This window comes from Carettochelys insculpta, chromosome 26 (assembly GCF_033958435.1).
Source record: "Carettochelys insculpta isolate YL-2023 chromosome 26, ASM3395843v1, whole genome shotgun sequence".
Classification (NCBI taxonomy): Eukaryota; Metazoa; Chordata; order Testudines; family Carettochelyidae; genus Carettochelys; species Carettochelys insculpta.
Genome location: NC_134162.1, coordinates 4,309,315 through 4,452,551, shown reverse-complemented (window position 1 = coordinate 4,452,551; position 143,237 = coordinate 4,309,315). Strand labels below are relative to the sequence as shown.

General features: G+C 50.0%; 2 protein-coding genes across 4 annotated transcripts in view; both read right to left on the bottom strand.

Annotated features, from left to right (window-relative positions):
- Nucleotides 1–1,191, bottom strand: part of RBM15 (RNA binding motif protein 15) — a 7,879-nt gene extending 6,688 nt beyond the window's left edge. The window contains exon 1 of the mRNA XM_074977679.1: nt 1–1,191. This exon is cut by the window's left edge and continues 6,688 nt beyond it. Within this exon, the coding sequence (XP_074833780.1) occupies nt 1–1,153 (1,153 nt within the window). The 5' untranslated portion in view covers nt 1,154–1,191.
- Nucleotides 1,192–71,516: 70,325 nt separating this feature from the next.
- KCNC4 (potassium voltage-gated channel subfamily C member 4) lies at nt 71,517–129,220 on the bottom strand. 3 transcript variants are annotated; one of them, XM_074977569.1, is made up of 4 exons: nt 127,469–129,220; nt 113,748–114,684; nt 109,403–109,591; nt 71,517–72,130 (listed from the first exon to the last, which is right to left on the bottom strand). In XM_074977569.1, the coding sequence occupies exons 1-4, from the start codon at nt 128,117–128,119 to the stop codon at nt 72,111–72,113; spliced, it is 1,797 nt and encodes a 598-aa protein (XP_074833670.1). In that variant the 5' UTR covers nt 128,120–129,220; the 3' UTR covers nt 71,517–72,110. The 3 variants fall into 3 exon arrangements, with proteins under 3 accessions (XP_074833670.1, XP_074833668.1, XP_074833669.1); XM_074977567.1 differs by lacking the exon at nt 71,517–72,130 and adding an exon at nt 76,396–76,651; XM_074977568.1 differs by lacking the exon at nt 71,517–72,130 and adding an exon at nt 76,396–76,651 and having other exon boundaries at nt 109,403–109,588.
- Nucleotides 129,221–143,237: the final 14,017 nt, after the last annotated feature.

Genomic DNA, 143,237 nt, shown 5'->3' with positions numbered 1-143,237 from the left:
CTGTGATAACCCCAAAACGGTCAAAGGCACGGCGCAAGTCTGACTCGCTCACCGTGATATCCAGGTTGCCCAGGAACAAAGTACGGTTGGCTCTCTGGTCATCCTCAGGACTGATCTCCTCCTCACCTGCAACTCCAGCACCACCACCTCCTCCACGGAAGCCCCCAGCAGCAGTCACACCAGCCACTCGTTCCAAGCCGTAGGCCGGCCGCACACGGGCATCATAGAAAGCCCCATAATCCCGCTCCCTATCCAGCTCCCTAGGCAGAGGGGGTGGTGGGGGCAAGCGGCCCAGAGCAAGTTGCTGGAGACGGTAATCTCTGTAGCCCAAGCCCCCGCCACCGCCCGCCGGCGACAACGCCCTCTGGGTTGCTCCAGCCGCGGGGTGCCTGACAGCAGCAGCCGCCGCGGCCGCCACACCCACGGCCGCGGCCCCGTAGGGAGAATGGGAATCCTTGTCCAGCAGGGCCGGGGAGCGGCTGCTGCGGCGCCGGCTGCTGCTCCCGACGTAGACCGCTTCGATCTTGAGCGGCCGGTCGTAGAGCACCAGGCGCCCGCGGGCGTGCTTGGCGGCGCGGGCGTCCTCCGGCCGGCGGAAGTTGACGAAAGCCACCCGCTCGTCGCTGGCGCCGGTGCCCGGCGGGAGGCGGCTGATCTTTACGCTCACGTCCCCGAAGCGCTTGAACTCGTGGAAGAGCCCGTCCTCCACCGCCTCGTCGCTCAGCGCCGAGCCCAGCTCGCTGATCTTCAGCGTCTTGTACTCGCTGCTGCCGCCGCCCGCCCCGCCCGACTCCGACGACGAGGAGGGAACGGGCGGCGCCCGGGACTCACCCCCGCCGCCCCGGCTGCCGCTGCTCCGCGACGACTCTGCGTTCTTGCTGCTGCTGTAGCCGTGGCGGCCGGAGCTGGGCGCCGCCCCCGAGTCGTACTCACGGCTGCCGGCCCGGCTGGCCTTGTCCAGGTGCAGGCCCCGCCGGCTGCTGCTCTCGCCGGAGCCGCCCGCCGCCTTCCCCCCGTTGCTGCCACCCGCGCCGGAGCCGCCGGGCTTCTTGCTGCTGCGCTCGCCCCGCGCCGAAGAGGAGGAGGTCGAGTCCTCGCCGCCGCCGCCCCGGGACCGCTTGGCCTTGGCTGGGGAACGCTCCTTGCCCTTCATGGCGGCGAGCCCCTCCGGGACGGATTCCCTGACTAACCGCCGCGCTCACACACCCGACGCCATCTTGGAACCTGCCGCGGAAATGAACCCCGCCCCCCTGTCACCCATTGGACAGTTAAATCGCCACGGGCGCTTCTCATTGGACAGCTAGGCTGTCGGTAGTCAGGGGCTCTGGCGTTCCCAGGGTTCGCCAGCGGAAGACCCACCCCGCGGCATCAGACCGCGGTTCTGATTGGTAGGGAGCTCTGTCTCTCCTTAGAGATTCTCGCGCTCTCGTGGCCAACGGGCGACCGACCCATCTTGAAGGCTCTTATTGGACGGCTGGGGACTGGCCACTTTCTGGTTGGACAAACTGTCCATCAATCCTAACGGTTCTCGTGGCCACACTCTTTAACGCTCCTGGATTGGTGGAGCTATCTGTCATTTCTAACGGGTCTACTTGAGGCCGCAACATCCCGCCTCACCATTTGCTATTGGTCAGAGCAGGCTTCACCCCTTACCTTTGATTCGATGTGGATTCCCTCGCGAGCCACAGTGATCCCGCCCTCCTCCGTTCTCATTGGTCACAGCCAACCGTTCCTTACCGATATGATAGGATGTAGTTCACGTCACTCCCATTCGAGCGCGGGCCTCAGACCGACCCGCCCTGAGATCGTCATTGGCCGATTGAAATCTTCCCCAACCATCTGATTGGATTGTAGGGATTGCCCCGCGGATAGGCTGCGGGAGGTGTCAGTCACACGAGGCTGGCCGGCCCTCAGAGAAGGGAAGACGCACGTGTTCTGGCCGTGCCTGTCGCACCCGCCCGCCCATGTGGCCCGGGGCTGGGCGAGATCAGGAGCTGCGCGTCTGACAGCGCCTGGTGCCCCGCGCAGTTCGGGACTTGGACATTTTTCACCGAATCACACGAAAAATCAAAATCTCGACAGGATCGGGCCCCCTAAACTGGGGAGGGCAGAGGCCGGGATCGGGCCCCCAAACCCGAAGAGGGGAGATCTTGGGATCGGCCCCCCTAACCCGGGGGAGGGCAGAGCTCGAGATCGGGTCTGGTAATCCAGGGAGGGGAAACTCAAAAAACATCCTTTGTTTGGGTCCACTAATTGGGGAGCGGAGCCGAGAATCACATCCACTAATCCAGGAAAAAGTAGGTTACATCTGGTAATTGTGGGGGAAAGAGATCGGTCTGAAAATAGGAGGACCCAAAATGGGATCAGATAATCCATGGGAACACGGGCTCAAATCCAATAATCTGGGAACAAAATGGGTTTGCATTTTACAATCCATTGATAACCCAAGATTGAGTGTGGTAATATAAACAGGGGACACGAGAAACAAAATAGGTCCAATAATCTGAGGAAAACCCCATATTAGGGTTAAAAGGCTCAAAAATACATCTGTGTTAGCTTGTAACTTCTCAAATAAAAAGCCACTCTGTGGCACCTTAGAGACTAACAAACGCATTAGGCCATAAACTTTTGTGGGTAAAGCCCTCTTCATCTGAATAAGTGCATGTTACCCCAGAAGGTCATGACCTAAAAAAGATGCAACAGATGATCTAAAAAAGATGCTTGTTATCCATATCAGGGTTGACAGTCTGAGGAAAAATAAGCATTTGTATTGGGACCAATAAAAATTAGGAAAATATTAGGTCTAACAGCTGTGGGGAAAAAACTCAATGGTGCGGAGAAAAGAACTCAGATTGGTGTGATAAGCTGTTTAACAAAAATACTTGCTTAAGAACGGGATCAGATCTGTCGTGTTTCTAATATGACCTTTTTAGTTTGGATACATTAAAATTAAGAAATAAAATATCATTTTGAACTAGTAAAATGCAAACATCCAAAGGGATCAGTTCAACAATTGCCCATAGTTTTTAAGGCAAAATTTTTCAAAGTGAGAGGTCTGTGGAACTCAATTCTTTCCCACCAGTGGGTTCAGTTCCTGCCCAGAAGAGCTAACAATAAACAGTGAAGGTAGGGTGGGAGGAAAGTATAAAAATACCAAGTAGATCAGCAGGCGGTAAACCATAGAAACCCTTTGCACTGCCTGAAGTAGAAAGAGGCTTTGGATTATATTTAGGGAAATTAAGCAACTTGCACAACGGCCCCATAGAAAGAGACCAGGGCAGAGTCTGGAGCCAGATTCTTTTAGTCAGGGTCACCTGGTGCCTACTGGGTAGGGGGTGTAGAGTGCACCATGCAGAGGGGCAGAGAAGGGACACAGGGGCACCCATTTAGCAATTAAAATGTTGGCAGAAGCACAGTGGGGTGGAGCACTTTCCAAGTGCTACTACCTATGACTCTAGCTCTCAGTTCCATGCCTTAACCACAAACCCCTCATCCTTCCCTACTTGCCGTGTTTCTGCAGAGATGGGGCAATTACCTGGGAGGTTTTCTTGCAAGGGACAAGGTTTTAAGTGTCTTTTTAACCCCCTCGTTGCAAAATCCTCTGACTTGAAAGGCCATCACTCTCCAAGGCTACGTCTACACGTGCACGCTACATCGAAATAGCTTATTTCAGACGTCTACACGTCCTCCAGGGCTGGCAACGTCGACGTTCAACTTCGACGCTGGGCAGCACCACATCGAAATAGGCGCTGCGAGGGAACGTCTACATGCCAAAGTAGCACACATCGAAATAAGGATGCCAGGAACAGCTGCAGACAGGGTCAGAGGGTGGACTCAACAGCAAGCCGCTCCCTTAAAGGGCCCCTCCCAGAGACAGTTGCACTAAACAACACAAGATCCACAGAGCCGACAACTGGTTGCAGACCCTGTGCCTGCAGCATGGATCCCCAGCTGCCGCAGCAGCAGCCAGAAGCCCTGGACTAAGGGCTGCTGCACACGGTGACCATAGAGCCCCGCAGGGGCTGGAGAGAGAGCGTCTCTCAACCCCTCAGCTGATGGCCGCCATGGCGGACCCCGCTATTTCGATGTTGCGGGACGCGGATTGGCTACACGTGCCCTACTTTGACGTTCAACTTTGAAGTAGGGCGCTATTCCCATCCCCTCATGGGGTTAGTGACTTCGACGTCTCGCCGCCTAACGTCAATTTCAACTTCGAAATAGCGCCCAACACGTGTAGCCGTGACGGTTGCTATTTCGAAGTTGGTGCCGCTACTTCGAAGTAGCGTGCACGTGTAGACGCGGCCCAAACAAGAAAAGTGGCAGATCTAGATGAATGGGCTGATTTTTCTTCCTCCTTTAATAATGGCTGTTATCTTGAATTAACTTTCCTGTGTGGCTGTAGTCACTGTGATGTTCTGAGCCTTAATGAATGATGATAAAGCACCTTAACAGTATCTAAAGACAGTGTTCTTCATTGTCATCTACTTCACTGATGGGGTTGACCTAGTGTCATTTCCTGTGTTTTACAGACATGAAAAGTGAGGTTCCCAGAGGTGAAATGATTTGCTAGAGATCACAGGGCTGGTCTGTGGCAGTCTCAGCCCAGAACTCAGTTCTCCTGAGTCCCTGTTTCGGGCACTACACGCTCTATCCAAATGAAACTTTAGTAATATTTAAATAAATGTAATGGTTGTTATTTTAAACAGTCTACAATCTTTTTTCCAGTGTTGGAAACCTGGAGGCTAGAGCAGGGTGTTAATCAGGAGACCCAGAAAGTGAAACTGACCAGAGACAGTAAGTGAAATTGACTGGAGACAAAAGGTGAAACCAACCAACCAGTTTTGTTTCACAGCTCAGCCAGCTGTACAAACAAGCAAAGTGTGCCACAACCGGGCAAAGCTGCCATAATCCCCAGGAGAAAGAAAGAGAATTCATTTGCTATAGCAACATTTCTCTCCAATCTGTCCTAAAAAGTCTAAAACATTCTCTGCTGGTCTCAGGAGCCACAAGTGCAACAGCCACTTACTGTGGTTTTGATTCCTGGGTCCAATCCATGTGTCACACATTTCTGGAAATAAAATGGCTCTCTAGCTGCAGCTTACACTTGAACCTCTTTGATCCAGTGTCTGCAATCTGGGAACTGGACACCTGCATGGCTGGAGAGCCATAATGATAATAAAAACAAAAGAAATTTAAATACAGTACAACAAAACAAGAAGTATGTGTATACTGTCTAGCAGAATTTTAACTTGTGAACATGAGAAATGGCAGAGCATTATACTGTTCAACTGGTGGTTTTCTGCTTAATTATCTACATAGGCTAATAGAAAAAAATACAATTTAAATACAGTGCATTAAGGATGTATTTTATGACATGTTATATGTGTACAGTACTCCATAATGGTTTGCACATACAAAAGCTTTAGTGTAAACTTTATTTACCTTTCATTATCATGAACACCCACAGTCCAGAAAAGTCCCTAATTCAGCATTGCCTATTTTCCTAGGTTGCTGGATTAAAGAGGTCCAAGTGTACAAACCATAGGTGGAATGCAATGCGACTGTTTCCTGTCCGTCCACTGGATGGCATCTCTCTCCATCTTTGTCATCTCTTTCCCACAGAGCTGGGCTGGGTTCCAAAATAGGGATAAACAACTCCAATGTGTTAATCTTCTTAGCACATGCACAATATGTATTAGATGCCATGTCACTAGGATTCATCACCAAATTTGGCCTGCTGGTTAGCTCATTAGCTTTCCTAGACTGGACTGGGTACTGAGAGGGCGTGCGATGTGAACACTGACTGATGCATACCCCCTATTGAGTCAGTGACCAGAAGCTTATAATGGGAATATTAATCTGGCTGTGTCTGTGTCTATGGAAATTAGGGTCTCAAAGTTATTTTAGGATGTGTGTCAGAGCCAGACATCAGGGAGATAGGCTTAGACAGACATAATTATCCTGGGGTGTAGGGGAGACAGGTTCGCAACAGATTAATTTTTACAGAGGTGTACAAAAGACAGAAACGTGCACAGAGATAAATCTGGTGCCACAGAAACAAATTCAAGATTACTCAAAATCTATTTCAGCACCCACTATTGTCCATTCGGAGCTGCTTTACTGGGTTTGGAGTGGGGTAAAGGAAGAGGAGGACACAGGAGACTTTATTTCAGTTTTATAGCAGATACTGAGCTGGTATATAGCTCCATTGACTGCTTTGTTAATTTGCAGCAGCTGAGGATCTGATACTGCGTCTATTCCGAATTTGTGAGGGTCCTATTTCCTTCATATGCTGCAGTTGAAAATGAAATATACAGTAATTACTTAAAAGCCTCAGATGATGATTCATCATTTGAAAGACACACTGGGTAATCGCCATGTCTCCTTGAAGGGCCAGCCACAGAGTGATGTGACACTTAATGTGATTTCAATTTTGCTTCCAAGTTGCTCTTTTGAAATTGGATGTCCTGAGATTTTCCATCTCCATTTGAACTGCACTCAGACCCCGGATTTCTGTAGAACTAGCCCAGTTGCTGGTTGTTCAGCAGCTTCGGTCCATTGCGTAAGAGCATTGGCACTGATGAAAGGAAAAGCAGCCCTGAAAAAGGGAGCTTTTTACCGGGTCCAAGAGGAGGGCTGCATCTTGCTCTCCTGCTGATTAGAGAGGTGCTCTGTAGCTGTGTGCAGTTAAGGTGGTGACAGATGGTTCTCCGGAATGCATCGCATAGACGGTGGGATTTGTAAGACCAATGAAACACACCCACCGCAAATGGCTTCCTTTGGTTGTTCTTTGCAATAGTGTCCAAGGTGAGGAGGCGTTTAAGACACCCCACCCGGTGGAAGGACGGGTTTTGTGTTGCCTACATGTGACTACCAAATTAACTTCACACAAGCGCACTCAGCACCTCTGGGGCTGGCACTAGTAATCTTGATTCAGGCTGCTCCCAATGGGCTCAGCTGTCTGAGCTGCTTCTGGGAATCAGCTTGGATCGGGAGTAGGGGGCTATCACTCACCTGCTGCCCTTCATCTACGCTGTATGCAGCTGAGGGTGCCTCGCCAGCGAGAAGAGTTGGTCTCGGAAAAGCAGAACTATCAGTTTGACACAGGTGGAAATGCCAGTGGGTTAACAGGACCAGAACTTCAGGAGGTATAAATCAGTGTCCCTCCATTGGGTAACGCTGATTTACACCAGCGGAGGCTCTCTCTTCTGACTGGCTGGAACTGTGATGACCAGCTAGGGTTCCGTTACCCAGAGAGGTGCATTTCAATCATGGCTGGTGCTTAGGGATGTCAAGATCCATTCCCCTCGCTGAGACAAGGCTTTGTGGACGTCCCTGGAAACTAGGTTTGCTGATGAGCAGCTCACTGTGACCGAGTGCTAGGAGGGAGGAAAAAGTTCCCCCCACTCAGCAGCTGCAGAGGGCACATCTGTTGATGAACTTTGTAATGCCGGGGGGGGTCCCCTCTAGACTCCGGCCCTGGGCATGGGCAAAGGCTGCCCCCCCACAGGATGCTCACCAGGTTTGCCTCTGAGTCAAGGGAAGGTGTGATGGAAGTTTAGACCAAGCTGTGCGGATACCAGCACCACACAGACCTGTGTGCAAAGTTACGTACCTCATGACTGAGCCTCTTTGCCAGTAGCCTGGGGCATAACACCACACTTTGGCTTTTCCATCTGAAAGGGTAGACCCCCCACCTGCACCCCAACCCTACCCTAGCCATGATCCCCTTTTCCAGCTCCAAACCCTTTGATTCCAGCATGGAGCTTCCTCCTGCACTCTGAATGTCTCATTTCTGGCCCCACCCCAGAGCCTGCCCTCCCCTCCACCCCCAGCCAGAGCTCTTACCCGCTCCTGCACCCCACCCAGTGTTCTCTCTCAGCTGAGCACTCGGGTGGCCACTCAGGAGAGAGTCAGGGGCTGCCCAGCTGATCAGCAGAGCACCCACAGCTGGCCGTGCGTATTTCTATTGGTGGGCACATCTCCACATGCTATAGTGCACATAAAATTTATCCTGCCCTTGGATGGAACCGATGAGAGGGAACAATGACCCCCAACTTTATGAGCACTCGTGGTCTACAGTGCAATTTCCAGACTGAGATGTGGCCCTCGGCCAAAACAGTTCACCCTGACCTAACCCTGCCACACACCCTTCTGGCTCTCTGGCCATGGAGAGTCCCTACTATCTCCTTACTCACCCACTGCCTGGGCAAGCCTTACCCTTGTTCCTCTGATTATCCCAGTGGGGTGATGCTGGAGACTCCATTTCATGGTTAAATACATTCCTGTGCTGAGCGTCATTAGACTTCACTCACACTTGCTGAGCTGCGGCCTGGGGGCTGGCCCCAAGAGAAGACAGCCCCTAACAGCAGAGTAACTGCAATGCTTCCCCTGCTCTGTAGATGCCTTTGAGTGGGAGGACCCAGGATCGATAGCACAGAAATAGCCTCCTGCCTATTTATGAGCTGATTTGTTTTCTTCCAGCAGCTAGAGGCCTGATTCTCCTCTCGCCCACCCTGCTGGAAATCAGGAATAACTCCACTTAGATCAATGGAGCTACACTGGCCAGTCCAATATTTTCCATATTAGTAGCCAGCAGAGGGCAGAACCTGCACATGAATCCCTGGACCCTCATTTCTGTTCAGTCTCCAATCCCTTCCACTAGCCTGGGCTGGTAACCGGGGAACCTGCATCCTACTGGAACTAATGGAACTGAATGGAGCCCAGGAGCCAGAGCAGGTTCCCTGTCCCCAGTGAGATATGTGGGTTTTGGAACATATTCTGGCATCCAGGTTATTCAATCTGATTGTCGCCTTGGAATTCTTTCTTGAGCCCATGGTCGGCACTAGAGTTTGAATAACAGTGAGGGAACATATGGAGCCATTAGTGTGGTAATTGTTCACTTTTGATCCTAGTCCTCTGAGACGGCTGGAGAAGAAGCTAAGCGAGGAGTAAGCCTGCTTGCAAGTGTTAAGTCCTTTGTGATCTGCTCTCACACGGGACAGAGGGTTCTGCTGTTGAGCTGTCTGCTGGAACTAGCCTTGAACTTGGGAAACCCGGGCTCAGGTCCCTGTTTGAGCATAGCCACCTTCTTCTTCTTTGGGAAAGTTGCTTAGGTGAGGTCTACACAAGGCAGGTAAATCAATCGCAGATATGCAATTCTAGCGGCACTAGAATCGACTGCTCTGCAATTGACTTACCTGGCTATCTTCACAAAGGGAGGTCCCTTACACCTCATGAGATTGAGGAGCTCAGGGGTCAACTGCCGACGCCAGATAGTTTAGTTTCACGCATCCCTACCAGGCGTGCAAAACTGAACCAGGGTCAATCTGCTGGAGTTCATTTTTGTGCACTCAGTAGAGATGCCTGAAATCGAACTATCCGGTGTCAAGTTGATCTTCTACACAAGGTAGACATAATCTTAGCCTCCATTTCCCAACTGCGCGACAGGGATTACAGCCCTGCTCTGCCTCACAGGGTAGATGGATGCATTTAAATGGATGAAGCATCCTGGATGTATTTAACGTTATCACAATCTCCTTGCGTGCTGGCACGTCGCCAGGGAGACAGCATCACAGCGTCTTACCATGGTTAGTTTGTCCTGCTAGTGGGCAGACAAACAAGCGGGGGGCAGTTCTGCCCAGCAAAGAACCCACATGATCCTGGCATTTAAAACCAAGCCGGGCAAGGGAGGCTTGGGTCCCACCAGGGCTCACCCTGTCTCTTGAGCCTATGGAGCACCTGAGTAAAAGCTGATTTTCTCCTGCGCTGGCCTGAAATCCCAGCAGGCCAGATTTCAGGGATAAAGGGAGTTTCACTTGCTAAGCAAATAGCGGCACTCATCTGTGTTAGGAGAAGCTGTGAAAAGCCAGCCAGCGTGCGAGTCTCGGCTCTCACTGGGAGCATGGCAGGCAGAGGTGTGGGAGGTTTTCCAGCTCAGCCAAGCGTCCTTGTCTGGAGTGGACGGGATGTGGCCTGTAGTGAGCAGCATGTCAGTTACTTGCATGGGAGAACTGAGAGACAGGGTTCAGGACGAAACATTGAGGAGCATGAGGTGCCCTGGGATATGGCTGATGCTTGCAATATGCCAAGGTAGGAGCATCAGACAGGCTCAAAGCAAACGCCTCCTTTGACTCTCCTCTGAAAGGTTCCAGGGCTGTCTGATGTCTCTTACTGTGTTGGAGCAATGAGTAATCTGGGCATGGTTTCACTCTGCAAAAGTGAAAAAAAAAAAAAAAAAGACAATCAAGAGAAGCCAGGGGGCTGCCAGCTTAATCTGTCATTTTAATGAGTGAAATCAGAATGCATGATTTGAATGCAGCTTGCCGGCAATCAATAAACTCTGCAGGTCTGTAACAGGACACGCAGCAGCATCCAGACTGCTGGGGCCCTGAAGTCATTGCAGGCATCTAAGAAGCTGGCTCGTCTTTATTGAAGCATCCACCATGTTTTCTTCTGTGCTGCCTTGGGAGAGCGAAGAGATGGTGTGTCAAAGCAAACGAGGCACCAGGAAGAGGATGCCAGGAGTCCCTAAGGTCTTAGGTTTCCATGAGAGAGCTGCGAGCTCTCCAAGGCTCAAGTCGTTGTTCAAGGAGACCCTTTCCTACGAAGGAACAGCATTTCAAAGGGGCCCGAAGCTCTGGCTGCTGCTGTTGATACTGTGACAGCAGCAGCGGCCGGAGCTCCTGGCCCCTTTGAAGTGCTGCAGCAGCCCTGCTCCATGTGGCTCTGGGCGGAGAGGCCAGCACCACAGTGTTGCGGGTGTAAGGCCTGACTGCCCTAAGCCCCACTTTCTGTCCTTGGTCCTGCCCCTTCCAGGGCATGGAGCTGGGCCCTCCTCCCATGTTGTCCCGGGGCCTGTGGTGGCCATTGGTCCTGCTGACATCAGCTGTGAATCTTGTCCTATGTCTCCTGAGAAGCCCAGGGGGGTTACGTGGGGGAAAGGCACACAGTCATGTCAGCGTGTGGCTTGCCACTGTTATTTTTAGTGCTATTCAGCACTATCCCAAAGGTCTAATGTTCTGGGTCCCTGGGTCCATCACACCATCTGGGCTTCATAGGGTAACACTCAGTCTTTGCGGTGCATCAGGCTGGGGGCGGCAAGTCAGGATGTCCCTCCTCCAGTTCTCCTCTCAGTTTTGTGCCTCAGCTTCTACCCTCATGAAATGCAAACCATTTGCCCCTTCTCCTGCTGGGGGTATGCAGATGATGTAGCCTTACTTAGTGGGCTTGGAGAGCCTTGGATGAATGACACTGGCCTAGTGTAACTGTTGTGATGTGGACTTCCCAGCTTGGCCAGGTTCAGCCGCTGAGGGTCTAGCCAGCTGCATGGCAGCTGAGTGCGATTCCATTTCCCTTCGCTGCACTGCAACAGCTCCTGCTCTGCCCCGTTCCTAGTCTCTCCAGCTCAGTTGGCATTTCATTGCCATTTAGTGCTGCCCTGGTTCTGGATGAGCAGCAGTTCCTCCAGCATGCATGTGTTCTCTTCCAGATCAGAGATGCATAAATTGAGCACAATCCCTGCTGAAAAGGCTAGCTGCTGAGCGTGTTCTTCTAGTCACGTCCTTCCACTTCAAACTGCTCCTGGCCCAGACCCTCCAAAGCGGGGTCTGCAGCCAGCTGCTCCAGAGCCTCTTGCAGTTCTTTAAGGACATCTTTGTGGCTCCCAATGCTGTAATTGCAAAGTTTAAAAAAAAAAGGAAAAAAACCCTTCTGATTATTTTTCATAAACCGTGAATGTCTAAAAGCCCAACAATGAACAACTCATATCTAAACAGCAAACGATAAGTGATCTTGAAATGTTGGATAACTCCCCCTCGCGTCTTCCAGGGAGAAGGTTTGGGAGCCAAAATCGGTGGGACAAACACACACATAAAGTGTGAGGAAATCACATATGTAAAAAGTTCGTGAAAGTCCTGCAAGAAAAGTGTCTCACATTACAAATCATTGTGCGTGCGCTGTTCTTAAAACGGGGATACAGAAAGTACAGTTTGACGTTATTTGTTCAGGACCATCTCGTATTCAAATGCTTTGCAGCTCTTGACTTACTGAGTTTCTTACCGAATTGGAAAAAAATGGCTCGTCTTGCTATTTTGGCTGCTCAGAGGTAATCAGGTAAAAAGGTAATCAAACTCCCAATCTGCTCTCAGGCCAGGTCTACACTAGACATTAAAATGAATTGTAGATACACAATTCTAGCTTTGGCAATTGTGTAGTTAGAATCAATTTATCCACAATCAACTTATCTGGCCATCCTCGCGGAGGGAGGTTGATTGGAGAAGCTCTCCTGTTGACCTCCCTTGCTCCTCACAAGATTGAGGAGTACAGGGGTTGACTTCCGACCCCAGATCGTTTGCTTTTGCATGTCCCCAACTTGAACCCCAGAAGATCGACCCTGCCCAGGTCAGTCTTCTGTGTAGTGAAGACATAATCTCCATCTCTCACCATCCACAGGTGATGGCATCAAAAGGGAAATGTCTTACAGTCAGTGGGCCGCATTTTGCTGGGGCTCATGCCACACTTTTACAATGTATGTTGCATCTCCTTCTCTAGTCCAGGGGGAGGAAAACAGCCTGTGCTGACACCCACTGAGGAAGTTACTCCTTTAGCTCCTGAAGTAGACACCTGTGCTTTGGTATGGCAAATCTTGGAGTCAAACCTTGCTGAGGATGTATTCTTGGAGGGTTACTGTGCTGACTTCCTGAAAAATCTCGCTGTGTCAATAGGAGCTGAAGGTGTTCAGGATCTGGCCCACAGACAAGGTCTGCACCTAGAAGGGACCTTTCTAGAGGCATTCGTAGATTTGCTTCATTCTTTCCTACTAATTTCCATGCCATCTGCTGCCTTCCAGGGTGTTTCCACATCACTCTGAACCAAGCAGTAGCAGAAATCTTACCAGGGATCCTCTTCTTGTGTCACTGCTACTACAAAGCCAAATTCAGCCAGCATGGGAATAAGTGGGAGCAGCTCTTCAAGGCAACAGGACTGCCCTCCCCTTTCCACACAGGGCGTAATTTGGCCCAACGGACTCGAAGTGTTGGGATCAGCTTTGACTGAACCCCCTCATTTCCTGGGAGCTGGATGCTTCATCACACTCCTTGACTCCAGTGTTCCCTGTAAGCTGAACACTTGGGCAGCCACCCAGGAGAGATTCAGGGGCCACCCAGCTGATTAGCAGAGCACCTGCAGCCCTTCACAGCCAGCAGCGTGTGTTTCTATTGGTGGTACATGTCTACACATGCCTCAGTGCAAATAATAAAATTTACTCTGCCCGTGGGTGGAAAAAAATGAGAGGGAACAGTGCCGGCCTCTAGCAGCATGGGCATAACCACCTAAAGAATCTGACCCCGGGATCTCATCCAACTCTTCTAATATTCTCCCACCACTAGCCAGGCCCCTTTCTCCCTCTGCCCCCTGCCAGGGCAGGATTGTTAACGACTGTGTAGGCTCCATACTCCTTTCTCAAACTCCTTCTTGCTGATCATGTTGATTAGCCCACTGGGCTAAATAGCAATAGAGGGGTAGCCGTGTTAGTTTGTATTCTAACAAAACAAACCCCCTCACTCCCCTCCTTTAGTCCTATGTACTTGATTTATCACTTTTTTTTGGACCTCTGTTCTATGTAGCTGTCAGTCTGTACTGGAACTGTTACTGATCTGAAGAAGTGGGTCTGTCCCACGAAAGCTCGTCACCTAATAAGCCACTGGGCTTAAGCCATCTCCACAAACGTTACTGTGCCCCAGGCTCCCCCCCCGGCACAGATGGTGAATTCTTGTGATTTTTTTAAACTGGCTCGTGGGGATATTTTTAAATGACCTGTGGAGCTGTTGCGGTTAATTTCCCTTTGCTTTTCTCCCTCGGTCAGATCGCCTCACTCTCCAGAGACGGCTTCTTTTCATCTCGCCAGCACACGAGACAAGCTGGCTGGATTAAGACAAAAGCCTTCCCCCCCAAAAAAAATTAGACACACATGAGGGCACATAGCCGCTGCAGTTCTTGTAGCTAAAAAAAACATCGATCAGGGCCCTTGACCCTCATGTTTCAGGGATAAGCTGATCACCAGCTGAGGGATCACGATCAAATTTATTCCCATATAAGTGAGTTAGGGGAGTTGCTTCCCTTTCCTCTGAGCATGGGGAAGGTTAGGAATTAAACTGTGGTATGGGTACAAGACAACTCTGGGCTTCCACTCTGAATCAGTTTGATTTTGGAATAAGGGAAAAACAAGAAAGAACCAAGAAAAAAAGTATCCTTGGCTTTGTGCATCTTCTAATAGTCTAAGTCTATGCATCCATCACCTCAACTTCTGTCTCTGCATCTAAGGCATTTCTCTGGTATTGGTCACCCATGTGGCACCTCGACAAGAGTTGGTCTTCACCTTTCACTGGACAGCGAAGGCAGGTCAGCCCAGCTGCTCTGGTGTTGTTACTGTGACTGCCTTCTCTAGCTATTTTCACTTGCAGAGGAAAGTTTGGCTCTAACCCTGGGTTTCCTTTTCCTCTGGTCCTACGTGTGAGGCCCAGAAAAACTGGATGTGAGGAGACCAAGGTTCTGTTCTTGGCTTTGTGACTGGCTGAGTATGGGATCTTGGTCAAATCACATCAGCTCTGTGTATCTCAGTTTCTCAATCAGCTATATGGGAGTAATTATATATCAGTAGGGTATTGGCACTCTGGTTATTAATCTATGGCTACATCTACATGGGCAGCCTCTGTCGACAAAACTCACCAAGCATCTACACAGTTAAAATGTTCCGTTGAGAGTTTGTCGACAGTGTTATACCTCTCCCCAGTCAGGTATAACATCTCCATCAACAGTCTTTTGTCAGAGCACCCATGCAGACACTTCTGGAGACAAACAGGGCTTCCGGCTCTCTGGGCAGCCTTATTTGCAGAGCTGCTGGTCAGCCGTTCTGTCGACAGAGGGTAGGGCAGTCTGGCTACTTTCTGCCGACAAAGCGGCTTGCTCTTTCAAGCTGCCTTAATGTGTAGACGTGATCTGTTGACAGAGGTATTGCCAAGGTTTCATGGTCAGCAGAGGCTGCCCATGTAGACATAGCCCCCATGAAGTATGCGGAGAACTTCAGGTGGGAAACTTGTATTGTGGGGAGCATGAGCTGTTTGGGGCAGGAACAATGTGTGTGTGTGTGTGTGTAAAGCAGCTAATATATTATAGATACTACTACCAGCATATGAATAAAAATAGGGAGGCGGGGTTATTTCTCAGTGCTTGGAGAGAAATCAGTTCATGCACAAAACATCCCCAGCTCCCTCTCCCGTCTCTGGCTCTGACCTCTGGTTACTCACGCACTTGAGAAAACTTCTTATCATTCATCAGCACCGCCGGAGCAATTTGCCTTTCAGCCAGTGCTCCTTGGGCTTCCGCTCCATTCCCTTCACACCCAATTAACTCCACACTGTGAGCTCCATTCCTCTGCCTGCCCACTGCTTTACCTTGCACGAGATTCTCCCTCATCCTGCAGTGCTTTTGGCTGGTACATCTAAGCTCGCCTGTTCTGTGCTCCCTGCGTATGTGTATTAGGAAATGGCATTTGCTGTCCTTGAGCTACAGCAGTAGACAGCGGAACACATCCCACTTCTGTGCACTTTCCTCCAGCGTTCCACTCTCTAGATGACACCTAACACTTCCCCTCCTTCCTTCCCAACTTGCCTCTGATGAAACCTGGAGTTAATTTGATCTGCTGCCTTCCCCACCAGCTCCAGCCCCTAGTCCCACATATAAAGTGAAGCACTGCAGCACTGATCCATATGATTAATGCAAAAATAGCAACAGTACAGGTTGAACCTCTCTGATCTGGAACTCTCTCGTCCGGTAACATCCATAAACTGGCACGATTTTAGTGAGCCACATGACCACTTCTCAAGGGTGGGGCCAAGTTTCCCGCAGTCCCATAAAGTTTGTTTACAGCCACCAGTCCTGGCTGTCAAGTGATCTGTGCTGTTAGTTAGCAGTAATTTACCCATTTAAGAACCCAATAAGCAGTGGAAATGTTGATAATGCTTCTGGACAATATTGACCTCCCATGGTCCGGCAAATTCTCTCGTTCGACATCGGTCAGGTCCTGAGAGTGCCAGATGAGAGAGCTTCAACCTGTGTTACCCTGTTTGGAATTTATCAGCTGCCTCTTGGAAGCACACTGGACTGCATAAGTCTCAGAGGAGTACCTGTGTTAGTCTGTAGTTTCACAAATAACAAACAGACCTGTAGCACCTGAGAGACGAAGCAACTTATTAGGTCAGGAGCTTGCATGGATAAAATCCACTTCCTCAGATGCAAAATGGAAAAATAGAATCCAGGATTGATATAGCAGGGAAGGAGGTAGGGGGCAAAGGGGTTAAAAGGTTACCTGTAGCTCGTAGGGTGAAGCAAATTAAGTATGATTGAGTGGAAATCCATCAACCTCATGAAGAAACTTGCACAGACAGACAGACATCTTCCTCTCCAAATGCAAACAAAAGGACTTCATACCAAAAGGACTGAAGGTGAAAAACCCACTGAAATCAACATACTACACAGATTATAGTGAGAGACTGTGCCCCACGCTCTCTAAGAAACTGAGCAACCACCTGATCAGCATCCTGTACAGCAAACGGGAAAACATCAAATAAGTATGATTAAGTGAAATTCTTTTGCAAATTTGACACATGTAGGCCTGAACGGAGATCTCAACTACCATATGCATTACAAGGGCAGTTTCCACACCTTTGATATTCACAGAAGTTTGCTTCATCAACTGGTAAATGTGTTGGTCATCAAGCTTCTGCAGGGCTGCTTGTTATCTGTGGACCGTATACTGGTACTAACCCTTTCCTATCTCTACCGGAAATACCTCACCTGAGACGTCTTAGGACTGCATCAGCCTTTCTCGTGGCTGCATCACATTTGTGGCTTAGTCATCCTGTGATTATCCTTAGTCATCCTCTGATCAACCAATACACTCAGGTCTTTCTCCACTCTGTCACTTCCAACTAATAAGCCCCTGTCTTATAGCAAAAAAAAGTCGTTAGTTTCCCAGGGCAGGGTCTCACACTTTGCACTATTAAATTGCATCCCATTTCTATGACTCCAGTTTTCAAGGCCTTGTGGGTTTAGAATTTGGAGCTGATTAGAAGAAGTAGAACAGCTCAGGGGGTCTACTTAGCTCCTGGTCCACACCAAGAAAGACAGGGACCTACTGTGGGACTTAGTGCGGGACTCAGGCACTACAGAGACCAGCTGCCAAAGAACAGATCTGGCTACTTCCACAAGACTCAAAACCAGGGAGCCAGGAGAGACCCCCATTCATTTTCTTTAAGCCACCCAAAAGTTTGCAGTACTGCTACAGTCGTCTTCTAACTCATCCTAGGTATTCCACCTGGCTGGACAGATGCCAGGGTGGGAGCTGGGGATCACTGTATAATTGTGAATGGGGGGAAGTTGTTTAATTCATGTTTTCAGCATTTATTAGTTAACCTTCCCCTTTCCTTCCTTAGACCCTCTGGTTTCTGCCACCCAGTCAGGTCCCCTTTGTTATGCTGTTACTTTGGAGTGTGGCATTTTATTTGCTGGGGTGTAACTTAGTGTATTTTATTGTTTTTCGCTCAGGTTATACTTCTGAAGAGCAATGTCATTAATCACTTTCCCTCGGGACACCACTCCTTGTGTTCCTGTCACAATGAGGGGCCAACACAGGTGGAGGCACCAGCCATCACACCAAGGAACCTGGGGATCCAGCCTCGTGGGAGGCGAATGGAGAAAGCATTCCAAGTGATAGGCAGCAAAGAGGCAGTCTGAGCCACATAGTGGAGCCCAGGCTATAGACAACTGAAAAAGGCCCCAGCACTGCACTGGACGGCAGGAACCCTGGTCTCTGCTGAAAGTACTGGAAGAAATTACCTGAACGCTGTTCTTTCAGAGTAAGCTGCACTGAATATTTGGAAAGAGGGTGAAATTTACCTGCCCAAGCCAAGATTCAAGTGCAGGGACCCAGAGACAAAAGGCTAGTGGCATGGACCCACCCTGCCACCTCATTCGAAATTACCCTGGCCCCCCCCCATCCCACAGTTCCTAAAGGCTTGTAGAAATAAACAAGAACAAAAAGCATCGTAGCACAATGGTTAACGACACCTGCTTGATTTCCTCCCAGGGGGCACGGAGTGGTACAGCTCAGACACACTGCCACTTGCTGGCCTGCCCAGGATTTCTATCTTTTCCTGTGCTCTTTTCAAGAGCAAAGTGATCAAAATAATCCTTGCAAATGGTGACGTTTTGGTTCAGAGTCAGAGCTCTCTTTGTCTTATAGCTTTACACACACACACACACGAGTCCCTTCCTAATCCTGGAGTGTTTGGGTCTGGGGTCTTGCTTCCTGCCTCCCTCTACATTTTAGCTGTTAGCTTGTCCATATTTGAAGATCTCAGAGGGCCTTATGACATATAATGCCCTCAGGAAGGCAGATGTCTCAGTGAGCAAACAACAGGCCTAGGATGTAAATGGGCTCATGCATAGCCATGGCATCTGAATCTGAATTCAATGAGTGCTAAAAAGGGAGAATTTTGGTATGGGATTTTATAACCTCCTGTTTCAGGTCTTAAGCCAGTCTCTGAGGAGGCTTTCCACAGCGGTAGATGAGCATATATCTGCCATAGGTAGAGGTTCATTCCTCTGAAGTGTCTGGTGCTGACCACTCTCCCAGATAGGTGACTGAGCAGCGGACCCTGAGCAAGTCAGGTGCAATCAGATAATTGTGTCACTCTGACACCAATATTAGGCATTTCTCTTTTGGACAGAAGTCCCAGCTAACATCACCAAAAGATGGTCCCAGTGGGTTCTGCTGCTGCCTGATTAGCAGCAGTTCTAGGGCTGAGTCCCAGTGATCTAAGCTCACCAAGCGATGTCTGTTCCAACTTCAGTCCACTATCCAGCACCGTCCTAAGCCACCTTGGAGACAGAACCTAAGACCAAAGACGTACCTCCTCTGGACTGCAGGGCGATGGAGGGCAAAGGCAGGTGAATCCAGCACACTAGCAATAGAGCAGGCTGAATGCTGATGCTCATCACCCGTTCATAAATTCTAAGGCCAGAAGGCACCACTGTGACCATCTCTGATCATGCGCATTGCTATTAAAAATCTACCCACCTCACCCAGCCACCTCCTTGACTCCTCATCTCCAAGACAGGCTGTCTAGGTGAAACACAAATCATTCTTAGTAACCTATTGTCCCTTTTCTCTAAGGATCTCAAAGCACTTAACAAGCATTGCTTCAAACTCATCCCTGCTGTAAGTTGACGGACGGCTTTAACACCTGGACTCAGTCTGGTCTGTTAATTCATTATTATGAGGGTAAAGCTGAGTAGTCCTATGTCTAAGAATCATTACCCCCTCACAAGAAAACAAAGCAGCAGAAATGTAGCACTTTAAAGACTAACAAAATGATTTACTTGGTGATGAGTTTCCATGGGACAGACTCACTTCTTCAGATCAATTTCATTTCCAGTACAGACTGACATTTATAAGTACAGAGGACCAAACAGGAAAAAAAAACTGCAATAAAAACTGACAAATCAAATAGGATTGAAGGAAGGGGGTGGGAGGTGGAGGGATGTTAATTGTCCTGCCTGGGATAATTACATGCATCAAAGGAAGGGAAGCAGTCCTTGTAAAGCATGAGGTCATTTATGTTTCTCTTCATACCACGTGTTAATGTGTCAAATTTGAATGTTCACTGTAACTCTGAAATCTCTTGCTCTAATCTGTTGTTTAATTCTCTGTGTTCGAGGACACACATTCTCAGGTCTTTAACAGAATGGCCCACTCCACTGAAGTGTTCATGGGCAGGCTTATGTGTATTGAGTTTCTTGATGTCTGCTCTGCGTCCATTTATTCTTTGGCCAAGGTTTTGCCCAGTCTGTTCAATGGACATAGCATCAGGGCATTGTTGGCACATAATAGCATATATAATGTTGCTGGAAGTGCATGAGAATATGCCTTTGATCTTGTAACTAACATGGTTAGGTCCAGTGACAGTATCCCCAGAATAAATATGTGGACAAAGTTGGCAGGGGGGTTCTTTGCAAGGAAAAGTTCCAGGATTTGTATTACTGTGGTGTAGCCTGTGATTGCCAGTGAGAATCTTTCCTAGGTTAGGAAGTTCTCCTGTTGGATTAACAGAACTCCAGAAGGAGGAAGTTACACACAGCAAGGCAGTGGCAGAGCTAGGAAGGGAACTCAGGAGTCCAGCTACCTAGTCCCTTGGCTCTAAACCAGGGGTTTCAAACTCAGTTTAAGGCCAGTGCCAGTCCTCAAATCCTCTTAGCAGGCCAGTGGACACCCTCCTCTGGAACAGCCCAGGGGCAGGTCTCTAACCACTAGCCTGCTCTCCCTCCTGAGTGCTGAGCAGTTCTCAGCTGCTACCTTAGGAAGACAGGCTAAAAGGAACAAAGGTCGCTTAGCTCCTTCCCCTGCAGGTCAGTCAGCCAGAGCTCTCCTTCCTGCTCCACAGGCTGCACAGAGCATGAATGGGCCAGGCACATAGCAGTCATCCGCTTAATACTGCTGTGAATAAGAAATACTTCCATTGATAAAACGGTGGCTCCATGCCAGCTGCTGACACCACTGGGGCTGTTCCAACCATCCTGGAGCGCTGAGCCACTCAGGCAGAGAGCACACTGAAGCTGTCTGACATCCTCCCTGTATATTCTGCTCGCCGCACCCCACTGATTTGCAGTTAGAAAGCCCTGGTGGGGCTGTATGGAGAGAGACAGGTGCAGGTCCTGCATCTGTAGAGGGGGAGAGAGGGAGGGGGTAGGGCAGTTAGCGTGAGCCAATAAAAGAAAGAGAAAGATGAAGAAGGGACAGAGAGAGAGAGAACTGGCCAGCTCTCCAGGGCCTCATTCAATATTTACATGGTTTTAACTCAGGAGGCGCATGACATAAAATATTATTACAGCAGTTGTCTTCAGCACTTACGCAACATCAATATTAAAGCCTTTTGCACAGGGATTGTTATCCATCAGTGCCAGCTTCCAGGAGAGGAACAGGGGAGAAAGGACTGGCCCAAGGTCACGCAGTGGGGCTCGCAGCCCAGGGCGTGGCATTCAGCCCTATCCACTAAGGGCCCTGTTCCTTTCAAATCAATGCTGTTGGTTTCAGGGGGAGCTGACCAGTTGTGCCACTGGCCTGCAGGAGGCAGTGGGGTACCACCCCAGGATGAGCACAGGTGAGACTGCGAGTAGGTGGACGCAATGAAATTTGGTCATCAGCCAAAGAGCTCGCTGTTGAGTGCACAGCAACAAAAGATAAGTGAAGGCCAGCCATTAAAGAGCTACATTTCCTGTAGATAAGGTTAACAACACACCAAGCCATTTCATGAATGAACCTCCGTGAAAGACAATGGGGATGTGTTCTGTGCAAGGACAAATCTTGTCTTTTAAGTGTCCTTCATGCAGCTGGTACTACACACAGGGACCTGCTCAACTTGGGTGGCTCCTAATCACGGTAAGGCACAGATTAGGGGTGCGCTCGCAAACCTGAATTGCAAAAGGAAATCCTGCAGCTGTGCATACTGCAAGTCGGGGGCTGGGTGCTCGGGGCTGTGGCAGGAGGGGTCACTGTGTGTCTGGCTCTCCTCCCCCATCCCTTTGGCTGGGACAGAAACATTTTCCTTCCCCCAGCAGCCCGGGGAAAGGAGCGGGGTGGTCCAGGCATGGCGGAGTGCTTTAAAACAAACAAAAGGAAAAAACACAATCAACCTGTAGAACTCCTTGCCAGAGGATGTTGTGTAGACCAGGACCGTGACAGGATCAGGCCAGAGGGCTGGCTTAGAAGGGGAGAGGGGCAACACAAAAGCTCTGTCGAGAGCAACAAGAAGTCTTGTGGCGCCTTCTAGACTAACAGATATTTTGGAGCATAAGCTTTCGTGGGCAAAGACCCGCTGCATCAGATGCATGAGTGGGGGGTCTTTGCCCACGAAAGCTTATGCTCCAAAATATCTGTTAGTCTATAAGGTGCCACAAGACTTCTTGTTGCTCTCGAAGCTACAGACTAACAGAGCCACCTCTCTGATAAAAGCTATGTTGACTTTCTTAGCTTAATGTAGACCGGAGATACACAATTCCAGCTACGGCAATTGTGTAGCTAAAATTGACATATCTACACTTGGCTGTCTGTCCTGGGGAAGGTCAACGGAAGAGTTTCTCTCGTCGACCTCCCTTACTCCTTGCACCTCAGAAGGAGTACTGGGGCTGACTGCAACCCCCGAGACGTCGATTTTCCACGTCTCTCCAAGATGTGTGAAATCGAACCCCAGAAGATGGACCCTGAGCAGGTCAATCTTGTGGGGTAGTGTAGCCCTGCCCGAAATAAGCAGAGACAGCCTGGCTAAGGAACAGAAAGATACTTCAGGACAGTAAGGAGCAGCTGACCTGGGGAAGCAGTCGAGGAGAGGCTGCTATCAGTCAGTTAGGGCCAGCTGAGCTCACCTGAGGCTGTCAAGGGCCTGTTTTAAATGTCTCCCTTGCTGGGAGAAGGTGCGGGGGGAAGGGAGTGGAAAGTGAAGTTGGAGTGATGTGAGGCATATTGGGGTGCATTAGGAGGAGCAGATTTCCAGCAGATCTAGAAAAGTTATCATTCCCTCTATTCGGCACTGCTGAGGCCACATCTGGAGTATCACATCCAGTTCTGGGCTTTCCAGTATAGAAGGGATGTGGAAGCATTGGAGAAGGTTCAGCACAGGGTGACCAAAATGATTTGGGGGCTGGAGCACATGACCGATGAGCAGAGGCTGAGAGATTTGGGCTTATTTAGTTTGCAGAAAAGAAGACTGAGGGGCGATTTGATAGCAGCCACCAGGTTCCTGAAGGGGGGGGATCTAAAGAGGATGGAGAGAGACTGTTCTCAATGGTGATGGATGGCGGAACAAGAAGCAATGGTCTCAAGCTACAGAGAGGAAGGTGTAGGCTGGATATTAGGAAAAACTATTTCACTAGGAGGGTGGTGAAGCACTGAATGTGTTACCTGGAGAGATGGTGGAATCTCAATCCCTAGAGTTTTTAAGTCCCAGCTTGACAAAGTCCTGACTGGGATGATTTAGTTGGGGTTGGTCCTGCTTTGGGTGGACGCCTGGACTCCATGACCTCCCGAGGTCCCTTCCGGCCCCAGGCGTCTATGATTCTATGAGGAGGAGAGAACAGAAAAGGTGAGAGTGAGAGAGTTAGAGCAGCAGCATTGCCAGAGACAGCAGGGGAGGAAAAGAGTTCCCACATGAGGTGTTTGGACTCCCCTCTCCACCAGGTGACCAGGGGAGCTCCTACCCCAGCCCTCTGCAACCGAAGAGCATAGGGGCAAACAGTGGCTAGAGCCCATGGGGCCCAAGCTCCCTGTGGGACTGTGAGCAGAGCAAGGGGCTGGGGCCCAGGACTGAGGCTGACTCTACCACAAGACTTTAACAGGGTTCAACAAAGAGCTAGATAAATTCACGGAGATTTGGTCCATCAGTGGCTATGAGCCAGGGTGGGCAGGAACGGTGTCCCAGGCCTCTGTTTGTCAGAGGCTGGAAGTGGATGACAGAGGATGGATCACTTCGTTCTATTCACTCCCTCTGGGGCCCCTGGCATTGGCCACTGTCAGCAGACAGGACACTAGGCTAGAGGGACCTTTGTTCTGTCCCACTATGGCTGTTCTTAGGGCTCTAGTTTAGAACAAGCAGATCCTTTCTCCACCACAGGTCTTCTTGTGTGACCCTGGGTAAGACATTTAGCCTTTCTGTGCCTCAACTCCCCAGCAGCAAAAAGGCATAACTGCAAGGTCTTTTCTCATGCACCTTGCTCCTCTGCTGGGGATTAACCCCCTGTCTCCTCTGCTTTTCTCTGTGAAGTCACTGCACTCCACAGCTGCCTGGTTCCAGCTGTCCAGCTCCCGCGACAAACACCCTTTTCCCACAGGCCTTGTAAAGCAAGATGAATAGTGCAAGACATGAGCAGTGGTTACTCCCACTGATAGCTAGAGCCTGTTCGCCCCTCCCTTTTCCATGTTATTCATGTAGTGGTCAATACTCCCAAACCCCACGCACCATAATGAATGTTAGCACAAAGGCCGAAGTGCCTGAAATCCGGAGCTAAAGAGCACCCACTGCTCCTCCTCATTCTGCTGTTGGGGAACATTTCGACCATCCGGTTAAGGAACAGGAACCACAGCATGGCCACATCTACACTACAGCCATCTTTCGAAAGATGCTGTCCTGGAAGGCCTTGTTTCGAGAGAGTGTGTCTCCACTCCAAAAAGGGGAACGACAGCTCGACCTGTTCTTTCAATAGAAAACGTCCACAGCCCCTGCTCTTTCGAAAGACCGGGGCAGGGATTGAAAAATCCAGTGCCACGAGGACTGCTCTTTCGAAAACAAAACCAGCGGAGCAGCTACATGTGCATTTTTTTCTTTTTTTTTTTGCAGGAAGCGTTCGAAAGGAGGTGCTCTTCCCGATCTGGGAGCGGAAGAGGGCTTCCAGAAGAAAAGCTGCATGCTTCTGCGTTCGGATCGAAACGGCACATTTTGTGTGTAGACGCTCCGCGTGTTCTTTCGGAAAAGGGCCGGATTGTCCGAAAGAACGTGCTAGGGCAGACGCGGCCCATGTGACTGAGGCTCTATCGCCCACTGCGAATCTCTTTAGAGGAAAAGAAAAACTTCACAAATACCCCAGAGGCGGACATTCATTCACATATATTATTGACCTGAGTGCAAGCCACATTCACTGTAACCATCTGATGGTGGCCAGTCCACATGTAGAGGAAGATAAACTACTTACACTGGTGGTTGTTTAGCATGGGCCATGGCTTTTAGATGCAGAGGGCTCCCTGCTAACAACCCAGCCAGGAGCCCAGCCTTCCAGGACAAGCAAGCAGGGCTGTAAGATTCACTAAGAGAACACAGGGTTCCGTTTCCAGCATCACAGCAAATAGTCTGCGCAACTCAAACACTGGCCCTTCCTCTGCTAAAGGGGGCTCACCCCCAACTGCCTGATTCTGCTAATACTCCAACCGTTGCCCCTGAGGTGCATGTGTAACCCACACACTTAGCAGCGTGGCTCACTGCCCCATGGAGCAACACCTCCACCTCTTACAGCGAGGAAGAGCGAGGCTCCTTGATAGCCTTAGCTGAGCAGCAGCTAGCTTTGAGCTCAAACTGTGGTGGTCTCTGCACCAAGCTCCAGAGGTCCCAGATTCAAGCCTGCCTGTCTGGGGCTACACACAAATGTTAAGCAACCTTGGCGGCTGTGTGCAGTTACTGCTTCTTTAAATTCTGGATTGTCAAGAGTTGCTGAGTTAAAGTGACCTGGCAGCAGTCACGGCTGCTGAAGCTGGACACTGAACCCGCAAAATGGATTGGGCTGGGAGTAGTCTGCCGCAAGCAAGTACTCTCCGTTCAAAATGGATTCCCCCCCCCCCCCCCGGTTACTTTATTTGTTGTTATTCTGAGCCAATTAAAGTCATTTTACTTAATTAAACAGGGATATTTAGCTGATTGGAGTTCTGGGAGGCAGAGCAGCTGCCAAATCAACATGGGCCAACTCCAGCTGCGACTCTGAAACCCTCCAATTCCGGCTGCTCCCCTACTCAGTTCCAACTGCCCCTGCCCGATCCAGCTGCCACTTCCCAACTGTCCCATTCCCCCGCCAGGTTGTTCCTCTCAGTTCCAGCTTCCAAGGCTGCCCAGTTCCAACTCATAGGCCCCACTGTCCAGTTCCAACCGTCCTATCCACTGGCCTGAGGACGCCTCATCTACATTTCGAGTGGGGAAATTTCAGAGGTGGGACCATCTTTCTTCTAGAATGGGTGGCTGTTCAAATCTACCTGCAACGTGAGCACCCTCACCCTTCCTTGGGTCTCAGGCCAACAGGTAATGCCCATCTGCACACACCCAGGCGCTCTTCTGTTTGACAGGGATTGCTCACTCGCTGCCCAAACCCCTCAGCAATGTCTTGGCAACACAGCCTGTCTCTTTGGGACTCAGTTGTGTTTGCTTCTCATGAGTTTGTTGGCTTCATGTTACCTGCTGTTATTGACAGGTACTGTAGTAACACTGGGCACTTACGCAGCACCTGTCCCCTGCAAGCAGCTCTGTCCCAGGACAAGTTGGTGTCATGATCCACGTTTTACCAGGAAACGCTCAGGAGTTGCAATTTGTCCAAGGTCACTCAGTAAAGCACCAGGGCAAAGAACTCAGGAACGCTGGAGCCCATCCACCCGACAATTCAGCCTGCACCAGCCCCAGGTGGCGAGCCCATACAGCTGCATTGTGACATGGAGAGGGCTATTTAAAGGGCCTGTTGTCATAGCATTGGCCAATCCATTTTAGGGGGCTTTCTTGGTGGCAGCCTTGTGTTGCTATGTGTTGGTGTTGCTAGGGGAGACCATTCAGTGTAGCAGGGGCAGGAGCTGGAAGCTCAGAGGACGCACTGCAGGCAGAGTCACAAACAGTGCAAACCCACAACCGTGAGGGGAAGCGGGACCACATGTGTGCAGGGGAATGAAGAGGTCTGAGTCACAGTACAGCTATGGAAGGCACTCAGCTGCACTCATGCCACAATCTTACAGCCCCAGTGCCAGTCCACAGGGCACAAGAAAGGATCTGCCAACTGATGCAAGGACAAGCATTGACATCTTACTGTTGTTTCCCGGAATGGGCCTAAACCCTAAATGCGCTCAGTGCTACACCTTGGTGGGAGCATGGCTGCATTCCTTCTTACCGCATGCAGCCAGTACCCTTCGCCTTCTGTTCTCAGCACATGAGAGCGGCTGCGGTGCATGCGGCTATTTGCCATAGGCCTTACCATACCTAGGGAACCGCTCCCGGAGCTCAATGACAGTGGTCAGTGCATTTGAGGCAAAAGGCTGAGCATTCGGAAAGGTGCCAGGGGCCTGGCCTGTATAGGATGGCAGTGGGTCCTTGGTGGGTTAGGCTTGTGCCAGGACAAGAAATAGGGAACGTGCATTGCAAGTTACACAAATGCACAGGAATTGGATGTCTGCTGTAGTTCCACAGTTTTTGTCCCAGCATATAGCAGTTCCTTTGGGCATACATTCCCTTATTCCATCAACTGAGCAGGCACCAGTATTCCCTGTAAGCGCTTGGGCAGCCACCCCAAAGAGATTGCCTGTAGCCAGCCCTGCTGACAGGGAATCTGGCATTTCGAAGGGGCCCGGAGCTCCAGCTGCCATAGCTGAGGAAGTAGCAGCAGCAATTGCCAGAGCTCTGGGACTCTCTGAAGTGCTGCAGCCACACAGCTGTGCTGCTCAGTGGGGCTGTGAGGGGAGCCCAACACTGTGCTCAGAGCAGCACTAAGGACTGACTATCCTAGGCCCCGCCCCTACTCATTTAGGCCCCTTGTCAGCCTTGCAGCCTGTAGCAAAGCACCCACAGCCAGCACATGTGTTTCTACTGGTGGTGCACATATTGGCATGCCTGGGTGCACCTAACAAAAATGTATTCCGCACAGGGATGGAAAAGAGGAGAAGGGACAGCCACAGGCCCCATCCTGTGCTACACGGGAGAAGAGTGCCAAGGACAATCATGGAGTAAGGTCACCACGCAGAGCTACTGTGTAATGCAACGTGAGCTCACTCCAATCGATCCTGGCCTTAGACCAATGGCCGTCCCTCCTCCTGGCTTGCCCAGCCCATCAAAGCTGTGTGACGCTTGATTGTTCAGCTGGAGCCAGTAGCTTCCTGTGAACTGGCATTTTCCAGCCGTAGGGGCTATGGAAAGAGGGTGGTTTTGGGTTCTGTTTTTGTTCAATCTATATTGTTTTTCAGCTCCAGCGCTGCCAGTCTCTCTCCCTTTTTCTATCTGGTTCCCGTGGGGAAAGGGGCAGCCAGCTGCGATAATTTACCTTTTAATGTGGGCAGATGGCTTAATTTATACAGAATCAGAGAGGATGGAAATGAGTCTGATGAGCTAAGCCCCCCTCTGCAAGGATGCAGACACAATGCTGATACTTTGCCCTTCACTAGCGCCTCATCTGCAGATCTCTGAGAACCCTGGGGGAAGTTTTCAGAGCTTCAGAGGGCACACGCATGCCTGAATCCGGACCAGAATTTGGCAACTAAATCTCTCCAGTGGCTGTGAAAATGGTCCCTTTTCCATGCTTTAATTTAAGTCTCCCAATGTCCCCCGAGGCTGGTCATTAGGTTATTAGGTGCTATTGCAATACAAATACTGACCCCGTCATGGACCTCATTCCCCGTTGCGCTCTGGGCTGTATCACGATTACTCTTACACAGATGGAGAAAGTCCCTTTGTCTGATTCAGTTTCCCCAAGCCCCATGGCGAAGTTGTTGATCCCTGAGCTTGGAGATACAATACCTACTGCAGAAGACCTCAGTCTAAGAAGGGGATATGATAGACACCTGCTGGCGTTTGACCCAGGATGGGGAATTAAGGGCAGCCGTTTGTGTCGTGGGTGCAGCTCAGTGCCTTTCATAGCCACTTGACTGTGCTGTTTGGCTTTGCACTGGTATGCTGTAACCATGGGCCAGAACACATGAGGTTCTCCGCCTCTCACCCGGACTACTCTGCCATTTCAAAGTGGCCAGTGGTGACCCTTCTGGCAAAAGACCTCCTGGATGCCCCCAGCTGTGCTACAAAGATGTTTGCAAGAGAGACCTCAGGGAAGCAGACATCAAGTCAGACAGCTGGGAGGAGCTGGCAGACGATCACAGCAGATGAAGGCAGGAACTATACAAGGGCCTTCAGAAGGGTGAGTTGAGGATCAGACAGCTAGCAAAGGAGAAGCGAGCCCACAGAAAGCACAGCAAGGACCTGCCAGACACCCATTACATATGCAACAGATGCAGCAAGGACTGTCACTCTCGTGTGGGTCTTCACAGTCACAGCTGACGCTGCAAATGAGGATGCCAAACGGAACTACGAAGGGCGTGATCCATAGTCTATGAAGACTGAAGGATGCTACTACTACTACTAGTGGTGACCCTACATCATCATCAGTAAGAGAGAGAGAGACGTGGCAAGGGAAACTCCAGGTCTAGATGATTTGCTCGGTGCCATGAAGATAGAGCCAACGGGAGATTTCCCAGGGGTTAGGTAACCAGTTCCCATTGAGAGCCATTGGACCCGAGGTGCCTAACTCCCATGAGTTCAATCTGCAGTGGTCCTGGCTCAGCAGCAGCCAAACCGCTGCCAAGGCCCATGAGTGGGTATCAAGCAAAGGAGAGTTTTAAGACAGGATTAAAGATCCTAGATCTTTCCAAGAAGGTAAAGACATTAGTCCTGGCTAAGTCCAGGTGATCCCAGCATAGTCAGCCTGACACTTATAGCAAGATGCAGGATCACTCTCATCCTGCCCTAGCCTGTCCTATCAGCAAGTCCACCAATAGGGGAAGGAGGGGGTCAAAGGGAGCAACTGCCCCAGGGTCCTGTTTGGTGCACTCTGGACAGCACGGGGGTGGAGAGAACAGTGTGGTCCAAGCAGAGCCAAGGACTGGCTCCCCCAGCCCTGCCCCTTCCACTCACATCTCCACCTCTTCAGAGAGCATGGAGCTGCCCCCGCCCCCGCCACCTTCCCCAGGGGCTCGCTGAGGCTCTGAGCCCCACTGAGGTAGCCCTGGGGATTCATTCCTGGGAGGGAAAGGGAAGCCATTCTCATGCAGACTCGGTTCCCCGGAACACAATAGCACACGTGGAGCAAAGGGGTGGAGGATGAAGGAGGTAGCTCACACTTCGATTGGAAGCCACTTGGGGCAGGGTGCACCAAACTCTTCTGTGTTTGTACAGCCCTGAGCGCAATGGGGAATGAGGTCCATGACGGGGTCGGTATTTGTATTGCAATAGCACCGAATAACGCCCCCGTGGGCAGGCCCCTGGTTTTACACCACCACACCCAGTTCACACTCTGCCCAGCAGCAGAGCCCCACGCTGTGGCATTGGTTCCCGAGGCGTGTACAGAGGAAAGCACCGAAAGAAAGCGATGTGGACTGAACACCAGCCCCTTGAAACGTGCTACGCTGAAGCCTCCCGGCCAAGTCCTCACACCGCCCAGATGTTCTTAGCTTATAAGGCACAGACAGCAACATTAAGAGCTTAGATTCAAGTAGGCAATTTATACTGCCTAACATCAGCCTCTATGAACCATACTGCAAATCCTCATCTGTCAGTAGATAGCTCTCTTTATAATCACTCACCGCATATGGCAGGCACCTCCTACGTCCCCTTTATATTTAGCATTTCTGTAACAGGTGGCCTGGCTGGAGGTGATTACTTTAGAAAGCTGCCCGCCCATGGCATTGCAACTGCAAGGCTCAGCCACTTCCTGTTTTTTTCTGAGTAACAACAGCCAATAATACCTAGTGGTAGGTATCTGCATAAATGCAGGCTGATAAAAATGGTCCTCTATGGCTTTAAAATCTTTTTACTTTGACCTTTTTACAAGAGAAAGTCAGTGTCATCATCCCTAATTCACAGACGAGGAAATTGAGGCAGAGAGAGATTAACTGACTTGCCCATGGCTAAAAACTAAGTCAGTGGCAGAGCTAGGAGTACAGTCCTGGCTCCCAGTTTGACATCCTATTCCCTGGATCACACTGACATCATCTCTAATCAGCATCTCTGAGTGGCTGACCCTTGCACAAATCCCCCCCTGACATGACTGATTCTAGCAAAAGGTGTCTGGATATTCCCTCCCACCCTGCAAGCACAATTCTCTTTGCCATTAGTCTGATTATTTCCAAAATTCTGGCTTCCCACCTCCTCACTTCCAGCCTGATTACCCAGTAGGCTTGGCCAGAGCCGCAGGGCGTTGGAAGGAGGCTCAGTGTGAGACCGACACGTAGCAGCTGCTTTGAAGTGTGGCTGTTGGCAGTGATTAGTGGGGTTGATTGGCGGCCAGCGCTTGTTCCTCTCTCTCTGACTCAGAGTCCACAACATACTGTGGCTCAGAATTTCAATCGGCCCCGGCAAAGCACAGCCACCTGGAACCCCTCATTGGTGTGGCTGAGTAGCCGGGATGGGCTCTTTCCTGCCTCTGGGGAAACTGCTTGAGAAGCAGGGAATATCTGAGCTCCCTGTTGGAGAAATGGTTTAAGGGTCTGTCTACACAGCAGCTAGGAGGTGTGAGTGCAGCACACGCAGGCTGACCTCAGCTCGCTTTGATCTAGCTTGAGCAAAACTAGCTTGAAAATAGAACCAAAACCACTGTTGGCTCCATCAGAAGCAGCCATATGAGCTCGCGTTGCTCACCCAGGACTCAGAGGGCTGTAGCCATGCTGCCAGAGTTCCACTGCTGGTGCTACTCAGGCTAGCTTGGGTCTAGCCCAGGGGTCAGCAACCCCCAGGATGGGTGCCAAAAGCGCTGCGTGAGCCAGTTTTCAACGGCACATGAGGCAGGAGCTCAGCCCCGTCCCTCCCCCCGTTTGCAGCCAGGAGCTTGCTCACAGCCAGGCCACCTGTGGATTAGCAAAAGACCAGCTAATGCTACCAACCACCCCCTAAATGGTAAAGCGCTGCATCTTCATTTCTTTATTAAAGAAGCTCTTGTAAGTAGGACTATTAGTGACTTTAAAAAGTATCACTGGCACTCAGAAGTCAAAAGGTCATGTTTCAGCACACCGCCTCAGGAAGGTTGCTGACTGTCAAAACTCCCTTGGCTGCAGTCAGACATCTCCAGGGGAATGTTGACGTCCCAGAGTGTCGCTTGAATTCAACATGTGAGAGCCTTGACCCTCTTATAGGCGTGTGGTGGGGCGACCGGGTGGTAGAGGGGAGAAGTTTGGGGCTCCTTTCAGAAAGCTGGGGAGTAGAGTCCAAGCTCCTGACACTGCTGAGGAAGAGTGGAACAGAGGTGCATGATTTGGGGCCCTCCTCCAGAAAACTAGAGGAGGCTTTGGACAAGAAAGAGGCTGCCCCAAATCTCCATGAGGATGTTGCAAAACTTGTGGCCCCTTTGAGAAAATTCTGGAAATCCTACCAACTGGAAGACTCGACTCCACTGACTGGTTTGATCTGGTCTTTATCCACCCATCCCTTGGTTCTGAGAGCAACCGCCAATCCACAATGGCCAGGGATTATTAGGAGTCATTATATGATGAGGCATTTGAGATCTTACGAGAGCAGAGATCCACCCAGGTATCCTTTGGTAAGGTGATAAAACCCAGAGTGTCCTGTCTCTGACCAGGGTGGTAACAACAGAAATAGTCTCCAGAAGTGACTTTTTCCAACACAGAGGCCCTCCAGAAGGCACCATTCCTTCCCCAGGGTGAAGCAAGCAACGCCCTGTTAAAACACCAGACACAGAGGAAAGCCCTGACAGAGGAAGTTTGGAGTCACTTCCCACTTCTTCTCCACCCCCCATCCCCAGTCATCCCTTGCAAGGCTGCATCTCCAGCTCAGCAAAGTTTCCGCGACAACCCCGCACTGATGGCCCAGTCCCCGTTTGAGATTCTGGCATGCTGAGTGAGTCGGCCAAGCAGCTGTGGGAGCTGATTTCTCTAATGAAAGTGGCCCTGTGCTCCAGCCAAGTGGCTGATGATGATCAGCAAGATTAGGGTGAGATGTGCGACTCCCCGAGGGAACAAGAGTCACAGAATTCCTTAGCCAGAAGGAAAAGCTGGCAGGGTCTGGCATACAGCTGTGCTGCCCATACCCAGGCAGCTGACCTCCTGCCATACAACAACATCTGGAAAGCAGGAGGCCACTCACTCAGGACCAAAACAATAGCAGCAAGTGAGAATGAACATGACTTATTACAAGGTGGGCGTCCCTATCCAGGAGGGCAGCTGGCCCAACGGGTAAAGCACTTATCTGGATACAGGTTGAGCCTCTCTCATCCAGCACCCATAGAACCTGACTGGTGCTGGATGAGAGAATTTGCTGGCCCATGGGAGGTCAATATTGTTTAGCATGTTGCCAACACTTCCACTACTTTCTGAGCTCTTAGAGGACATTCTGGGGTAAATTACAGCTAAACAGCATGGAACACTGAGAGCGAGGACTGGTGCATGGAAACAAACTTTATGGGACTGCGGGAAACTTGGCCATGCCCAGGAGAAGTGATCATCCAGCTAACTAACCTCACGCTGGCTTATGGAGGTTCTGGACCATAGACTTCCAGATTAGAGAAGTTCAACCTACTTGGCGACTAGGGTGGTAGATTCTCAGCTGTGCTACTGAGCAAGTCACTTAGGGTTCCAAAAAAGAAACCAGTTTCAAAAAAGAATTGGATAAAAGTTCCTGGAGAGAAGGCCCAGCAATGGCTATTAGGTGGGCTGGGCAGGGAGGCAGCCCCATGCTACTCCAATTTACCCCAGGGGAGGATTCGGTCCTTGGAGCTAGTTTGTGCTTGCCATTGCCACTTCTTTTCTGGCCCATCTGGCCCATCCCATCTCCCTGTTCAGCTCTGAATCATCCACACCACTCCTTGGAGCACAGCCCATCCCTGGCATGGCTCTTGGGCTGAATCTGATGTCTGCAAGGACAGCTCAGCCCTAACACTCTGCTGAGACGTTGGAATTGGCTTCTCTCCCTGCTGAGTCACCTTTTCTGCTCTCTGCAATGCAGCTGGGGGACATTAGGGTCCACACTGCCACCCAGGACAGAGTGCCTCTACTGAGCCACCCCCCATGGTCCCTGCAGAAAAGCATTGCCTTCCCACTCCACGGAAGTACTGGGATCAGCACTGGCTTTCAGGGGACAGCTCCCTCTCCTGCCTTATCTTGCCCTCCAGACACTGACTCATCCTAAACCGTGAGCTCTAACACAATCACAGACACAAGCCAGTGGATTAAAATATTCCTGGATATGAGAAATGCAAGAGGAAGCCTTGAGGTAGAGACAATACACTTCACTTTTGATATACCCACCTAAGCATTCTTCTATGCTGAACTGCAATGAAGAGATCTGGGTCACAGATCTAGATACAGCTGTTCTGTACAGATCTTTCGGTTTAAGTAAACATCCTCAAGACAGGTGTTCTTACGCATCACTTTAAGCAGCAAAGTCTTTTTCGGCTTAAATGTCTAATTTCCCAGCCCTCCCCAGGGAAGGGGGATTAGGGATGGAGAGTTATAATTAAATGAAAACAATGTTGCCTAGCAAGTGAACTGTTTTAGGGGGCAAAAAGTTCGGTGCAGAGAGGCAGCAAGCGACTGGGGAGCATGGGGCTTATCAATCCATTTTCATTTACCAGTCTGGAAAACAGGCCACTCACTCCTATCAGAGGCTTCACCTGTGAGAGTTAGTGCAAAATTGATGAGCGCTGTTGAATGAGATTCTTAATGCCTTCCTGACACCATCTCTCTAATCTGCTGGAGGACTTGTAACATGAGCCATTTCAAAGGCATTCCGCTGCCCCCGAAAGTCACTTGAACCTTTTCAAATGATGCAAGTTCCTTCACTCAGAATCAAGATCCTTTCAAGTCTGACTCGGCAATGGATGCAGAAGACGAACACTGGCCCCTTTTTATCCCCCTCGGTGCCCCTCGCCCCAAAAGAGCTACATTTACAATAAGGCAGAGATGGCATATAGCACAAAGATATGAAATGGGGAGCAGGCCTGAAAGTCTGGTAGTTTCTATGACTATGGCAAAATGTGTTTCAGTTACCTAGAGAGGTGGAGGAATCTCCATCCCTAGAGGTTTTTAAGTCCTGGCTTGATAAAGTCCTGGCTGGGATGATTTAGCTGGGGCTGGTCCTGCTTTGAACAGGGGGATTGGTGATCTTCTGAGGTCTCTTCCAGCCCCAGGATGCTAAGATTCTAACAAACCCTCCAGATGTCTGCAATCAAATGCTTACCAATGCTAGTGCAAATGCTAATATAGAGCGGACCAGTGAAGCTTTGAGGTCAGTGTCCCAGCCCCAATTCAGCAAGGCACGTGCCTAGCTTGAAGCTTGACAGTGGCCCCTATTGACATCAAGTGCTCAATTACTCCATAACTGAGCACATCTTCTTCTGAAACAACTGATACTCACCACTGTTCAAGACAGGGCCCCACTTCAGCAAGGTAATCTATCCAAAGGGAAGTTTCTTCCTAGCACTGCCAAGCACCCATAGGTAGAAGCTGATTTATGTTCCGTAGCAAGAGGGTTTACAGCATTCCCAGGCTTCAGGGCATTTTGAACCACTTTTTCACAAGATGCAGTTAACCTGTGGAACTCTTTGCCATAAGACACCACCGAATCCAAGAGTCCAAAAAAAAAATAGACACCCATTAGGCTGCTAAGAATAGTCAGTTGAATAGTTTCACAGAGTTTGAAGCCAGAGAGGACAGATGGATCATCTAGTCTGATCTCCTTAACATTGTGCCCTGAAATTTCACCCCCAGAGCCCTGTAAAGAGCCCATTTATTTTAATCATCGAGGCTATTTTAATTCTCTGGAGACTAAATTCTTGTGGGCAAAGGCAGAGAACAGGAGAGACAGGTGCTGCACCAATGGCAGACACCTCTGCAGTGGCAGGGAGCTGGTAGGCTTGCCACAGCTACATACGTCAGGGACTGTAAAGCTGCAGCATAAAGTGAAATGACATGAGACATTTTTCCTCATAAAGATATAATGTAAATAGAAGGGGATCAGGACCGTGAGAGTGTAAATGTTGCCTATGCAATCATTTAAACCCCAATGTGCCACTCTCTCCCTGTACCAGACATTTAAAGCATTTTAAGCAACAAATGATCCTAAATACATTTTGAAACCATTTTTCTCCTATGTGCAGTATGAGACAGAGGAGACTCTCAGAGGATGCTGGGAGGAGAACTATTTTCCGCTTTCTAAATGACTAATGGCCTAAGTGCAAGAATTTTGGACTTGTTCCTTAAAGTTTCAGTGGTGTACGTGTGAAACAGCTTGTATGGGAGAGACTTATATTGAGGACCAGCTGTACCATTCCATATTATGCAGGGGTGGGGGATTAGCCCATGTCATATGTTACAAAGTCAAACGCATTGGAGGAATCCAAGTGTATTACATCAGCACAGTTGCCTTATTCAATCAGACCCATAATGCTACAAAAGTTGGACAGTATCTACCTTGCATAAAACCTCAACAGTGGGCATGAATTATGTATCTATCCCCTAACTCTTTGTGGATAGAGTCTTGTATGAATAAGCTTGGCAGGATTAAATGTTAATCGCTTTTATAAATTGATGGATAATATCAATGGCTTTCAAGAAATTCTTTATGAATTTAAAATTTTGCAGAGGCACAAAAGTTAGGGGGCAGACAATATTTATTTAATGTGCACAGACCGCAAGATGCAAAAAATTAAAGCTTTTTAATGTTCACACACAAACTGTCAATATGCCATGTCAAAACACACAAGGTAAATATACTTAACTCAGACTCAAATTAATTCTCAAGCAGGCAGAGAACAACTTTTATATTTCCTAGCTGTAGATTTTCATTATGGCTGGGATTTTTTTTTGTCAGTTTGTGGGTGTTCAGTGAAATCAATATTTACAAATAAAAATCAAAGCCTACATATTAACCCTGACATATATTTTACCTGGGATTACAATAGACTAGCTCAGGGCTCTGCAACCAAAAGAGCAAGAAGAGCCATTGTTTTTTCAAATTCAGTTACAAAATCAATCCTTCAGGAGCCGCCATGCACGTGAACATGCGTCAGTCCTTAATAAGTAATGTCAAACTGGGCTTTTTGTCACCCCTCTTAAGAGCAGCGCGCGCACAATTTGTACCAGTTAGAAAGTTAAGTTACCCCCCATCTCCAGACTTCACCTGACTCAGCCCTCAAATCTGCCCCCTATGCCCAGGCTTTATCCCCCCATGTCCAGATTAACCCCCCTGAGCCCAACTTCCCCTCCCAAGCTTAACCCCTCTGAGCCCCAACTTCCCCCCACCCATCGGCTTAACTCTCCTCAGCGCGTGCAGTTCTGCAGCAGCCAAGGCCTCCCCCCACTGCTCTCCACCATCTCCTCCTCCTGCTCAGTATTTTTGCATGGCTCTGGCAGGACAGGCTCAGCCACCCTCCCTCCCAGCTCTCCCGCCAGCTTAGACTTTCAGCCACATGGGACGGCTCCCTCCCCAGCCGGCTTTCTCTGCCAGGCTCCCTGCCACAGCTGACTGCTCAGCAGCTCCAGGAGCCACCACTTAAATTCAGTTGGTTGAACGGGGGGTAACTGATTTTAGATTTTTGTTTAAGTGGCAGCAGTCCCCAGAGCTGCATGGGCAGACAGCAGTGGCAGCTCTCAGAGCCGCAAGTGGCTCCTCCCAGAGCCACGTGTGGCTCTGCAGCCACAGGTTGCCAACCCCTGGACTAGCTGGTCTATATGGGTCATCTCTTTTCAAGCACCGGAACTACTTTGGCAGGACTCCAAGCCTCTGAAATTACCACTGTAACGATTAATAAATGCCCAAGAATTTTGGAAGGGTTACAAGCCTCCCTGCATCAGGATGTGAGCCAGCCTCTAACTTGCTGAAGACAAGTAGTAATTTCCCTTTAGGCACAACTGTCAACTGAGGGAATAAGTTTCTTGAAGCTCCCTCTAAAGCAGGGCACTGTTACAAAACTGAATCCTGGGACAGACTCTGGGTGTGTTCCACTCTTGCAAGTCCAATGGATTTGTAGTTTCTCAGCTTTTTTGTTTTTGTTTTGGAGACTGAGTTGTGAGCTTACTGGCCAGGGTATTCACCCAGACTAGGGAAGACCCAGGACCTATTCAACCCGCTTCAGTTCCTTATGAGGTTTCTATAGTGTAGTGGTTGTCACATTTGTCAAACAGGTGAAAGGTTCCTGGCTCAAAAATCAGGCAGAAACAACGTTTCTTTTCTTTGCTGGTGGCTGTGCGTCAGTCTCTTACCTAAAGGTTTCGAGCTCAGTCCTTAGGGGAGGCACCTGCTTTTTTTTAATTCAGCTCTGATGAGGCCAGAGCTAGAGTACCACATGCAGTTCTGAGGCCCCCACTATAGGAAGGATGTGGATGCATTGGAGTAGGTCCAGCAGAGGACAATGAAGATTATTAGGGGGCTGGAGCATGTGACCTACAGGGAGGGGCTGAGGGATTTGGACTGATTTAGTTTGCAGAAGAGAAGAGTGAGGGGGGATTTGATAACAGCCACCAACTTCCTGAAGTGGGGGCTCTAAAGAGGATGGAGAGAGGCTGTTCTCAGCAGTGATGGATGGCAGAACAAGGAGCAATGGGGGGAGAAGTGGGACACCAAATCAGCAAGGGCCGGATTTTTAAACCAGCTATCAGGGCCCACAGTCAGGGTCAGATTTTCAGGACAGCTGGGGGTGGCTGGGTGGGGGAAATCTTCCCATAGGGACTGCAAACTTGCAAGTCTGGCTGCCCACTAGCGATGGGCTCTGTGAGGAGACTGCCCAGCCTCAGTCCTGTTTAGAGCCATTGCCTAGCTCAGCTGTCCCAGCTGAGTCTGTGAAGAGCACAGGACTCACTCTGGGGATGCCTACATGGCAATCAAACACTCATGGCTGGCCCGAGTCGGCTGACTTGAGCTACACTGCAATGTTATAGCCCTGCAGCCTGATGCCCCAGGACCCAAGGTCAGCTGACACAAACCCGCTGCAGGTGTTTGACTGCAGCATAGACATACGCCGAGGCAGCCAGGCACCGGTCTTTACAAGGCAAGCCAATGCAAGGAATTGCAAGCAGAAGCAGATGGGCAGCCAGGCTGACATTTTTAGGGGGCCTACTTGGCCAGCTGGGATGGATGGGCCCACCCCACCCACTGGGACAGGGGACACCAAGGGGTCTGGGGATAGTAACCTGGGGTGAGGACTGGAGGCACTGGCAGAGGTGGGGCCTCAAAGTGAAGGTGAGGGGCTGGGACCTGCCTTTCCCAGCATAGACTTCATCCACCCTCCATGCACAGCTGTGTATGTAAATACAGTTAAAATGCATCCCAGCATAGCTTCAAAAGAGCACCACCTGGATTTGCAGCCTGGTGTCTGGCAGTTCAGTCTTCTCAGTAGCCCAGTGATGCAGCTCACCACTGACCGAAGGCTGGTCGGGCACGCACAACAGCTGCTCTGCCCTGCTGCAACCTGCGATCCTGAAGGGAGACAGATGCAACTTGACAAGCAGCTGTTTTTAGCACTGACCAAACACTGTGTGCAACTCTAGCGGGTTAAACCTTTAGCGTGTCAGCTACTGGGCACTTCACCCTGTACGGGACGATTGTGTTTGGATTATGGAAAGCATGAAAAAAAATCATATTCATTTTTACTTTACTCGTTGTGAACGTCGAGTAAATAAAGAAAACATTTCCTTCTAGCTCACCTGGGGGCCAAAACCCCTTGGGCCGGCCCGGCCCGGTGCAGTGTGGTGGGGGAGCTGCCTCTGAGGCGGTAGTGGATGGGAAGCCAGTCTAGTTCACAGACCATTGGCTTGATCTCTGCGCCTCCTGGTTCACTCCATTGCTGTGTCCTGGCCCTGTGGGGTAATGCCAAGTGCACCATGTGACATGGGAAGCGGGAGGCGGTGGAGGCCTGGATTGCTGTGATTGGAGCACCCTTAGGTGCATGCAGAGGGCCGACTTCCCAACTGCATAGGGCCCCTATCAGATTCTGCAGGAGCATCACTCTACTGTTCCACGTGGCTCCTGAGGACTAGGGGAGGGGGCCTGGTACTGACCATCCTTGGCCCTGCCCCTTCTGTCCCAGGCTCCGCCTCTTCTGGAGGCATGGAGCTGCTCCCCCACGCCCACATCTAGCTCCCAGGCTGGCGGTGGCTGTCAGCCCCGCTGGTCCTGAGTCACTGCTCCCTAACCCATGGGCTCTCACCTAACTGTGCAACTAGCTTCTATAGATTCTCCAGTCCCTTTTCACTGCTCAGTGTCAGCCTCATCCGCCCCTACTTCTCCCTCCCCCAGGGAGGAGCTTCTGGTGTCAGAGACACCCAAAAGCCCAGCAAAACCAAGGCCTATTTCAACCACACCTCCTCGACAAGGCTCAGTCTCATGCCACGCAAGGGCTTTGAGGCACTCACTCCAGCGAATGGATGGACAAAAGGGGCTTTTGCAACAGGCTTTCTGGTTTCAAAGCCATTGAAAGATGCTTCTAATTATTGCATAAAAAGGGGTTCTGAGCCCTGCATGCCTCCATTTGCCAGCACTGTGCAGTGCAACTGAATGGCTGCAGAGCCTGGCCCACCAGCACTGCAGGGGCACACTGCAGTTGTGTCTAAGGGTATCCCTCCTCCTGGAAGATTAATTCCATTTATGATCATATTTGCCTTTTCTGGTCACCTCTATGGCTGGCCCTCCTCCACCCACCCCCAGTCTCTCTGCTCCTCACTGGGCTTCTGTCACATTTAAAAAACCCTTCATGAGCTCACGTCAGCCAGTCTCACAGACCTTGTCTCTCTCCTTCTGCTTCCTTCCCTGTGCCCTCCACTCACCTACTGGTGACTCAGCAGCAATAGGGACATTTTCCTATTGCTTTCCCCATTGCCTTTCCTGGAAGAGACATCTGCCTGGTCTCACCTGCTCTTTCAGAGCCGGGGCCTCAGCTGGGATAAATTTATACTGCTGAAGCAACACTGATTTACACCAGCTGAGGCTCTGGCCCTGAAACTTGAATTCACTTTATTTAAAGGCCCAGATCCTGGGCTGTAGCCAAGGATCACTTGGTGCAGCCCAAGTTGCTGGGGATTTTGTGCCAGGCTGGTTTCCAGCATGAGTTAGAGCAGCCTGGAGGTTGCTCTAATTTACACCAGCCGCTAACAACTTGAAGAAGCTATTCTGGAAGCTGGGGGTGGGGGATCAGCTGGGTGTATAAAAGCTCCACCTAATCCCTCTACAGTTAGAGCTGGAGAGGTGATAGAAGCAGCAACAGCAGTTCTAAGCCTCTACAGCCCGCTACTACACAAATTCACCTATGGTCAGCTAAGCCAGTTTTAGGGCAACTCTGATCTCGTGGGTTAGTGAACAGCTGCCTCTTCATGGCCAAGACTCAGGCTCAGACATAGGTTCCATTAGGGGACATGGGCCCACTGTCTCAACCAGTTTTAACTTAGTGTAGCTCTGTTGTTTTAGTAGAAGACCTGACCTATGGGCTGTCCATACACAAAGAATTATCCATGTTGAACTTATTGATATATTGTCTTACAAACTTCTTTTTACTGACAGTTTTAAAAAGCCGCTCATTGTGGCATTAAGTAATAATTCCCTCTCGTTGCAGTGAGCAGGTCTCTTTCCTGTAAGAGACAATAATGTTTCTGGAACAGAATCAGTCATGACAAATTATCCTAGAGAGCATCTGTACATGCACACGAAAAACAACTATGTCAATTGCCATATGTCCCGTAAGCAAGCATCAGGAGGGCAGTGGAACACAGACATAATGGAATGAGTTTGAGCAAAAGGCAGCCACCTCTGGGGTGGAACAAAGCCTGTGTTTAGCAGCCCTCAGCAGCACTACACAACTGTTCATGACACGACAGGACCTGGCCGGTCAGTACGTGCTGCATGTGCTCTCCAGCCAGCACCTGGTACCTGCAGCTTCTCTGGCTTGGGGGAAGGGCAGGACAGCAGGGGGCACAATACAGGACAATTCATCCTTTAGTTAAAATAAGTCAAGATGCCTTCCTGACACCAGAAATACAGGGCTGTCCTGGTGAAAACAGGACAGATGTCACCTTATATCGAGGAGTACAGGGCTCAGCTGCTGACCCTAGGGAATTTGATTTTACACGTCTCTACCAAGCATGTGACCTTAAACTCCAGAAGATCGACCCTAAGTGGTGTAGATATACCCTTGGTTTCCTTGGTCCTGCCTGAGCCCAGTGGGCTGGACTAGATGGCTTCTCAAGGCTCCTTCCAGCCCTGAGTTTCCATCACTCTACAGCCAAGATGGCTGCATTCATCACCAAACCAACCCGAATTAATTTAGGGAATGAGATTTTATTACAGGCTAAATCAAATGTTTCCCTCACCTAACTGCACAGAGAGCAGCTGTGGCTTCTCACCGCAGCTCTGTGGAGCCATGCAGGGATTGCACAAGGACACACAGCTCCTACTCACAGGACATTTCTTGCATTAGGATTAGTAATTGTTTATTATTTTTACTACAGGGGCATCAAGGAGCCCTGAGGAAGGACCCAGGCCCCCAACCAATAGACACTTTACAAATAAGTATTTCTATTTATGGTTAGCAGCACTAGAATTCGTTGGCCTGGAGCAGGAGCAGCCCACTCTGCTAGGTGGTGTACCACTGCAGAACAAAAAGGCAGCCCGTGCCCCAGAATACTTACAGTCTAAGGGTGAAATATTATGGGAGTTTAGCCATTGACTTCACTGGGACAAGGACTTCGCTCTAGGGCTCAGATGAGACAAACAGGCATGGGAGGAGGGGGCAGGGGAAGGGGGCACAGGAGAATGCATTTCCAGGCTTTCAAGCGATAGAATCGTGTCTCAAAGTATCCATCCAGCTGGGCAAAATTTGCTCTTTAGCCTCTCACCCTAGCCCACCCCCCGCACATGTCTACTTATTGCTCATGCATCTGCTACTTGTTAGGTTCCAATGCAGCCAAGTTCTGAAGCACTTCATTATGTCCAGCCTCCTCTGAAAACCGTTTGAGTATACGTTGATTTGAGGCCTGCCTGTCAAGTGTCTGCTCCATCATTTTAATGGACAGGAGCAGTCTTAGACTGTAGAATCTTTGGGGTTAGAACTGTCCTTTTGTTCTGTGTTTGTACAGCATCTAGCATCCTGGAGTAGAACAAATAATTAAGAATTGAATTGTGCCAGATATGGGTGGTGATTTGGAGGACTATAGGAAGCAGGTTTGGAACAGTCATTAACAGGAGTGTCATAAGCAAGCTATGAGAAGTAATTCTTCGGCTGTGCTCTATACTGATTAGGCCTCATTTGGAGTATTGTGTCCTGTTCTGGGTGCCACATTTAAAGAAGGATGTGCAGAAACTGGGGAAGGTGCAGAGAAGAGCAACAAAAATATTTAAAGGCCTAGAAAACATGACTTTCGAGGGACGATTGAAAGAATTATGTTTCAGAGAGGTAGCCAAGTTAGTCTATATTGTCACAAAACAAAAAAGCAGTTGTGTAACACCTTAAAGACTAACAAAATAATGTATTAAGTGATGAGCAGTCATGGGACAGACCCACTTCTTGAGATCTGGAGAATAAATTATTCGGTTAGTCTTTAATGTGCTACAGGACGGCTTGTTTGGCTTGTGGAGAATTAAGTTTGTTCAATTTGGAAAAGAGAAGATTGAGGGGGGACAAGAGAGCAGCTTTCAACTACCTAGAAGTTGTTACAAGGAGGAGGGAGAGAAATTATTCTTTTTAACCTCTTAAGGTAGAACAAGAAGCAATGGGCTTAAATTGCAGCAAGGGATGATTAAGTTGGACATTAGGAAAAGCTTCCTAACTGTCAGGGTCATTAAGCACTAGCATAAATTGCCTACAGAGGCTATGGAATCTCTATCATTGGAGCTATTTAAGAACAGGTTAGATAAACATCTGTCGGAGTGATCTAGACAGTGCCTGGTCCTGCCATGAGGGCAGGGGACTGGACTTGATGACCTTTCAAGGTCTCTTCCAGTTCTATGATTCTGTGAGAGAGCAGAAGTCCAAAGACATGCAGAGTCCACGTCAAACACCTAAGTGTGCTAGAATGCAGTAAATTCATAATATAATGCTAATAACCCCCAACTGTAAGGCCTCCACCCACCTCAACTGCACCTGGTCTTGCACAGACTGGAATCCCTCATTGCCATTCCTCAGCATCTAAACACAAAAAGGAACAACAATCCCTGGAGGGCAAGCTTGCCCCTTGGTGAATTCCAGCAGCTTATTGAAATATTTGCACTACTAGATTTCTGGAGTGCTGCAATTCGTTTGGGCTGCAGGCTGTTCTGCAAATGCCATTTTCTCAACACAGAAAGCAACAGTGAAGAATAGTTCACACCGGGAAGAAACAAAAGGCTAACGATGTAGGAACTGTGAGCAACAATCAACAGCAAGAGGCAATTCATTTGTGCGGGGTTATTTATTTATATTTTTCAGACCCTCCCAGACAAAAAAATGGGCCTTTGTTATTCTCTTTGTTATATTTTTCCCAGGCACAAGCCAGAGAGACACCAGTAGAGAGGACCAGCAGCCAAAGGTGCCACAACAGACTGCTGCATTGTAGAGTGGGGATACCAGGCACCCTGTTCCCAGCACCCTAAGACCCAGAACTGTACAGGGGAAACCCATCACAATGTGAGCAAAATAGGGCTCACTTGTCACCTCTCCTCTTCCCACTTTGTGGTTCTGGAGGAAAACAGAAAGCCTGCACAACTTTGAGTGGACTTTCTTTGCCCTGTGCTGTTCAGCTGTTTTCACCAACCCCCGGGACCTGCGTGTGCCAGCTGGCAGCGGGCGTAGGATGCATAAGCCGAATCCCCTGGGTTCGGTATTGACATACTTCAGAGATGGTGTTCCATCAAAAACATCAAGGAGTCTGGTGGCATTGGCACCTTAAAGACTAACAGATGCATTAGGGTATAAGCTTTTGTGAGTTGCAGCTCACTTTGTCATACATACGTCAACTCGTGAAAGCATTGGCCCTAATAAATTTGTTAGTCTTTAAGGTGCTACCAGACTTCTTCTTGTATCTACACATGAGTTCACCAGAGAGTAGCATGTGAAAGTCTATGTCATGCTGGCCCTCATCGTTATTGCGAGACGGATGGATGGATAACATGTGAGGAGTTACACACAACTCCTGAATATGATATTTGTCGAGGTCTGTGACTTAGTGTGGTCACCAAAAGGTGAGAAACAAGGTTATTTCTGGCAGATGTTTGTCTCTTGTTCTGTCCACATGTAAATTGAGTATTGCATACTTCACACCAAGAGCCTATTTACTGTCGGAGCAACACGCTAATCAAGTAATTGCAAAGTCTCCAGGGGAGATCCTAGAGGGAAAAACAGAAGCAGCAGGGGTTTGCAAATTAGCTGGGAAAAGAGACCATGAAGGGGGTACGACAGAGGTCTGGTGTGGAGAAAGTGAACAGGGAAGCGGGTCTGCCCCTCAAAAGCTCATCACCTAATACATTATTCTGTTAGCCTTTAAAGTGCTACAGGACTGCTTTTTCGTTTTGCCCTTCACATACCACAAGAAGTAGGTGTCACCAGATGAAACGAGCAGGTTTAAAACAAACCTAAGGAAGTCCTCTTACAACACAAAGGCAACATGTGGAACTCTTTGCTGGGGATGTTATGAAGGCCAAAAGAATAACTGGGCTCAAAAAGAGATCAGATAGGTGTGTGGAAGACAAGGCCGTCAATGATTATTAGCCAGGAGGGGCAGGGCCACAACTCCCACGCTCCAGGTGTCTCTACACCTCCAACTGCCAGAAACATCTTGTGCTGGCCACCGTCAGAGGCAGAATACAGGCCTAGATGGACTAGTGGTCTGACCCAAGATGGCCACTCTTACAGACAATGGAAGGCAAGGGATTTTCAAACTATAACTGTAAAGACAGAGACAAACACTGGGTTTGTCCACTGAAGAGGCAAGAGGACAGCGTCTTGTCTTGTGAATGGAAGACCACAGCCAAGCCTGTGTACGACACACAGTGGAAGGACGGGGTGTGCGTGTGTATTCTTATGAGGTGATGACCTCTTGTTAGCTGAGGTTAGGCCTCAGGAGGCAACCCATGATTTGATTTGATTTTGCCCTTTGTTTCCTGTCTTTCTGCTGATCTCATTACAATCTCTGTTCTTTGTCAACTACACATATCTTCACTTCCTCTGGAAACACAGCTCGGCACCGTGCGCTAAGCAGAGCCCTGTGTTATGGCCTAAAAGGGTTAGCAGGGTGGCCGTTCCTTTGGGAACAGAGACGCTGGGAATTCTGAGGTGTCCAGTTGACCAGAGGCTGGGTGCCCCAGCGAGATGCTCTGCGAGCTCGAGGTTTGGCTTGTGCCCATGGGTAACCTGTAAAGAGGCAGTGGGGTCTGGAAGGCAGTGCTAGCATTGCGGGGACTGTCTGACCTACAGCAGGTACAGAGATGCCGTCCTCCTGCTAAGGACAGGTGCCCCGCAGGTAACGTGGAAGCCTGCGAGAAGTAGCCTTCAGTCTCTTCATTTGCTTCACTCCACACCTGCCGCTCCTACCCTCTTCTCCTGTCCCTGTCGCCCCCCTTTCCACGCATCGCTCCTAATTAAACCCACATCTGACCTTAAACCCTGCACCGAAACCTTCAGGTAATCAGTATGGAGTTGGCTGCCATCACTTTGTTCACTCTGTTGGCGTGCCCTGCCTTTTCCCGCACTGGGGGTCTGTCTGGTATATTACATTGGAAGCTGTCCATGGCAAGGACCGTCTCCTTCTCCCATGCCTGGTACAATGGGCTCGCACTGCGGGCTGGTCCCTAGGCACTACCATGGTGAACATAATAACACACCCAGAGGTGTAGGCATGTGACTACCCAAAGATGCCCACTGGTTAGAACAATAGACTGGGACTCAGGAAGCAAGTTTAATTCCCTGCTCTACCACAGACTTCTTGGTGATCATGGGCAAACCACTTCATTCCCCAGACTTTTGAGACCCACTTAGACAGGAAGGCTGGTCCCATGGTGACAGCACCATGGGAGACTTGAAAGAGCTGGTCTAACACCACCATGCACCATGAATTTAGCATCTCTGGGCCCCAGTCCCTCTCCTGTGCATTGAGGATAATAGCGCTGCTCTGTCTCACAGGATGCTATGAATATCAATACATTAAATATCAGGTGCACAGGCACTATGGTGATGAGGCCGATAGTGGTTGTAGGTCTCCTGGAGTGCTCACCAGACCACCATGTGGATTGGTTGCTTGGTCCTCATCTCCAGCACTTACAGAGCCCTGGCCCCTGCTTGTGGCTGACAAGAGGTCCCCAAACTGCCACCCACAAAAGGTTCCCTCTCCCTTCCCAGGGAGGCGGAGAATCAGAGTGAAAAAGACAAAGGCGGTCAGTCTCTGAGCCATCCTTTTGGGGCTCAGCTTATCTGCCAGTCCTGGTGGCCATGACAACAATTAGTGTCTGTCTTCAGTCCCCCTCCGTCTGGTAAACGCACTCTGTTCCTGCTCTTTACAGCCTCTGAGCAGGAGCATCTATGTGATCATCTCCCTGTTTGCTGATTTATCCCTGTAGCCAGCTGCCTCCAAAGGATCTCAGTCTGCCCTGTGACTTAGTGTTGTCTTAAAGACAAGAAGGGTCTTGTGTTGAAGGCACTGGGATGGGACTCTGGAAACCCAGGCTCTGTTCCTGCCTCTTACACAGGCTCCCTTTGTGATCTTGGCCAAGCTACTTACTGTTGATCTCTTCCCCCTTTTCAAAAGAGCCCTTCCCTCGATTGCTCAGACTTCAGCCTTTTTGGTACGCACAATGGGGCCCTGATCTCAGTGGAGACTTGTGAAAACACAAACGAAAGCTGGGAACGTTGCCGATAGTTCCCTTCTTGTGCAGCTCTCCATGCCTCAGTTTCCCTTAAAAAAATCAAGATCAGGAAACCGCCTTCCTTTGTAAAGAGCTTTGAGATCACCCGATGCAAGGTGCCACACAAACTAAGTATTATCATTAACCACTGCCTCCCAGGGTATCAAGGGTTTTGACAGACGATTGCTGCAAGTCAATGGGTGTGCTTAATGCACAAGCCTATCCAGGCATTTCAGACAGCAGTTTTTCCACTTGCAGCCTTTCTGAGCGATGCGTTTACGTCAGAGGTGTCGGCGTTCATTTCAGGCTGTCCAAGCTTTTGTGACATCTGAAAGGCTAGTCCTGGGAGCTGACAAAATGGTTAGTCGTTTCTAAGAACGGCCAACTGGAAGCATTTCCCTGGGATGATGCCTGCTCTTTAAATCAGACGTTGACATTTATGTCTCACCTTGGCACATCCAATAAACTCCCTGCATTACATTGTCTTAAATGAAAGATCCCTTCTCTTAAGGGCACTCGTGGTGCAGAATTTGTGCACCGCTTTCTGTTTCCCACGCACAGACAGGGTCGGTTCTTCTGGCACGGACACTGGTTTAAGGCAGCTGTCACTCCCCCGAAGACAAGGAGAGTCAAATTGCGTAGAGCTGGCATGGTGAGAAGAGTTAGGCCCAGGGTGTCTATATTTGGTTTACATCATATTGATGCGGAGAAGAGAGAGAGAATTTCATGGCAGTGAATAATGATCAGTGTGAGAGGTTGTTAGGAAAGTTTCAAGTTAAGAAGAATTCCACTAGCTTAGAGCTGACCTGGTTTTGTGAGCACAGTTGAAGGTGCATCATCCCTTTTCCCACCTGTTTTCACAATCAGCCATGCTCACGAGTGCCATTGATTTTCTCACATGTGCACAGACTGATTGGTGCAAGTTAGGTCTGGTCATGCACATTTGTGTAAGTTGTGAGTTACACAACAGCTTTCTTCCCACAGATGGAGGTGGTGGAAGGTTACTGCTTATGCACAGCTCCCATCCCAGACTCCAGGGGTTTCCACCTGCAGTGTGGCAAAACTCACTCATTTGAGCTGAACTCCTGTTGTTGGGTGGGTCTCCATGGAAACAGGATCTTTCCTGCACTAAGTTCCCGAAGTACAAGGTTTGGTTCTGCCTCTCAGAAGTTACACCTGTTCCTCCATAGATTGCCTTGTGTGAACTCTCAGCCAGGAGAGCTGAGCCCCCAGGGACAGATGGAACCAAACCTTGCATCCTGTAGAACCCACTGCAGGAAGTGCTACAGATATCCTGGGCCAGAGTTTGTAACACAAGTCTTGTCTAGGTGCTTTGACGGCCTCCTTCTTAACAACGCACTTCCATGTAAACTCGTAGTCGGCCCTTGCAATGCCTCATGGCTTAATTGTCAACCTGTCACTGAAAGTCCTTCCTGAGCATGATTCTTGTCAGTTGTCAGGAGAGGACAAGTGGTTTACACAGCCAGAAGGCAACAGGTGTCAGACTGAACTGTTTTTATTCTTATTACCCATCCATTAGAAGGGAAGCTAAGCATTTTCTGAGGGTACCCTGCCTAATGAAGGGCTCAGGTAAATATGCCACAGGTATAGATGAATAGCTTGCTGACCCGTGGCTGTTTCCAGTTCTTCACTATGCTGAGGACATGTTTGTACTAGCATACAGCAGTGGACTAACATCAGGATAAAAGGGGCACTTAGCGCAGGGACCCCCAAGCATGAGGAGGCCCCGGGTGTGAGGGACCCCAGGCACCATAACTCCATTTTGTTGAACAATTTGCTTCCATGGAACAAAAGAAACGTGCCATGTCATTTTAATTTTAAAATTAATTGAAGTGCAATTTATTATGCCTCATGAGTGCCTACATAAGCATGACTAGAATGGATTTTAACGCATGAATAATGATGTTACATTAATATTTTAATATATTTCAGAGAGGAACTTACGACCGTGTTGTCCCAGGGCCCCAGCTGTTCTTAGTTCGCCCCAATAGCAAACCAGTTATCCATCAAATCAGGAGAGACTGCAATATTTTTAGATGGAAAAACGGCTTCTTGGCCAAAACAAACATTCCCACAGAAAATTTTCAGTTTGGACCAAAAAAAAAAATTAGACAAAAACCCTCCAATAACTTTGAATCACAAGCTGAAAACTTGACTGTAAAAAATGTTCCATTTTCATTTAAAAAGTCCATGATTGTTTAAAAATTTATTTTTCAAAAACCAAAAATGGCTTCTGAAAGCCCCCCAAATTGCATAAATGAAATGAGTGGGGAAAGGTTTAAAAAGCATTTTTTTCTAAATTTTTCATGAAAACTAATTGGCATTTCTCAACCAATCTTGCTACTACAGGGTGGACGTCCCAAAACTGGGACTTTTTGATCTGGCAACATCCCTAGACCCATTAGCCCCAGGGTCTGGAGCCTAGTGGCAGGAAAGCTGGTGGCTGGCATCCCTGCTGATCCAGGGCTGGTGTCTGGGACCGGGCAGCCCACCTGGGCCAGCAGTAGAGGGGTTGGCTATGACTGGTGTTACAGGGGCTAGCCTGGATGGAAGGGGAGCTGGCAGAAGGAGGGCAGCAGGCTGGAGTGTTGCAGGGTGTGTGGGGGGCAGGGGTATGTGTGGGAGGGAACCTCCCCTGGTCTTGCAAATTCCATCATTTGGGATTGTTCAGGTCCCGAGGATGCCAGACCAGGGAGGTCCAACCTGTAATCGGTAAAATGCCACACACCACCAGGGCATGTGTAAGTGTGGCTCTGGCTGTGTCGTGCTGGTTCTGGGTATGTCTTCATGGTCAGTGGCTGGGTTAGCCACCCCGTACCTACTAGGATTACAGATGGGCTCACACTCAGGCAACTTGCCTGTCCCATCACCTGCGCAGCTGGGAGTACCCAGCTCTTGGCAGCTTGTTGGCTCCATCAAAGCTAGCACAGTTATGTCTGCTTGAGCTGTGAATGACACCTCCAGAGTAGATATTCCTAATCTGTGGAGAGCAGGTCTCAACTCCTGGCTTTGCCACAGCTGCCCTGCATGACTTGGGGCAAATCAAGTAATGGCTTCTAATCCTGATTCCCCACCCCTGATTTTAATGAGCAAAGAATGAAGTCTTAATGGGCCACAAGCTAAACAGGAGTCAATAGTGTGGTGCTGTTGCAAAAGAAACATGACTCTGGGAGTGTTGAGAGCAAGACATGGGAAGTCATTCTTCCGCTCTACTCAGTGCTCATTAGACCTCAGTTGGAGTATTGTGACCAGTTCCGGGCACCACATTTCAAGAGGGAGAAATTGGAGAAGGTCCAGAGAAGAGCAACAAGAATGATTAAAGATCTAGAGAACATGAGCTCTGAGGGAAGACTGAAAGAACTGGGCTTGTTTAGTTTAGAAAAGAGAAGACTTAGAGGGGACATGATGGCAGTTTTTAAGTACCTCAAAGAGGGTTACAAGGAGGAGGGAGAAAAATTGTTCTCCTTAGCCTCTGAGGCTAGGACAGGGAGCAATGGGCTCAAACTGCAGCAAGGGAGGTTGAGGTTGGACATTAGGAAAAACTTCCGAACTGTCAGAATGGTTAAATACTGGAATAAGTTTCCAAGGGAGGTAGTGGAATCTCCATCGCTGTACGTATTTAAGAGCAGTTTAGATAGACACTTATTGGGGATGCTCTACACAGTGCTTGGTTCTGCCATGCAGGGGACTGGACTCGAGGACCTCTCGAGGTCCCTTCTAGTCCTAGTGTTCTATGATTCTGTGATGTAGTCTGTCCTTCCTTGCCCTACATGAAGATCTCAGTGGCGGGTGGGAGGGAAGCATAGGGTGGTAGTAGTCGTTGGGCCCTCAGCAAACTCAAGGCCTGCACATGGAGTGTTTGTGTAGCAGGAAAGATCACTTGGGCTTCAGTTCAGCTGGAGTTCAGAGCTGCAGCGTGTTAGCTCCACAGCAGGAGGGATGCAGAGAGACCATAATTTCAGCTTTGGGTTCCCTGTTTGCTTTCTTGTTCTTTGTGAGGGCACCAGGAGCAAGGCTGGTGCACGAGAAATAAGTTTCCCGATGATGCTGTTATCCTTTTCTGCTGAGGAAGAGTGTGCATGTAGGGCATAGACCTTGCTCAGGTCCTTGCGCCAGGGATGGATTTCACCCAGTGTCCATGCCCAGCTCAGTCAGCAAGAAAATACTTTGTGCCTCTATGTGAAGGAAACTTATTTTGCCTCACAGTCAGGAAAGAAAACACCAGCTGCTAGCTGCAGATGATGATTTTTCATGATGCAATCGTGTCAACCAAGCTGTGAGTCCCACTGTGCCAGATGCTGGACAAATTCATAATGACAGACAGCTGCTGCTGCCGCCAAGAGCTGAAGAAGTAGGTGCTAGCCCCAGCTCTGCCACTGACCCACTGTTTGGCCATTGGCAAGTCACTTCCCTCTCCCACCCATTGCATGCCTCATCTTTTGAGATCAGCTTTCCTCTGGGCTTCTGAAGGCAGAAGGCCAATTTCAGAAGCCATATACATGCAGTGCAGTACATGAGACTCTTTAATAGTAACTTAGAACTGCTCACATGTAACAGACAATGCAGGTCAAACTTGACCGGTTCATAGCAGCACAGTACACCTCCCGCGAGCTTTTAAAAAACTTCACCCTTGAGCCTTTTTGGCTGGTGAGGCATCTAGAGAAGAGACCTTCATAAGCTGAGCTGAGAGTAACCAATGTGGTGCTACCCTCCTGAGTCTCCACACAAACTGCTCCCCTCTTCAAGTGTGCATTAACCCTGGAGCCTACTGATGACAGCTTTAATGCCAACCTTTGTACTATGCCCAAGCAAACAAGACAGAAGGGGAGTGATCATACCTGGAAAGTTTGCACAGTCTCTAGTGAGTGGCGTTTTATTTTGGCATCACAAGTGGGCAGAGTTTGGGAGGGGTAGTTAGTTTATTTTTTTCTAATCCAGCTGGTAAATTACCAACTCAGCACACCCAATGAGCAGGTGTAAGTAAGGCGAAGGGTCTCAGAAAGTAAAAGCATCTCAAGGACGCAACCTTACACATCACATGTAAATCTGTTCCCCTATATGCCCAGTCCTCTGTAACTCAGGTCTTATATCTAAAGCTTCGATATCCACGACACCTATGTTAAACCCATATGGTGAAGAGTATTTCCCCATGTTAGGGGTTTTTCAGCCTGCCCTTTTGACTCCCAGGCTGCAGTTATGTTCTGAATTCTACCATAGTGCCTTTGAGTATTGCATTATAAACTTCCTTATGCCAACTGGGGGATGTGCCGGAGTTTAGAGAGACAAGGTGCAGTAAATGAGGATGTCACAGCAGAAAGCATGGACTTGTGGTTCATTGAAGGTGCTTTGGTTCTGTTTCACGGTTCATATTGTATTACTGTTGCACAGCTAATGCTGGCATTGTGTGACACTGGGAGATAAAGGAAGGGACTGGAGAGGAATCAGTATACTTTTTGTTACTCAGCTCTTTACTAACCGGAATTCTCATTAAGCGGAAAACTGCATGAATGGAAGTATGCATTGTTTTCTCTAAGTAGAAAAAAAATTATCCAAATCACATTTCCAGTTGTAGTGTTTAGTGTATAAAAGTTAGTTTATGGCACATCTAACTAACAGCAATAGAGAATGTAATGTATAGCTCATACAGAGGCCAGAGGAGGGAGATTAAAGGAATCTTTCTACCTCTGGGGTTGGTCAATGGTGTTAGGTGTGTGAAAACAGAATAACGTTACAAGTATACGTAGTTAGTGTTAAGCATCCCATGTGTTCGGTTTCACATGTTACAAAACCTTCAAATTGCCAACTACATGTAATGTGTGAAAATTTCTGACCTCTCTGTTAATTAGAAAATTTGCTTAAAAGGAATCCCGCATTCCCCGACATTTCCAGACAACCAAGGGTTGTATTTGCAGCTAATCTGGAGCTTTGCTTTTGTTGGATCTCAGATCAATAAGGACAGCCCAAAAGGTCCCGTCAGGATCCAGACCTCATAGTGCTGGGTGCTGGACAAACACAGAAGAGTGTAACCGCTCTTCCAAGTCCATACCAAACAAAGCATAAAACCAAGATCATGACCATTTGTGATCATTACCTCCCCCTGCCTAAATGCAGTGAGACAAATTAATCCCTCAGTGTGTATCCTGAGCAGCTGCCAAAGAATCCCCTGGGGTGAAATGTTTCACCTCAAGGGTGACCAAGCAATAGCTCTGTGGCACCTTAGAGACTAACAGATATTTTGGACCAGAAGCTTTCGTGGGCAAAAACCCGCCTCATCAGATGCATGAGACTCATGCATCTGACAAAGCGGGTCTTTGCCCACAAAAGCTTATGTTCCAAAATAGCTATTGGTCTGTAAGGTGCCATAGGACTTCTTGTTCTCGAAGATACAGACTAGCACGGCTACCTCTCCAATACAAGCAATAGCTACGTCTCCTGTTGGACAAACATTCCCCAGTGATCCTGCTGAGAATAATGTAGTTTTACATGTTGTAGCATTGCTGTACTACTTCAAAATTGCCCCCCTTCATCCCAGAGGTGGCTGTATTTCCATGACAGGTGAAATGATCCTTGCTGTGTATGCCAGTGTGGCTGTGCTTGCTGGATGAATGGGACTGTAGGAGTGTCAGTCAGTTACCAGGGCCTGCTGAAATGCATCCTAGAATACTCAAGAAGCTGATAGAGGAGGTATCTGAGCCTTTATCTATCATCTTTGGAAAATCATGGGAGACAGGAGAGATTCCAGAAGACTGGAAAAGGGCAAATATAGTGCCCATCTATAAAAAGGGGAATAAGAATAACTCAGGAAACTACAGGCCAGTCAGCTTAACTTCAGTGCCAGGAAAGATAATGGAGCAGGTAATTAAAGAAATCATCTGCAAGCACTTGGATGGTGTTAAGGTGATAGGGAACAGCCAGCATGGATTTGTAAAGAACAAACCATGTCAAACTAATCTGATAGCTTTCTTTGATAGGATAACGAGCCTTGTGGATGGGAAGAAGTGGTAGATGTGGTATACCTAGACTTTAGTAAAGCATTTGATATGGCCTCGCATGATATTCTTATAAAAAAACTAGGCAAATACAATTTAGATGAGGCTACTATAAGGTGGGTGCATAACTGGCTGGATAACTGTACCCAGGAAGTAGTTCTTAATGGTTCTCAATCCTGCTGGAAAAGTATAAGAAGTGGAGTTCCGCAGGGGTCTTTGTTAGGACCAGTTCTGTTCAATATCTTCATCAATGATTTAGATATTGGCATAGAAAGTACGTTTATTAAGTTTGCAGATGATACCAAGCTGGGAGGGGTTACAACTGCTTTGGAGGATAGGGTCATAATTCAAAATGATCTGGATAAATTGGAGAAATGGTCTGAGGTAAACGGGATGAAGTTTAACAAGGACAAATGCAAAGTGCTCCACTTAGGAAGGAACAATCAGTTTCACAAATACAAAATGGGGAGAGACTGTCTAGGAATGACTACAGCAGAAAGGGATCTAGGAGTTAGAGTGGACCACAAGCTAAATATGAGTCAACAGTGTGATGCTGTTGCAAAAAAAGCAAACATGATTCTGGGATGCATAAACAGTTGCGTTGTGAACAAGACACGAGAAGTCATTCTTTTGTTCTACTCTGCGCTGGTTGGGCCTCAGTTGGAGTATTGTGTCCAGTTCTGGGCACCGCAGTTCAAGAAAGATGTGGAGAAATTAGAGAGGGTCCAGAAAAGAGCAACAAGAATGATTAAAGGTCTAGAGAATGTGACCTATGAAGAAAGGCTGAAAGAATTGGGCTTGTTCAGTTTGGAAAAGAGAAGATTGAGGGGAGACATGACAGCAGTTTTCAGGTATCTAAAAGGGTGTCACAAGGAGGAGGGAGAAAACTTATTTTTCTTGGCCTCTGAGGATAGAACAAGAAGCAACGGGCTTAAACTGCAGCAAGGGAGGTTTAGGTTGGACATTAGGAAAAAGTTCCTAACTGTCAGGGCGGTCAAACGGTGGAATAAATTGCCAAGAGAGGTTGTGGAATCTCCATCGCTGGAGATATTTAAGAACAGGTTAGACAGACATCTATCAGGGATGGTTTAGACAGTACTTGGTCCCGCCATTGGGGCAGGGGGCTGGACTCGATGGCCTCTCGAGGTCCCTTCCAGTCCTAGTGTTGTATGATTCTATGATTATCATTGTGGGTAGCCACTTAAGAACTAATTCTTTTTCTAAACTGCTCGGGCAACTGCCAGACCAAGGAGAAAGAGATTTGATGGCTCAGAAAATAAAGGAAACTGCACCATTCCAGTAGATCCTTCACGCTGTAACAACAGAGGTGACAACCTCTACAGGCCCTGGGGGAAGGTGGCAGAGAAGCCTGCCTCCACCTCTCCAGAAGGGGCGTGGTCTAAGGAGGAGGGCGGGTCTTAGGTCAGTTAGCCCTTAGTACTGCACAGACCGCAAAACGGGAGCCGCCGCCTCCTCCTCGATAGCCACGCAGAGCAGCGCTGTGGCAGCACATCAAAGGGGCCCAGAGCTCCGGTTGCCAACGGTGCCAAAGTTGCAGTGGTGACATCCAGAACTTCAGGCTCCTTTGAAATGCCGGGCCCTGGGACAACACTTCCCCTGCCTCCTCTGCCCCCATGGCAGCGGTCCTGCTCAGCAGCAGACTCATCTCATACTTTCTGCTGCTGTAAATTGGCCCAGCCCCACAGCAGTGGACACCAGCAGAGGACTTGGCTTGTCAGCGAAGAATAGTCCTTCCTCCAATTCTCCAGTCTGAAATAGACAGTCCCATCCTTAGGCTCAGTCAAAAACTAGGCAGGAGCTTTATGTTACTCAGCTGTTCATAGAACATGAACTGAGGACAACCTATGCATTGCAGAGCCCCACTGAATAAGCCACAGGAGGGTGCTACCCACAGAATGAAGTAGAGAGCTGATTCAATTCACCTTCTCCTAGAAGAGAGGTTCCAGGGAGACATTTCTTGTTCCATCACCCCCAGAAGAACCGCCTTACCCTGGGCTTTGGCTTCCTGCAGTTTCTTCCACAGCAGCAGTGGAGTTTTTCAGGTCAATGACATCCCACAGCCAACTCACAAGCCCTCATTTTTCACACCCACCTTTCTGAGGGTGGCTCTGAAATCAACAATGAAGGGCAGGAGAGGGCAGAGCATATCAAAGGAAGGAGAGAGAGAGAGAAATGATTGGGTCATTCCAGGAAGGCACACACAAACCTCCCCGCATGCTTTCAAACCTCCTTTCTTCAGAGGTCTGCTGCCCATTTGTCCTAATTTTCATTCATCCTCACATAGCTCAGCTGAGAAAAGAGACAGGCCTCCCCGCCGCCCGTTTGCCTTCCAGAAGAGAACCGTACACCATCCGCTAAGCTGCTGGGATTGCTATTGGACCATCTTTCTACCTGTGCGGCGGCTGTCTGACAGAAAATTCTGTTGCCCTGGATCTAGGTCTCCATGGTAACCCGCTTTTCAGACACTCAGTGGAAAACGCTGGCACACAGAGGCTTGTGCCGGAATACTGATTCATGCCGCGTGTCTGTAACACTGACTGCATTTTAATACCGCTCAGCGACCCGGTGGGCTAAAAATACACAGCGCTCCGTCTCTGCCCGAACTGGAGTAAGCATCTTAAAGCAACACCGTGGTGCTGAGGCTCTGAAATGCAATGAATCAGCTAAAAGTAGGGAGCTGGCAGAACCGTTGAGGAAATGTAAAATCCAGCTCATGTCTCTTCCCTAATGCTACAGCGACGGGCTTCGCATGGTGTTCTCAGCCTTGGAACGGGGTCCCGCAGGTTAAGGGCACTCTGCATTGTAAACCTGGGGCTGGGGGAGCCAGACTTGTGGTGTGCCGAGCATCGTGCTGCTTTGTAACCCCGGGTTTATGATTGCTGGGCCTGGGGGCCGTTCAGTCAATGGCTCCATAGAGCATGACGCAGAGCTGAGTCGGGTCTACAGGCTGAGCTGTGTCTACATTGCAAGAGGACAGCCTTGGACCTGAGTGCTGGTGGATTTGCGTACAGGTGGAAGGGGGAATTGGGATCAAACCTGAGAGAGAGCCTGGCCTACGAAGGCAGCACCCACCAGCAGCCAAACTCCCCCCTCCATCCCGCCACCTGTCACCTGCTGGTGACCCTCCCCCCACAACGTACTCCTGCATCTAAGAGCCACAAACAGCTAATTCATGGCATTCAGGAAGGCAGTGGGGCTGAGGTGCACTCTGAGGAGAAGATGGTGCAGGGGCTGGAAGAGGCAGGTGCAGACAGAGGCTTGGGGGAAGGGACAGGATGGAATCGGGGCAGGGCAGAGACAGAGCCTGGGCAAAGCAGAGGGGTTGAGCACCTCCTGGAGTTGGCAGGAGGCACCTAAGCCCCCAAGGAATCTCCACCACTGGGGACATTTCAAAGCAGGTTAGGTAGACTTCTGTCAGGGACGGTCTAGATGGTGCCTTGTTCTGCTGAGTGCAGGTGACTGGAGTTGATGACCTCTCAAGGTCCCTTCCAGTTCTAGTGTTCTATGAGTCCATGACTTCAACGCCACACCTCTTAGGCTGAACGGAGTGCAGGCAGTCCCAGCCTCACTTGCCCCTTCTGAGGTGGCCCCTGCAGGGTTGGATTGGTGATGCTATTTAATCCCCTGACTGCGGCACCAATTCCAATTTAACCTCTCCCAGGACAACAAAAGTCCAAATACACACCTCACTTGGGCTCCTCCTTCAGCCCACCCTTGGGCTCAGTTCTCAGCCCTGTCTGGGCTACCTTTCAGGTTTCCCTGCTCTGGGATAGAGCCCTGAATCCCAGTCTGATTCCCTGATGTCCTCCCAGACCTGCTTCAGGGCCTTCCCCAGGAGCCCAGGTTAGTCACTATTGCTTCTCTCTCAAACTGAACGTTCTGCCCCTTGATGCAGCTCAGGTGTTTATCAAGCAGTCACTTGACCTTAATTAGTCCCTCACCCTTAGTTTGGGGGGACACGTAATTATGGCATATGTACAGCTGGCCCCATATCACCATACTGGCCAGTCACTCTGGGACTAAGGCACTCAGCACCTCACCAGTTTGGGCTCTGAAAGAGATAGCCTGGTGTAAGAATTCCTTCCAGCATGAGGTGCCAGGCAAGAGAAATGTTAGTAACTCCACTTGGTCTATGATTGCTTAACACCAGCTAGGCTGCATAGCCACAGGCTTTTGACTGGGGTAATGCATTGATCCAGTTGATGCACTTCTGAGGAAAATTCCATGAGGAGAAGGACACTTAAAATCTGAGAGAGACAGGACCTGACTTGTTCATAGGGCTTGTGATGGGAGCCAAGGGTTTTCAGAGCATGTTCAGCTGCTCAGATTCAGGGCCCCAAAATCATTCCCCTCTGGAGGCTCTGTAGTCACCTTTGTGAAGTAATCCTACAGTGTCCTGCAACTGTGCAGCACTACTGGAATTGAAAAGGTACGAAAAAGGGCAACAAAAATGGTTGGGGGTATAGAATGTCTCAGAATCATAGAATGCTAGGACTGGAAGAGACCTTGAGAGGTTAGAGTCCAGCCCCCTGCCCTCGTGGAAGCCCAAGTACTGTCTAGACCATCCCTGATAGACATTTATCTAACCTGTTCTTAAATATCTCCAGAGATGGAGATTCCACAACCTCCCTAGGCAATTTATTCCACTGTTTGACCACCCTGACAGTTAGGAACTTTTTCCTAATGTCCAACCTAAACCCCTCTTGCTGCAGTTTAAGCCCATTGCTCTTTGTCCTATCCTCAGAAGCCAAGAACAAGTTTTCTCCCTCCTTTTAGACACCCTTTTAGATACCTGAAAAAAAGTTCTTCTGTATGAGGAGAGCAAAATTAGCCGGGGACTTTCCAGCTTGGAAGAAAGACAGTTAAGGGAGGATATGCTACAGGTCTGTAAAATCATGTCTGGTGCAGAGAAAGTAAATAAAGAAGTGTCATTTACCCCATCTTATAACAAAAGACCCAGGGAGCACCCAAATAAATTAATAGGAAGCAGGCTTAAAACAAAATGTAGTATTTCTTCAGGCACTGCACAGTCAGCCTGTGGAACATTTTGCAAAAAAATATTGTGAAGGGCAAAACTATAACGGGATTCAAAAAAGAGCTAGATAAATTCATGGTGGATTGATCCACCAGTGGCTGTGAGCCAGGATGGGCAGGAATGGGGTCCCTAGCTCTGTTTGCTAGAAGCTGGAAAAGGAGGACAGGGGATGATCTCTTCATTCCCTCTGAAGCATCTGGCATTTGCCACTGTGGGAAGACAGGAGAGTGGGCTAGATGGACCCAGGATGGCCATTCTTAGACACCTGTGTGCGCTCAGGCAGGGTTTTTATCCCCACCTATAGATTATGGTCTTTTAAGGACCTTACATCCCCTCTCCCCAGCATCCCATGTCTCTAGCTGTCTCCTCCTTTGCTCTTAGCCACCTTATCATCACAGCCAATTGGTTGTTTTCCCCCATGTCATAACAGGAGAGAAGTTAGGAAAGGAAAGGGACATTTTACATCATTTTTGTCTGTTCTTCAAACAGCTTCATCCTGATGACAAGAAGATTAAGGCAAAGTGGTCCATCAATTCCATATAAGAAGGAAAATAAAATAAACCTGCATGAGGATTTCTCAGTCTCTCTAGCCAAAAATAAGCTGAAAGTTCCACTCTTCACCTGTAAGGAGAAGCCATTCAGGGAGCTGATTTATTTAACAGCTTACATCACATTAAATTACCGGGAAACAGACACAATCAACGAGCTCTCCTCTGAATCCTCTACCAAAATCTCAATCCAGGCCCCATTAAAGTAAAAGCCTGAAGTGTCACAGCACAGGAACGGACATGCGGGGAAGGCACAGTCAGGAGAGCAATAGCCTGCTGCCGAATTAAACTGCCAAGAGTCCAGAGGAAGACAAGATGGATCTGTGAGTGGCATGTTAAATATCGATGGCAGAAAGCTTTGTACATTTAGGGACTGACTGAGTTCTTCATGACTGAGCAAATTTGCTAGCAGTCCAAGCCTCAGCGACAGTGGGAACGTGCCCTGGTTTCAGCAATGGTGGAGTTACACAGAATAATACGCACTGGGACGAGTCATATTTCAAAGCACTGTTGATAGCTGATGCTAATTATCTGCAGCTCTGAAAATGGACAAAATCCTCATCTCAGACCTTTCGCAGGCCGCTGAACTAGCCTTGCAGATAAGAACTTTTAAACTCTACTTTTGTCTTGGTCTTCACAACATTTCCCGGCAAGGAGTTCCACAAGTTAACTGTGCGTTGGGTGCAAAAATATTTCCTATTGTTTGTTTTAAGCCTGCTGCCTATTAATTTAATCTGGGGACCCCTAGTTCTTGTGTTGTGAGAAGGAGTAAATAATTCCTTATTTATTTTCTCCACACCAGTCATGATTTTATAGACCTCTATCCTATCCTCATTACTCGTCTTTCGTCCACGCTAAAAAGTCCCAGTCTTAATCTCTCCTCCTAAGGCAGATGTTCCATACCCTTAATCATTTTTCTTGCCCTTTTCTGAACCTTTTCCAATTCCAATATATCTTTTCTGAGACGGGGCAACCACATCTGTACACAGTGTTCCAGATGTGGATGTACCATGGATTTATATAGAGGTAATATCACAATTTCTGTCTTATGCATTTGTTATTCACCAAACCGTTCCACAATTCATTTTTGGGTAGGTCGTGGCAATCGGCCACTGTGGAACATTCCGGCAGAGTGATTAGGCACCTAAGTCACATGGCATTGTGCCTGCCCTAGAGCTGCTGCTGTTATTCTGATTGACTACAGCTATGCGAGAAGGCTCCGTCAACAGAAGTGACCATTGGAAGGGATTTCCCAGCAAAACTTCCATCGACAGATTGTGTCTACACACGAAAGTGGACTGAAAGAGCAATCCGCTCTGTTGACAGAGAGCGGCCAGACTGCCTGGCCCTCTCTCAACAGAACGGCTGACCAGAAGCTCTGCAAATAGGGCTGCCCGGTGAACCAGAAACCCTGTCTGTCAGCAAAAGGGCCCTTGGAGCAGTTAAGCTGCTTTTTTGTTGACGAGAAACTGTCAACAAAAGCATTATTCCTCAATGCGGAGAGGCACAACGCTGCCGGTGGATGTGCCGGGTTTTGTCAACAGGCTGTCGACAAAGCGCATTTTGGTTGTAGACCGTTTGCAGGCTTTTTCGGCCAAAGCCCGGTTTTGTCGGAAAAACCTTCTCATGTAGATGTACCCATAGAATCTAGCTATCCCAATGAACTGGGCACTTGGGTCTTGTCTAGCAAGTTGTACTACTTTAACTATCCCAGTATGGTTAAAATGGTACAACCTGCCTTGTGTGGATGGAGTTATACACGTATAAACATCCTTATGCTAGAACAGCTTGTCTCATATGGGAGGGGGAATAAACTGTGACTATAAAGCACTTTATACCAGTATAACTGTGTCTACACTAGGCTTTTTCCAGCATAACTATTTCAGTTTTAAAAAGTGAATCACACCCTAACCCAAAATAGCCATAGCAGAAAATGGTTCAAGTATGGATCATCGCTGGTTAGTTAGTGAATAGTGGTTAACCCATTTGAGCAGGCCCACAGAAAGGGGGCAAAGGGAAGCAGCTGAAATGCCGTGGAGTGCTGTGCTGCCACTTTGCATGTGGCTGTGAGGGAGCATGGGGGGGCCCAGGGCTGACTCCCTAAAACCCGCCCCTTCTGCCACAGGCCCCACCCCTCCCACCTTGCCCCTAGACCCCGGCAGCTGTTGGTGCTGCTGTTTTGGGTGTTGTCAAATTATTGCCTTGTTTACACTTGAGAGGACTAACTTCTATATCTAGCACGACAAGCCCCCACTAATGGTGATGAAGTTATATCAGCCACAGTTCCTTCGATGGTACACTTTAACCAGTTCTGCATAAGAATAAGCTATATTGGCAGCTATCTAACATATGCCGGCAAAACCTTGTGTAGCCCAGGCCTAGAACTAGCTTTTTGAGTTGCTTGTCAGGGTAATTGAGTTAGCTAGCAAGCCCACAAATGTTTGGGGGTGAACGAACCTTTCAGGACGGTCCAGACTAGCCTTTACCACTGTGTTATTTGGCAGTCAGCGCCTAAGACAGGCACACATTTTGCACGGTGTCTTTTACCCTTTACGCAACCAAAATAGTCGAGAAAAAACCCACATGGGCACAGTCAGATCTTAAATAACCATACCTGCATAGCCACCTGTCTGTCTGTGAGTCTGTACAAGAACTCCTCCTGAACGATAAGAGCTAGCACCACTAAATTTGGTATGCAGCTTCCTCTTATTATAACTTAAAGTCAGGGTTTGGTTGTGCCAGGACAGTGGGATGGGTGGGGAATGTGACTGTTTTACATCAAACGGAAAAGGATGGGGGGAGAGCCAGGACAGTTATGCTCACCCATGAGCACAAGGGCACAGCAAGCATCCCAATGATCACTCCATGGCCCCCCCAGCTCCAGGTGGAGTACACTCTGACCCAGGCCCAAAACCAGCCCCAGGGAATGCTGGGTAAGTTTATATGGCCCCTTTTCATCCTGAGAGACGGTGGTTAGCGGCGGTGAGGATCAATGAGCAGCGTTCAAGTCTGCAGCTTCTCTCGTGGCTTATCCATCCAATATTGGATTTGCACAGTCGACTGCAATAACCACGTCAAACTATTTCTGAAGTCTCGAGTCTGAGACTTTTTCCTTCTAAAACAAAGTTCTTTTGCTTGGCTTGCACATATACTGTCAAAGGAGGATGTGCCCTGCCGTAGTAGTTGTCACCAGGTATTTCCATCTGATGATGTAGATTCCCAGGATTTTGGATCAATGTGGAATTTTTTCATGGCGTTTTTGCATGTCTCCTTGAATCTTAGCTTGGTCTTCCTCTTGTTCTCAACCCACATGACAGTTCACTGAAGAGGACTTGTTTGGGAAGATGTTCGTCACCCATTCTTCTCACGTGACCAAGCCAACGTAGTCTTCTGCTGTTGAGGATTGCTAAATCTACTAGTTTATTAAACGTACCCCATATTCCAGGCCTAGCTACATACTCACACACTACTGTGGTGGCAGGCAACTGGCAGCTTATAAAAGGCCTGGAGTAACAGCTTCATTAAAACCTTTCTGCCCGGCTGCCCAGGTGGGAGGGGAATAGTTAGCTACAGGCCCCACCCACCTGCCTTTCCTTTGAGTGAGTGGTGGTGGAAATCAGATGCTACAGTACCTCAAGTACCCTGGCAGGAAGGGTTGGTAGCTGAGCTTGCTGGTTGCGGGAGGGAGAATGAGGAACTCTTGGGGTTGTTTCACACTCCAGCACAAGTGCGGCTGCAGCCAAGGAGAGAATTACATATTTTACCTGCCAGAGACAGCACAGCCGCCCCAGGTGACTGGTCGGCTGCATGTTGCTGAGGGGACAGGCCACAGATGCCAGGCTTCAGTTCCATGCTGCTGCAGTCTTCAAAGAAACGAGTGACGAGCCAAATTCTTCTCACAGGGTGCATCGCTGGCTCCTAGTGCAACCAGCACGGGCTGCATCTCACGCACAATCTGGCCCAAAGGGTTTCTAACTCACAGCATCCATCAGCCTTTTCAGTGAGATTATGATTCCTCATTTGCCCCATGGCTCGGCCAGGAAAAATGTTGTGATGTCAAAAATTACTATTTATTCCCATTGTAGCAGTGCCCGGGGGCCTCAGTTGTAGGGCAGGACCTCCCGGTGCCAGGTGCTCCATAGGTATTTGAGGAAAAGATTCCCAATGGGCTAGCTAGCAATCTGAGTCTCGCTGCTTTCTTTTGAGAGTGCGAGACACTAAAAGCCCGTGGTGCTGAGCTAGCACATACCAGGCGAGGAAGCTCCACGTGCTTCATGGAGGTGGGGAAATAATAATCTCTTCATTTTCCACATAGGGAAACTGAGGCACAGAGCAACAGGCTTGCTCCAGAGCCCAGAGAAAGCCAGGTGGAGAAAAACAGCTGATGCCTAAACCCCTGATCTATCCACTAGACAGCCTGGCCATCTTCCTTTCTTCTGCAGCTTTGGGATTGGTTACAAGACAAGCACCAATCTAAGGTGGTAGGAGAGCAGCAAAGTGAAACTCTGGGAAATGGACACCCAGAGCTACACTTGTGGGAGGGGCTCTTCTTTTGGGCTAAATGTGTATCCGTCAGAGGTTTCCTCTTTGCTGTGTTTTCACGGGCTGGCTTTGCACAGTTTTCACTGCAGTGCCGCAGGAGGACAGCAAATGAAACCAGAATTTGCAGCGCAACATGGCCACTATACAGGCTAGTGCTGGTCTGCACAGCCTGTCATCCCAGCGAAGCCTGGCAGAGACAGCCCTTCTCCAGCACAGCTGCCACCAGAATGATGCATTTAGTCCTGGGTTCCTCTTTCCCTAACAGAGACTAACAAATGGGAGGCAGCCCAGACACTGACACCCCTGCTGGGTTTTGTTCTGGCCTGACCAGACACTTGGGGCTGCTTTCTGAGATTAAAAGTAATGCATCAACCATTTGGCTCAGCAGCACAGGTGACTCCAGAGCAGATCCCGTCCCATTTTACAGGACTGTGGAGCTTTTTTTCTTTGCTTATTAAATCCCTTGTATTACACCCTGCAGCTCATCACAGGCCCACCTCTTGTTGTGCCCAGCATCTATTTATGGATTAGTGCCTTTGTCCCATTTTCTCTCTGTCTCTCACTGTCTCGTTCTGGCTTTTTTCCCCTCCTCTCACCTGCCAACTGCCTTTCACTTTTGCCTTTTCCCACCTGCATTTCTGCTCAGCTCGCTTTCCCTCTGCCCCACTCTTGGAAGTCAGATGCAATATTGCTAAGACCAATCTAGCGCAGAGGCGATTTCTTTCTTTTAGGGCTCGTGAGTATGTTTCAGACTCTATCACTGTTCGTTGCTTTCTTGCACTGCCTGTGACGGCTTTGTACCTAGAGGCACTGTTGAGCTGAGTAATACAGCCCAACAGCACAATTCTTGTCAGAAGAGACTTATGCCAAGGGCTTGCTGTCCAGAATGGGAGTCGAGAGAAAATACACACGCACCTTAAATAAATAGCAGATTCCCATCCAAAAAACGCCTTGATCTACTGGAGTTCAGTTTACTGCTGCATAATAGCGTCTTATGTTCTCTGTGTCCTTTCTCGACCGTCATATTTTAATTTTCCTATAGCCACATATAAGACCGTATGATTAAATTCTCCCTGATTATCCCCCAGAACAACATTAGTGTGACAAAAGGAATGCAAAACCAAACAAAACCTAAACAGGAAATGCACCACTCAGCACAGCTGCTTCAAACAGGGAGCCCGGATGCCTGGGTTCCTTCCCAGCTATGCCAGGGCGTGTTGTCTGACAGAGCAGGGCACTGGAGACAGGACTCCAGTGTTTTATTCCTACTTCTCTCAGTGCCTCATCATGCTATTCGGGAAAGACACCCAGAGCCAGATTTTCGTATGTGCCAGGCAAGCAGCTCAATGCACCTCATGGAGGTAGGGAACCATCTTCATTTTACATGTGTGGGAACTCAGACACAGACAGATTTGCCCCAGAGAAAGCCAGCTGCAGAAAAACTGCTGGTGTCCAGTCCCTGATCTAACCCTGGACAACTTGCCATATTCCTCTCCTCTTCAGCATTGAGATTGGTTGGGAGGCTGGCGCTGATCTATGGTGACATGAGAGCACCAAAGAGCACCGGGAAGTGGACACCCAGAGCTAGTTCTGAAATAGGTGGGAGGAGCCCTTCTTTAGGGCTCAGAACATATACAACCGGTTATTCTTTGGAGCTCTCCTCTTTGTTTAGTTTTCAGCGTTAGATTTGCTAGCACTTGTATTGAGATTTCAAAGTATCCCAGTGTGCTGGGCAGGTAATCTTTTCAGACCAACTCAGCACCCACCCTACCTGCCACTGTCTTTCAAAAAGCCAGACCTTACGCTCTGCCCCTCACAGTTTCCCCTTCTGTAAAATGGGCTCTAGTGAGGACTGATTAATTAATATTTGCATTGTGCCTTGAGGCCCATGGGTGTAAGGCACAACAGAAATTCAACCAATTGTGATCATTATTACCAAGTAGGACATGTAGCCAGCTGCAATCTTCCCAAAGGGCAATGCATGTGTAATTTACAAACCATTACCCAGCATGAGTTGTTATTTTATTTGCCAGGAATCTCCTCCTATACCTCTTTGAGTTTAGTTAAATAATCCACCTTTTCCCCCACACTCAAACACTGGCACTACTGCATCCAGAGCACTTATCTCTCTGCCCTGCTGTGCCAGACCAGAAAAGGTTAAATCCCCACCAGGAGGGGATCCCACCTCTTGAGAGCTCCAGACTCTCTCTAGCAACTCGCTTTAAACAGCTACTTTGCGATTACCACAACTTTTGGCTGGACCTGTGCAAGGCCTCTGAGTGTTACTAGTAAGCAGCTGCTCCCCAGCGTGGCGGTGGGAAAGGGAGTCTGTCACACTCTCGTTTCTGTTGCCACTAGCCTTTGCCCTGGTGCCCAGCTGTGCTGCTCTGTTCGCACCACAGAAGCCATCCTCAGATCAAGTGGCACATGCTGACGAACAGCTGGCCTGTGGCATAGCTCTGTCCCAGCACAGCGGGAAGGTAGCAGGAGGATCAGCACAGGAGGCAGTGCAAAGTTGCAGTTACAGATGGGAATCTGGAGTCTCTGCTTGATTGGGACTCAGTGTGTGACCTACTGGCAGATGGAGCAGTAGCAGGAGGGAATTCCACACTGATAGACAAGTGTCTCTCTGGAGCAGCTCCACAGACGATGGGGGGTGTTACCCCCATATTTGCACAGGTCTGACTGGGCTTTGGGACCTGAGCTTCAGCAGGTGCACACCTGGGGTAGGGGAGGGCACTCTCATGGCTTCTAATTTACACCTCCTGAGGTTTGGCCCAGCATCCCTCCATGACTGACTTTCCCCACCTGGAAACTAGGGACCAATGACAAACACCCCCACTTTCCTAATCATAAGGGCAGGCAGCAGTGCCTTGTGGATACAGCAATCAGGAGCCCCAGGCTCGGTTCTGCTGGCTGACTTTGAAACAAGTTGCTTCCTTGCCCTGAGCCTCAGTTTCCCCATCTATAAAGTGGTGGGGACTCTACCAACCCACCTTTGCAAAGCGCTCTGAGGTTGGAGCTGGTGAGAGCGAGGCACTATCACTTTTGAGCATTCAGTGGCTGAGAGGAAGACAGACACAGAGGCTGAGATTTAAAGAGAGCCCATGGAAGGCAGGCATCCAACTTCTATCACATTTCAATGGGCTTGCAACACCCTTCTCCCCGGACTCTTTTGAAAGCCCTAGGAAAGGTGGGCCTGGCCCACTCAGGAGGCTCTGAGGGCTTCTGCTTCTCTAACACTAACCCAGGACCTGCCCCAATCAGGCCTTGTTCTCTCAGGAGCTGGTGGGAATTAACGGACACCAGAATCCCAGGCCTTCATTGGTAAGACCCGGACACTGCTAATCGCTGCAGAGGGATTTGTTTGTTTCTTGTTGGACAAGCCCTGAGCAAGCACAGGGGCCACAGCCAGAAGATCCTGACAGACTGGTATTGGAGAGCCAAGCTGCTGTCTCAGAACCAAGTCGTCTTACCTGGCAGGGATTCCATGTCTAACTCTGCGGCTCATTTCTGCTCCATACTCCCCTCCTTAGCCTGAGTGCAGACAGTGCATCTGGTACAGACGAGATGCTTACAAGAGACACCACAGCAGGACTTCTGGGTGGAAATGCCAACAGCTTGGCAGTTGTGTCATGTGCTTGAACTACAGCAGGTCTCTTGCCTGGCGTCTGCTGCAGCTGCTGACTATTCAGCTCGCTAGGAGCAGCCTCTAGAAGGACTGCACCTGGTTCAGCTGGCTTGAACTCCTGAAGCCAATGAGCCACTCACTGCTGCAGCCACAGCCCTGGTCTGTAGCAGGTAAGCACATCTTAAAGGCTCCAAGGCAATTCCCTTCCAAAGCTCTGCTCTCATTCACTCTCTATGTAACCTGGGATTTGCACGAGCAGTCCCAAGGGTGTTCAGCACAAAAAAGTGGGGTGCTTATGTAACCACCAACAGGTGAACTTGAACCTGAAATCTCCGGAGTGTAATGCAGGAGCCTTATCTCTACAGTTTGGTCTAAAAGCCAGCTGGCTCTCAGCTTAGAGCCATCAAATCCTACAGCTGGAAGAGACCTCAGGAAGTCGTCAAGTCCAGCCCCCTGCTCAAAGCAGGCTGTAGAGGAGACAGCCTCTCTTTGGCTATGTCTACACCAGAGTGATCTGTCCACAGACTTTTCTGTCAGAAGATATCTTCCAACGAAGCTTCTGATGACAGACCTTGGCCAGATTACCAAGTGGATCACAAGAGCAAACCGCTCAGTTAACAGAGTGTGGCTGGGCAGCCCCGCTTGTCTTCTCAACAGAAGGGCCAACCAGAAGCACAGGAGACAGGGCTGCCCAGTGTCCCAGAAGCCCTGTCTGCCAACAGAGGGGCCCCCGGAACGCCCAGACAGGCTTTCTGTGCCCAGAGATGCATCGAGAGGCATTCTGCCTCCTGAGGGGAGTGGCAGAATGCTGTCGATAGATGTGTCACCTTCTGTCGATTTACTGGCAACGGAACACCTGGGAAACATGGATGCTCTGTGGGTTTTGTCAACCAAACTCTCTCACGCAGAGGTAGCCTGTGAGTCAGTGGTCTAGGTGTCGCTCCATGGGGCAGTGAACCTGCCCCTGAGGTGTATGGCTTACAGGTGATTTCCTTGGCACCTTGGTAACTCCCAGCCACAGTCTCCTTTCGATGGGGATGATGGCACTTGTATGGGGAAGCAGAAAGAGAGATGTTTTCCCTCCAGTGTGTTGGATTTTCCAGATGTGTGAAGCCATGGAGAGAAAGAGGAAAAATTATATGTCCTTTCTCTCTCTCTCTCTCTCTCTCTCCCCCTCCCTCCCTCCAAGAGGTGGGTTTTCATCTAAAGCCATTTACACCCACCATACAGCTCCTGCCTTGCCCTGAGTTCAGCCCAAGCTGCCACGGAGTAGAAGGCCTGGGTACCTTCTGCTTTCCTCTACTGTCCACCAGCACCATGTCTTCTGCTGCTACCTATCCATCTCCATGTAGGTGTCACAAGGGACAGCTCTGCCATCATCCACTGAGTTCCAAAGGGAGCTGGCTCAGGCCCCAAATGATTGTGTAACTGATTAACCATGCTGCAGAAAGCACCAACCTCCCACAGAGGCACAATTGTACTGTAGAACAGGCCAAGGGTGGTTGCCAGAGGGTTGGGGGGCATGGCTTAGCCCCATGCTGACAGAGGAGACAAAAATTTACATCTGCCTATTGGCAACCAGCAGGGAATTTGAGCTGGATCAGAAGCTCTTCAGTATGTTCAGCTCTGGGGTCACCTCTCCAGCCAGAAATGGGAATTTCAAAATAACCCTGAGCAGATGCATGCCAGATCTGGGGCTCAGCGTTCTGACCAGCTGATAATTTGAGCACTTGCCCCCAAATGAATTGGTTTGGGATGAAAACTTTATCAAAAACTTTGAATTCCAATGAGACTAGACCAGGACATTTCCCCAGGAGCTTCACCTCATTTTCCGGTTGAACTTTCCAACAAGATTCCTTAACAAACCACTTATGGGAAAGTTTTGAGGGCTGAGTACAACAGCCTGGATTTGAGCTGAGGACAGTGCCCCCTGGTGGTGCCAAACTGAGTAAGGGACACAGCAACACTGCCTTCCAAAGATCTTCTCGAGCAGCTGGTAGACAAAGGCCCTTAGTCTTCTCTGGTCACAGCAGCCAGCTGTCCCTCTGCCTGCAGTGTTGCTCCAGTTTCTTTTCTCTGCTCCAGCCTTGCCAAGGCCCTTGCAGTCTCGGAGCTGTTCATATTGTTTGCTGAGCGCCTGCTCATATGTGGTGCAGCCCTGCATTGGCCTCGTTAGTTTGTAATGAATTCTCATTGCTCTTTGACATCTCCACCAGTGCTTCTGCGATTCCTGTTGTGTCACCCTGGGGCTGTTGCAAGGACAGTCAGGTGGGGACTCATCCTGCATCATGGTCAATCAGCAAGTGCCAAGGGGCTCCAGCATCACTGAGGGAGGAAGTGCTCAGGCTCATGTATGGCGCGACTCGGAGCTGCTTTCAGAGCCAGACAATGCAGGCGCTCAGCATTGATTGGAGAGTGAAACAGCGGCAATTCTGGAACCGGGCCATGGAGTTTAATATAATTACGAAGCCAGTGGTGCAGCTTTCAGCCAGCCTGGCTTGCAAATGGCTTTATCTCATCTGAGTGGGAAATATATTGTTTCTCCCAATGTCTCAGAGAAAGGTTTTATCTTTAATTGATGCTTGGCCATCAGCCACAGAACCACTGATCACTCAGTACTTTTCATTTTGCTTTCTTACCAGTGCTACAGAAGGCCCTGCACAGGGCTAGATTCTCAGGGCTGAAACCCTCTGGTTCTGATCACGGCATTTCACCCTCTTTCACAAAAAGCAGCCCCCACCTGCATACATGCCCTTTGATTCCCAACATGCCTTGCTCATGAGCTTAAATTAACACCCCACAAACTAAATTACAATAGTGACCTGGAACGTTGGACAATGCAAGCAGGGGCCCCATGTATTCTGCTATTTGATGGTAATCCCCCCGCACTCTTGTGCTGGAGAATCTAAGCTGCCATTTAAAACTATTAAGGGCCAGCTCGTTACCTGAGGACTCTACAACAGAGTGCAGTTCAGGGTGCTGCAGAGTGATCCTGGGCGTTGGCTGCAATCGTTGGGTGCAGGGGAATTAGCTGATAACCAGGTGGGATGCAGCAAGGTTACAAGAAGGAAAGGCAGAGACCATGACACACACAAAAGCCGCATCTCAGCTCCCAGATCTCTTTATTAGAACTCTAGTACTGCTTAACAGGAAGAGGCATGTGTACAGCATATAAAGTAATGGAATTAGTATTGCCTTGGTCACAGAGATATGTAACAGCCTTAGAAAGACCTGGCCTTATCAAGCCAGCCTGTCCACCTGGTCTGTCAGCCACTGGCTACTCTAATATTGCAACTTGGCCTTCCTGGAGTCTCACCCTCCCCTCCCCCCCACCCTCAGGAGCCGTCATCCTCCAATGGGTTTGACCCTCCCAAACCAGTCCCAGGAGCAGCCTCCTTCAGAGAAGGGATCCGTACATCGGAAGCGGCTGGAGCAAAGGTCACGGAGTCTAAAAATAATGACCATTGTCATCCAAATCATAAAAAATAGTCCACAGCTACTGCTCAGTGGATGGACACAATTGGCGCACAGATGAAGCCTGCAGTAGAGCGTCTGTGATGAGCAGCCAATGCCCAGCGATGGTTGTCTGCGGCGAGATCCGGGCGCTGTCTAAGGTACTACAGCAGAATGACAGCAATCACGCCGGCCAAGAGGTCAGTCAACAAGTGAAGGGGGTGGAAGGTTAACGGGAATGGTCATACAGCACAGGAGTCTTTAATGGCATCGTCAGTGTTGGGGGCAGGGCAGGGCGAGGATCATGGTATACGTCATACAGACGATTGTACGACACATGCACAACAAGCAAGGTTACAGCACGGAGGGAGAATCTGGCCTCTTCCCTCGCCTGCCCGCCCGCCCCATGGACATTTATACCAGGCCAATTGTCTGAGCACATCCCATCTTCCACAGAAGTCACAGGGGATTCGACAGCCCTGCAAAAAGAAGGATTGTCAGAGTCTTTCACAGCACAAAATAAAAACCCTTTGCCAGCGGAGCTGAGAGCTGGCAAACTTGGCACAACTAACGCTCCTTTGTTTCTCTATCAGACTCCTCGCTCTGGAATGGATCTCAGGAAGTCAGCGAGTCCTGCCCCCAGCCCAAAGCAGGATCGACCCCAACTAACTCATCCCAGCCAGGGCTTTGTCAAGCCGGCCGGCCCAGGAGCAAAGCTTTAAGAAAAGGAGGCAACTTTGGCTTGGGAAAAATTAGAAGCAAGGATGTCTACAGGCATGAAACACGCCATTGTGCACTTCTTCTGTTCATCATCCTCCGCACGTGGAGGTAAAATAAATAAATAGCCCAAGAGATGAGATGTATGTGCTGGTGGAGCCAGAGAAGGGATTGTTCAAAAGGGAAGAGAGGATGATTCATTCAGCTTTCTTAAGCTTGGATAACACTGAAGCCACCCAGACAGACCATATGGTCCTTTGGGCGAGTCAGAGGGAGGGGACCAAGGCTGAATGAAGGGCTGCGATCATCTGGGATGGGCGTTCCTAGGGCAGGGAGCAGCACATCACTCTGCAGTTGTGGTGAGTTGGAGCACCCCTGGGCCCTGGATGAGCCTCACCCTGGCTGGGCTTTGGAAGAGCAGTGATTCTTAACCTTTTCCACGCAGTGGCCCCATATTACTCCCCCATGCCCAACAAGCCATGAATGAAGAAGCGGTAGCGCACAGCTGTTTCCAGCCCCCAGGTCAGGTTCCTGTGCTGCAGAATACCATCGTCCCTTGCAGGGCTCCTTGAGAGCTGGCCACATGAGCACCCTTCTCTTAGCTAAGAATGTCTGATGCCAAAGCAGGCACCTCTCCAGCCTTAAGCCTGCATGGGCCCCAGGACTGTAGTCGCACATCCCCTAGGGCTATGTTTCTACTGACCACTCCTTGCATCATCCCTCCGACCGGGATGAGGCCCCAGCTGCCCAGTTCACATCAGGCTAAGTGGAGGTGGTAAACAGCTGGCAATCCTCTGGGGGCCCTTGCCTAGCTGCTGAGAGTCCCTGGGAGGCTTGCGAAAAGAAGTTGCATAAGAAAGGCCGTATGAGGTCAAACCAAAGGTCAAAACAAAGCAAGCATCCTGTCCCTGGACAGGGACCCCAGAGGAACAAATAGAACAGGGAATCATCAAGTGATCCATCCCCTGTCACACATTCACAGCTTCTGACAAACAGAGCTTAGGAACACGATTCCTACTCATCCTGGCTGATAGCAGGTTTAAAACCAACAAAAGGAAGCTTTTCTTGACACAGTGCACAACCAACCTGTGGAACTCCTTGCCAGAGGAGGCTGCGAAGACCAGGAATTTAGCAAGGTTCAAAAAAGAGCTGGATAAATTCATGGAGGTTAGGTCCATCAATGGCTGTCTACTAATTTCATTTGGTGGCCCCTACTTCTTGTGTTATGGGGACAAATAAATAACTTTTCCTTATTTACTTTCTCCATACCAGCCATGGTTTTATACACCTTGCTACTGATTGTGTTCACGAAATGCCACAAGGGAACAGATCCTGCAGTAGACTAAGGCTGTCAAGACTCCTGCTTCTACGATCCCAGTTGTCATGTAACACACCAGCAGGCCTCAGAGAGCAAGAGTTAAAACTTCCCTTCCTGTAGTACAGCCAGGTTCCCATCTCTGTTATAGCCTTAACGCCTGCAAACACACACTAGATAGCCGTATCAGCCCTGCCACCTGCATTTGAACATGGGAACCTAAGAAACCAGTAACCAGGGCAACCTTGGCTTCAGCTCCATGAGAATGTTAAGTGGCATTGAACCAGCATGCACACACCCAGCAAGCAGTTAAGGGATAAAAATCACTGTAGTTCCTGCCCCTAGCTAAGTTTTGCTGGCAACCCTCAGCCTCAGAGACTGCCTCAGCCTTTCCCCACATCTGCCGTGGCCCTGATGTGAGACACTTCAGGACTGGAATTCCCATGGCAGAAAGAGACGTAAACATGCCAAGACACCTCTTATCTGGTCATATACATTCCTGTTGTACTTTTTGCTTGCTAATGTGTACCTTGTGAATATGAACTTGTAGTGGCTTGGAGTAGGTAAGCTTAATAACGTACTTTATCCCTAATCGGCTTTGTGTTGAAGTGAATCCCATAATCCTGTCTGTCCTTGGCTTTGTGAGTGGACACCAGCTAATAAAAGGAACAAAATGACTTACACTTCATGTGAGTACGATCCTTATAGGAAAAGGGACTTTGCCTTAACAAAGCCCGTGTATTTCCTTTCCAGGGTGACCCTTCCTCTACCACCAATACAGCATGCTGAAATTATCCCCAGCCTCTCACTGCCACAGAACACACCTGAGACTCCATGCACACTTGGAACCAGAGGTCTTAGAGGCCCATCACGAGACAGAGTCTGTTCTCTCCTATGCTAGGGTAAGCAAAAGTAACTCCACTGAAGTAACTCCAATGAAGCCAGCAGAGTCACATTGACGTTGGCGCAAATCAGACCAAACATCCAGGCCTGCGATCTTTGAGGGCCAAAAAGGCCTTTTCTGTCCTCTACAGATTTTTGTTACTACTGTGGGAAAGCTGATGGTGGTGGGATTACCCACAGATAGAGATCAGGATCTGGCCTTATACCACTGTAAATGCAAAGTCAATGGGCTTTCATAGAGTTAGCTGAGATCCTGATCTCTTACACTACTGTAAATGCGAAGTCAATGGGCTTTCATGGAGTTACACCAGATCAGAATTTCTCCCTGGTAGAATTAAAGGAAGCCCCATCTGCCTGATCTGACCAGCACACAGTGGCATATTCATTCAGATGAAGAGGGTATGGGCATCACAGTGGCTTCCTTCTACTCCTCTCCTCCTCTGATATTTAAACAGGGCCAGAGGCATGTCCCAGTGCTCACGTGTAAGCATGTAACTTTCCTATTGGAGTCAGTAGGACTGCTAACGCTCTGACATAAACTCTTTAAACCCAGATCTCGAAATGTACTTGTTCTCCAAATTTCCATGGAAATCAATGAAGTTAGGAGCTTGAATACCTTTGAGGACTTGAGCCTCTGAACCGGGACCTGAAAGGGTAGCTTGGACTCCCAGGCGAAGAAACAAAACACTGGGACCAGAAGGCTGAGCTCCCCAGAGAGCTCCCGCTATTCAGGGAAGTTTTCAGTTTCTTGCAGAGGTGGGATCCACGTTTTCCAGACGTTCGTGGTATTCTCAGCTCTGGGGGCTGAAGTTGACTAATACCGAGAAAGGACCCTCTGCAATTGCCATTGTTGCTTCTCATGGATATTTGGATCTAGCTGAAGTCCATAATGCAGTGATGAATGAACTGTGCACTCTCTGTGTGTGCGTGCGTGCGTGCGTGCGCGCGCGCGTGGCCTGAACAGCTTGGGAATACTTACCCAGGAGTGAGCCCTGGCTGGGTACTGTGACCAGTGCATGAAGTTGGCAACTGTGCAGAATGGTAGGTGCTACCCTGCCGAGCGGCCGCCTTTCCTTATTAATCACTGTCCACCTGATTCCATTATTGCTGTCCCCAGAGTGCAGGCTAGGAATGTACACAGGCTGTCTGTACCCTGGTTGTCACTGCAGGAGAACCAGCTTCAGGGGAAAAATGAGTAGGACCCTCTTAAGGGGGGGGGGGGGGGGGGAAGAATAGCCCAGTGGTTTGAGCATTGGCCTTCTAAATCCCACGTCATGAGCTCAGCCCTGGAGAGGCCCATTTAGGGATCTGAGGCAAATAGATTTAAAATAAATAAATAAATAAATCTGTCAGGGATGGTCCTTAGTCCTGCCAAGGGGGCAGAGGACTGGACAGCTCTATGAGATACATACATCTCCATAGGTATAATTTGTGGCTTGGTAGAACGGGCCCTGCCTGTGAGTGTGGAGAAGACATTCGGAGAAGTGAATGGGATGCCATGCGCACAGGCAGTAGCCTGGACAGGAAGGCAGCACAGTACATAGGGGCACCCAGAATACTTGGGATCAGTTTCTGGCTTTGCCGCAGACTGAGTGACCTTTGGCAAAACAGTCAGGCTCTGAGATTTAGGCATCTAACTCCCATTGATTTCTGGAGGAGACTGGGCTGTGGTGCCAGTGACAATACCCTGCTTACATTGGGAGTTATGCAATATAATTAATACTAACCATAGAAAAATAGATCCCATCAAACAAACTGGCAATCACATCAAAAAAAGATACCCAGTTTAATAAAGGTACTCATGTTGATGTAATATCCTTCGACATCTGTAAGTCATTTGACTTGTACCACATGACATTTTGATTAAAAAGTAACAATGGCATAAAATTAACATGGTGCATATTAAAGGGACTCACAGCCGTCTCGCAAAACGTAATCATAAATGTGGGATTGTCACTGAATCGATGTGTTTCTAGTGGGGTCCCACAGGGTCTAGCCTTGGCTGGGCATTATGTAACATTTTATTCACAGAGCTCAGAGGAAACAGCACTTTCCCTGAAGAAGCCTGCAGATGACACAAAACATATGGTAAATCGGGAAGATCACAGGTTATTGATACAGAGTGGTCTGGATTGCATGGGAAACGAGGCAGAAGCAAATGCTGTGTGTTTTAATATGGCTAAATATAAATGTGTTTGGCCAGGACAAAGATGGGGGGGGGGCGGCTCTATCCTGGGAAGCAGTGACTCTGAAAGAGCTGTGGGGGTCACTGTGGGTAATGACTTGAACAGGAGGAACCATGGGGCTGACAGCTGCTCTAGGCCCTGCAGCAAGGTGGCTTCCGGAAGGGGCGGGGCCAAAAATGGAAGGGGGTGGGGCCTAGTGAAGTCACCCCTCAGCGCCACCTGGACTGTAGTGCTGCCCCCCCCGCCCCCCCACACACACTCCCTCACAGGTGTGTGCAGCAGATAACAGTGGTACTTCAATGGGGCCCAGAGCTCTGGGCCCCTTAGAAACACCGGGTCCAGGGGCAGCTGCCTCCCTTGGCCCCCATACACCCATCCGTGGGCCTGAGCAGGAGCAAAGCTGTTAAAAGAGCTCCTGTAGCCCTTAGATGCAGCCATATGGGAATCTCCTGGCGTAAAGAAGTATTTGCCCTATGTGTCTGGCACCGGTGTGTCTTGCTGGGATCCTGTCCAGTTCTCGTGCCCACAGTTCAAGAAGGAGGTTGATAAACTCCTTGGAGGGGGTACAGACAGAAGCCACAAAAATGGTGAAAGATTACAGGACCTGCCTTATGGCAAGGGACCCAAGCTCCAGAGAGGAGGATAAGAGGTGACTGGATTGCAATCAATAAGTCCCTACATGTGGAACAAATATTAAATAAACTCATCTAACTACCATAAGAAGGTCCAACACAATCCGATGGCTGGAAATTTAAGCTAGGCCCATTCAGACCAGAATTATGGTGACCGTAATTAAGCCCTACAACAATTTACCAGAGTTTGTGGTAGAGTTTCCATCACTAGCAATTTTCAAATCAAGACCAGCTGGAGGGTTTGAGCTGGAAAGTTAGCGGGAATTATTTAGGGGCAGTTCTGGCTTGTGTGGGAGGTCAGACTAGAGGATCTCAAATCTCTCTTCTGGCCGTGGGCTCTAAGAGCCAAATAGCTCCCGATGAAGTGGGCTCCGGCCCACAGAATTTCTGCCCACGTAAATCTGTTAGTCTTTCAGGTGCCATGGGGCTTCTCATTTTTAATTTTTCCCCCCCGAAACAGACAAACACGGCGATCCCTCTGAAACCTATGAGCCAAATGTCTAAAAAAATCTGGATTCTAATCCTTCTGTCCAGGGTTCCTGCTAACTTTTTCCATCCTGGGTGGAATAAATTTTGTTATGTGCACCTAGACATGTATGGATGTGTACCACCAGTAGAAACCCAGGCCGCTGGCTTGGGGTGGCTGTGAGTGCTCTGCTAATCAGCTGGGCGGCACTGACTCTCTCCTGGGTGGTCACGCAGGGAACACTGCTTCTGTCCCTCCTGGGTACAATGGCACCACCCTGGCTGCATCCCAGAGGTGCGGTGAGGATAAATATTTTACAGATCAGGTGGTGCTCAGATGTTTCCAACATCCGCTGCGTCGTATCATCTGAGCACCACCCAATCGGTAAAATACTTATCCTCATCACCCCTCTGGGATGCAGCCAGGGCAGTGCCGTTATCCCCATTGTACCCAAGAGGGACAGAAGCAGTGTTCCCTGTAAGCTGAGCACCTGTGTGGCCACCCAGGAGAGATTCATGTGCTGCCCAGCTGATTAGTGGAGCACCCATGGCCCCCCAAAGCCTGAGTCTGCCCACGAAGGGCTGCTGCTCGCCAGAGAACGTGGCAATGTGAAAGTAAATCACTGCAGATTCCTTGATGCCTGGGGGTGGCTCGTTAACTGCACATTAATGTGTGTCAGACCAAATCTTTTACAATGAAATTGCAAGGTCCTTCATTCGAGTACATCTTTCCTCTGATGAGAGCCCCCTCCACATGGGCGATTTGAACTGCGTCTCTGTCAAGGCACCAGAGACTGCAGCTTACTTCGTTAGGATTTTTGGTCCCTTGTTTGGTTTCTTTTTTAAGGTTAGGGCTGACCTACATTTCCAACGTTAGAAAAATAGATCCTTTCAGTCTCGAAGACTGCAGGGGCTCAGATGAGTTTGTAGATTAGCTGGAGCGGTCTGCCATGTGCCAGCAATATCGCATGGCCTTCGTGGGCACAGCACGTGGACCACTGGGTGCTGAGAGATGGGTCAGGAGTAGGGGTGGCTGCATCGTGATGAGGGATTGATGCCAGGAGCAGAGGTTGAGCAATTAAAGGGCCTGCTGACTTTTTCCTGCTGCCCGGATGGATGTCAGGGAACTGTGGTCAAAAGCCTTGGATCCAAGCACAGCCATAGACCTCTAAGCTCCGTGGGTAGGAGACTCAATGGTTACCAGAAGACAGCTACGAACAATGCAGGGGCTGCCCAAGGCATGTGTCCAGTCACAGTTCAGCTGCATGGGCTGAGTTTCTGTGAATGCTGATGCAGGAGCTAGGAGATTGGTTTGCAGCCTGTGTGCATTGGAGGCAAAAAAGCCTGGAGAAGCAGATGTGATCATGACCCTGAGAGGAAGCAGAGAGAGAACTTGTTGGGCAACAAGCTCACTGGAGAGGCAGGAAGCTACCTGCTGTTTGCTGATGGTACAAGTTAGGTCGAAAACTCTAATCATCACAACCCCGTAAGGCCCTTAGTACTGCCCAAGCTGGGATTTCTGGAGCCTCTCCAGTTGAAGCTAAAAGCTTGCTGGCTCTCAGGTAAGGCTGTTGAGCAGACTCATTCCTCTCTCTGTGTAAGTGGTTTAAAGGGACACTACATGGTACAGTGAGCCACACCCAGCAGGCATGTGGGTTACAGTAACAAGCTTAGTAATGAAGCTCTTCAAGCTCTGTAAAACTTGGGATCTGTTCGGGCAGCTATGGAACACAGGGATCAAGGGTTAGACTAAAAAGTTAGCTGGGGTGGAGGTACGGAGATAAAGCTCTCAAAAACATTGACCACTCTAACAATCCTCCTGGATGGGTCATACAGGGACTGAACCCAGGAGCCCTGGATCAGATGGCAAATGCTGCTCCTGCTGGATAATAAATAATCAGCTCAATTCACTCAACAGTGTAATTTAAATCTCCTTCTGCAGTCTGGCCACTACAAGGGGACAAAGATGGATTTCACTCACATGCTATATAATTGAGCTAAGATGGGTGACTTTTTTTAAACCAGTGTTGGTTAAAAAAAATGTTATATATCAGTATCATTGCACATGTAAAGAGCATTTCCACCAGTGAGCAAAGTTTCCAGGCTGGCAAAGTGAGATAAATACTTCTTGAATTTCAGAGTTTGACTTAAGGCTGCTTCCGGCGTACATTTCAATGTGACGCTGGCGTTGTGTGTTCTAATGGTTCTAAGCCCTTCATGTTTGAATCTCTGCATCTACTGCCGCTAAATAATTATTGTCTCATCCACTCCTACTCTCCCATAACTGTGAAAATTTAAATGGATAAAATAGGAAAAAAATTAAAATAAATCAATATCCGTTACAATCCTAAAAAAGCAGAATTGAATTTGAAATTTGCCAATCCTTTACATAACCAATCCTCCAGCTTAGGAGGCTGTCTTGGCTGAGATAAACAGCCCTCCAGCCCCAGAGCACAGGTCTGCAACACTTGAGCTAATTCCTGGCAGAAACCACATGGTGTCATGCTTTATGTGGTTTAGCCCCTAGAAGGGGTCAGGACATGCTTAACTGATGCGTTTATAGATGAACATGAGGGAGAAAAGTGTTTTGGTACCTTCCTAGGTTTTCTGCTTCAGTACTGTTGTTCTGGCTGTCCCCTTGGGATCGAATCAGTGACTTTCAATGCTAAAAGCATAGGTAGAGCCCAGGGTCTGTCACTAGAGGCTGTTAACAACTAATATCCTCCATGGACCAGGCACAGAGAGGAACTGTAAAACGCAATCAGCACCGTCACGTTATCTTGTGGCCATGAGTTCCACAATTGCGCGCTGGGTAAATAACTAAACCCAGTGCACTGTCCCACTGCTGTAGCCCTCTCCCAAGGGTGATTCCCCCTATGACACAGCAAAGCTCGTTCAGGCCGGTAAGTGCAATTTACAACTGGAGAGGCGCTTATGGGCTTTAATAATCTCCTTGCTCGGGGGGGAGGGGGGGGGGCGGGGAGTCCTCCAGTGCTGAATGGGGAATAAACTAACTCTTGCTTTCAAGGAAGCTCTCTCCCCAGAAAGATCTGGAGGCAAGAGGGAGTTCTCGATCCTTGTAGCACAGTAGATGCCAGGAGTCCGAGGTCATGGTAAATTATTAAGGCTCCTTGGAATTGACAAAGGAAAGAATTTTAAGTGGAAAAAAAATTATATATCTATAGACCTGTCTTGTATGCCCCCTACTGAAATGATGGCTATGGGGACAAATACCAATCCCAGAGCTCCATGCTGAATGTCCTATCATATTTCTATTATACATGTTTCTCCATATTTTAACTTTGCGATTTTTTTTTTAATCCGGGATGATTGTGTCTCAGTAACTCTCAACCCACACCTACATTTTTACCAGTCCTTTGACATGTAGGAAGGTTTCATTATATTGAATAAATACTTAATCATTTGGATCATCATCATCTTTTAAATTCTACTTTTTTCTACTGGACAGGACTGTGAGCTGGCCACAAGGAGTCATCAGTAACAGGTAGTCGCACCTGTGTGCAAGACAAGTGAGATCAGAATCACTGTTGTCAAATAACTTCCAATTTACTCCTGGAAGTGGCAGCAACATCATGCCCCAGGTATTTTAATAGAAGATGCCTGGTTCATTGACAGGAGCTTTCCTTCTCTGCTTACCTTTAAAGGTCCTATTTCTTACTTCCTGGGAACTGCATGCATTTCAATGCTCAATGCCCAGATCACGGCGCTCCTCCTTGCCTTCCCCACAACCCTGTCACCGCTCACCACCCTTCCACACATTCTCTTCTCTAGAGAGTCTTATGCCCCATCCTGCAGCGACTCCAAGACTCAATAGAACCCACCACTATCATCTGCTGGGTGCGTGATGGGCATGATTTAGATCCTTAACACTAATCCTGCCCTGCCTGCTCTGTTAGTTGCTTCTTCTGGCTGCTAGTGTCTTCACTTAGGACCAATGGTGGAGCCCTTTTTCACCCTGTTCACACTTATTCATGAGTAGCTCCATTTCAGTTCAGTGAGAGGCAGTGATGCCTAGTGCATGGGGCATTGGATGGGGAAAAATCAGACAGATCTGACCCTGACTTGTGTGACACGGTCAAGTCACTTCCTATCAGTTTCCTTTGCCTCTATAGATTGTAAGCACCTGGAAGCATGGCTGTCTCTTGTCTGCCACACAGTGGGGCCCTGAACCAAGTAGCACTGTAAAGTAAAATAAAATGAAATGAAATATCCCTTAGTGGCAGGGACTCCATCTTTGTTTTGCAAAGCCACCTGCACACTGCTGATGCCTTGTATGTAACAAATAATTACAAGGCATGATAGGCGAATGAGCTTTGTAAGCTCACCATCCCCCCCACAGCTCTATCAATACATTTCAGCTCTGACGTGCAGTACCCCCTGCTGGTCTCCCACATACAGATCTGCTGATGCTCCTCCTTCTTGACCAACAGCATTGCCTGTTTTCCAGACAGCACAGCTCTAACAATCAGCATTTACCTGCAACTTCCATCACTGGGCCAGTCTTCAGCCCTCACTGAGCTCTGGTAGTACATCTCAGCCTTTATCTCCTGGGCCCTCCCTGTCCTGGGTCCTCCTCTTGAGCAGGGAGGGAGGCTGCTTAGTTCCCTATAAGCAACCTTGACCACAAAATCCTGCCAGTGTCCAGCCACTCAGCCCTGCTCAGGCCCGATGGCCGAGCTCTGCCCTTGTCACACAGCTCTGCCCAGCCCCGACGATGTCCATTGACCCAGCCCTTCTCAGCCATGACAACCCAGCTCAGCCAAATTGGATACCTAATTTACAACAGCCTCGTTATCCTGCTCCAGCCCCTGCCTCAGGCAGGCTGGTAAGATGCACTCAAGCTGATTTGCACAACAGAGGGTTGGTACTGGACCCTCCCAGCTGAATTTCATTTGTCATTTGCTTGCAAGTGAGATGCAGACTAGTGATGGAAGAATCTTTCAACCGGTTTGGAAGATGGAGTTATGCACAGCTGGAAGTTTGGCTGTGCAGTTGAGCCTCTTCTCAGCTAAATAGGAAGAAGCGTTCTTTTGAAAACAGGATTTTTCCCTAAAGGAACCCATCTACGCGTCTGGTTTTGGTTTCGGAAGAGTGTCTCCCAGAAACAGGATCGCATGCGATTATGCAAATGAAACATGAGATTTGTAAACCAGCACTTCATTTGCATTTTTGATCTCCCTCATTGGCATACCTCCTCCGAAAGGAGAACGTGGTATAGGCGCTGCATTGGTGTAACTAATTAGACAGAGATCCATTGATTTACCCCCAGCAGAGGGACCAACCCAGAGCAGGGGACCAGAGCCCAATTTCCCTTTAGGTCAGCACTGGGAAACTGATCCGTTCCCATCCCCAGCAAACTCTTCTCTTTTCACAGGCACGGTTTTGCTCCATCCTGCCTCCCAGAAACCCAAATGTCCCAAAGCCTGAGCCTGGGGCATTAGTAACCCATCACGCTCCAGCTCTCCGTCAGTGAGTTAATCACAGCTGATTGGAGTTCTGAGTCCTGCTGCAGCCTCTTGGCTGTGCCAGCTCTGGGCCAATGGACAGACAGTACATTGGGAGGTAGCTTGCAATTCATCACAGCAAGACTTGGATTTGAGTACCAGCTTGGCCACAGGCTTGCTGGCATCGTTTTCTGGCCTGGCTGAGTTCACTGACAGTCTCTGAGGACCAGTTTCTCCCTGCTTGGCAGAGGGCTTTGAAAGCATCAGTTAAAAAATGAAACACAGAGTGCTAGTGCCTTCTGGAATGTCAAATCCCTGGCTTTGTAGGTTCAGAACCATCCTGGCCCACCAGCCTGACCTCCTGTCTAACAAGCCCTAGCACTTCACCCAGTGGCTCCTGCATCCAACCTGCAACAGCCAGCTGAACGGCAGCAGAGCTGGAGAGAGACACCCTGTCTTTAAATCAAGAGATTAAATCAACAAACTACTATAGAAGTTTCCATAGAAGATCTCCTCTATGAGTCAGAGCAAATCTGTTCCCTAGGAGTTTTAACCCTCCTATAGAATGCTTTAGTCAACTCTAGAATCTGAAAGTGACCTGTAGAAGGATCTTGCTCTTTTAAATTCTCTAGCCCTGACCCATACAGATAGTAGTGGAAAGGGTCCAGGCTCTTTGCTCTACACAGCTTAGTTCTGTGCGAGTTCCATTGATGCTAAGGGGCATCCATAACATGCTTAAAGTTAAGCAAGTGCTTTGCTGAATCAAGGCCTTGGTGTCTGAGAGTCATGCTCTGCAGTTCTCTGAAGTACTTCATGGCCCTAGTTACTGTAGTAACTAAGTACCTCCCAATCTTTAGCACATGTACCTTATGAGGTAGGGTGTGCCCATTGTACAGGTGTGGGAAATGAGGCACAGAAAGCCTAAGTGAGTTGCTCAAGGTCAGACAGGAAGTCTATGGCAGAGCAGGGACTGAACCCAAGTTTGAGGCCATTTGTTTCCCTGCTAGGCAGCACTGTCCATTTGCCTTGGACCAGCACTTTCCCCCGCAGAAGCTGAAGACCATTGAAAAAGCTCATGAGGCTGCATATGAACCTCTGAGCCAGCAAGCTGGAGAGATATTGTTGGGACTGTGTGGAGTCTGTTATCCAGGCATGGCCCCGGGTGAGCACATGGAAGAGATGCCTGATCTCAGAGGAGGCTGAGTCAGGAACAGGATAACAGCACAAGTAACCAGCTGAAGGAGGTGGTGTGCTGGCAGGGCCCTAGCCTGAACTGAAAGGGGGAATGTTCTGGGGTGGCAGAGACGTGGGGTAATCCAAGCTACCTGCCTGACTCTGGCAACACCCATTCCCATCTGGAGGGGAAAGGATGGAGTCAAGGCCTTGGCATAGGAGTGATTTCCCAGGAAAAGACAACTGCAGCAGCTCAAAGCATCCCTGCACAGGCACCACCCTGCCCTTCCTGCAGGGAAAAGGGTGGCACCTAGGAGCCTCTCGGCATCCTCCAGTGCAGCTAGGAACACTCCAGCCAGCCCTGTTGATTTCTCAGGATCCCACAATGCTTTTAGCTCCCTCAGCTTCATTTGCCTTCACAGCTGTTTTTTTGCATCTGAGTCCTGATGGTCCAGATGCCCCAGGGACACGCCTTGGAGAACAGCTTCCCCAGCTGCTGAGAAATTAACCCAAAACAGGAAACAGTAGCAAAGGACTTTGTTTAGTTCCGTCCACCGCTGGTCATGCCAAGAATGCAACCCAGAGAATTCACAGACTGGTTATTTGTCCTTTGGCAGAGAGTACAGCGGCCTCGGGGGTCCATAGGACAGGTCAGCCCCTGCCCGAGTCTAAACAAAGCAGAATTATCTTCCTCATTTTACAGATGGAAAAGAGAGAGACAGAATTATTTAGTAACTCACCCCAGGCTCCAGGCAGGGCCTGATAAATCTCCAGGAACAGCACTCGACTCTCCCGAGTCCAACTTGCTACTCTGAAACCAAGTGCCCACCACAGCGGAGAGCCAGCTCACACGACCCCAGAGCAGGAGGTCCAGCTTCCACTCAAGTGACCCATAACGGGAGCAGGACTGGGCCCTCGTCCTATTTACTACTGTAACTTTTCCTCGTGTGCTACCCTACGGCTGCTGCTGTGGCATGAAGTCCTCTGTGGATACAGCAGAAGTGTGACTGTACCCACACTAGCTTTAGCCAAAGTCCAGCCTGAATTAAACACACATCCCACAACAAAATCAACCCAATGATTCCCACAGCTCTACCCAGGCCAAGATGCCCTGACTGCGTCCCTCTGACAAATGAGCACCTGTTCTTGTTGGTTTGCTTTTTCAAATGGTCTCTTTGAGGACAGAGCAGCTCAAGAAATACTGGAAGTTAAACCCACACAAGCAAAACTGACACAGCACAAAAGACACAGGGGTGGGAACTGGAGAGCTTTACAGAGTCCTTTTAAAGGTAGGGAAGCCAATCTTTCTGGTTGAAAAAGGATGAAAGATGTTCTTCTTAAGAGGTTTTCCAAGTTAAAACCAGTGCTGGGAGGACTGCATATTGGACATTCTGCACTTAGGCTAGGTCTACACTGAGGGTTTTGTCAGTAAAACCCACAGAGCATCCAGATTCCCAAGGCATTCTGCCAACACTAAATCGCCAGAATGCAACACTTTTGTCGACAGTCTTATCCTGTTCCCCTTGAGGCAGAATGTCTCCGTCAGAGATATGTCAACAGGAAGCCTGTCCGGAGGTTCTGGGTTGGGGGGAGCCTCTGTCAACAGACAGGGCTTCTGGGGTTTTGTTGGAAGATTTCTTCTGACAAAAACTTTTGTCAGCAAATCCCTGTTATCTAGACTTAGCCTTAAAAGCCCAGGCCTCTGTCACTTGAGCCAAATGCTCCTCGACAGCTATAGTAGGTTCTTATCCTCTGAATCAGACACAAGAGAAAGCCAAAGCCTGCCTGGGTACATGGGGGTTACATGAACACTACTGCCCTCTGGATACCATGTAGTTGTCTCACAGGGACTCAAAAGTCATCACCAGGGTGGAAGAAAAAGCCCTAGAAAGGGAAACTCCACCTGTGACTTGAAAACAACTTCTCTCCCTTCCTTTGCTGAATGTCTCTAACCAGGCTTCCAGCCTTTTGCATCGAATTTTAACCCTTATGTGGCTTTGAAGAAGTTTCATCTTTCTAGATCTGGAACATGACACTTTAGGGGACCATTTTCCATCAGCCCTTTTATTTTAGAAGACTATGACAACCCCGGAAACGGCAGCAATTAAAATCCTCAGAGCAGCTCTCTCAGCCAGCTCCTTTCTGCAGCCACTCTGGGCCTGCCTTGTAAGTAGCATCTATGGTTCACGGTTGGGATTTAACATAACAGGTACATGGGACTAAAACACACTTCTATGAGCTCCTCGCCCCCATCCCAGATACCCCATGCTGGTACTTTGGGATTCCACTAGCTTAGGCCCTCAGGGTGCTTTGTGTCCTGGGTCTATTAGCAAATTAGTTGCTTTTCCCCTTGCAGCTGTTTGATATATTGATCCAGTGCTGTAATTCTTTTCTTCCTGCCCTGAGATGCCAAATACTGTTGCACTGTGCTGTTGAGCAGCTGCTGCGTCCCACCTGACAGGTAGCTGTATTTCAACCAAGAGAGGAAATGAGCCTTGTATAAATAAGTTGCAATGTGCTTTTGCTCCTTCTGGAGGCATCATTCCTTTCCATTGGGTCTTGCTTGGGAGGTAGGAGCATGGCATAGTAAGAAGCCATCATCCAGAAAGGATGGAAATGGGGAGGGCAAAGAGCTCTCTTTATGCTGGGACTGAAGATATGAACACAAGAACGGCCAAACTGGGTCAGACCGAAAGGTCCAGCTAGCCCAGTATCCTGTCTGCCGACAGTGGCCAGTGCCAGGTGCCCCAGAGGGAGTGAACAGGACAGGTAATGATCAAGCGATCTCTCTCTCCTATCATCCATCTCCAGCCTCTGACAAACAAACAGACTAGGGACACCATTCCTTTCTCATCCTGGCTAACAGCCATTGATGGACCGAACCTCCATGAATTTATTCAGCTCTTTTTAAGCCCTGTTATAGTCCTAGCCTTCTCAGCCTCCTCTGGCAAGGAGTTCCACAGGTTGACTGTGCACTGTGTAAAGAAACACTTCCTTTTATTTGCTTTAAACCTGCTATGTATTCATTTCATTTGGTGTTCTCTAGTTCCCATAATATAAGAACAAGGAAATAACTTTTCCTTATTCACTTTCTCCACACCACTCATGATTTTATAGACCTCTATCATATCCCCCAAGTCTGCTCTTCTCTAAAATGAAAAGTCCTAGTCTCTTTAATCTCTCTCCATAGGGGACCCTTTCCAAACCCCTCATCATTTTAGCTGCCCTTTTCTGAACATTTTCCAATTCCAATATATCTTTTCTGAGATGAGGAGACCACAGCCACACACTGTATTCAAGATGTGGGAGCACTTTGGTTTTACACAGAGGCAATAAAATAATCTCCGTCTTATTCTCTCCCCCCTTTTTAATGATTCCTAGCATCCTATTTGCCTTTTTGACTGCCGTTGTACAGTGCATGTATGACCGTATGTTATACTCCATCTGACCCTGCTCCCTCAGCTCCTCACAGGCACTGGCTAACTGACATTTTATTGTCATTAAACAGACACTGTGGATTTTTACTGGCAGTGCTGGAGAAGCCAGGTGCGGACTGTTTCTGGGCAGTGCCATTATTTCATGGCAGGTCTATTTCTCGTTCAACTGATTGTTAAGTCCTTCCATTTTCTCAGATCCTTCAGGGCTCTCCAGAGAAACAGAGCAATACTTTACACAGATCTTTCTTCCAGGGATCTCGGAGCCACAAGCCTTAACTGAGATCCACAACACCCAGGCATGTTTATCTCCATGTTGCAGAGGAGAAAAATGGATTCAGAGAAAGCCACTCCCTCGAAGTCACATCAAAGGTGGTGGCAGAGTTGGCAAAGGAACACAAGAGTTCTGGGGCACAATGCTTAGACCAGCGCCTCAGCATCAAAGAGACAGGCACATCCGCTTTTTGGTGCCAGGGACCATCTGTTTTTCCCTGTGTTTACACAGCACCTGGGGTCCTGTTTCGTGACTGAGCTCTTGGAAGTTACAGTGATCATAAATAAGTAATAACACAGGTCTAAACTGAGGTTAGACTGATCTAAAATAAGCCTCCGCACTAAGCCATGGAAACAGAGACCTTTCACTTCAGTTTAACTTAAAGCATTTGACACCCCCCCAGAGGGAGGGGTCATTTTGCTTCCGTTCACCACTTCGCTACGAAATCAGTGGCAGTTTGGGGGAATCAGAGCTGTTACAGGTGCAGACCAAGAAGGCACCTGTATTTCGGAACAGTCACAGGGACTAACGCATTGGGTTGGGACCAAGGATGAGTAGCTGGCTGCATACGCTCAATCATTTGCCCTATAACCAAGCCACATGCAGGGTCCCACTGTACACACCCCTAGTGAGGGACAACCTCATCCCCAAAGACCTTGCAAGCTAAAGAGACCACAGGTGTCTTGTCCACCAAGCTAGTGCCCTCATTACGAAACCACACTACCCCCACCCTGATGGGCCAGGTCTCTCTTCTGCCACCTGACTTGGTTTCCCAAGTTTAAAAGTGAGAGCGTGAATCCACAGCAGATGTGTCCTGGATGTGTGTGTAGGGTATTGTGTGCGGCTCTAGGATGTGCTAACATAGCATATGCATAGATAGGCCTTGTGTACTGGAACAGGGTGTGTACCCAGGATGTATGGAAGCTGCACCCAGTGCTGAGGCATTGGGTGTGCAGTTAATGTAGGGATGAGTGTGCTCATACATACACCCACAATGGGGGCTCAGGCAGTGAGTGTGTGCGCTCCTTGGATGAGTCTGTGTACAATGTGTGGGATCTGGGCATGTATTTGCTGAACTGGAGCACAGCAAACCTGCCCTGCAATAAAATGGAAGATTCAGGCCCCACTGTAGGGTTGCCAACCCTACAGGACTGGCCTGGCGTATAAGAACCAGCATCCATCTCCAGTGACTACTGAAAGCCAGCCAGGAGATTTTAATAGGCTATTTTAAGAAAAGTGACATTACGTCATGTCGGGGGAGGAAAAAAAAAAAAAAAAAAAAAAAAACACACAAACCAAACCATCTTCAGAAATAGCATTGCTCCCCGTTGGCAACCTTGCATCCCCCCACCCCAAGCCAGGACAGAGCTCAGTGTGAAAACAGAACTGAACAACAAGGTCTTTCAATGCCATTCTGGGACTCTGGTGATGACAGATGAACTGCCTTTTTTTTTTTTGGAGGATCTGAACAAGCCCTGTTCTCTTCTCCAGACATTTCTCTGCAATGAGAACATCCCTGCTGACTAGCTCTCTAAACACGGGGAAGACAGAACGTCCTTTATAAGGCTATTCCAGGCAGCAGCTGCCCCCTGTTCGAGGAGTGCAGGTTCTCTCCAAACACATGATTTGGGGATGGGACAGGGAAAGAGGGAAGATCTAACTGGCTCCTCAACGGTTGGGTGCCTCTTGCTACAAAGCTTCCGAGTCTTACGCTCTAATTCTGGTTTCTGCTGCTGTAGGAGCAGGAAGGGATGCACATTAGTCATCCTTTTTGCCAAGCTGCATAATGCCAACTCTAAAAATTGCATAGCACAGCGACCTGTCAGCTCTAATACACATTAGATGAAACATTAGTAGCTCTGCTGATCATAAGGTTCGTGGCCGGCCGAGGGGTTTTCATGCCATACAGAGCAACAGGCTCTGCTCTGGTGTCTAAGAGCTGGATTCAGGATCTGGATAGTTAGCAGCATGACAGCAAAGGCTCTTTGGACTTGCAGATGTAGCCTTCCACCTCAGGGTCAGATTGCAGTTTTCAAATTCCTCAGACCCAGGGTTTTCCTTGCAAGGGGGCAGAGTGGGAGGCAGGTGGTCTGGCTGCAGTTCTTCAATCGTCCCAGCTCGCTGTGCACCTTGGACAAATCCTTTACACTTTACAGGGGCCAAGGCCAGAAAGACCAAGCGTTCCCTGTAAGCAGAGCACCTGGGTGGCTATCCAGGAGAGATTCAGGTGCTTCCCAGCTGATTAGCAGAGCGCACACAGCCTCCCACAGCCGGCAGCCTGTGTTTCTATAGGTGGTGCACATCAACATGCCTGGGTGCACAGAACAAAATTTAGTTCGCCCATGGATGTTAAAATTTGGAGGGAGCCCTGGGAAGGATCAAGGTAATCATCAATATCTGACCTCCCGCACAGCACCGAACAGAGAATTTCACTCGTGCTTTCTGCAGCCAGCCCACTAACTTGTGTTGTTGCACTGACACAGATCTTACAGAAAGAGAAGTCTTATTTTGTCTGAAAGATTGCAAGGGATGGAGACTCCATCCCATGACCTTGCCCTCAGATTCCCAGCTACTAGCCATGATGATGCACTGGGTATTCACACCTAAATGGCTTATTCCTCACTCGCTTTCTAAGTCTGCAGAACTGGGCACCAGCATCATCAGGCTCTCATTTGATAGAGGCAGCGCTGCAGGCCCCAAGGCCAGGTGGATACAGGGGCCCGGCAGTATCCCTCACCCCACTTCCTCCAAGCCATGTGCAGCCAGAGCTGCGCTGCTGTGGCAATTCAAAGGGGCCCGGGGCAACTGCCACCTTTACTCCCCCTGTCGGCAAGCCAGGGACCATTCTTCTGCTCTTTGTTGGCACAGATAGCACCTAACACAATGGGATCTTGGTCAGTGTTCTCTGTAAGGTGAGTGCTTGGGCAGCCACCCAGGAGAGATTCAGGTGCTGCCCAGCTGATTAGCAGAGTGCAGACATCGGGCAGCCTGTGTTTCTGTTGGTGGTGCACTCTGCACTTGCCTTTGTGCACACAGCAAAATTTACTCCACCTACAGCTGGGGAAAAAAGCCACTGGTCTCAGTCCAGCATGGGAGCCCCTAGGCGCTATGGTAATATAAACAATAAGAGGTTGTGTGTAAAATCTGTTGAACTAGATGACAGTGGAGGACAAGGTATTCTTAGCACGCTGAGTGGTGACTTCTCTTTTCCCTGGGTTACATCAGATGTGTGAAAAACGAACATTTTGTGAGTCACAAACCTGTTAAGTTACCAGCATTGTTAGGTAAATGAATACGCTTAATTACAGAAATGAGACACATGCACCGGTGTAGAACGGAACAGCCTCATGACAAGCTTGTTTGAGATAAACGGCAGATGAGTCACAGGCATGGCACAGAGTTCAGGGCAAACGTGGCAGTGATACTGGAAAGGGAGGAGAACATGGAGAACGCTGGAAAGGACCAGGGTAGTGATCAATATCCGACCTCCTGCATAGCTCAGGCCAGAGGATTTCATACAGCCAGCCCAGTAACACAATGTTCTCCGTTAGGCTCTGTCCACACTAGGTGGGCATCGCTGATGGTAGCTCCACCAACAAAGCAATCTTGGCCTCGCGGCAGCTAAAGAGCCAAGGTCATGCTTTGCGGTAGTCTAATGAAACCGCTATCTAAAAGTGAGCCAGGTGACGCCAGTCAAGCACAGCTCTGCTGGTGTGACCACATCAGCAGCCAGGGATCACCTCTCTGCACCCCTCGATCCACATCGCTGTGCCGGCAGGAGGCTGCTGCTCCAAATTTGGTGTCAGGCGGAGGCGGGGTGGGACAGGAGGATGCAGGCACCACGTTGTAAAGCGCTATTGAGCACATGGCAGCCCTGATGTAAATCCGTTCGTGATCTGCAGCCTAAATGAAGCTGCTGAGCAGCTTGAAAAGCCTCTGGCCTGTTCTTTTAATGGTCCACAGACAAACCTGGAGGATGGCGGGGGCAGGGGGGAAAGAGACAGCCACAGCTTTCCTAGACTCTCCTCTGTGCTAACTCGGGCTTGGGAAAACCCACGTTTCCTGTCGTCTAAAACCAGAGGGAGGTTTTCCCACATATGCCCGGGAGCTTGTTAAACTCAACAGGGAAATCAGGCCAGCCCCAGACTTCAGTTGTACATTTCGCACACAGATCTCAATGCTTTATATAGATGGGGAAACTGAGGCAAAGAGAAAGGATGTGACTACTAAGCAGGTTCACAGTGAAGCTGGGATTAGAACCTGGGTCTCTGCCCCGCGAGACTGGAACGTGGTGCTTCCCCAAATACAGCCCAGCTGTGTCACCCTCCCTGATGGAGGGTAGTACCTTACCTCTCAAGCACTCCCACTGGGATAGACGCACTGGGTGCTGCTTTGCTAGGGACAGAGGAGATCACAATAGCCACTTTAAGGGTCCCAGGGGTTAAGCTGACTCTGGCAAGGACACTCAGGCTGGGCTCTGATCCCCTTCCGCAGATGGAGAACCCTTCACTTCACTGCTACCCAATGAAGTCAATAGAACTGGTGGGATGCCAAAAACATGATCGCAACTGGGCCATTTCCAAGACATCTCCCTCCTGCCCCCACATGTGGCGAAGTGGACGTTTGCTGTACCTGACCCTGCCCTGCAAGCGCTTTGTTTCGACAAATCAGCGTTTTCTCGACACACGGTAATGGGACAATTCCCGACTCACGGGCAGTGGAGTGGGGTGTTACCTTGTGTCAGCGAGCAGCGCCCAGCCTGGCTGACACCGAGCCAGGGTTACACCAGAGCCTATCGCAGGACATGCCTCACGGGCTCCATCAGCACGCACCTCAGGCACCCAGCACACCGCTCTGTGTCTAGCATTATTTCTATATTGCAACCAGGCTCCCGGCTGGGGAAGACAGGCTAAAAATAGCCACACGGATGTCCTTGCTCAGACCCTCTTAGCTTCTGCGCTGAGCTCTGGCCAGAGCCAGAACGCCCACAGCGCTGTTTAATGTGCCAGTTCAAATCCACTCATGCTAGGACACTTGTGCCCACCAGCTGCAAGGACATACTGTAGAGAGAGGGGCCCAACTGCTTCCCTATCTCTCCCCCAGTACGTCTCTCCTTCCCCCCAGGCTTCCTGAATGACTAGCTCCCCAACACCACCTCCTGCCTCTACAGCTCTCTGCCCTTGTGCTCCATCGCTGTGTTTGCACAGGGCAAGGCTCACCTACAGTCCAGCTCTTGGATGGTCACAGCTGGCGAGACAGAGACAGCGTAAATCACCAAAACTGGGAATGGGGGAGGCCAAGGAGACAGGAAATAGAGTTCACTCCCCTCCCACCTACGCTGATTAACATATATGTGTGACTCTCTCACCCAGCTCAGTGACCCTTTACGTTCCACCCACTCGCTTGCACTCACGGCTGTTCTGGGAGAAATTAGAGAGGCTAATGAGGTTGAAAATCCTCACCCTGTTTTTTTTTTTTTTTTTTTTTTAGGCTGCACGTCTGCATTTGAGGAAAGCAGCAAATCTGCACTAGAGGGTTTCCCAAATACATGTGGGAGAGGAAAGACGTTCCCTTGTGGAGACGTTACCGTGGTCAGCAAAGCAGGCAGCTGATGCAAGGAGGAGAGCAGATCTCAATCCCCAGTTGGATTCTCTTAACTTATCAGCTTTCAGGGGAAGGGCAGAGGGGAGATGCAGCCCTCTGTTGTTCAATGGGGGGTGCGGGGGGGGGGGGGGGGGGCGCTGGTGGAGAGGTGACCAGTGAATGCTAAAGAGTTGCTAGAGGATAAAGCCAGAGGAGCTCAGGAGCCATTCAGAGCATGGTGAGTGGAGAGAGCCCCAGGGTAGGGCTGCCACACTGGCTTTGCAGTTCAGACTCCTGCATTTTCCATAGTCTTTGTGAAGGAAAGGACCACAGCTGAGGTTAGTTAGAGACAAAAAAACTCCACGGGGCAGAGTCTGAGTTGGCAACGACCAAGATACGCAGGAACCCCCTAGAAGAGCATCGTTAAGAGCCTACAGTTCAAAGGCTCCTTTCCTGAATAGGGTCCCTAAAAGCCCACAGACATCTTCTTAACAGCCATGAAAATAGGGCCCATCTGTTCGGATGAGAATCCTAATCAACCCAGAGCCTTCCCCGCTGAAAAGAGATAATCACGGATGGGGCTTTCAGTAAGAATGGACTTTCTCAGGGTCACTGGCTCTGGACGGTCTTTTAACCACAGCATGAATTTGCAGCTCATTTGAAAGTCAAGCATTAACAGAGGGCGGACGTAGACTGAATGTTCAGTAGTAAGTATGTATTGCTTTGGTTAATTGCTGGCATCATCCAATCAGGACACAGGAACTATGCCCTATGCCTCATAGCAAACCAACACATTGGAAGTTTGGAAAATGAGTTTTTTCCTGGGGGAAACTGGTTTGTTATTTTTTGTTTTACAAATAACTATGAACAACAAAATGAATCAGGGGATTTTGTGGGCTGCAAATACACAAAGAGGCAGAATTCAACAAACCCATCCTTTGTAATGAATTATTTCCTCCACTCATTTTAAATTGTGTGTAGGTTTTGTACCTGCTGCTATGTTTACATACTAGGCAAGCCTGCCTGAAAAAATGACAGCTGTTTTCCCCATGAGAAATTTAAAAAACCCACAACACTATCCGAAAAGATTCCTGCAGAAGTGTTCCAATGAACACCAAAAGCTTTAAGTCAAAACAATTCATACTCATTGGAAATCAAAAAAGTGTTCTGGCTATTCACTGAAAATTTCAACCAAATTATAAAATTTCTTTTGTATTAAAAGTTTTTCCCTTTGGAATTAAAAAAACAAAACAAAAAAGATAGTCTAGGGGGAGAGGTAGATACCTTGGAGGGTAGAGATAGGATCCAGAGTGACCTGGACAAATTAGAGGAGTGGGCCAAAAGAAGTCTGATGAGGTTCAACAATGAGAAGTTTTGAGTCCTGCACTTGGGACGAAGAATCCCAAGCATTGTTATAGGCTGGGGACCCACTGGCTAAGCAGCAGAAAGGGACCTAGGGATTATGGTGGATGAAAGGCTGGATATGAGTCAGTGTGTCCTTGCATCCAAGGCCAATGGCATATTGGGATGCATTAGGAGGAGCATTTTGAGCAGATCTAGAGAAGATGCTCTTGGTGTTGTTCCCCTCTATTTGGCAATGGTGAGGCCACATCTGCAGTATTATGCTCAGTTTTGGGCCCTCCAGTATAGAAAGGGTGTGGATGTGCTGGATCAGGTTCAGCGGAGGGCAATAAAAATGATTCTGGGGCTGCAGCACAAGACCTATGGGGAGAAGCTGAGGGATTTGGGCTTATTTAGTTTGCAGAAGAGAAGACGGAGGGGTGATTTAATAGTAACCTTCAACTTCCTGAAGGGGAGCTCTAAAGAGGAGGGTGAGAAACTGTTCTCAGGGGTGACAGATGGCAGAACAAGGACCATTGTCTGAAGTTAGAGGGAGAGGAGTGGGTTGGATATTAGGAACAACTATACCACCAGGAGGGTGGCGAAGCACTGGAATGTGTTACCTAGACAGGTGGTAGAATCTCCATCCCTAGAAGTTTTTAAGTCCCAGCTTGACAAAGTCCTGGCTGGGATGACTTAGTTGGGGTTGATCCTGCTTTGGGCAGGGGGCTGGACTCAATGACCTCCTGAGGTCCCTTCCAGCTCTAGAATTCTATGAATTGAAACAATATTCTTATTTCTCTAATGTCCATTCTAATTTTAGACCATGCCAAAGCATTTATCTTCCCTTCAGTAATCCAGTGCCCCATTTACCATGGTTGCCACACCAAAGGATGGATCATGTCCATGCCAAGCAACACTGTAACCTCCAAGAACGTGAGTGACCGGTTCAGATTTTGCAACCCTTAGCAGAACCCAAGAAGACTGGACAAGTTTCCATCTGCTTAAATTAACTGCACCTTCATCCATGACCAAAGTGTCCATTGAGAACATGCCAGGGTCTTTGAATCATTCTGCATTCAACCCCCACTGTTCCAAAGACAATGGTTCACTCCTAAAAGCACTGCAGTGGGATGGTCCCTTCCTGGAAAGCAGAAGATTTCTAGGTTTCCCTCATCATCACCATGAGAGCTTCCAGCGAAGGGCAGGAAATCAGCTCCTTGACAGCAAAACCCCAAAACAGTGAGGCTGGTTGGCAGCATTCCGTGGCACTATCATGCGCCAGTAAGAAGATTTAGACACATTTAAAACACAAAAGGGCCCAATTCTTTGATTCGCCCTATTCTGATCTCAGTGGTGTTACTCCTTGTTTACTGGAATGCAAGCACAAGCAGTCTGAGGAACAGTAGGAAAGAGGTTCTGATTTTGTAGAAAGCCACCAGTAGGAGTTCGCAAAGGCAGAGATCATAACAACCAGGTGAATGATTGCAACAAATACCTAATTCAACCAGCCCTGTCCTCTTTCTGACCACAAATCGCCTGTTCAGAGGTCACATTGCTGAGTGATTTGGGCATAGAATACTGGTGAAACAGCCACTGATTTCAGGTGCCCCAATTTTTTGGTGCTCTGCGTTAGTCCACTTGGCACCCACAAATGGAAGCGCTAGAAAATAGTGTTTCTTTTTGAGAAAACAGTACCTCAGGTGTGTTTTGCAATCATCCAGCCAGAAATCTATGCAAACCCATGGCAGCCCCTGGATTGCTTGCTACTCCTTACCTTTCAGGTGAGCTGCTTCATTGGGCCACAAGAAGCCAAGCCAGCTCCCTGCCTGGGGGGCAGAAAAGGGCTCTTCCCATTAATGAAGTTTACATTTGCCAATTAGTCCCAAAAGAGTGAGATTATTTGCCAGTATGTTGCACACACATCCATTCTCAATAGTGATCCTTACACCTGGGCTTTCCCCAAACATCCCTGTGAATTCATAGATTCCTAAGATCAGAAAGGACCATTAAGATTACCTGCATAACACAGGCCAGAGAACCTCAAAAATCCCTACCTCCATCTCTAGCCTGGATGCAGATCTTGTAGACACCTAAGCATCTTTATATAGGACAGTACTTAACCACATGCTTAAAAGTTAAACGTATGCTTAAGTGTTTTCTTGAATAGGGGTCTGTAAATGGGTCAGTGCCTCCTGAGCACCCCCTTGTGGATTGGGATTTCTAGGTAGCACCCAGCTTCTATTTCCCTCCCTCCCAGGCCTCCTCAAAATCTCCACCGTGGGTGTAACTTTTTCAGACATTCCCCTTCTGCAAAGGGTTTCAAAATACATGGTCCATAAACACACAGGCTCTACAGGGCCCAGGGAGCCCATAGCCAGTTCTCCAGAGCTCTGCAGTATGTCACACCCTTCACTCACCAGTTCTCCCCTGAATCAGGTGTCCCCAGGCCTCCTTCCCTGTGCTGAGTTATAATCCCAACAGCACCCACCTCAAGTTGCTTTCCTGGGCCAGCTGCAGCTTCCCAGCTCTCCAGCACGCTCAGCCTTTGCTTGCTTGCTTGCTTGCTTGCTTGCTTGCTTGCTTGCTTGCTTGCTTGCTTGCTTGCCAGCTACATTGCTGGCTCAGACTCCTCTTCCTGTCTTTCCTACAGGCTGGGAGCCTTCTCCCTTATGTCCCTGGGCTGAATGAGTCACATGACCAAAATCAACTGGTCCACCTGGAAGGGTGCAGTGATCTCACCACAGGTGGGTCTCAGGACCTTAAGAGTAGGTCCACGCAGAAAAACTCTTTTCAAAGTCGTGGGGGGATCCTTTCAAAAGGCCCGTCTCTATGGGCAGACGCATTCGGAAAGCAGCACTTTCAAATTGCGCACAGCTGTTATGCTAATGAGGCACTGCATACTCATGTCAGCGTCTCATTAGCATCTTCCAAAGTGCCTCATTAACATGCCCCCTCCTTTCAGAGGGGGCTTGTATGGACACAGCTATAGTGTTTTGAATCAGAGCCCCTGGAAGCAGTGCTTTTGAGGGCTCTAATCTGACATAGGCTCTATTGTGTGTGGACATGCTATTTCTGAATAAGTTTTGCTTATTTTGAGGCTTCCCTGTAGTATGGACCTGTTATTCAGGAATAGTTTATTTTGGAATAATAACTCTAGAATAATCTATTCTGGAATAACTCTGTAGTGTAGGCAAACCCAAAGGCTACGTCTACACTGCCGAGATCTTTCGAAAAAACTTCTTTTGAAAGACTGCATCCACACACAAAAAAGCACGTCAAAAGAACAGGCCAGGGATGGAAAAATCAGGTGCTATGAGGACTGCTCTTTCGAAAGAAGGGCCCTGCAAAGCATCTACACACATCTGCTTTCGAGAGACGCTTTTGAACGGGGGCGCTCTTCCTGAAATGGGAAAGGAAGAGCAACTGCGCAAGGAGCACCACACTCTTTCCCTGTGCTTTCGAAAGAACGCTTTTTGTGCGTCGACGCTCCGTGGGATCTTTTGAAAGCGCCCCCTTCTTTCCAGAAATCTTTCAAAAGAACTTGCTAGTGGAGATGCAGCCTAAGGGACCAGCCACCTGTGATGGAGCCCAGGCCCCTAGGATGTGAGACTCCACCTCACCCCCGCAATAAACCATTCCTGTGTTTATTCCCCCATGTGGATAAACTCATTAAAACCGTGCAGCTGCTTGTGCCCAGTTTGAATGACTCAAGTGAATGCAGCAAAGGCCGATCGGCTGGCTTCTTTACTAAGGAACCTCCACGAAGCTGTCTCAGTTCTATGCGCCCAGCCCCAGAGAGTAGCGCTGTTTCCTAAAAGGGCCACAGAAGCAGCTGATCCCAAGCTACCACTTGGGCAAACTGTCCGAGGAAAGTTGCAAGGCATCCGAAGGTTTTGCTATGCTAATTGCCAGCAGTGCTGTTAGTCAGAGAGGCTGGTTTCCCAGCAACACATATAGGTGCTAACTGAGGTCATCCTAATTGGTTTAAAAATGGGTTTGTTGCCAAGGAGCTGCGTGGAGGCATTTTATAAACAGAGCAGCTGATGGCTGTGGGCACCTGGATGGTCCCTTTCCATGCAAAATGGCATCCAAGATTCCATGTTACCCACATGCAAATACCCCCAGCTCACTGGGGCACACGCATGATCACACACGGGTACTGCCTGGGGAACAGACAGGCACGCAGAGCGGGGAGCTGCATTAACCTGTGCCCTCATCTACTTGGGATCAATTTCACTCATGCAAACACTCGCACAACTACACAAACAGGTACTCGCTCCTGGGCCCTTGCACTCTCATTCATGCACGTGCACCACCAACCCACCAGCACGCTCACAAATATTAATTCAGGTGCATATCCTGTGTACCCACCTGTCACGAAAAACCACAGGTATCTGCACACTCATGACAGCGTGCACTCACACTCCTAATGAATTACATACACACAGTCCAACACGTATAGCACGCCCATCCACGCAGAGGTAAGTAGGTGCACACAACTACACTCATTTCTCATTGCATATGCACACACCTTAGCTTGCGCATACACGGACTGCAAACCCCTCCGCTGCTTGGTTCATTAAGCTGAGGCAGAAAGAACCAGCTAACGAACCAAGTAGTGGAGGGGTTTGCAGTCTATGGACAATGGGACTTAGGATCAGGCTTCCCTGTAAGCTGAGCATTTGGTGGACACTCAGGAAAGATTCAAGTACCACCCAGCTGATTAGCAACGCATCCACAGCACCCATAGCCGGCAGTGTGTGTTTCTACTGGTGGTGCGCATCTGCACATGCCTCTGTGCACATAAAATTTATTCTGCATGCGGGTGGAAGAAACGAGAGGGAACGTTGCTCACAGTATGTTAATGCTGCATGTTACCCAGGTTCCAGCAGGGCTGACAGCCACTGTGGGCCCTGGGGCAAGTTGGGGGGGCATCTCTGTGCCCCAGAAAGGGCAGGGCCTCAGGCAGTCAGCCTGTAGTGCTGCCCAGACCAGGCCACACCACACCTGACTCCCCTAGCTCTCAGAGCCCTGCTGCCTGGCACTTCGGCAGCAATTTAAAGGGGTCTAGGGCCCTGACCACCGTCGCTGCGAATGAGTCCCTGGGTCATAAGAACATAAGAACATAAGAATGGCCATACTGGGTCAGACCAAAGGTCCATCAAGCCCAGCATCCCATCTGCCGACGGTGGCCAATGCCAGGTGCCCCAGAGAAGGAGAACATAAGACAATGATCAAGTGATTTATCTCCTGCCATCCATCTCCTGCCCTTGTTATGAAGGCTGGGGTCCAGTGCAACTGCCCTCCTTACTCCACCTACCGCCACTGGCAGGACTGCCAGGGTCCTACCCCACTTCATAATCGCCCTCCCTTCCACCCAGAAAGGCCTGCCACTGTAAGCCCGGTTTGAGTGTGTCTGAGGCTGCTTCTACGCTCACTCTCCCATCAGAGGTGGCATTGTAATGAGGCTATTGGAACAGGCTAAGGAGGCACTAACATGCATATTCAGCACCTCATTAGCATAAATGGCAAATTTCAAAGTGCAGGCTTTGACCTGCAGATTGTCAGTGTAGAGGGGGGCAGCTTCGAAACGCGCCTCACTTCGACATTCCCTTACTCCGATCTAGTTCTGGGGGAGTAAGGGAATGTTGAAGTGGAGCGCTTATTTCAAAGCTGCCCCCTCTACACTGTCAATCTGCAATTCACAGTCTGCACTTTGAAATTCGCACGGTCGCCATTTATGCTAATGGGGCGCTGAACATGCATGTTAACGCCTCATTAACCTGCTTCCAATTGCCTCACTACCAGGCCGCCTCCGGCGGGAGATGGCATGTGGAGAAGCAGCCTGAGCCTGGAGGGAGTTACCCATTGGCCTACCCTGGGATGCAGGCTAGATCACTAGGGTTCTAATAGTCCCGCAAGGCTTCCCACGCTTCCCCCCCAAAAGACAGAAATTCTCTCACAGCTAGAGCCTCTCAGCACAAAGAACCGTGGGATGTGCCCAGATGGGGCCGAGCGAATGCAGAACCAGTGAGGGCACAGTACTGAGAGCAGGGCAAAGCACAGAGATGCCAGGCTTAATATGGGTAGCATAGATCTAGCCTAAGTGGAAGTCAGATGGCAGGGCAGGACTGCAAAGTAGCACACAGGTATGAGGTTAGGCATCTGAATGGCATGTTACTGCCCCATTAAAGCCTCAAGGGGACAGGATATCTGGGGGGCTCATGGTATTGCCAGGCCCTCAAGCCCTCCAGGCATATGGAGCAACATTTACCCTAATGTAGCGTGATAGTAGTGCTACACCGTACCCATGAGCTGGCTGGCTGGTAGAGATGCCCAGCATTCCTCTTGATGTATCAATGTCTGAACAGATAAAGCACTAGCTGGGGGTACTACAGACCACCAGTCACAGTAGGGAACAGGTGAATCAGCTTCTTACTCACCTATTTACAATGTGCAGAAGGGGTAAAAAACTGTGTGATAACGGGGGACTTATATTTGAGTGACACACGCTAGAGCTTTCCCTTGCCAGTACTAAAACACCCGTGAAATTCCTAAACATCAGAGATGATCATTTTCTGACTCAAAATGTTGCAGCCAACACAATCCCGGGCAAGATAATGGAGCAGCTGATCTGGGGCTTGATTAATAACAAATTAAAAGAAGGTAATATGATTAATGCAAATCAGCATGGATTTATGGAAAATAGATCTTGTCAAAGTAACCGGATTTTTTACACGGTTCCAAGCTTAGTTGATAAAGATAGTATCATTGACATAATCTGCTTAGACTTCTGTAAGGCATTTGACTTGATATTTCATGACATTTTGATTAAAAACTAGAACCCTATACAAATCACCATGGTGCATATTAAATGGATTAAAAACTCACCGATAGGCCTCAAAATGTAACTGCAAATGGGGAATCACAATTGTGCAGCTGTGTTTCCTGTAGGATCCCACAGGGACTGGTCCTTGGCCCTATGCAACTTCATGTTTTTTCAATGAGTTGGAAGCAAACAGAAGATCGTCCCTGATCAGGTTTGTAGAGGACACAAGAATGGAGGGACTGGCAAATGGTGAAGAGGATAGATCACGGACACAGAGCTGGAGACCATTTGGCCAACTGGGCATAAGCAAACAATGCATGTGTGAATGCAGCTAAATGCAAGTGTGTTCATTTAGGAACAAAGAATGTAGGCCATTTGTGGCTGGGTAGCCTAGTGGTTAGATCACAGTGTAGCCAGGCAGAAACTGGGGTTGGGGGGCACTGCTTCCCTGTGCTCCTGGCTCAGGAACCCTGAAACACTCTTCACTCAGTCCTTAAGGTTGGGACATGACCCCAATAGTCCAGATTCCCCTTAGCTGGGTTCTCAGTGGGTCCCCCACTTTTCCCAGAGGGGTCAGGTGGGGGCTTACTTGCTCCCACGATTGCTGAGCACATAGACTGTGGTCCCTGTCCTGAGACCGCTGTACCTTCTCCTGTCTCCCTGCCAGTCAGCCCCAAACAGAGCCAGGCTCCTTGCTTTTCGCCTCCCTCCAGAGAGGCCATTGATGGCAGGTAAAGTAGGCCGGGGCTAGCTGGGCCCAGAGGCCTTCTTTAAGATGCAGGATGCCAGCCTTCCTCCCCTCAGCCATACGTAGAAGGAGAGCAGAGGAACTCAGAAACAAGGGACTGCCCAGGAGGAACAGAGAGGTTACTTTACCTCTGTATTTAGTGCTTGAGAGACAGCTGCTAGAACCAGCTGTGTCCAGCTCTGCTACCCACAACTCAAGGAGGAGGTTAATAAATCAGAGAGGGTTCAGAGAACGATTAAAGGGTTGGAAAACCTGCCTTACAGCGAGAGGCTCAAGGAGCTCATCAATCTATTTAGCTCCACCAGGAGAAGGTGAAGGGGTGGCTTGACTGAACCTAGAGGGGACCAAATATTTAATAATGGGCTTTTCAATATACTAGAGAACAGTCCAACATAGTCTGATGGCCGGAAGCTAGTACTGGACAAAGGTATCAAACCATCAGAACAATTAACCAAGGGTTGTGCTGGATCCTGCATCACCCGTAATGTTTAAATCAAGATTTGGGGGTTTTCTGAAAGCTCTGCTCTGGGGATTGTTTGGGGCCAGGTCTCTGGCCTGTGCTGTAATGGGAGTCAGACTAGATCATCACAGCGGTCCTTAGAATATTAGGCCCATGCTTGACTTTCCCAAGGGCTGTCCTGACCTGCCCTGCTCAGGGCTGGTGGGATGACTTCTGGACTTGCTGCCTGGACGTCTTCCAGAACTCAGCAAAAGGGGAGGATGTTCACCCACATGCAGAGTACACAAGAAGGGAAACGTGCAAACATGCCGAAATGGACATGGGCAGCCATGTTTCAAGGCTAGCAATGAGTGATTTTCTCATTTCTGCAGCTGAGGAAGTTCCAAGGCAAGGTCATGCTTTCTGAAAGGCAATGAGGGGAAAGTGCTTCACCTCTGTTAGGAAGGACATGCCCTTCTCAGCACCAAAGAAGATCCTTGCATGGAAGAAGGGCACTATGGGAAGGAGAATCACATTCTTCCAGCTTCCTGAAACAAACCGTACTCAGTCTCTAATATTTCTACAGGAACTAGGACCAAAGCTAGTCTAGTGCTGGTACCTGCATTAGACTTCCAACCAAAAACCTACTGCCCTGACTTCCCCAGCTTGCAATAACACAAGCACCTGTCTGCACATTTGACAGAAATCTCAGAACCAGACTATGAACGTGCCGCACTGCCAGTTCGTCCAGTACCAGCACAAACAGTCTGGACAGGAGATCAATTAGGAACTGAGCATTTGCAGCTCCTATTAGTTTCATCTTGGACTGAGAGCACCTCAGGATCCAGAGATGGTTCTAATACTTGGATACAAAGGAGCCTCCTCAGCATATCAAAGCCTGTCTGTCTCTTCTCCTGTCAGAAGAAACCTCATTAAATAACAATGCATGAAACAAAGGCCCCAGTGAATAGAAACCACTGCTAGTCTCCAGGCTGAATGTGTTTCATTGAAGCATGCTGAGAATCATCCATCTCACCCCTCAGAGACCTATCGCTTACCACTTCACACGGTAAACAGTCTTATCTCCAAATGAGTCTTTTCCACTGTTCTCCACCCAAGTCACCGGACACCAATTTCCGGCCAAACCTCAACCTTGAGCTTTAGATGCCTTGGGGGGTGTTAAAAGAATGTGCTGATCCCTTTATTTTAGCGCGCCGTGAGCGTGTGTTTACTTCGATTGTCAGAGCTAAGAGTAACCCAGACACCTATGGGTGGTGAGCGGTCCCATGTCGTGGTACCTAGACCACTCCACAGAGAAAGAGCAAGTGTCCTCTACCGCCTAGGGCGAGAGCCAGCTGGCCTTTAGCTCAAGCTGCAGAGGGGGCTGCACTAAGCTGCAGAGGTCCCACATTTGAGTCTGCCTGTCGGGAGCTACCTAAGCAGGGCCTGGCTGGATTTGTACTCGGGTGAGAGATCTCTGGCAACAAACGCAGATGCTAGAGGAAAGACTGTTGGTAAGCCAAGAGGGCAGGAGTGCTCTGCTTGCACTTGTTTGTGGCCCCGTGTTCCAGCCTGGTGTTTGGAGATACTACGTTAGGTTAGCTATAAAACCACACATCAATGTGAAAGAGCCAATGGAACTTTTCACCAAGGAGGAGACACCTGCCCCAGAGCCCCCACTAATGTGGGAAGTTGCATCCTCTCCACCTGCACGTGCCAGTGACTGCAGCTGGGTCTTTCCCACTTTCTGTTGTGGAGCACTCTTGGAGTATCGCTCAGGCTGTTATAATGCCACCAGCCACTCGAGAGGTGGCTGCATCTCCGCAGAGGGTAAAGCCGGTGAGAAACATGGGCGCGTGGTGCCCTGGCGCAAGAAATATTCCCGGTCTGCATCCAGGCTTCAGCAGAACTCGCTGCCTGCCACCCTCTTTGGGCTCCCTGCCTCCGCTGGCACTGCTGCTGTGTCATGCATGCCCCCCACGTGCCCCCTGGGCCTCTGAGCAACTTAAAACGCCTTGGGGTCCCTGCTGCTACCATATTCCTGCTGCTCACTCCTGCAGCTGCTGGCCTGGGCATCCCTGCAGCTCAGGGAGGTGGGACGGGAGTGTGCACTAAGCTCCAGAGGCCCCACATTTGAGTCTGCCTGTCGGGAGCTCCAGCTGCTGGGAGCAGTACACAGAGACCCCCCGCCCCCGGGTTGCAGAGACACAGACGCCGGCAGCCACGGGGAGCAAGCGGCAGGAAGTGACTCTAGCCCCACTGTGCTGCCAGTGGTAACGGTGGAGGCCGGCAGAAGCATGGGGTGCCCCCCGGTAAGTGCGGCTCTCCCCACCACTTCCTTCACACTCTGTTGTGCACCCCACTCCCTCCCACCCGCTCCCCTGCCCAGCCTCCAACACCCTCCCAGGCCAGAGCCGGCACCCAGTCTCTAAAGGGCAAAGCCCAGAGTTAGTTCTTCCTTCTTTCCTCAAACTTGTTTCCCCTGGTTTGGAAGTTTACCAATCAGAGTCGGTTGAAATTTTCTTGTCAAAATATTTTCAAAAGACAAACAAAATAGGTCTTTGAGTCCAACATAAACATTTTGCAGAAATTTTTTCACTTAGAACGAGAATATTTGTTTTTTTTAAAACAACTCTCCCCCGCCACGTTGTGAGTCAAAATATTTTTACTTGGTTGTAGTCAGCATGGTAGCACCCTTTTGGCTTGTGGAAGTCTTTCTTAAACCCCCAAAATCATTTCCGAACACTGAGCAAGCCCTGCGGAGGTTTGCTTTTTCATGAAAAAGCAAGCAAAAAATTATAATAAAAATGTTTCAAAGGGTCCCATGAAAAATAATTTAATTTTTCTTCCAACTCTACCAAAAATCTGAAAATCCCAGTAATTCTGAGCTTCTAATTCCTTCCCTCATCTGATAAAGCCCAGAAGCTTAATGGGTTGCAATTCCATCTCTTCTTTGCTGCGCCAATTCCCCAGCCAACCATGAGTGGCAGGTGAACAACATCTTGGGGGAGGCTAGCTCCCCAACCTCCCCAGCCTAAGAACTAGCCCCCAGCCCTCCTTCTTCCTCGTCTTTTGCCTTCCCCCTCTGGCTGTGGCTGACAGAACCTGGAGCACCCCCAAAACTGCTGGCTAACCCCCGGCTCTAGCCCCAGAGCACTGGGTGGTACAGCCAGAGTGCCCCCAGCCCCGGGGCACCAGGTGGACGTCACAGCCACAATGCCCCCCCAGCCCCAAAGTGTCAGGCAGGTAATGCCAAGATGGTCATCCACCACTGCTGGGGGAGGAAGCTGCACTGGGGAGCGCTGTACAACTGTGGGACCTATTTTTGTTCCCTCATTCATTCACACGTCCAGCAAAATTCCTTTGGCCAGAGTCCACTGACTGCCCAGATGCCTCTGAGGAGCAGCGGGCGCCGTCTGGGGTTTGACTCACTTCCGGTCCTGCTTTTCCCTTTGGTGTCTCACCTGCAGCTTGACCACAGCATCAACTCCCCATTAGCTGAGGGGGCAGGCCTAGCCCTGCCTCTCCCAGCTCCGTGCACGGTACCAGGGGAACTGGATGACATGTCATTTATTCTGCCCTCAAGAGAACTAGGCCCTTGCCACTGGGTTAACACAGTTCAGACTGCAGGAGAGACAGGCATGGGAGAAATGGCTCACTCCTCCCCAGCCCTGGGCAATGAACCATGCCGGTCCACCCAATGTTCTTGGCTCACACCAAGAGCCTCCAGTCTGAGCTGCAAGCACTTGCCCCTCCAGTTTGAGGTAAGCTGCCTAGGCCCATAGCGGGGGCTGTGAGGCATTCATCTCCACTGCAGACTGGGCACAGAGGGGCAGGCTCACCAATGAGGGGGTGAAGAGGGGCAAATGGGGCAGCTGCCCCTGGGCCTGGCATTTCAAAGGGGCCCAGAGCTGCCAGCAACCACCACTGCCGAAAGTAGCTGAGGCGGTGGCCAGAGCTCCAGGTCCCTTTGAAGTGCTGCAGCAGCGTGGTTCCAGCTGCGAGGGAGTGGAGGAAGGACCCAGCGCCATGGTCCAGGGCGTGCTGAAGCTGACTGCCCTTAGCCCCTCCTCTCTGCTCTTGGCCCCATCCCATCCAGTAGGTGCTGCTGCAGAAGGGAATGGGTAATACACCCTGGCCCTGTCTACTGGGTTAGAACTAGCCGCACTCCTGAACAATGGATTGAGAGGTTCCCAGTAAGGCAGGATTAGTCCAGCTCTCAGGCTGGATCACGTTACATCATCAGCCAGAGAGAGAAAGTGAGGGAGTAGGTCTCAGTAGCAGATTTCAAGAACAAAGCTGCCGCTTCTGTGTGCAGCAGGTGAGGATGGAGCCAGCAGATCTCTTCATGCGGCTCGTTAAATAGGAAATAAAAAACCCCGATTTGATTTATCGTCCAAGTTCACGGTTCAGCTCTTTGCAGAATTTGTTTATGAAACAACAACACACAAGATGGAGTAGAGGAGCAAGGACCCCATGTGAAACCAGCAGACCCGTGCAATCCCATGCGGATCCAACCTTCGGGCTACTCAGTCAGAGCTTACAGCAACTCCACCGGACAGATCCCGAGCTGGTGCAAATGTGCGTAACTGAAGCAAGTTGGAAAAGGCCAACTATTTTTATTGGATTTTTTTTTTTTTTTAGTTTCAAAATTTCTTATGAGCCTCTTTTAGTTTTGTCGCTGAAAAAAACTGAAATTGCCCAGAAGCCATTTTTGGCAATGATTTTTGGGTTTTGAAATACATACACTCCAAATGTTTAGAGAAAACCAAACCGTTTCGCCAAAACCTCTTCTATTTGTTATTGCCGATTCGGTCACACGACCTGAACGTTCTGACCAAACCCAGCCCCCACCACCACTTTTTGCTAGAAAACATTTCGACTGGCTTTAACTGAAACTCCCTGGACTTCAGTGGCGTTTCTCCAGGTTACACCAGCCTGGGATCTAGCCAGGTGAGTGGCATTAGAATGCCTCAGTGGGAGGTGGATGAACAAGGGATGGGCAGAACCGGGGAATCTGGAGCAAAAGTCAGCAGCTGGACAGAGAAGATCCTGGCAGCAAGGTAGAGTCACAGGCAGGTGGTCTAGCTGGATGGAAGTGGGGTAGACACAGCAAACCTGATTCTCTGTGCAAAAGGCGCATCAAACACTACCCCATTGAATCAGTATCAGGTTGCACCTCCCTAAACCAGTACCCTCTGCTCCAGCAACATCTGTGGTCCATAAGGACCATGGATGTTCCTGGGCCAGAGAGCCCCAGTGGCTGGGACTCAGGACCCAGGAGGGCTGGCAGCTCAGGGCTGCTGTGGTAGCCCCAGCTCACAGTTCTACCACAGCAGACCTGGCAGGGCTGGGAGCCAGGGTGCTGGCAGATTGACAATCAACCTAGCTGAGGCCAGCAGCAGGGTGGCTAGCCAGGGCTGAAAGGGCAGCCAGCAGCAGGCTGGAGGAGCTGGCAGCAGGGGACCACCCCAGTCCAGCCAAGTCCACCGTTCGGGACCGATCTGATCCCGAGGGTGCTGGACCAGGGAGGTCTAATGTGTAGCTTATTATTACACACACATTGCAGAGGTTTAAAAGTCATTGAACAAGGTGCTGAAATCAGGTCTAGTGGTTCTAGGTAAGGCTGGGACGAGCAAACGTGGTAGGTGTGGATGTGGAAGAAGGACCCAGAGAACAGAGGGGGATGCATTGGTAAAAGAAGCCCAGAGGCGATTCCAGCTGGCACAAGAAGACAAAGGTTGAGAAGGATGGAATGGATGGGAAGGCGGTGACGTCCTAGGGACAGCTGCACGAGGTGAAAGAGGAAAAGGGTCACATAGGCCAGTGGAAATGGATTGTATGATGCACTGGGCAAGCGCTTTGTAAGAACAGCACATGCCTGTGGAGTGAGATGAAGGTCTAAGCCTGACGAAGCCAAAGCTCAGGGCAGAGTGGCACTTCGTGGGCAACCTCTAGCAGTCACTTCTAAAGAGCTGTCCTCATGCGATGGTGGGGGCGTTTCGCCCCAGGGCGCAGCGCGTGGGTACACCTTGCGGCAGGCAGGAGAAGGGTAGGGAGCACAGCACCCTGAGAAAAGCAGCTTTCTGCTTTCAAAGGGGGCTGCTAGTTGGGGGGGACAAACAGGGACTTGACTGGGAAATGCCCCCCCGCCATGAGAAATCAGCGTTACATTTCCCTACTCCTCCACTCCCCTGCCCATGCTCTCACTCATCCACCAGATGCCTCTGGGTCTCGCCTGTACCTTTCCGGATACTGCCGTCGGCCGCGCGGGAGAAATCACCGGCGTTCAGCAGAAAGCAGGTGGCCGCTTTCTTGGTTTTGTCCCTGGTGCTGGAGCGCCTCATGGGCCGCTTCTCCTCGTGCGCCGATGAGAGGGGCTGCTCCTCATCCGACAGCACCGTGTTGGCGTCGCCGTTCTGTTTGGAGTCTTCTGGGAGCAGGATGGGAGGGAAACAAGCATGAAAAAATATCAATTTTCCAGAGAAACTGACAAACCGGCATCCTTGAACGCTCCTGCTGCTGACAAGGGGGAAGCTCTGTGGCTCGCTACTGCAGGGGAAATGAGTGGGCCAGCTCCCCCCTCTGTGGGGCAAGTTCGTGTGCCCGATGGCAGGTACAGCCCCTAGGAGTGTGAGTAGCACTGAGACTGCGAAAGGGTTTGCTGGCTCATTCCCCAGAGCACTTGATGCTGCTCTCCCAGGAACTAGAGGGGCTCTGTTTAGACCTTGCAAAAATAAAAACCCGCCAGTATGTAGAGATGGAGCCCACACTGCAGCAGGTTAAACAAGGGAAGCTCTACTCAGTTCTTTGGACTGCTGGCACCTTACCCCGGTCGAGGATCGGCTCTATTAATGCCAATGGAGTTGCACCAATTTATACCAGCTGAGTACCTGGCCACTGGGCTCAACCCTCATATCAGTCCTGAGGTGACTCTAAATTGCACCAAAGTCATCTACAGGATTGGAAAGAGCCCTCCCCACCTCCAACCCCAGCTCTTTGTCTATGGCTCCACACTGCACTCAGTGGGCTCTGGCCGAGGGCTGGGTCCTGGCAAAGGCAAGTTTTGGTTTAGAAGGAAAACATTCCGTGAGGTATACATGGAAGGGGTTAGAAGGGAAATGGCTGCACCTTTAACAGAGGTGCTCAGGTCCTATGCTGACAGGTCTAAAACACAGGCTCGTAGGAAGCCCTACTGAACACCCATGAAAGAACAGGAGCAGAGCCAGAGTCTCAGCTGCTGTCATTCAGTGTAATCCTTCTGACTAGCTGAGATTGGCCCTGCTTTTACCAAAGACTTGGAAGAGACCTCAGGAGGTCACTGAATCAGGTGTGACACAATGACCGTCTGAGGCGTCTTCCACCCCTATGATTCTCTGACTTCAGTGGAGCTACAGCAGTTTGCACAAGCTGACGATCTGACCTGCACATGGTATGAATTTAGTGTTGGGGAAATACACCAGATTAACAGCCCTAGAGGGTGGATGCTCCTCCAGAGAGCAAGAACATCAGGGACAATAGCAGGGTCAGCTTCCCTTCTTGATGACACCAACAGCTGAGACCTGAGAGCAGTTCAGTCTCAAGAGCCTTGTTGTCTCTGTCAAGATTGCCACCAAGATGGACGTTGGTGCCAGTTACATTAGTTCCATAGGGTATGTTTACTCTGCAACCGAGGGTATGATTGTAGCTCTGGTAAGTTTACCCATGTTACCTTCTATCTAGCTGGCAAAATGGGAGCAACAGTCGTGTAGACATGGTGGCATGGGCTTCCACTGAGGTGCATATTCTGGTCAAGCCAACACTACCATGCCTCCCCAGCTACTAACACCCAGGCTACCATCACCTCTTCATTTTGCAGTGTACCCATGAAGACCCCTCTTTGCTGGGAGATGGATAAAGACCCAGCCAACTCACTTTCACCCAGCCTGTCAGCTGCCACTCTATCTATTTACCGCTTTGATCTACTGCCCCTAAATCCTCTCACCACCAGAACTGAGCTAGATAGATTTGAGCCAGTGATGTAGATGGCTCTGGGACTCCCACAAGCCAAGCAGAGGCCGGCTTTTCAGTTTTTGCTCCAGATTCCTTGGCTCTAAACCAAACCCTTTGTGCAATTTAAATGCCTCTCTTGTTTACAATTCAAAACTGGAGGGGGGGAAAAAACACGACAGGTTGGGCTCAGCTGGTGCAATTTGGCACAGCCGAGGTAAAGTCAATACTGCCGCTCTGACTGGCACCAGCTGCAGATCTGGCCCATGTTGGCAGCATCTGTTGGTAGCAAAGCCACTGGGCTCTTGGGGAGCCTTTGCTAGGGTGGGTGGAGAGGAGGTTTTTTAGTCAGAAGGGTCGGCTGTTCTCTGGAAAAAGATAGGCATCAGAATCTTTTCTCTGCCATGAGCAGTACGGCACTGCCAGGCTCCCCGTGGAGGCCTCAGAGTGACTTCCTCTGCCAGCCAGCAGCCTGCGGCAAGAAACCCGAGAGAGAGACAAACCCCAGGCAACAACCACACAGTGCTTAACTACAGTCAAGCCCTGGCACCAGAAGATACAGCACAAACCAGGAGCCAACAGCAGCTCCTGGGCTCCAGTGACCGGCTGCACTCTGAAGACACCCCAGCAATGATTTACATCTCTTACTCTGCATCTGATGAAGTGGGTCTTTGCCCACGAAAGCTCATGCTCATACATTTCTGTTAGTCTATGAGGTGCCACAGGACGCCTTGTTGCTTTTGCATCTCTTACTCTGTGAGCCAGTCCACTGGGGGCTGGCTGCTAAACTGGGCACACCAAAGACATTTGGCTACTCAGTGCTGACAGCTCTGTGTGGCGCGAACAGGCTGGAGAAAAGAGTCCAGAGGGTCAACCAGCTCAGCTAGAGTGAAAAGAGCTAGTGAGAAAATGTTTGACAACAGCTTTCCATTGGAAAGCTCTGTTTTGTCAAAATGGGAATGCTTGCCCAGATCAGTGTCAACTGCAGCAACATTTTTCAACAGCAAGAAGTCACAACAAATCATTCTGACAGTTGTTGCCAGAGCTGAAACATTTTGTTTTGCCTTTATCCTTTTGGTTTTCTTTCCTTTTTAGATGAAAATGCTAATCTCAGCCTGCATTTGGGTGTTAGGGTTGCCAACTCTGACTGAAGCTATTCCCAGAGGTTTTTTTCCCCACCAGCAGATCATCTTCTTAAATGATCTTATTAAAATCGCCAGGATTGCTTTCAATAATCACTGGGAGATTAATGCCAATTCCATGCCACTCCAGGCCTGTCCTGCAAGGCTGGCAAACCTAGTGATTGTGCATTATCACGCTCTAACATTATTGAAAGGAAATGTTTTTACCTTGTTGAAAATACCCAAGGCAATGACCTTCCCCCAGAATTTTCATCTGCTGGAAAATTTCAAACTTTTCATTTTCTGTTCTGTTTTGAAATAGAAATGGATTTTGAAATGTCAAAATTTCCTAAAGGAATGGAAGTTCCATCTGCTGACCTGCCCCTGATGAAAGTACCAGGTCACCGGAACTGCTCAGGCAAACCATGGGGCACAGTGCAAACTCGGGGAACCAGGTCCTGACATGGGTTTGGCCAGCTACCAGCACACACCAGTTACTAAGGTGTCAGGCAATGCACAGGCCAGGCTAGCAAATATTCCAAGGCACAGTGCTGGCTCGTAGCTGGCGTTCTCCGGCTAGCTGATAGCACAGATGCGCATAGAGGAGCTGCCAATGCATTACTGCAATTCTGTCAGCTAGCCATTAGCAAGAGAAAGCACAGGGCACATGAGGGACTGACACAGAAATGTCAAGCAGACAGGAAGCAGCACTGAATAACACTCATCTGTGCGATCTTCACCCTGCAATTTGGTAAAATGGTTAACACTCCCGGGCTGCTTCTGATCTCATGGTGGATTTCAGTCAGTCAATCCTTCAGTGGAATTACTCCTGATTTACACCAAGGGCAAGTAAAGGAATTAGGCCCTAGCCAGTGTGAAAGCAAAATCAGGTCCATACAGCACAGTTCCTACAGGCTGAACGTCTCTAGTCCGACACCCTCAGGACCCGACCGGTGTCGAACAAGAGAATTTGACAAACCATGAGAGGTCAACATTGCCTAGCAGCATTACCAACACTTCCACTGCATCCTGGACTCTTAGAAGACATTTGGGGTAAATTAGCGCTAAATATCAGTGCAGAACACTGAGAGCCAGGACAAATGTTATGGGACCGTGGGAAACTTGACCACACCCTGACAAATAGACATCCAGATAACTAAAATCCTGCCAGACCTCGGATGTTGGCAGACCAGAGAGGTTCAACCTGTAGTTGCTTTGCACAGATTCTGCTTCCAGAATGATGAGATCAGCTGAGCCAGCTGCCTCTGTCAATACCTGAGTGCCTTTGGCCCTTCTTGGGACAGTCTCACCTGCAGGTGATGGCATTGGACCAGACTGTGAATCTGGAGTGTCTCCATGGAGCTAGAGCAGTCAGTGAAAGCACCGGGCCCTGCCCTAGAGCCTCCCTCAGCTGGGATTTACCTGGCACTTTTTCCTCCCCTGTCCAGCTCTGGTTTAGCATGAGCTTTTGCATCTCACCTGATCGCTTTCTCTCCACCACCACCTCCTCTGCTGCCAGGGGGCAGGTGTCACTCTGCGTGCTGTTGCGAGGTGAGTTGTCCTCAGACTTGCAGTAGCTGGGGGAGTCCAGCGGGGCTGGTCGGGGTATGTGTTTTTTCTTCTTCTTTGGGAGCTTCTGCTTTGCCATAGCTAGGGAGTAGTACATTCCAAAGTTGTTGACGATGACAGGCACCGGCATGGCGATGGTGAGTACCCCAGCCAGGGCACACAGCGCCCCCACCAGCATGCCCGACCAGGTCTTGGGATACATGTCACCATAGCCCAGTGTTGTCATGGTGACCACTGCCCACCAGAATCCAATGGGGATGTTCTTAAAGTGAGTGTGGTCACTGCCACTAGGGTCAGAAGACTTGGCCCCAATCCGTTCAGCATAGTAGATCATGGTGGCAAAGATCAAGACCCCCAAGGCCAAGAAGATGATGAGGAGCAGGAACTCATTGGTGCTGGCCCGGAGCGTGTGGCCTAGGACCCGAAGCCCCACAAAGTGCCGCGTCAGCTTGAAGATCCGGAGGATCCGGACGAAACGGACCACCCTCAGGAAGCCCAGCACATCCCGGGCAGCCTTAGAGGATAGGCCGCTAAGGCCTACCTCCAGGTAGAAGGGCAAGATGGCCACGAAGTCAATGATGTTGAGCAGGTTCTTGATGAAGAGCAACTTATCTGGGCAGCAAATGATACGCACCAGGAACTCCAGCGTGAACCACAAAACACACACTCCCTCGATGTAAGTAAGGATGGGCTCTGTCTCCACCTTTTGTGTCGTCAGTCTAGTCGTGTTGTTGCCAACCACCACCGTCTCAGTCACGTTGATGTTTTTAATAAAAGCCTCGTGTGTCTCCAGGCAGAACGTCGTGATAGAGACCAGGATGAAGAAGAGTGAGGCAAAGGCAACAACCTGCAAGAAGAAATGAACCTCAGTGGTTAGGGGAACAATTCAGGGGCAGCCGGGAGAGGTGGAAAAAAAAAAGCAGCGTTAAAAGTAGACGTCTTCACCTTCTGATTAATCGCCACAAGGGGGCAGAAAGAAAATACACACTATGTCTAAATCTGTGGGGAGGGGTTCAACCACAGGACCTTCCTGGTGTTATATATGTTTCATACAACTTCTCTGACCCCAGCCTTCCTTGTAACCCCTTCATTTTCCCTCAAAGTGGACCCCAGAAGCTTGCCCTGCTAGAGGTCAGACAAGGGGAGGACACCACCTCTCCAGGGATGCCCAGGCGACTAGTGTTGGATACCTGTCTCCAGAGCCCAGCATTGTCATAGTAACCACTGCCCTCCAGAACCCCTTGGAGATGTTCTCAAAATGATCACCTCTGCTGGGCTCTGATGGTTTGGCCTTAGACCTGCTCTTCATATCAGACCACGGTGTCGGAGATCAAGACCTCAAGGGCCAGGAAGATGATACGACTACAAAGTGTTTCCCTCCTGGGTCCTGTCTTCACATCAGATCAGGAATCCCCTGGTGGCTCTTTGGCCATTTTCTGGGGAACAGGCCAATATGTCAAAACCCACCACTGCCTGACCATGCTCATTGAGAAGTGATGGACAGAAGAGGCTATGGGTCACTTGCACTGCTGCTGGGAGTGATGATGTATCTTATAGGACTTAGGCCTTGAGGTCTTTCAAGATGTCAGCCAGGCACCATCCACCAGCACTACAAATAAAAAAAGAAGACCCTGAATCTACCCCTGCACTTCTGTGGTTGAGGTAGCCTGGGTGCATTTGTGCCTCCGTGATTCTCGCAGGCAATTTGCTCGTCACCTGAGCTCACGGCTCACCGTGAGAAATTAAAATTCATGGTGCCACTATTAGATCATGAGGCTCCCTCTAAGTCATAAAGGCAACTGCGTGGTGTGATAAAAACTCCATTCCCAGGCACACGGTGATCAGGCATTAAAGCTGGGAGCCCTCAAGCTCACCCTTTCCAAGAGCAATCAGCCAGCTTGTCGGTTTGTATGAATGGCAGCAGCTCCATTCATTCAGAATCCCTTCTGGTCTGAGCCTTCCCAGGCCAGGATTTTAAGAGATCAGGTTGCAACAGCTCACACTGAGAACAATGGGTTTGCCCCTCGCTGCCCTATTGAGAACATCCTGAACTCAGCTGAAAACACTGCCACTTGCTCCAGGTGCCCAATTGGGAACCGAGTGCATTTGAAATCCCAGCCCAGAGGGGCTTTGACCTCTACTGCTCACACCCAGCCCTGGCACCATATCGCCACTGAACCCTATGGGAGCATCCTGGAGAGGAATTTGCCCTTAAGCAGGAAGAAGCTCAGGTATATAAGTCATCTGGGGGCTGTTTGGTAGTTCAGGCGAAAGCTGCCTTGTGTTCCTGCTGGTGATAACAACACTTACTTCGTAAATAACTCATCGGTAGATCTCAGAACACTCTACCATGGATGAGCAGTATCATTAGCCACGTTTTAGAGACTGGGGAAACTGAGGCACAGAGGGAGGAAGCTGCTTGCTCACAGTCATCCAGCAGCTCCGAGCCAGAACAATGGCCTCCTGCATCCCAGGCCAGTGCACGAGCCAGTAAGCTGCAGGCATACAAAGCCACCGAAGCAGGGAGATGTACACCTCCCAGCTGTAAGCCACCGTTAGAAAAGGCAGCGCTGTACAGTCATAGAAGGGATGAGCCAGCTTTTCAGCTGCTGGAAATTTACACAGCTCCAAGGAATCTGTGCAGCTCTAGCTCAAACCCTACATTTCATTCCTCTCCCAGGGTCAAAATTGGCCCCAGATGAACACCGAGAGTTGCATGCTGGGAAGCTCACTATGCCTATGCCACCCCAGTCCTGCAGATAGACTTTGAACTCCGGTCTCTAGGTTGGGCCAGAGTCATTTACAAGAGCTACGCTCGGGCAGGCGTGTCAAACTGCAGCAGCTGCTGGAAATGAGGCGATGGAAATTATGAAATGGAACTGCCTCTAGTAACAGATTTGTTTAAGTGTCCATTATGAATTCACATGAAAGGCTGGTGTAACAGCACCAATTAAAAGCCTTCAATCGCTTTGCATGCAAATGCCACAGCTCTTGCTGTAACTGATAGGGTTGCTATTCACAGTTCCAGAGTTAAGAATCTGTCTGGGTTTCCATTAGAATAGAGAAATTAGTTTTTGGTTCCCCCAGGAGTTGTAACTTCAGTGGAAGACTCTTTGGACATCTGTCAGACCCAACTGCAGTGGAAAGGGGCAGATTTTCAGATGGTGCAAATCCATGTCGCTTTCATAGCAATTTATACCAGTTGAGCAGGCGACTGGGCCCCTGTGTCCAGGCAAGATGCTGCCCTCCAATGCCTCAGCCCCCATTCGGAACAGGCAGGTAAGGATGGAATCTATGCAACAGCTGGCACTGGGGGTGGGGTATTAATTTTTTGCTCACGTAGAACAGCTGCAAATTACAGTAATTCCAGAGTAATTTTTGTTCTGGGATGATTCTGGAGTCTTGGGGCAGTGCAGACAACCAAGATCATAGGAAGACTCTGGCTTTCCTACCAGCCCCATTCGACACAGACCTTTAACCTTTCAGTTGCTGGTGTAAAATGCTTAGCAAAGCACCTCTGCCGAGCGTGACAGCAATCAGGCTTCTCATGCATCTGCAAATGGGCTCTAAATAATAAGATGGAAAGCAAATGCTCTGTGGAAGAAATGGGTTTTATTCCCCGATCAGCCACGTTCAGACCTCCTTCCTGCCAGGATGAGCTCATGATGAGTCCATTATCCATCGCATCTGTTTCCAAAAGCACCTGAAAAGGCTCTGAGCAGAAAAGCCCGAGCTGGAGGAAGCTTGCTGAATCTCCTCCAGTTTCTCTGTTAACAGCACATACAGGCTTTCAGCTTTGCCTGGACCCGACTTGCTCTAAAAGTGACCTGCAGTAACCTATAGCCTTTGTCACAATCCCAATGCTGCTCCCATTGGAGCCAGTACAAAAACTCCTGCAGCCTGAAACAAGAGCAAGGTTAGGCCAAGTTCAGTACTCAGTCTCTTTGGGTCAAAGCACCTGAGTCAGATTATATGACAGACCCTCTCTTGACCACCCTTGTTGCATGAGACCATTGCACTGCAAATCAGTTAAAAACTACAGGCCAGATCCTGAGCTGGAGTGAACCAGCATCAAAGCCCATAGAGCTATGGGAGTTCACACCAGCGGACTAAATGCTGAGTTTAGGGCTGTGGCGGGCTGAGAAGATCCATACCCCGAAGTCCCACCCTGGGCTCCCAGGGAAAAGGGAGCAGTTAGAAATGAATGACGTCACAGCCCCTGGTGTGGTTGGTGCCCAGAACCACTGAAGTGAAAGATACTGTCCGCAGCACGCGGAAGGAGAAGATGGAGTGAGACAGAGAGAGATGGAAAAAGTGCCGGAGAAAAGACCATTTGGATCCTACCCTACTCCCAGGGTAACTCATCAGCTGGTGAAAACTGATGGAGCTGTGTTGAAGTCTATGGGCGTTTAATAGGATACAGTCCAAAATTACTGACTTCAACAGGTCTGACTCTTGATACACACCAGTGCAATTTACAAATGAATCAAGCCCAAAAGACCCCAGAAAAGCAAAACCAGACCTGATTTTGCTTTATCTCTTGCACTAGTGTGAATCCTGAGTGACTCTGCTTAGACATTGGTGCTACAACAGTTTTAGGTCTAACCCAGGGGAGATTACAATCAGTCTGGAGGGTGCAACTCTCCTATAAAAATAGAAGGGTCAGACACCCAGACTTGTCATAGCTCTCTTGAAGTCAGTGGAACAGCTCCAATTTTATGTCAGCTGAGGATCTGACCCATAATTCTTATCTTAGCTCTGACCTTTGTCCAGCAACAAGTCGAACCGTTGGGGTTTTCTCAGAGGGCTCCTTTTTTAGCCTGCTGTTTCGAAAGCCCCAGAGCGAGCGAAGGGAGATCACGCTATGAAAGAATTCCAGACTGCACAATAACAAAGAATGTTGTGAGCAAGACACGAGAAGTCAGTGTTCCGCTCTACTCAGAGCTGATTAGGCCTCAATTGGAGTATTGTGTCCAGTTCCGGGCACCACATTTCAAGAAAGATGTGGCAAAATTGGAAAAGGTCCAGAGAAGAGCAACAAGAATGATTAAAGGTCTAGAGAACATGAGCTCTGAGGGAAGACTGAAAGAACTGGGCTTGTTTAGTTTAGAAAAGAGAAGACTTAGAGGGGACATGATGGGAGTTTTTAAGTACCTCAAAGAGTATTGCAAGGAGGAGGGAGAAAAATTTTTCTCCTTGGCCTCTGAGGACAGGACAAGGAGCAATGGGCTTCAACTGCAGCAAGGGAGGGTTAGGTTGGACATTAGGAAAAATTTCCAAAGTGTCAGGGTGGTTAAACACTGAAATAAGTCACCTAGGGAGGTTTTGGAATCTCCATCACTGGGGACATTTAAGAGCAGGTTAGAGAGACACCTATCGGGGATGATCTAGATGGTGTTTGGTCCTGTCGGGAGGGCAGAGAACTGGGCATGATGACCTCTTGAGGTCCCTTCCAGTTCTAATGTTCTATGATTCTATGAATATTTCATTGTCAGTTCAGGCTTTAAGGCCGGAACATCTTACATGGGTCTATAGAACCTAAGTGTCCGATTGCCACTGACTGTCATGGACTCAAGCACGTTCTGAGTCTGCAGAGGGTCTGAAACACTACTGCTGAGTGACACGACCAACCCAGCTGACCCTACCTAGAACATGAGAAAACATGGCGTGTGTTGTGCTGAAGTTATGCCCAGCTAAGGACCAAGGTTCCTCCTTGGAAGAGAGGGGAGGGGCAGAAAAGAAGCTAGGGACCAACCCTGCACCATTAGATCAGTGGCTCTCCAGCCCTTTACCACTGTGAGCCACACACTGTGTTGTGAGGGCCTCCCCTAACATGACCCGTCTTGCCTTGCGATGTCACATGTGCTGCACTGGTGTACGGACTGGGTGGCAAGTGGTCCAGGGGCCACGGGTTGAGAACCACTCACTGTATTAGATAGATGAGCTACTGGGGCTGTGAGCCTGTGGGCACTGGCGCTGCAATTGGAGCACTGAGGAGAGAGGTTAAATGCTTGGGGAAAACCTTACAAGCCAATTCTGAGCCAGTTGCCAAGCTCCAGGGTGCAGGGAGAATGAAATGCTAATAAAACCCCAAGCCCACAAGCTCTGCGAAGACCAATACCACAGCGCCAAGTAAAGCGCCCCTGAGCTACAAGTGAACCGCACTAGACAGGTCTTCTTTCTCCAAAGGGGCTCTAGTCTATCTCCCAACCCCCAGGCTGTGTGCTGTTCGGCTGCTCTAGCAGTTTAGCCAGGTTCATCCCCATCAGCCGTCCTTGCTGCCAGGCTAATGCAGAGACCTTGCAGCGCCCCAAGCAGCAGGCAAAATGCCAGGAGGCTAGGCTGCCGTCTCATCCCCACCTGGAGGGAAGCTGCCTGTTCTCTCTCATTACCCCTCTCTCCACTGGGGAGAGCCGTAAGCAAAGGGAAGAACCTGGAGACAGCTAGAGCAGGACACATGAAATCAAGTCAGACTGCAGCCAAAAGCACAAAGGCTCCTCCGTCACCTTAGGGACTCAGTGCCAGGGATGGGTCGGGCCGGTGTCTCAGTCATAGAGACAGGCAAAGGCAGCATAATGGTTTTGCCTGGGAGATAATGGGATGCAGGAGAGCTAATGGCAGTGACAGCCCCTGTAACACCAGCTCATTGTCAACCCATTTCCCCTTGGTTGTCAACCAACCATCCATCCCCAGCAGCAACTTCTGACGGCTGCCACTTTGGGCTGGATTTGAATGGGTGACCTGGGCGGCGGGGGGGGGGGGGGAGAGAACGCTTCTGCAGCCTACTGAAAACCTCATCCTAGTGTCTGTGCTGCTCAGTCGCCTTCTGATCAATCCCTCAAAGCCACTGCCAGTCCCCTGGGCCGTGCAGCTTCCTTCCAGAAGTAACCTGCAGCGCGAGGGCTGGTTAGGAAGGGAGCATGGGGCAAGGAGTGGGAGAGCCCATCTGTTCCTAACTCTTCCAGGTGGGTACCTCATAAAGAGTGTGGCTCTGCCTGGGAGGTCTAGTCCCTCCTCTTCTATGCTTGCAGTGCAAAGGGGACTTTACGCTTCCGTAACCACAGAGGCACTGAGACCCCTGACAAGGGAGAGTGAAGTCTGTTCTACAGCCTTAGCTGAGAGCCAGCTGGTTTTCACCTCATGTGGTAGAGCACACGGCTTTAACGTCAACGGTTGCAGGTTTGATCCCTCCTGATGACCCGGGTCGGTCAGGCTTACACTCAACAGCTAAACTCTGGCACAGGAGGGATTAAGCTCCCTCATCCAGCACGGGCAACATCCCTCACTCAGCAGGACCATGGATGTTGCTGGACCAGACATCAGTCACCACCAGCAGTCCCAAGGCTGGGAGCTGGCTGGGGCATGGAGCCCTGATGGCAGGACCAGCAGCCCTGTGGCTGGGAGCCGGCTGGTGTGCAGAGCCCTCTAGCAGCCCCGCAGTCATGGGGATCCCGGCCAAAGGAACCACAGCAGCCCCATGGGTGGGAGCCAGCTGGGCCACAGAGCCCAGCTAGGATCCTAACTGTAGGAACCCCAGATGGGGTGGGGGGACCCAGCAGCCCCACAGCTGGGAGCCAGCTAGGGTGCAGAGCCCTGCTGACAGCCACAGCTGTGGGATCCCTGTGGCTGGGGGAACCCCACCGACCTGGGAGAGGGAGTAGCCTGGCAGCCCTCCAGATTTACACCCACCTGAACAAGAGGGGAATCTTCTCTATTGCCTCCTAACCCTAATCTCAGCCACACTGACTCTGTAACAGCATCCCAGATGCTCCCATCCAGGCACCTGGACAGAACATTTGTCCCCAGCTGGCTTCTGCGATCAGGGAGCCTCATTCTGTTTCCTCTGAACTGCCATGGGAGAATACCACAACCCATCTCCTCCTCCCCCACTGAGAAGAAAGAGCCCACTGTTGAGAAGGAAAGAGTCAAAGCTCCCCGATGAATTAAATAACTGGCTTCTGCCCTGCCATCAACGGAGGCAGCTGGTAGAAGGGCAGATGGGATCTCCATTCGTTGGCATGTTTTGACAGAAATCCAAAGGATAATTTTTTTTTTCCAGCTGATCCTAAATTAACGGTTATATCAACGACTGAAATCTAATAAATTTGACATGCAAGGCAGGGGCTGAAATAAAGCAGCCGGCAGAGTGGCCTGCCCCTGAAATGCAGAGGCTCTCTCAGGGACCTACCCTACTGTCTAACATCTAAGAAACTGTGCCGGGCACAGAGGTAACCCCGCAAAACTCTGGCACTGTGTAGTAATAGCACAGTGCTGTAAGAGACTAAGATGAGACACTGAGGCCACAATCAGGGCAGGAGACAGAAGCCATCAGCTAGCTCACAAACCCAGATAGCTGCCCTGGACTTTGTGATGCTGGTGAAACTGGTGCAACAAGACTTGTGTAAGCAGGAAACCAGCTCTGTAGCTAGGCAACAGGTAGTGCAAGTCAGCTCTGTTCCCTACCTCGCCACTCTGTTTACTTTGCTTCTGTCAAAACAATCTATTTCTCAAATTCAGGGTGTCTCGGTCAGTGTTCCCTGGAAGTCAAGTATTTGGGCGGCTGTCCAGGAGAGAGTCTGGTGCCACCCAGCTGATTCGCAGAGCGTCCACAGCCAGCAGTGTGTGTTTCTGTGGGTGGTGCACCTCCGCACATGCCCTGGTGCAGATAACAAAATTTATTCTCTCCGTGGATATTAAAAATGAGAGGGAACACGAGTCTCAATGAATGACTGCTGCCTAGGCAGTCTGCCGACCTGGTGGGATGCATTATTCAGGTTACTCTGACCGAGCAGCTGTACTTCCCCATCAGCTCCCAAATGCTCTAGATTTACTCAGGGTTCAGCTCACATCAGCACTCTGTTTAAATGCCCTTTGAGGGGACATTGAATCACAGAATCATAGGGCTGGAAGGGACCTCAGGAGGTCATCTAGTCCAGCCCCCTGCTTCAAGCAGGATCAACCCCTACTAAGTCATCCCAGCCAGGATCTTGTCCAACCGGGACTTAAAAACCTCAAGGGACGGAGAATCCACCACCTCTCTAGGCAACGCATTCCAGTGCTTCACCACCCGCCTGGTGAAGAAGTTTTTCCTAATATCTAACCTGCACCTTTCCCTCTTCAACTTCTGACCATTACTCCTTGTTCTGGTATCTGACACCACTGAGAACAATGTCTCACCCTCCTCTTTAGAGCTCCCCTTCAGGAAGTTGAAGGCTGCTATTAAATCACCTCTAAGTCTTCTCTTCTGGAAACTAAACAAGCCCAAATCCCTCAGCCTCTTCTCATAGGTCTTGTGCTCCAGACCCTTAATCATTTTTGTTGCCCTTCGCTGAACCTGCTCTAGCAAATCCACGTCCTTTTTATACTGGGGGGGCCAAAACTGGACACAATATTCCACATGTGGCCTCACCAGTGCCGAATAAAGAGGAATAATGACTTCCCTAGATCTGCTCGAAATGCTCCTACTAATGCACCCTAATATGCCATTAGCTTTCTTGGCTACAAGGGCACACTGTTTACTCCTATCCAGCCTTTCATCCACCATAACCCCTAGGTCCCTTTCCATCGTACTGCTGCTGAGCCAGTCGGTCCCCAGCCTGTTACAATGCTTGGGATTCTTCTGCCCCAGGTGCAGGACTCTACACTTCTCCTTATTGAACCGCATCAGATTTCTTTTGGCCCAGTCCTCCAATTTATCCAGGTCCCTCTGGATTCTCTCTCTACCCTCCAATGTATCTACCTCTCCCCCTAGTTTTGTGTCATCTGCAAACTTGCTGAGGGTGCAACCCAGTCCCTCATCCAGGTCATTAATAAAGATGTTGAATAACACCAGCCCCAGAACCGAGCCTTGCGGCACTCCGCTTGAAACAGACCTCCATCCAGATATTGAGCCACTGACCGCTACCCGTTGGGCCCGACCATCAAGCCAGCTTTCTATCCATCTTGCTAGGGTTCCAGAGCTCTCTTGGTAACCTGACGGGCTGCAGGGAAATGGCAAAAATATTTTCCCCCCAGGAGTGGGGGAAGCATTAGCTAGCAGGACTGATTCTCCACTACACTTGTGCCAGCAGCACACAGCACAAAACGTAACCATTCTGACTCGGTCAAGTTTTTTTACACTTATTTCGCACCATTGTCAAAGACTTTACAAGGCGTAAGGGGAGAGGAATTCCCTCCCAATGACAGGTGTAAAATCAGCATAGCTCCATTGATTTCTGCAGAGCTACCTTAATTTACACCCAGCGAGGGGGCAGGCCTGGTGAGGCTAAGTATAACGTATTAGCCCTTCTTCTCTCTTCCCCACAGTCAAACAGAAGAGCCAAGATCCACAGCGTGAAGACTTCAGTAAAGCCACACTGATTTACACCTGCTGAGGGTATGGCCCTGTATTCAGCTACAGGGGAGTCACCTCCGTATCAGAAGGATTATAGCCAAAGTTCTCCCTGGCCTCACCAAATCAATTACCTCCTCCAAGAAAGAGACTTGGGCAAGATTCTGATCTGACCGACACCGTTGCAATTGGTGCATTTCCACTCCAAGGGGCCTACTTAGCGGTGGTAAAATGGTGAATAGGTAGATGGAGTCGGGCTTGAGCCTCCTCTGGCGTACGACCACCAGCAGGGGAGTTACTCCTGATCGACACCAGGGCAAGAGGCAAAAGAGTCAGGCCCAGCTCGGAGTGCAGGGTTACAAAACGCATTCACAGGCTAACACAGGTGTCAGAGGGGACCTGATGGTCACCCTAGTTCCTGCTGTCCCAAGAACAGAGATAGCAGGCAGAGGCACAGGTACCAAATCTGTGGGTGCTCCAGGGCTTGAGCATCCATAGGAAAAAAACAGCAGCCCCCCAGATCAGTTCCTCCCCCTCCTCTGTGCCTCCTACATTCAGTTGCTTACAGGAGGTGCTGCGGGTGGGAAATGGGTGGGGGGGGCAGGAAAAGGTGGGGGTTGTGGGTCCGGGCTTGGGGCAGAGTGGGGGTTGAGCATGTGCACACATGCACACATGCACGCACGCACACTGAGAAGTTGGTGCCTTTGGGCAGAAGCTTGTTTGTTTGGAATCCAGAGGGTGGAATGCAAACGCACGGTCCATGAAGGACCTCAGAACTCAGATCAGATGTAAACAAGTGTTTCAGTGCTCCTCAAGCCCCCAGCCTGTCAGGTTACAAAGAGAGATCGGGATCCCTACCAATGTTCCCAATATTTCTTTCCACCCATGTGCAGACTGTATGTTGTTCGGTGCTCTGAGACACGTGCGGTCGTGCACCACCAGTAGAAACGCAGGCTGCTGGCTGTGGACGCTTTCCTAATCATCACAGCAGCATTTGACTCTCTCCTGGGTGGCAGCCCAAGTACCCAACTTACAGGGAACACTGATCCGCAGCTGGGGTAGACTGGCACAGCTCCGCTAACTTCATTACACTGACCTGCCTCAGAAGCTTGAAAGAAGTCTGTGAGAGCGACAGACAGGTTGGAAACAGCCCCAGGTCAGACACCCCCAAATTCCAGTGTGGCTTTTTGGAGCTGCGTCATTTATTCCAGCTGAGGAGGTGGCCCCAGTTCTCTACAAAGTCCGTTAACTTCCCCTCTTTGCTACCTGTCTCAGTTACTCTGAGTCTGTGGGCCAGGGGCTCAGTCACTGACTTGAGAATCAGGGGCCCTGCACTCTGTTCCTGTCTCTGAGATTCAAACTGCTCAATGCCCCAGTTCCCCTGAAAAAGTACCATTTTCCATCCCAAACTTTTACACAACGAATGGAAGGGGGAGCGTAACAGAAAAGAGCCCATGGTCGCAGCAGAGACTATTATAAAGGGTTAGGAGGAGCCATTTTAATAGTCATTTGTCTAACTAGCTGTTCTTTAGCCGCCCAGCCACCACACTGAGGATATCATCCTCTGCTCCCAGGGAGACATCTCAGAGGCTCCCTGGTACTGGGGCTGGGAGTAGCACTGCTGCCACACACCCCCTGGCTTGAAGTAATCATAACAAAAATGAATACGTGGTTTCCATCAGCATGATGTTCACTACAATAATTGTCCCAGTCTGATGGGGGGGGGGACAGGAGCTGGGGGTGAGCAAAATGCAGCATGAACGCTCACAGGCAATTGTTTTCAGCTGCGTCTATTTCAGAGCCGCTCTCAAAGCCAGAGATCTCCCAGAGGTGAGACAGGGGTTTGCATCCTTCTTCAGAGCAGCTGTCTTTGGAAAGGCCGTGACTGCCCAAGCATTTCACTCAGATCTCTATTGGGTTCCTCCTTCAGGTGAAAGGAAACACCCGGGAGCATCTCACTCTCTAGATTCGAGTGTGGCTCCTGCCAGGAGCTCAGAGCCTATTTTTGCCGGCATTTCTTTTTGCACCTCCCAAATGTCAAAAATCTCTTTTAGCTCCCCAATGTGTCAGTCTGTTGGTATTTATGAACTAGGTGTGAAGAGGGACATGGATGTGCAAACAGGAGTGGGTGAGGGTGCATGGGGATGCGCCTGCTGGCACAGGCATGGATGTTTAGGAGTTGGTGGGCCATGAGCACAGGGATGAGCTTGCAAAGAGAGCCACCAGCTGGCATGTGCGAGGATGAAGATCGTTTTCTGGGGGATTGGGCCAGGGATACGCAGGCTGCGTCCCCGCCTTGATGTGTACACACAGATGTGTCTGTGGGAATTCTTATGGAGGGGGTTGTTGGTGTCAGTGTGCCTGGGTGTGTTTGTTAACTGGTACTGATGATGTTATGTGAGCGAGGGAACAGGCAGGAGAGTTTGAATGGGTACGTTCTATGTATTTGAACATGTACAGATGGGTGTGGGTGGGTGCGTTTGCATGAGTACCCTCAGTAAGCACAGATGTGAGAGAGAGCCAGGCTTTGTGTGGGCGTGTTGTGGGTCTGTCCATGTTCGTGGGCATGGGTGTGAGTGAGAGAGAGAGCACTCCAGTCCTGGACTCCCTGCTGTCCCCCTGTGACATTAAACACTACTTCCAGCATGTAGATCCACAGAGCGTGACAAGAGGAACTGAGAAATAATCCAGCTGCCTCTGGAGACGCCTGGAATTCTGCCAGTACTCAGGGCTGGCAAGGGTTCACCCTGATGATCCCTCAGTCTGGGATGGCAGCTGGAGAGGTGTGCTGGTGTTGAGTCTGGTAGAGGAAGGGCTGCTGATAGGGTGGTTTCAGGCACAGAAATCTGCATGGCAGGGGCACGGGAGCAGGGGAAGTTGGAGGAGAGCGAGAGTCAGCGCTTAGTGGAATGGGGAAACTAATGCACTATGGAAACTATGGGAGTTGGGCAGATTCAGGTGGAAACCAATGTATCCAGGGGGTTGATGAATGAATTTCCATGAGGGTTGGGCAGATGAAGTGGGGAACGAAAGCACCCATTGTGTGTGGCAGATGAATCACAGGGTGAATCGATGGATCCATGGGAGGAGGGTATCCAATGAGTGACAGGTGAACCAATGCACCCATGGGTGGGGTGTCCAGTGAATGAACCAATACACTCATGGGACGAGGTGTGTTTGATGAATGACAGGATGCACCGATGACCCCACGGACCAGGTCAATGAGAGGGGAATGAATGGATGTCACCCGCTCTGACCCCTCGCCCCCGCCACCCAACAGAGTTGTCTCTTGCAAACTCACCCTTGCTGCCCTGGATGAGTAGGGGTCCTCGAAGAGCGCCCACATCCTGGGCTGCCAGTTGCGGCAGCAGCCTCCCCCGCCTGTGGTCCCAGCAGCCCCTGGCGGCCTGTCGTCCATGCCCAGGCGCTGGAGGGCCATCTCCCTGCCTCCATCCTCCTCAGCCTCCTCTCCCCCTGCCCCTCCGCCGGGCTCGGGGTTCTCGAAGATGTCCAACGCCTCCTCCGCATCACGGTGCTGCCGGTAGGTCATCCAGCAGCAGGGCTCCACGTCGGTCTCGTCGATGCCCCAGTAGGTCAGCTCCTCCTCGAAGAGGGGGCCGCAGATGTCGGCGGGGCAGTGCAGCTTGCCCGTGCGGTAGTAGTTGAGCACATAGGAGAAGATGCCCGGATGGCGGTCGAAGAAGAACTCGTTGCTCTTGCCATCGAAGTCGAAGTTGCTCTGGGCATCGGGGTCGGCCAGCCAAGCCAGGCGGGTGCCAGGCAAGGTCCGCAAGGTGCTCTTGTAGGTCTCATGCCTGGTGCCCCCAACGTTGATGGTGATCTTCTCCGACTCTTCCCCCTTGGCCATCTCTTCCTTCAGGCATGTTTTGGAGGGTGGTTTGTTCCCAGACTTGCGTCCACGGTACGAAGAGACACACACCGAGCTGATCATAGATTTAGGCGGATGGGAAATGCCCTCTAAACACCCTTCCTCTTAGCGAGGAGCTGGAAGGGACGGATGGGGGATCGTGGTGTGGGGGGGAGCTCAGATTTCTCTCTCCCCAACCTCAGACAGCTCTGCCCTTAGGCTGCCTCATGGATCCCTCTCTGCAGGAGGGCACTGGGCACAGGTGGTTGCTTTGGAGGGAAGCACGGGACAATACCAAGGCCTGACTCCCTCGCTCCAGACCCCAGGGCGCAGCGAGAAGGAAATCCCCACGGGGAAGAGACGACCAGTGACAGACGCTTGTGCCACTGCAGCGCAGGCCGGCAGGTAGGGCAAAGGCACTTGGACGCGGGGAACAAATCGTGGTGGCTCTCAAGTCTGGGAGGGCGACCCCCCAAAAATCACTCTGAGCAAGAGAACAGAGAGGTTCCCCCAGCAGCAGCAGCAGCAGCAAGGGCCTGTCTCCTCCTGGCCCAGCTCAATCAACCCCCAACCACCAGCGGCTTGCAGAGAGGACGGGAGAGCTCTGCCCAGGGATCTTAAACTTTGAAGAGCCCCAAGGAAAGCGGTTCAGGTGCGTGCTCCGGGAAGATCTCTCCTCCTCTCTCGCAGGCCCTGCTGCTGCCCGTCTTTGGGAGGTGGCTGCTGCCCTGTTTACACTTCAGGCGTCAGACACAACAAGGAGGGCCGGCTCGGGCGTCTTCTCGTCCACCTTCCTCCGCCTTCTGACTCTCCATAGACGCCGCTCGCCAGCCGGGCTTTCCGTGCGGGAGGCAACACCCACTCCCGCCGCTGGGCCAGAGCGGGGGGGTGCAGCTACTTCCCCGCCAGGGGCGCGGCTGAGCCTGCGGGGCGCGGCGGCTGGTCCTCTCTGCCAGGCGGGGCTCGGTGGGGGCGAGCCAGGGGGCGCGGGGCGGCCGCTCGCTGCCAACTCACGGACAGTTTGTGCCTCGGGAGGGGCGCGCTGCGGGGTGGCGGCTTCCTGGCCCCCCCAGCTCTCCTCTTGCATCACCCAGCGGGCGCTGGCGGCTGCCACCGGCCCGGGCGGGGCTCACAAAGCGGCGGGGCTGCTCCGGGCGCCGGCGGGCGACTCTGCCATGGCTCGGGGCTCCGCTTCGCAGAAATGCCGCCGCTTGTTGCTTTTATACGCGGCTCCTGCCTTCCCAGCCCGGGCTGGCTCGGCCCCCTGCGAGCGGCTTAACCCTTCCGGCCCCGCCTGCTCGCTCGCTCGCTCGCGCTGGCGCTCGCCCCAGGACCCCCGGGGGAGCCGGTCCCCGGGGGCGCAGCCCGGCCTTGCAAAGCAGCGGGGGGCGCCGCTGCCCGGGGAGGGCAGAGCCAGCTGCTGCCGGGGCTGGAGCAGGACAGACCGGTTCCCCCCCCGCCCCCGCACAGATGCCCACCTGCAGCTGCACGGGCGAGATCCGGCGCCGGTGCAAAGCTACACCGGGGCCCTCTCTGAAGACAGCCCGGCTTCGCCTGCTGTCCCGCAAGGCCCATCCTGCCCTGGCGAGGTGGCTGGGGATGTGCCACCCAAGGCCCTTCCCTCCCAGGAGCCAGGCCCGGCAACGGGCTGTTTCCCCCCACCCCGGGGTGTTTTTCAAGCTTCCAGGGCGGGCAAGGGGGTGTCCCAAGGTGCCTGCGCCGACCAGCTGCAGAGTTGGGGTGTCTCTCACCATCAGTGCTCCCCAGGGGCTGAGCGCTGGGGCAGCTGCCCAGGAGAGATTCACATGGTGCCCGGGGTGTGTCTCTTGGGGGTGCACATTGGCACATGGCTGGGTGCACGGAACAAAATTTATTCAGCCCCTCACTGGAAAAAAATATTCGAGGGAACGTTGCTCCCCAGGGTGGGATATTCAGCACCAGGCACTTTCTGCTGAAAATGCTGTCTGGGGAAAGCTGAGCTGCTAGACGTTGCAGGGGCTCTGGGCTGTAACCCCTCCTTGGGCCACTTCCTAGTAACTGTCCAGGGAGGCACCTTTTGGAAAGAGAATGAGGGATGAGTCCCTTGCCAAGGCTCCCACACAAGGTCATGGGTGAGCCATTCACTCGTGGTCTGACTGGTGTTGTGAGTACTCAGTTCCCTGCCAATTGTCCCATACAACTCAGTGTCTGACTTGCACCAGTTATCTCTGGGCCTTTAGGATATGCAGCCAGGTCTGCAGGATCCTTGCCAGAGCTCAGAACCCCACTTGGGGGGAGCAGGGGGCCGGGGGCTTGCCAAAGACTCGGGAACAGAGCTGTGGCTTTTCACTCACTAAAAGCTACATCCTGTGCTCAGGGAGCCAAGATGTTCCCTTGAGCGTAATGGGCTTTGGGGCTGGTCCACAGCCCGAGGGAGATCCAGAATGGGCCACCTGGCTCTTCTACCTGTGCAGGGAAGTGATGACTGACACCCAGAGAGCTCTTGTCTCCCAAACTCCTTCGTTCAATCCCTACAACCGGGGTCAGCGCACATGGGCGGAAAGGGGAGGGGGCAATACGCTCGGCCGAGCTCGCTTGCTGCAAAGCATGGGAAAGGTGCAGTCTATGCTCACTTCCTGGTCCCAGGAATCATCTGGCTCGTGTGTGAGCATAAGGGTGGCTCAAGCTGCCAGCTCCATCTCCCTGTTGGTGCTGGTCCCTCCGGGCTTTGCTCTTTTCAGCATCTGCAGCAAGTGCAGCTACTTCCTGCATGGGGTAGGAGGTCGCTGGTGTCCCTCTGCCCATCCACAGGCGGAGGAGGAGCAGAGTTTGAACCTGGGCTTGAGATGAGGATGTTCAATTATGGATCAGCTGTAAAAATATCAATGAAAGTACATACAAAACCTCAAGTCGCCCTCCACACATTATCCACAGTTCACTCATTAACTTTTGGGGCATCAGATCCTCAGCTGGTGCAAACCAGCATAGCAGGGGAGAGTCAAGGGAACCACCCTCATTTACATTAGCTGAGAACCTGACTCTCAGCTGCTTTGACTGAGAAATCTGCTATGGGAAAAAAACACAAAACAAAACTCCCCCCTCCCCATTCATGCATAATAAATCTGTCATAACAGGCTATACCTTGCCATCCTTAATGGATGTTTGGCCAGAATGAAGTAAGAGTGAAAGCTGCGGGACAGGACCCAAAATGACAATATTTCACATTTATATAGTGCCTGCCCTCCCGAGAGATATTAAAGCACCAAGCAATCCATACTCTCAGGACACTGCTGGATTGCAGCCATCTCTGGGGTGCAGAAAAGCAGCCAGCCAGAAAACTGGCTCACTTACAGGGGAGGGAGGGAACTTTTGGCCAAAGGACACCCGTGCCAGCCTGTATTCTGTCCAAAAATGCCATCAGATCTTTAATGGGGATGCAGAAAGACAGCAAGAGTAATGAATGGCAGGGATCACTAATCTCCTTAGCTGGATAGAGCTCGTTTTAATCTACTTCAGAAGGCTGAAGTAAAGAATTTCATTATCTTTCAGATGAGATGCAAAACTAAGGTCCAACCCACTTGACCATTAACGTTCTCACAGCATAGGGGAGGTGTGCCAATTCCCCTGTCCTGTTTAAATTCCAGTATTCCCATCCTGTGTTCCTATGCTTCAGGCTGGCAGCGGGAAGGATTATTCTACCTTAAAGGAGTAACTTTTATTGCAGAAGTTGCTAGGTGGGCCTGTTACACAATTCCACACTCCCGCATCACTGTACGAGCAAGTGTTCAGTCTTTGAAGACATACTCTTTCGCTATTAATTTTTGACTCAGGGCAGCTATTGCAAGCCACAGGAAAACTTGCTTCCTGCCCAAATCTCTCAGGGGAGTCAGTTCTCAGGTTTGAGGTTGTGCTGAGATTCTTGAAAGAGATCACTGCTTGTCATCGCCTCTGTCCCAGGACTGGTGCATATAGTGAAATAAGGAAGTTCCACCATGAAAACACCAGGGGTCCATGTTACTGATTGCTCCTGACAGGAGCTGAGCTGGAGAACCTGAATATCTGCTAAGGCCTAGCCAAGAGGAATTGATATTACTGATGTGACAGGCTTCCCTTGTGAAGCCTGCAGTGTACAGAGAACCCTGGAGGCAAACTATTTAGGGGCTCTCCAACACAGACACCGAATGTGGGTCCATTGACACCAAGCTAAATAAAAGCATTTTACAGAAATCAGCAAATCCCTGCTTCTTTGAGAATGGCCTATGGATAAAGCAGAGACCTGCGTTCTAATTGCAGCTCTGCTGGGTGACCTTGGGCGAGTCGTGTTCCCTTACTGTGCCTCAGTTTCCCCACCTGTAAAAGAGGGGAACAGACTTCTTCAGTAGATCTAAAGGTGATTTTCAAAGGAGAAGAGCACTAGACAAGACCCAGGTATTATCAGTGGTAGCCGCCGGACTTACAATGAGCTGGGCGCTTCCCAAACAGAAGGAACAGCCCAAATGGGGACATTTTGGAGCCTGGGTTCCATTCATCTGGAGCAGTATCTCTTTCACCTCGTTTGAGCTTTCCGCTGGCCTTGTGACCTCCTGCCACAGACCCTTCTCTTAACATACTCTTTTCTGCTGCATCCTGGGAGCTCCCCCCCAAAGGAGCAGCAGAGGGCTGGCGGAGGCTCTCCTGTTCCCAACAGCACCCTGGGAAGATAAGTTGCATGCCTGCTTTTAGGGGAACACGCACAGGAGGGCAGACTTCAGAGCACTGGGGCAGAACCCCAAGAAGCCGTCAGAACTGGTAGAAATGCCCTTCCTCTTCTCTGTTTGAGAGCATTTGCGAGTGTGTCTGTTCATCCAAGGACTCCCCCATAAACAGCTAGAGCTAAGACCCCCACCCACTCCGATATACAGCTTCCTTTTGTTGTAACTTAACGTAAGGGAAACTTTGGCTGTGGCAGGAAAACGGGATGTCCCTGGAACAGGATTGCCTCTCAGAAAACCTACAGAAAAGAGACAATCACTAGGCAGGTGAAAGAGGTTGGCTGGGGGTGTGCCTCTCCACCCCCACATCTGGGACTGCCCCAGCCCCCTATAGTCAGACAGAAGGGCTAAACCCATACAGCACAGGCCTGGCAACAAAGGACAAGCCATGGCTAAAAGCAAAGCTAAGCTGTGAGCAAGGGGCAGGCCTCTGCTAACAGAACTTGGCACAGACAGGGCTGAGAGTACAAAACTCATTGGTAATGGGTCCAGGCGCAGAACTATAATTGATATAAGTTGAAATCACAAGGTCTCACCAGCTCACTAAAAAAAGACCTTGATAACTAGTCCTTAAAGATACAGAGCCAAGTTCAGGAAAGGGTTTAAAATGACAGTATACTGGGTAGAGATGATCTAACCAAACCACGAGGTACAAGGTGACATCTAAGTAGCAACAGAAGGTGGTAACCTGACAAAGTCAGGGGATGGTAACCTGAAACATCATCAGAAAAATGTGCTTTGTTTGTACCTGTATATAACTTGATATCTTGGGGGACCATCTTTGTCTGACATAGGGGGCAGTGGAATTCCCACTGGCTCTGTCAGTCCATTGCTGCTGGTACATCTGTACCGTGTATACTATACTTGACAACTGTTTGCACCTTGCTTGGCAATAAATCTTGGCTGGGTGCCTTTGAGCCTTACCTGGTTTGTGGTTTTTGGGAAGCCTCGGCTCTGGTCAGTGGGCCTGCTCCATTAAACACCCATGCACACAGCCTTCTGGTTATCATCAACGGAGCCAAAGACCCTCGAAGACACACAGGCAGTAAATTCACCGAACTACACCTCCCATCTCCCAATGCTCTTGAAAACATGCTGCATTTCTCATGTTATTCTTTAAACGAAGCACACAACATCTTTTGTCGGGGAAAAGGCAGTACGCTGCATTTATTGAGAATACGACAGTAGCGTATGCTTGTCTCACACACACACACACACACACACACACACTTCCGCCAAACAATGTTATAGTGACCAATTTAGAGCCTGGATCAATCTAGTGGCCAGCTAGATTGATCACAGAGGGGGAGCAGGGCTTTGCTGGTCACGATCCAATGCTCTCCTAAAGTTGGTGGCAAGACAAACCCAAAGTCCCATGGCAAAGCACCCTGCTTTTATAATCGTTTTCTCCATTGAAGTTTGTGTCAGTCTGTGACTGGTGTGTTATTTCCACACACACCCCCCCAATACCAATTGTTCTCAAAACACCTCCGAAAGGCTCATCCTGTAATCAATTGTCCTTAGGGGTGCCTGCTCCATGCTTTAGAGTCATCAGTCTGCCAATCTGATCATTTCTTGTCCAGAGGTACACACTGATGGTCCTTCTCTGATGCTGTTAAGTCTCTCTTCACCCACGCTTCGCCCCTGCTTTCTTGGCCATCTGGATCTGGGGATAACCTTCGCACCTTTATCTCAACACAGACACCACTTTCACATGTAAACACGTCTTACAAGGACTCTCAGAGAAAAGCAGAGTGAAAGGCATTGTAAATCCAACCATTAAGGCTTCAGCCTTCAACATTGTCCTGTAATCTTATTAACATAGACATCATACCAAAACTCTGTCTCTTTACCTACTTAACTCACTAAACTCTAAAACAGAGACATATATTCAGTTAAAGATCTTAATCAATAAAATGTTACATGTGTTAATATTCTACTTCACATTGCTGCATTGTTAAGCCTAAAATTCAAAGTACAAAACAGCAAAGTTTTAACTCCAGTGCTCACTCTGGCTGGGGAGTGCAGGGGACCAATGAACATGGACCAGCCCCTGCCGAGGGACACGCACCCCTCCCCTGTCCCCACGCTGCTGCCATGAGAGCTCTGGAGGATTCCTCTCTGCCCAGGGCAGCCTGCATACAGACCCCTCATCCCCAGCCCAAACCCAGAGCTGAGCGAAGTATGTATGTTTTCATTTTATTCTCTAAAAAAATCAAAAATGAATTGAGTTAAACACCCAAGCAATGCTGGGTAGATCTTCTAGAACAAGGGATCCTAGCAGGCTCCTCTTGAGTCCAAGGCATTTTTCCCCACTCAACAAGGATACTTTTCTGAGGCTATGGCTATGCGATAGTTGCTACTCCCGGATACAAATGTATCTCGAAATAATAACTCAGCAGCCTACTATTTCGAGCTTTCCGGTTCCAGTACCCCTTGTCAGACGAGGGGTGGCAGAAACTTGGCAATAGCCGCTTATTTCAAACAACGGTGCCGTGTAGACGGGACCAAGTTTGAAATAAGTCAAAATAAATTACGCAATTTGCATTGTGCAAATGGCATCAGTTCTTTCACGTTATGGTTGCAGTGTAGCCATAGCCTGAGAGTAAATGTTGGAGCATAAATTAACATCTCTGAGTGTTGTTTTGTCCCCATGAAATCAAATAGCATGTCTGGCATTGACCACTGTAGAAGACAGGACCCTGGACTAGATTGATCTTTGGTCTGACCCAGTCTGGCTATTCTTATGCCTGGTCACCAAGAATAATAAGAATTAAAATCATAAGATTCTTAAGACAATCATGATTTCTCTAGAAAGTAATGATTTTGGGACATTTCTCTTTGCCCTCTGGGGTTTGAGCTTTAGGTCACACTCAAACCATATTTCCAGGGGATTCTAAGAAGATAAACTCAGCCAGATGGGGTCAGATCAAAGGTCCATCCAGCCCAGTGTCCTGTCTTCCAACAGTAGCCAATGCCAGGTGCCCCAGTCCTGGCAGGACTCACAGGTGGCAGGAAGATGGGGCTGGTGGGTAGCAGGGAGCTATGGGGAGGGGGAGCTGGGACTGGTGGAGGGCCAGCAGGTAGTGGAGAGACACAGGAAGCTGGGGCCAGCAGCTGGCAGGGAGCCATAGGGAGCTGGGACCAGCAGCTGTGAACAGGGGCAGGCTGCTGGGATCTGTGGGAGGAGGGAGCCATGCCAGTTGGTGGCTACTACAACCCAAGGGCAGCCAGAAGCTGGGACCTGGCTGCCAGGACCTGCAGTCAGTAAGGAGCCAGCTGGAGGGGCTGAGGGAAGATGACTTTCCCTCATTCAGAAAGTTCTCTTCTCCGGCTCAGGTCAGGTCCCGAGGATGCCGAATAAGAGAGGTTCAACCTGTTCTCTCTTTTGTGCACGGCTGAAGTCCTGGTCTTCACAACATCCTCTAGGGAGAAGTTCCACTGGTTGACAGCACGTTGCATGAAGAAACACCTCCTTTTGTTTGTTTCAAACCTGCTGCCTATCAAATTCATTTGGTGACCCCTAGTTCTTGTGTTATGGGAACAAGTAACTAATTTTTCCTTACTCACTTTCTCCACACCAGTCATGATTTTACAGACCTCAATCATGTCCCCCCCTTAGTCTTCTCTTTCCAAAGCTGAAAAGTGCCCATCTTTTTAATCTCTCCTTATATGACAGCCATTCCCAACCCGATTATTTTTGTTGCCCTTTTGCCAATGCTGTCTCCATCACCATGAGAGCTAGAGATGTACTTTTAATGAAAGCCAAAATTATCACACAAAAGGCATGTCTCAGGGAACTGGGGCTGACTAAATACACCAAACATGACAAGACTTGCCAGAACCAGCAGCCACGTACAATGAACCAATTTCAACCCTATGAAACTCTGGCCAGCAACTCTGCTCAATGGTGCCACCCCAGCCTACACCAGCTGGGGAGCTGAGTCAGTAGCCAAACTTTGTGATGTCGGAAATCTAAACTCCTCTCCATAGCTGAGTTTTGCAAATAGTGTTTATCCCTGTAAGGGGCAGGTTGGAAAACCTGAAGCCGGTCACTTGCAGCATTTAAAAGCCAAACACACATGCAAAGCCAGGCTTCTGCAAAGGGTTCTTGTAATGGAAGCTACCGGTGTGAGGGGACTCCAGCCCCTGGCATGTAACCCTAACCCCATGGCAGATCTGGGGCCTGGTAATAACAATTAAACTGTCTCCACTGTGGCAAGGTCAGTCTTGTTCCTGGTCCCCAGGCCCTCTGTTCAGTCCACTGGCCCCACCATAGGAACTGCATTACCCTTGCTGGGGCAGAGGGGTGGTCCAGGAGGAACCTGATCCCCACCCACCCATTCTGGTTTCCAGCCCAAAGACCCTGGGAGGCTGCTACCGGTGAGGGCTGACTCCCTTCGCCCTGGCCCCTCCAGCTCTTCTCCCTAACCCCGGGCCACTTCCCCAAAAAAATCACCCCCCCACCCCAACCCCAGTACCTCCTTCAGGGAGCAGCAGCAGGTCCCCTTCCTTGATCGGTTCCACCAGCTGACCGGTTCTCCACAGTTTCTAGGGGAGACTCAGGGTCCCCCACTGGACTGGAGGGCAGCCCAGCCCCTGGTTACAGAGAATGAGAAAAGCCTCAGCTGTCTCTACTGTTCCTCTGAGTCTCCTTCCCTCTCCTCACTCATCTCCTACATGCTCCTTAACACCTCTCTCTCTCTCTCTCTCTCTCACTCTCACACACACACACACACACACACACACACACACACACACACACACACACACACACACAGTGGGATCAGCTGGCCCCAATTGATTTAGGGCAGCCTCCTCCTCTGTTTTCACTCTTGTATTTCCTCCTCTGGCCTCACCCAGCCACACTACACATATTACAATCGCCTGATGGAATGAACCAAGCACATGGATTAGTGTACTTTATTTAGGGGAGTAGCTAGTCGCTCCTGGCAACCAGGAGGTAGTGTTCCCTAGTGGGTAGAGTACTGCGCTGGGATTCAGAAGACCTGTGTTCTATTCTTTGCTCTGTCACCATGTGCCCTTGGGCAAGTCACTTCCCCTTTTTATGCCTCAGTTTCCCTGTCTATAAAATAAGGCTGTTTTCTTCTGTAAAGCAGCCAGAGACCAGATGCACCTCATCACATAAAAGCCAGGCATCATTATTGTGTGAGGTGCTGTACAGACACAGAGTAAGAGACAGAGAGAGCCCAGCCTCATCTACATAGAAGGGGGCAGATGGGATGGAAGCTACTAGGGCAGAGTAGCAGAGATGGGAACAAAAGCCAGGTGTCCTGAAGGAGGAGGAGAGGGGGGAAGCAGCTGGGACAGGGAGTGAGCGGAGGCAAAGGAGCAGGGTGGGAAGGCTGGCTGGATCAGGGAAGGACAAAAGGCAGAACTGTAGAGCCGGGTGCAGTGTGAGCGCAGAAGGAGAGCAAAACAGATAAGAAGAGTGTGAAAGAAGCACAGTGGGGCGAGGAGGAACTGAGGGGCAGCGTACCTGGAAGAAAAGGTGGGGGACAGGCTGGGCGCATGGGGTTACACAGCAGAAGCAGAGCATTAGCCATTAGGATAGACTAGGGTTAGCATGGCAGCGCTCTGCCCTCTGGTGGGTTTGTGAGGATCTGAAATTCCTTCCTCCCGACGAGACACTGCTCAGCACCTTTCTTTGTAATGAAAGCCCCCACCGCGTGGGTGGGCAGCTGGGGCAGAAATCAGGACCAGCTGTGAAGCACCCTGCTCTGTTACTTGACCTAAAGAAGTGACTCCACTCGCTGGCAGCAGTAGTAGGTTATTTTCTATATGCGCGGGGCTCACAACGCACTTTGCTATCCCAAAAGTCAGCAGAACACAGTGGGCCCAAAGCACTTTTTGCCCTTTCCCTGGATGTCCTCAAGGATCAGAAAGGAGATGACCCTCCAATGTCTGCTGCTCACTCACTGATTCCTGCTATTCAAGGAGCCGAGGACATGGGGGTTGTTGCGTGTTGGCCCTACACCTGCCTCCACCCCACACAAAGGGACCCCCAAGGCCAGTGCAGAAGCCTTTGTCCATCCAGGGTTGTGGGTGCCCCAGGAGTTGGGGGGGATTTGCCGTGCATGGACCCTGGAAAGCAAATGGACATCTCTTACATCAGGTGCATGTGCCCTGGGGCAGCATGACTCCATGACAGAGACTGCAGAGCAACAGAAACCTACATGGAGCAGAATAGTGCTTACGCTGCTACATTGTCATGATAGAAGCTTCGCTGTGTTGGGGCAGGCGGGCTGGGGGAAGCCAGGCTCCTGGCTTTGTGGTCCTCCTGCCTCTGGAGAATCGGTTCCTGGACTCTCCCACCCCTCACACACCACGTCACCCTGAGACGTTAGCCTAGTGACCCAAGCTCAGCTTCATCAGGATGCTGAATTGTTCACTCACCTCATTGCCCTGGCCCAGGGCCAACACCCCTCATGGCACCTAAAACTACCCCCTGCACTGTCATAGATGTGGGTTGGAAGAGACCTCAGGAGGCCCACTAGTCCAACCCCCTGCTCAAAGCAGGACCAACCCCAACTAAATCATCCCCGTCCTGTCAGTAAAACCCTCTAAGACTGGAGATTCCATCTCCCCAGGCAACCTTTCCAGTGCTTCCCCACCACTCTAGTGACACAGATTTTGCTAATACCCTCTACCCAGCTGTGTCACATGCCCCGTATGTTTCACATGAGACTCAGGTGCTACCACAGCTGCTACTTTCACTCACAAGGCAAAGGTCAGGGCTACTGGTACTAGAGGATGCAGATTCAAAGGCAGCTGGCAGGGGATTTTAACACCTGTAACAGCACCAGAAGCACACCAGATCCATGCAAATACTACCGGTGCATTTCCCAAAAGCCCAGCTGTCCAAGAGCATCAGTGTGCAAAGAAGGCCTTGTGTAACTGGCCTCAGGTCAGTTTCTGCATCACTTGCTTTCTCCCTGCGTCAGTTTCCTACTGGTACCACAAGGAAAATAAGCCTTCCTTCCCCCTACTTTCTGTGTAGCTCTTTCGGCCAGACGCCCTTTCTGCTGTCTGTACAGTGCCTAGCACACGAGACACCTGCTCAGGGGCTGTGCCAGTCATACAGGGAGGTGCCAATGCTGGCAGAGCCCACGGCTGGCTGCACAGAGCACCCATATCTTTCAAACACTGCAGTGGCCCCATTTCCAATTCCTGTGCTGCTAATTTAATTGCTTCCCTTTATCAGTCCCCTTCAACTTAAGCCTCTGCTAACAAAACCTTCCTCTGCTCTTGCCGCCGCATAAGTCAAGGCAGCTCTTCATCTACTCACTCAATTACAGCCTTAGAAGCTGCTAGCCGCTGCAGCCTGGACTAGCCTGAATCAGAGAGAAGGTGCCCATGAGGAAGGCGGGGGTACTCACGGTTACTCAGCCTCAGAGAGTGTCAGTCCACTGTGCTTTTCTGGGGCTGCAGCAGGGCTGGGAAAAGGGCAGCATTGCAAGTGGAGGTGTCCCTTGAAGAGAGCAGCCTTTTGTGTGCCTTCTTTGCCGTGGCAATACAAAGCGGCAAGGGTGAGCGAGGAGAACCACACACACTGCAGATTTCAGAGACGTTGTGGGTGTCCTAACAGCACAAGTATCGGAGAGGTGGCCGTGCTAGTCTGTAGCTTCGAGAGCAACAAGAAGTCCTGTGGCACCTTAGAGACTAACGGATATTTTGGAGCATAAGCTTTCGTGGGCAAAGACCCGCTTCATCAGATGCATGAGTGCAGGGGGTGGTTTCAGAGAGGTATTTAAAGAGTGGGGTCCCAGTAAGAGGGAGGCCCAGAGCTGACAAGGTCTATTCAGTGAGGTGGAAATGGCCCAGTATCAACAGCACTTATCAAAAGAGGCAAAAACAAGACAGGCTTCTGTACATTACCATTCCTGATGTCTGATTTATGTCCCTTTATTCTCTTTAGGGAGAGACTGTCCAGTCTGGCCCATGTAAATTGCAGTGGGGCATTGCTGGCACATGATGGCCTACCCCTCTGAAACCTCCCCCCACACCCACACATCTGATGAAGCGGGTCTTTGCCCACGAAAGCTTATGCTCCAAAATATCTGTGAGTCTACAAGGTGCCACAGGACTTCTTCTTGTTGTCTAACAGCACAAGCCATTTGCCAAGTGTTCTGCTGGAGGGAACGTGTCCCCCCTTGTGGCTGAAACTGGTTTAGCTTGAAGTAGCCACTCCACTTGTATCAGAGAGGTGGCCATGTTCGTCCGTATCTTCAAAAACAACCAGAAGTCCTGGGGCACCTTATAGACTAACAGGTATTTTGGAGCATAAGCTTTCCTGGGCAAAGACCCGCTTCATCAGATGAGTGAGGCAACCCACCGGTAGCTGAATCATGGTAATTATCCACATGCTACAGCTCTGGGGCTAGAGGAAAGTATTTGCTGGAGCTCTGCCCTGGAGTTTACCTGGGATCATTCTGCTTTCAGCATCTCCACAGCAGCCCCAGAGAAGCCACTGGGCTTTGGAGCCAAGGGATGGTGGAGTGGGGGAGGACAGGCACATGGAACAGGTAAGGCAGCCTCAGGCTGTGCTAACAAGCCACTAGATTCCCTGCCAGGGTATTGGCAGGCCTGGCTCGCCTGCAAGGGTCGGAGAGATCTGTGTGGGAGGTGCTCCCCTGGGCATTTCTGGCTGTCATTTAACCCTTGTGACATGAGAGCGACAGGGTGGCTCCAGTCTCCCAGAGCTTCTTCACCGCTCTGGGGTTGTCCTCTGTTACTCAGTCACTTTCAGTCCCTCTGCCTAGGCTGGCTGGGAACACTGGGCTCCAAGGCAGGCAGTTCCCTGAACGGCCGCACTTACCATACTGAGGCATTAGCAGTACATTGCTGGTTGGAGGGGTCTAAGAAGTGGGTTTAGACACTCCGGATAGGCCCGGGTTCCAGACACACTGAATACTGAGCAGGCGACTGTGGCTAGCTCAATACCTACAGTGAGCGGAAAAAGTGGGGAGGGGGTTGCTCGGCATCTGTCACCAGTGTTCCTTGAGCACTCGGGCAGCCACCAAGGAGAGATTCAGGTGCTGCCCTTTGACTAGCAGAGCATCCGCAGCCACCCAGAGTGGGCAGCGTGCCTTCCTTGTGGGGGTGCCCTGCCACACGTGCATCGGGGCTCATAACCATTATTCTGCCCACAGATGGAGAAACTAGCAGAAACCCTGCAAAGTGACACAGCTGGATTTTAATTTTTCCCCTCCAGGTCTCTGACCTCTTGCAACATCCCCTGCCCCAGGCTGTGTACAGGCACCCTCAAGCTAAGAACAGGTTGTGTTCCAAAAGTGCAGCGGTTGGTGAATCAGCTGTTGGGACCTCACACTTCATTTTCTCACAGAAACAAGATTGTGAGGGGTAGTTAGGTTCCCAGACTAGCCCACAAAAGTCGTTTAACCCCTAGTGTAGCTGAATGTGGTCTTTGCAATGAAAACCAGCAGAACTGGGGGCGGGGGGTTCTTTAACTTTGAACACTGGTGCTTGAGAAAGGCAGGTTTAATTAGAGGAGGTGGAGGAGTTAAGTGGAGCTTCTGAAGGGGACTTCTGGCATTCCCCAGTTGCAACAGCCCCTACCACTGCCCCCCCACACACACACAGGCTCTGTGCTCGCTCCATCTCTTGGCTTTCCCATCCCTGGCAGGCTGCATGCAGCCCCCATTCCCCAGGAGGCTGCGCACAATGCGAACACAGGCTGGAGGACTCCAGAGGAGCAGGGGCAGCTGTGTAGCCAGCAGCTGGAGACAGGCATCGGTTTCCCCTCCAAAGCACTACTTCCCTCTAGCCGCCGGCTGTGCAATCACCCACTGCTTCTCTGGCCTCCTCCAGCCAGCACCACTTCGTGTGCCCCTCGCCTGCTCCCCTGGGGGTTTGTATGCGTGGCTGTTTGTAAATCAGCCGTCTGTAACTCACTAACCTCATTCCAGGGCAGAAAGTCTTCTCCACCATCACGGGCCCCCAGGCTCTGCCCCCCACCTGCACTCAGCCGTGACTCTCATTCCGCAGGGAGACCAGAAGGGTTATTAGCCAACAGGGACACAGCATAGAACAGGCTCGTCAGCACAGAAACTGGAGCAGTGACTCCAGCCCATCTTGGGGAGAGAGGGACCCCAGGGGGTGCCTGAGCTGGGGCTTGAGAGAAGGGAAGTTTAGGGCTGAGGAAGGCATGCATCTGATGAAGCCCATGAAAGCTTATGCTCCAAAAATGTTGTTAGTCTCTAAAGTGCCACAGGACTTCTCATTGTTCTAACTAAAGCTGTGTCCAATGTGCCGTGTGTTAGTGAAACCATGTTTAATGTAGAAAATACCTCAAACTTGAACTTACTACAGGTCAAACCTCTCTAATCTGGGACTCTCTCGTCCGCCAACAACCATAATCCGGCATGATATTCATTAGCCGGATGTCCACTTACCATGGGCATGGCCGAATTTCCTGTGGTCCCATGAAG

Excerpts from the sequence above, each read along its gene's own strand:
- KCNC4 (XM_074977567.1), bottom strand. The coding sequence starts at position 128,119 with ATGATCAGCTCGGTGTGTGTCTCTTCGTACCGTGGACGCAAGTCTGGG. Across the intron at positions 109,592-113,747 it reads GGTGGAGAGAAAGCGATCAG|AAGACTCCAAACAGAACGGC; the intron begins GTGAGATGCAAA and ends TCCTGCTCCCAG. Across the intron at positions 76,652-109,402 it reads CGACGGCAGTATCCGGAAAG|GCTTCTTCAGGGAAAGTGCT; the intron begins GTACAGGCGAGA and ends TGTCATCTGCAG.